At 36.7% G+C, this 140,721-nt stretch overlaps 16 protein-coding genes across 22 annotated transcripts in view; 7 read left to right on the top strand and 9 right to left on the bottom strand.

Moving 5' to 3' along the window:
- Positions 1-2,729: 2,729 nt before the first annotated feature.
- Positions 2,730-14,050, bottom strand: LOC107037734 (forkhead box protein K1). The gene is made up of 5 exons (XM_015256443.1): positions 12,618-14,050; positions 9,442-10,212; positions 7,731-7,990; positions 4,352-4,454; positions 2,730-3,150 (listed from the first exon to the last, which is right to left on the bottom strand). Exons 1-5 carry the CDS (start codon positions 12,977-12,979, stop codon positions 2,976-2,978), a joined length of 1,671 nt encoding a protein of 556 aa, XP_015111929.1. The 5' UTR covers positions 12,980-14,050; the 3' UTR covers positions 2,730-2,975.
- A 1,743-nt stretch (positions 14,051-15,793) lies between these two features.
- LOC107037631 (dynein heavy chain 3, axonemal) lies at positions 15,794-31,003 on the bottom strand. Its single transcript, XM_015256277.1, has 4 exons — positions 30,240-31,003; positions 29,123-29,392; positions 17,449-28,348; positions 15,794-16,090 (listed from the first exon to the last, which is right to left on the bottom strand). Exons 1-4 carry the CDS (start codon positions 31,001-31,003, stop codon positions 15,794-15,796), a joined length of 12,231 nt encoding a protein of 4,076 aa, XP_015111763.1.
- Positions 31,004-31,279: 276 nt separating this feature from the next.
- On the bottom strand, positions 31,280-38,877 carry LOC107037733 (transmembrane channel-like protein 5). Its single transcript, XM_015256442.1, has 9 exons — positions 38,651-38,877; positions 38,131-38,579; positions 36,578-36,729; positions 36,405-36,489; positions 36,158-36,306; positions 34,717-35,107; positions 32,751-33,433; positions 31,748-31,881; positions 31,280-31,676 (listed from the first exon to the last, which is right to left on the bottom strand). The coding sequence occupies exons 1-9, from the start codon at positions 38,688-38,690 to the stop codon at positions 31,507-31,509; spliced, it is 2,253 nt and encodes a 750-aa protein (XP_015111928.1). The 5' UTR covers positions 38,691-38,877; the 3' UTR covers positions 31,280-31,506.
- Positions 38,878-39,791: 914 nt separating this feature from the next.
- LOC107037665 (leptin receptor overlapping transcript-like 1) lies at positions 39,792-44,425 on the bottom strand. Of its 3 annotated transcripts, none has more exons than XM_029126075.1 (4): positions 44,289-44,425; positions 42,276-42,350; positions 41,641-41,839; positions 39,792-40,630 (listed from the first exon to the last, which is right to left on the bottom strand). In XM_029126075.1, the coding sequence occupies exons 2-4, from the start codon at positions 42,314-42,316 to the stop codon at positions 40,517-40,519; spliced, it is 354 nt and encodes a 117-aa protein (XP_028981908.1). In that variant the 5' UTR covers positions 42,317-42,350; positions 44,289-44,425; the 3' UTR covers positions 39,792-40,516. The 3 variants fall into 3 exon arrangements, with proteins under 3 accessions (XP_028981908.1, XP_028981907.1, XP_015111809.1); XM_029126074.1 differs by having other exon boundaries at positions 44,297-44,385; XM_015256323.1 differs by lacking the exon at positions 44,289-44,425 and adding an exon at positions 43,739-44,281.
- A 1,321-nt stretch (positions 44,426-45,746) lies between these two features.
- Positions 45,747-54,305, top strand: LOC107037695 (transitional endoplasmic reticulum ATPase TER94). The gene is made up of 5 exons (XM_015256366.1): positions 45,747-45,883; positions 47,559-48,108; positions 49,413-50,531; positions 51,848-52,473; positions 53,263-54,305. The coding sequence occupies exons 1-5, from the start codon at positions 45,867-45,869 to the stop codon at positions 53,351-53,353; spliced, it is 2,403 nt and encodes an 800-aa protein (XP_015111852.1). The 5' UTR covers positions 45,747-45,866; the 3' UTR covers positions 53,354-54,305.
- A 753-nt stretch (positions 54,306-55,058) lies between these two features.
- On the bottom strand, positions 55,059-74,909 carry LOC107037694 (WD repeat domain phosphoinositide-interacting protein 2). Of its 3 annotated transcripts, none has more exons than XM_015256362.1 (11): positions 74,521-74,909; positions 70,937-71,019; positions 69,621-69,787; positions 69,088-69,282; positions 68,529-68,645; positions 68,284-68,438; positions 67,101-67,274; positions 66,768-66,875; positions 65,650-65,750; positions 62,188-62,250; positions 55,059-56,212 (listed from the first exon to the last, which is right to left on the bottom strand). In XM_015256362.1, the coding sequence occupies exons 1-11, from the start codon at positions 74,655-74,657 to the stop codon at positions 56,097-56,099; spliced, it is 1,416 nt and encodes a 471-aa protein (XP_015111848.1). In that variant the 5' UTR covers positions 74,658-74,909; the 3' UTR covers positions 55,059-56,096. The 3 variants fall into 3 exon arrangements, with proteins under 3 accessions (XP_015111848.1, XP_015111849.1, XP_015111850.1); XM_015256363.1 differs by having other exon boundaries at positions 62,194-62,250; XM_015256364.1 differs by lacking the exon at positions 62,188-62,250.
- On the top strand, positions 74,073-85,902 carry LOC107037693 (GRIP and coiled-coil domain-containing protein 2). 2 transcript variants are annotated; one of them, XM_015256361.1, is made up of 9 exons: positions 74,073-74,157; positions 80,550-80,659; positions 80,744-80,812; positions 80,873-81,025; positions 81,561-81,977; positions 82,794-83,627; positions 84,511-85,020; positions 85,095-85,203; positions 85,751-85,902. In XM_015256361.1, the coding sequence occupies exons 2-9, from the start codon at positions 80,627-80,629 to the stop codon at positions 85,804-85,806; spliced, it is 2,181 nt and encodes a 726-aa protein (XP_015111847.1). In that variant the 5' UTR covers positions 74,073-74,157; positions 80,550-80,626; the 3' UTR covers positions 85,807-85,902. The 2 variants fall into 2 exon arrangements, with proteins under 2 accessions (XP_015111847.1, XP_015111846.1); XM_015256360.1 differs by lacking the exon at positions 74,073-74,157 and adding an exon at positions 78,954-79,351.
- A 1,171-nt stretch (positions 85,903-87,073) lies between these two features.
- LOC107037674 (decapping and exoribonuclease protein) lies at positions 87,074-89,391 on the top strand. Its single transcript, XM_015256333.1, has 4 exons — positions 87,074-87,525; positions 88,119-88,342; positions 88,489-88,856; positions 89,057-89,391. Exons 1-4 carry the CDS (start codon positions 87,218-87,220, stop codon positions 89,252-89,254), a joined length of 1,098 nt encoding a protein of 365 aa, XP_015111819.1. The 5' UTR covers positions 87,074-87,217; the 3' UTR covers positions 89,255-89,391.
- Positions 89,392-91,834: 2,443 nt separating this feature from the next.
- On the top strand, positions 91,835-99,182 carry LOC107037670 (decapping and exoribonuclease protein). Its single transcript, XM_015256329.2, has 5 exons — positions 91,835-91,858; positions 93,685-94,170; positions 95,259-95,479; positions 95,551-95,921; positions 98,117-99,182. Exons 2-5 carry the CDS (start codon positions 93,689-93,691, stop codon positions 98,315-98,317), a joined length of 1,275 nt encoding a protein of 424 aa, XP_015111815.1. The 5' UTR covers positions 91,835-91,858; positions 93,685-93,688; the 3' UTR covers positions 98,318-99,182.
- Positions 99,183-100,474: 1,292 nt separating this feature from the next.
- LOC107037672 (decapping and exoribonuclease protein) lies at positions 100,475-104,125 on the top strand. The gene is made up of 4 exons (XM_015256331.1): positions 100,475-100,871; positions 101,668-101,891; positions 101,954-102,321; positions 103,490-104,125. The coding sequence occupies exons 1-4, from the start codon at positions 100,561-100,563 to the stop codon at positions 103,691-103,693; spliced, it is 1,107 nt and encodes a 368-aa protein (XP_015111817.1). The 5' UTR covers positions 100,475-100,560; the 3' UTR covers positions 103,694-104,125.
- Positions 104,126-104,728: 603 nt separating this feature from the next.
- Positions 104,729-109,154, bottom strand: LOC114841188 (glutamate receptor-like). The gene is made up of 7 exons (XM_029126079.1): positions 108,992-109,154; positions 108,129-108,628; positions 106,012-106,570; positions 105,746-105,954; positions 105,600-105,689; positions 105,090-105,253; positions 104,729-105,026 (listed from the first exon to the last, which is right to left on the bottom strand). Exons 1-7 carry the CDS (start codon positions 109,152-109,154, stop codon positions 104,729-104,731), a joined length of 1,983 nt encoding a protein of 660 aa, XP_028981912.1.
- A 1,180-nt stretch (positions 109,155-110,334) lies between these two features.
- Positions 110,335-116,035, bottom strand: LOC114841187 (probable glutamate receptor). Its single transcript, XM_029126076.1, has 8 exons — positions 115,870-116,035; positions 114,430-114,923; positions 113,401-113,727; positions 112,278-112,436; positions 111,996-112,217; positions 111,605-111,694; positions 110,685-110,845; positions 110,335-110,605 (listed from the first exon to the last, which is right to left on the bottom strand). The coding sequence occupies exons 1-8, from the start codon at positions 116,033-116,035 to the stop codon at positions 110,335-110,337; spliced, it is 1,890 nt and encodes a 629-aa protein (XP_028981909.1).
- A 3,229-nt stretch (positions 116,036-119,264) lies between these two features.
- Positions 119,265-125,150, top strand: LOC107037630 (probable glutamate receptor). Its single transcript, XM_015256276.1, has 8 exons — positions 119,265-119,421; positions 120,027-120,526; positions 121,094-121,420; positions 122,490-122,652; positions 122,708-122,916; positions 123,215-123,304; positions 123,392-123,552; positions 124,699-125,150. The coding sequence occupies exons 1-8, from the start codon at positions 119,265-119,267 to the stop codon at positions 124,943-124,945; spliced, it is 1,854 nt and encodes a 617-aa protein (XP_015111762.1). The 3' UTR covers positions 124,946-125,150.
- A 1,695-nt stretch (positions 125,151-126,845) lies between these two features.
- On the bottom strand, positions 126,846-130,178 carry LOC107037629 (glutamate receptor 3). Of its 2 annotated transcripts, XM_015256274.1 has the most exons (8): positions 130,077-130,178; positions 129,510-130,009; positions 129,116-129,442; positions 128,881-129,040; positions 128,621-128,823; positions 128,099-128,188; positions 127,161-127,324; positions 126,846-127,100 (listed from the first exon to the last, which is right to left on the bottom strand). In XM_015256274.1, the coding sequence occupies exons 2-8, from the start codon at positions 129,939-129,941 to the stop codon at positions 126,872-126,874; spliced, it is 1,605 nt and encodes a 534-aa protein (XP_015111760.1). In that variant the 5' UTR covers positions 129,942-130,009; positions 130,077-130,178; the 3' UTR covers positions 126,846-126,871. The 2 variants fall into 2 exon arrangements, with proteins under 2 accessions (XP_015111760.1, XP_028981910.1); XM_029126077.1 differs by lacking the exon at positions 128,099-128,188.
- A 5,488-nt stretch (positions 130,179-135,666) lies between these two features.
- Positions 135,667-139,188, top strand: LOC107037752 (crossover junction endonuclease MUS81). Its single transcript, XM_015256482.2, has 4 exons — positions 135,667-136,405; positions 137,545-137,965; positions 138,379-138,495; positions 138,595-139,188. Exons 1-4 carry the CDS (start codon positions 135,750-135,752, stop codon positions 138,838-138,840), a joined length of 1,440 nt encoding a protein of 479 aa, XP_015111968.2. The 5' UTR covers positions 135,667-135,749; the 3' UTR covers positions 138,841-139,188.
- A 32-nt stretch (positions 139,189-139,220) lies between these two features.
- Positions 139,221-140,721, bottom strand: part of LOC107037753 (conserved oligomeric Golgi complex subunit 3-like) — a 1,655-nt gene continuing 154 nt past the window's right edge. Inside the window, exon 1 of the mRNA XM_015256483.1 lies at positions 139,221-140,721. This exon is cut by the window's right edge and continues 154 nt beyond it. Within this exon, the coding sequence (XP_015111969.1) occupies positions 139,601-140,721 (1,121 nt within the window). The 3' untranslated portion in view covers positions 139,221-139,600.

Below are 140,721 nucleotides of genomic sequence, written 5' to 3'. Positions count from 1 at the left end.
ATGCATTCACATTTGTATTTTTGCAACAGTTTACGCAATTTGCAGGCGAACAGAATCACAATACTAGCAACTGTTTCAGCTCTACTCTTCACTACCAACATATTCCATGATTCCTGGTATGTATTGTTTGCACAACAATTTCACGTACCCTTCACAGAGGAATAAACAATTTATTTATTGTACGTGCACAGTCTCGAAGTCCACAAGACACTCCAGGCCCCCTCGCACCTCCCATTTTAATACTTCTATTGTTTTTATTCTCCTCCCCTTCACTTCAGCAAATTATTTCCATTTTTTTCTTCTCCACTCACGATTTTGCGAGCATGTCCTCCATTAACACTATCGACCCAAGTCACTGGTTTTTTAAAAAATAAATATAAAGCTTTCACATTTTCAAATGATTTATAATCAGAAAAAGGGGATGTCACATTTATAAGTAATACCTTTATCAGAAATGTTGGGTGAATTCAAACAAGTCATTTATACAATCAATTTTTTTTCTTCTGTTCGCTGCACATATTTCTGTCCTCTACTATGATTATTTATCCGCTTTGAGCGAATAAATAATCGAACATCCCTAAATCATTTCGTCAATTATTTTCCCCTCTTTTTTTGTTTCTATAATCATGCTCTTTACGCTAATCGTCACAAAAATAGATGTCACTTGCTTATATATAATTTGTTTAATTTACTCTCCTCGTTTACCATTTTTCCTTCACTTATTTCTTCCTCTACAAAATCATATAATAAACATAATTAACGATTTGCCTGCGAAACATTGAAATTTTATAATACATATTTTTTTTTTACTTTTTCGTTTGGATTTTTTTACTGTCCTATCCTGAGGTATTTTTCAGCATTCAGGATTGAGGGTGTAGATCAATCGACTTTATTCATTTCTCTAGTGATTTTTGGGAGAGGGGGAAGGGAGCAAGATACTAGGAATAATTATCACTGAGACCTAAGGGAAATGAGGCGCCTTAGGGCGCCCCAATTTTGTTCTTCGCAATAATAAACGCTAAATGTTATTATTCAATCGAATATATCATATATTCATCCAAATACACACACACATATATACGTGTATATACGGGTATAAATATATATAATATATACACATACATATGCGTATCTACAAATTAGAATTGTGTTTTTCCATTATTATTATTTTTTTTTTCATTCATTTTGTTCTGCTCTGGGCTGTACGTGACGAAGGAAAAAAATATTATTTGTTTCATAGTTTATTTCTTGCTCATAACGGCGTCATCATCTCTTATTATTTTCTTCAAATAGAAAATAGACGCTCTATTGAATGTTCTTGTAATTCTTTCGTTAAAATGGCAAAAGGAGATGGTGAAGATATTCACGATTATGTTTTTGCGAATATCTTTGGAGAAGTGGGTTCAAAACGAAATATTTGTCTTATAAAATATCATGAACCTCTTCACAATAAAAGTCCAAGAATTTTTCAGGCAGATTATTATTGAAAATATCTGAAAATCTAGGAGATTTAGCGAAAAATGACAGAAGGCATTTTATCTAGCCCCTGAAATTTCCTACAAAAACAATGTCTTGATATTTTTTCGTAAACCTCTTCCCTCCAGAGTTATCTGCAAAATAAGTTGAATAGCTTTTCAATTTCATCCCTTTCACCAATTAATCGAAGAACTGTAGAGTTTGTTGATAATTCTTCACTTCAGATGTGACAAATTTTACGATTTCTATGAAGTAGTCGGAAATAAGCAGATTTGACAAGCTATTAAGCGTAATTATATTGGGAAATCAAAGTATTCAGCTAATTAGCGTTACTCCAGTGACAAGCAATTTCTAATTGGATGATGAACTACAGTGTTTTGATGGTTATCAATCAGTAATCAACAGCTAACTTTCTATCACCTAAAAACATTTAAATGCCATTAAGATTATCTTGCCTGTGGATGCCAAATAGCTCGGGGTTTATTCAAAAACTGTCAATCACCACAAAAAAATTCTCACTCATTTCTCGCATTTTTTCCTCTCTCTTTTTGTGATTAAAATCTGTTGATCTGCATCATGGTTTTCATCAGATAAAGCTAATTGTGAGTATGAAACTACATTTCCCAATATAAATACGTGATATATGTTTTCTATACATTTACATAATCATTTTTTCTTTCATTTTCACGAATGGCCGTTTTTGAAAATTAATGAATGATTAATGAAAAATGCTACAATTTATACGAACAAAAATATCATTATAATCTTTAGAAAATTAATTCTAGAATTCAACAATCATGAGAACTAAAAGAACTCGATTCATGAGTGATTGAGTGTTGATAAATTTTTTTTTCATTCAATATAAAACAATGAATTTTACCGCAAGATTTTGATTAATTAAAAGTAACAACTTTTTGTCATAATCTGAATAAATGGGCCATTGAGGGTTTATCTGGGGGAATTTTTAAGGAACTCATCGCAGTTCCAAGTCAGACGAATCATCCACTCACGAAATAAACGAAAAATCATATTTTTTATGGTACAAATATTACCTGGCATTTTATAATGAATAAAAAAAATGATTGACAGCGGAAAAAAAGAATTGAAAAGAATTACTATCGGTTACAATTGATCATGAAAAAAGACCTATTATTAATAAATTCCTACATTTACTTTATCACGGCCATTTAAAGACTTTTTCTCATTAATTAACATCTAAAAAAAAGAGGGGGGGGGGAGAANGGGGGGGGGGAAATAAAGTAAACAATTCTAGCAAAAGAAAGGAAAAAAAACATATTTTCTCTCTGACAAATGTCCACCATTAAATTGTAAATTGATTGTGAAATCGTAGCTCATCGTTCGCATCGGTGCAGAGATCGAGCGGACGATTCGTCTGACGATTACCAAATTGTAATCATAATTGTAATCATAACAATGTCCTACTTTTTGCATCATATTTGTTTTTTTAATGAGAAAATGTGCAGCCTAGTGGGAGTTATTCAATGATCGTCCGCGTCGTGAACGCGCTGTCGTTTTTGCTGCTGCTGTTGATGCTCTGGGGGCTCGGGACTCTCGACAATTGCAAGCGGTGCTGGGGAGCCTGGAGAACTGTCTGGCTCCTCGTGGGCACGCTTTGTCGCCCCAACGCCTGCGTCAGGGCCAATGAATGTTCCACTGGAAAAATAAATGTTGTTAGAATTTTTTTGTTAAAGGCTTTTTAGAATGGAGAAATTCAATTGAGATAAAATCTACAATTTTTAAACAGTAGACTCTTGGTTTTTTCTGTTGATCACGTATTCTATTGGAATTCTCAAGAAACTCTATTGGAATTCTATGAAAAATCTAGGGAATTCTCGTTAAAATTCTACTTGTTTTTTGCACTGATTCTATGAGATATTTGATAGGAAAAAGTCAATAGATTTCGATTTTTCTATACGAATATTACCTTGGAATTTTTTCTATAAGAATACTTGAGCGTGAATTTTCCAAGTTTTTTTTTTACTCGGATTCTGCAATGCAAAACAAAACAAAATATAGCGGAAAAAACTTGGAAAATCCGTGCCCAATAGTTTTAATAGAAAAAATCTCAAGAGAAAAATTCAAACAGAAAAATCTAAATCTATTGACTCTTTTCTGTCAAAAATCTAATAGAATTTGCGCAAAAAACAAATAGAATTTTAACGAGAATTTCAATAGAATTTTACAGTGAATTCGCTAAAGTTTTCTATTGATTTTTTTCACACGTGATATGAAGGATCACTTAGGGAATTCATCGATTGATATGATGTTTAAATAATCGATATCGATATCGATCTGGGAAATAAAGGGGTAGAATAACTTTTTCAAAGTCCATGACGTTCTCAGGGATATTTCCATAATTAAAGTTATATTTGTAGTGATGTTATTGGGTCAATTGAAAGAAATGACTGCAATTTAATTCAAGAGTAACTGATCAACAGATGAGAAGAGCGACCCAATTCTGAAAGTTTCTCAATTGCTGAACATTAAAAAAAGGTTCTTTACATTCAATGCAGATTCAAACCAATTGAAAGTAGAAATTACCCAAAATATTCGTAAACTTTTCAGTAAAGATTAAATTTTTTTCTATCAACTTGGTTAATTTGTCACGTGGAACACATAGTTTTTCGGCAGAGCTATTTTTTCTCCCAATGTATGAAGAATTCTTGTTAAAAATGAAATTAGCATTTAAGCAAAATTGAACATACATGTACATATGCTGTAAAATGATATACTTATTCTGTATTCTTTTTTCCTTTTTCTCTTAACTATTCTTTGCTGTGCTTATAACCCCATAGAGGGGTTGAGAAAGCGTAAAATAAAAAAAAAATGGATGGGGAAGCCACATAATATTTACCTGTAATTATATGTTGTTTGTACAATAACTGGAGCTGGACTGTACTGGCCAGCTGGTGATAACGATTGCTCTTCTATTACATTTCCAGGCACCAAATATTTTTCTGAAAACGATTAACAATTAAGGCCCGGCCCCATTATCTGCCGAACGTTATCTACATTAATTTTTTGTTCAATTTTTATCTGGAAATTTCAACTCGATGCCCTATCACTCAGGGTACTCAATCACCTGAAAATTCTGAATTTAGATTTTAAAAATTTTTTAAAAAATTCCGAACATTTTCAAAGAGCGTTTTTAATAAATATTGAGGAATGATTTCAGTTGAACAGATATGAATAATGCATACTTACCGTGGCCAATACCGGCCTGCCAGTCGCCACTGTGGGGGAGACAAGAGGAAATAATAAATCTTTTGGCACCCTCGTGACTCTCATTCTAACCCTCATTATCTCCCTCGTGACCCTTATTTTGACCCTTTATTTCAAGCACCAAATTTTCTTTACCAAAAGTCGATGTGGATTTTACAATATAGAGAGATATTGAGACCCTTATTTTGACCCTTGTGACCCTGAGTTTCTGCCCCCTATGACCCTTCTTCAGACCCTTAATCTGACCTTTCTGATTCTTAATCTGACCCTTGTGACCCTCATTTGGATCCTTAATTTGACCCTCATTATAACCCTCCTGACCCTTATTTTAACCTTGGTGACCCTTTTTTTACCCCCCCGTCCCTTATTTGACCCTTACTCCGACCCTTGTGACCCTTAATCTGACCCTTGTGACCCTTAATTTCGAGTAACAAATTTTTATCACCAGAAGTCGATTTAGATTTTCATAATATAGAGATTGACATCTCCTCTATTGAACTAATTCCTCAATACCAATTAAAAAAGTTCAGATTTTTAAAAATGTTCAGATTTTTTTTTACTTTTTTTTCAATCCAAATTCATGATTTTCGGGGGTCTCTGACGGGGCATCGAGATGAAATTTCAAGATGAAAATCGAACACAAAATCAATCTAGAAAAAGTTCGGCAGATAATGGAGCTGGACCTTAAGTTCAATAAAGAATAGAATATTTACATGTTGTGAGTATTGTGGATTGCACATATGCTCGTAAATTTATGAATTATCAATCGATAATTAATTCTGTTCATAATGTTATCCCCTCCCATCGAGCTGCACTAAACTACTCACATAATTCATCATCCCTCTTACAATAAAAGGACTGAAACACGTCACGCGAGAAAAAAAAATAGTAAAAAGAGTTCAACCGAAATAACAGAGATTAAATCAAAGTCGCGGAGCTGTGCTGTTCATATCGCAGACATTTTAACATGTCGACCGAACATTAATCTCTTTACAGCTCACTCTCAATCGTTTTTTCGTTCGCGTACGACACTAAATGTAATTAACTTGCAGCTGCATTACTTATATTGTAATGGCCTTTCTCACGAAATGTGTAAAATGAAATTCAGAAAAATGTAAAATAAACAGACGCGGCAGAGACTAGATTACGAGAACCACGAAACAATTGATTGATTTAACGGGTTTACGAATGAAATGTAGAGTGATTTGAGTGAAGAAGATAATTCCACAATTTCTGCAGTTTATCTCGTAAAGTTGGTGGGTTTCGGTGAAAATGTGACTTTCCAGCAGAGAATGTTGTGGTCTACAAACAAAAGTCTCCTTCAAGACAATTTTGTTTGATAGTTTGTCAACTTGAGGAATAAAGGAGCTAGCGAGATAAAATTTTGTATGATCCTGGCTCTTATAATACTAAAGGTTGCTATTTTGGATAGACGCAACCGACCGAGCAGTTTCGGAGATATTTAACCTTTTGTATAAATGTTTCTCATTAAAAGTTTAATATTTTCTCATTAAAAGTTGAATATTTTCAACTTTTAATGAGAAAGATTTATATAAATATTGTAGACACCCTGTGGCATATCGTTACGGTTCAATGTCTGTCACGAGGACAGGGAATTACTACGCATCCACTCGGAAGCTTACTACCAATGGAATTAGTAGAAATAAAGAAAGGCGACTAATGACGCACGAAGTAACGAAAGCTTACTACCAGGGATGGCCATATTCATAAATCAGAACTACCGTTAAATTTTGAAGCCGTTAATTAGTTAACATCACTCTTAAATTTCTAATTTTTCAAGTAATGATCAATTTCAATATTAAAATTCTGAATTATTTCATTAATCAATAATTTAGATACGAAGATTGACGATTATTTCGTTAATCGAAAATCCCTTTTACAAGATTAAAATTATTTATTCAATGGAAAATAAACGGTTCCATATCAAATATTTAATTCCTCATCAACCGGAAATTTAAACTATTAATATTATAATATTCTTTAATTTTGATGAGAATATTTAAACCTTTATCAATCAAAATCGGAAACCCTTTTAATATTGAAGAAATGTAATATTGATGGCTATCCTTGCTTACTACCAGAGGTAGCCATGTTCGTAAATCATAACTACCGTTAAATTTTGAAGCCGTCAATTAGCTAACATCACTCTTAAATTTCTAATTATTCACGTGATCATCAATTTAAATATTCAAATTCTGAATTATTTCATTAATCAATAATCTATTTAGGAAGATTGACGATTATTTCGTTAATCGAAAATCCCTTTTACAAAATTAGAATTATTTACTTAATGGGAAACTTACAGTGCCATATTATCAAATATTTAATTCATCATCAATCGAAAATTTAAATTATTAATACTATACTATTTTCAAATTTTGATGAGTATATTCAAACCTTGATCAATCTAAATCGGAATATTGATGGCCATCCCTGCTTATTACCAATGCAATTGGTAGAAATAAATAAAAGAAATAGACTACACTGAGAGAACAACAAAAACGTTGTCAAACAAGTCTTGTTTGGGCCAACAAAATCGCTAGTTGAAAGTTGCCAAAGAAGAATTTGTTTGGTTCGAATTTGAAAGTTTCAAACAATAATTGTTCTGCTTTCGACAGCAACGAAATATTTGGCTCAAGAGGCGGATAATTCACACCAGACGGTGCCTTTTCAGGATGAAAATATCTCATATAGAGGAAAATTTATCACCAAATGACATTTCTTGCGTGTACAGAGAATGCAATTTTTTTTGAACTACTCAATCTATTTTTGCGATAAAAATTTTTCATTCCGGCGCACTCTCTGCATGTTTGACACAAAAAAAAATCCTTTTCTGATAATTTTCAAAAAACTATTTTCTTGTCACAAGTAAGACTTGTTTGAGAACTTTGTCGTTTTTCTCTCAGTGTACTGATGCAAAAACTAAAGGTCACATGCCTTCTCTCGAATAGGCTCGAACCCCTACTTGTTTTATCTTCGTAAATGTTTACCTTCTCGTGGAGTATCGTTGTTCACGCCATTTGTAACGACAGCAACCTGCTGAACGAGACGACCTTTGTGAGTTGGCGGTGCTGGAGAAACGTAGGGATGCCCTGGTGAGCCAGGTGCTGACTGACTCGACAATTGTCCAGCTGGTGATGGTACAGAACTATCAGGATACGATTCTGGCCCTGGTGAGCCTTCTCTGCTCAGACACTCAGGGGTCATTATACCACTCATGCCCACGTGGGAGGGTGATGCTGGAGCACTCCTAAAAGTCAATTATAATTTCTCCATTTAAATGAATACAATAATTGTTTCTTGAAATTCATGTGATGTCAGAAGCGCGTAAAAAAAATTAAAACAGAAATAGGGGCTTGATAGGGGTCAGAGCTTTTTGTTAGTTCGGAGTACTGAGAAAAATTATCATTCTCCTCAATACTCCGAATAATTAAAAAAAAGTTAATAGACAAAAATTAATTAAACAAAAAATTGTTGATGAAAAAGTTTTTTTTTGCTTGAAGTGCCTCGAACAGTCTTTTTTCGATTGTTTCATTTTGCCCCGCTGCCTCACTCTCCCCTAGGAAAAATTCGTTTTTTCGCATTTGAAATCAATATCAAAGAGAAGGTCGCTAGGGGCACGAATTAATATTATTACATTTCTTGTATGCACAGAGAATACATTTTTTTTGAAAAAAGTAAATCTATTTTTGCAGTAGAAATGTTCAATCTCGGCGCAACTGTGCATGTTTGGCCCAAAAAAATCTTTTTGAGATAATTTTTAACAAAAAATTAATTATGTATCTAATTTAATACAACATAATTAATACATAATTTAATTAAACATAATTAACATAATTTAATTTAAATGTATTTAAATGTATTTAAATGTAATTAAATTATGTTAAATTTAAATTAATTTAAATTTGATTTTTTTCTCAATATTTTGGGAAAACTTATCAAAAAAAGATTTGTTTGGTACAAGTAAGACTTGTTTGAAAACTCGGCTATTTTTCTCTCAGTGTAATCTTCCCTCTAACCTCGAGAAATTCATTTTCTCATAAGCCTACGTTACTTTGCCGCTTGTAAATTATTATCAATAATGCAAGACCACCAATTGAGCACTAATTCAACCAGAATATTTTTATTCACATCAACTTCCCTTCAGAATTGATTTCCTCTTATCTTCAAAATTTAAGTTACGTTTATACTTCTTTAATCTGCGAAACATCTCGGAACCTATTGAATTCATGGAAAAATCTCGTGACCATCTCATTACCGAGATAATAACGATGTCATTCGCATAGACTCATTGAAACGACTTTAGACCGTGAAAAACTGCAATTCATCTGATTTTGAAGTAAAATACTAGTTGCCAAAGTGTTTGCGGAATAGTTTTTTTACGAGAGTGAATTTCCACTCGGTTTAAAGTTCAAAATATTAGAATGGAATATTTGCACCAGTGATAGCCTTGACCAATTTTCACGACCTGAGTGATGGAAAAGTTCAAAAATAGTATGTATGAATTGTTTCTCGGTGTATTCATTGGCGACGAAAACACTCAAATGCAACAATTGCCTCTCATGCATGACAAAAGTACCATTTAGATCAAATATATATGTGCACTTCCACTTTCATGTTATTTCTCCTTACGCGAATAAAGGAATGATTATTGGACAATTTAGGAAAAATCCAGGAGAAAGAATGCAAACGCGGACAAACCTGGATGAGAGTCCAAAGGGAGCCCTGAAGCAGGGTACTCCCCTCTGCCTCCGCCTTCTGAAGGCCTGTTCAATGAGTTTCGCCTCAGACTGTGGATCTATCCTCCAGAACGAGCCCTTTCCCGGCTCCTCCTGGCTCCTGGGTACCTTGATGAAGTACCGATTCAACGACAAATTGTGTCGTATTGAATTCTGCCACCCTTTATCAGCAGTGCGATAATAAGGATAATTCTTAGTGATGTACGAGTAAATGCCAGACAGCGTCAGCTGTTTATCTTGGGCCGATGCAATAGCTTGTACAATTAATTGAGCATATGAGTATGGTGGCTTCGAATCGTCCTTCGGTGGACTGTAGTGTGATGATGTGCCATTAGCCCCCTGACCAGAATTATTACGATAGCGTGAGTCAGGACCTGGCTCTGGGCTCATCTGTTTACTTGTACTTTGTCCAGCTTCTTGATGTCTGTCACCAGAGTTTGGCTCATTGGCAACAGCTGCTGCATAGGCAGCCACCATTTGCAAATCAGCTGATATATTACGTCTACTCTGGCCAGCTCTTGGACTTGCTGGACAGGAATTAGCAGCGCTTATTGTACCTGTTGGCGATGGAAATGGACTGCTGTAACCAGTGTCTGGTATGTTAATGCGCAGTGGTGGTAATGGTGCACGTTGCTTTGGTGGTGATGCCATACGCACGTTCGTCTGCTCTTGCTCATCAACCAGAGATTGAAATACCAGGCGTATGTTTGTACTTGGAAATCTGAATGTACATCTGCAAAAATTGAGAGATTATTTTTTAGATTGAGGGAACATGGGTAATTGCAAGATAATAGCATCACTCTCACAGATTTTTATCCGTTATCTGTAGGTTTTTGCGGGGGTGGGAATTATCCAGATATTCATTGGGTAGTAATCGAATTTATTATTGGGGTCATCGCAGGAGTATCATTTCCGTTGATTCATTCACTCGTTATTCGGGAATTCACATCAAGATGTGGATTATTAACTGAAATGTGTGTGGGATTTTTTATTGGAATAGCTAATTTTTTATTGGGGTCAACTCAGCAGGAAAATTTAACTATTTGTGAGATTATCACTAGCTACGAGGAATTATCACTCTTTTTACGGAGGTACTTAAATATTTTCTATTAAAATCCTTCATTATGGAATTTAAAAAAAACATCAACATAATTCGCTTCTGAAACGATTTCCAAAATTCTTTTGTGTGAGATTTTTTTTTTAACAGGGGTAATTCCCAAATGAATAGATCATTTTTATCATTTTCATTTATACATCAATTTTCTGTGAGTTCATGTGGATTATCAACAGATTGAACAATGTGGGCTATTTTTAATTGCAACACCAAATTGATTATTGGGGTCAACTCAGTGGTGAAATGAAGCGATTTGTGTGATTATCGAATTATCTTGATAATGACTGATTTTATGAGAAACTATCAGAATACCTTTCTTAAAGACGAAGAAATTTTCTGTAAAAAAGTCTCCGGACATTTTATCATAAAACCCTTCATGCTCGACTGAACGTGCATCCACAAAATTCAGTCAGGAATCGATTTCTAGATTTTTTGTTATAAAAAAACAGGTAATTCAAAGATGAATCGATCATTCCTATAATTTCCATTCATTCATTAATTACTTTTGAATCCACATCTAGATGTGGCATATCAACAGATTAAATGATCTGTGTTATTTTTAATTGCCAGACCAAATTGGTTATTGAGGTTAACTCAGTGGAGAAATAAAGCAGATGACTTTTATTTAAGCTTAAGAAATTTCCTAAAAAAAATTCCTAGACGTTTCATTCTAAAACCCTTCGTTCTCGAGCAAAAAACGTCAGGAATTTTTTATTTAAAAAAAAGTAACTCATAAATGAATAGATCATTCTTATCCTTTCCATTTATTCATTAATTCCTTGATAATCCACATCTAGATGTGGATTATCAACAGATAAATCAAATTGATTATTGGTATCAACTCAGTGGGAAAATTAAGCAATTTGTGATTATCGAATTAGCTCGACAGTGACTATTTTATGAAAAATTATCAGATCTTCTTTCAAGATCAAGAAATTTCCTAGAGAAAAGTCTTTCGACATTTCATCCTAAAACCCTTCATTCCCGAGCAAAAAAACGTCAACACAATTTGGTCTGGAATGGATTCCAGAATTTTTTTTTATGAAAAAACAGGTAATTCCAAGATCAACAGATAATTCTTGTCTCTTCCATTCATGCATTAATTGTTAATCCACATCTAGATGTGTATTATCAACAAATTAAATGATCTTTGTTATTTTTAATTGCAATATCAAATTGATTATTGGTGTCAACTCAATAGAAAAATGAAGCAATTCATATGATAATCGAATTATCACATAAATTTTAAAAAATTATCATCCAAATTTTACGAAAAATTAATCGACATTTTTTCAAGATCAAAAATTTTCCTCGAAAAAGGTCTCCAAAAATTTCCCCGAAAGCCCGCAACTCCAGCTCTAAAACCGTCGTCAATCCCCTGCCGCCTCGATTCCCAAAAATCACCGGCAAGACATTGATTACCACCAGACATTTAATCGTTATCAGAAGCCATCGATTACGTAGATATTGATTAACCAATTTTAAAAGTGTCCCAACGACCAATAAACCCATAAGAACCCCCACCCTTAATTCTCAAACTTGGACTCAGCTCTCCCAGCCAGAATTATCATCTCCATTCATGTCTACAAGCCCACCGTGCAACATTTCCACAGCGAGCTCACCGCTTCTGTTTACATCACAGAGTCAACAGCCCAGCAGAGGGGGGAAAAAACTAATGAAGATAAATATAAACATGGCAGACAACACCAATACCAATATTTCCCTGCGAACTCTCCACCATCAATCAAAAATCGAGTTTGAAATTGCTTCAGAATAATCCCCATTACATCTTATGACGTAATTCCTCGGTGATGTTTTGGCAATGCAGCAGTGGCTCTCATTGTCAATCATTAATAATTGTTTATCGGAGTAGGGATGTCCACAGGCAAATGGAGCATTTGTTTACACTCGATGATTAATAATAGATCAACGTCACGAGTATTGGCAGACGAGCGATCTCATCATCAAGCCAAACATTGATTTTAAAAAATACAATCAATAATAAATGAGCCACTGGTACTCACGTCTTGGGGAGCTGAAAAGCCGGTGCTCCTTTTCGCTGAAAGACCCCATCAACGAAAACTCCATTTTTGCCATTGCAAGTCATGTAGAAGTACGGATGATCGTAAAATACTTCCAAATGTCGTCGTGATATAAAACTCGAGTGTCCCATATTAACATCAACCTCACCCTTACTACTATTACGTCCAATTGTTATTCTCCTCTGTCTAACCATATATTCAAACTCACGTCCCTCTAGTCTAGCTATTGGTGCACCCTTCGACTCGGGATTCCATTGCATTTTAGCTGGACTTGCTGGTGCTGATTTAAGGGCAAGTAGCGCCCACGCGTCACTCTCCTGTGTACGTGAATACGTTGATGACATCTTGATGAATTTATATTGTAAAACCACCCAGATTTCTGCCTAATTGTCGTGAAAAAGGCTGCTGAACAGGGGAAAATCTTCTCGAAGGGAACTCAACTCTTTTTCTCGTTTTTTTATCTCCTCAATTCACCTCTCGATCTCTCTCTCACTCTCATCCACTCACTTATGTATTTGTTTTGTTTATTTTTAACATCAGATCAATTGTTCATGTGCCTTAACCCCTCCCTCGCAGGCGGAATAATGTTTAATGTGCACGCGTTCACGCACACAGTCGCAAACAGCGGGGAAAATAAGAGGAAAAAATAACAAAAATGAGGAAAAAAAAGTGCGAGATACCGACTCTCTTGGCCACACTTTATTTCTTTCACGTAATATGGCCGGCCCACCCGATTTATTCAGCCTCTTCACTGATTGTTATTGTAACTCATTGATACAACTCCGAGGTTATTTAGAATTCACTGATTATGATGCACTCGTTACCTTGTATTTACGATTTATATTTCACGTATTACACGGGATCTGTGGATCATCAAAACTCTATTGCCTTCCACCACTTCCTTCACCCCTCTGCGCCGTCTTGTTTGATATCTCTTTTGCTCTTTAGAACGTCGTTACTCTCTCTCAGTCACGCACACACTCACTCGCGCAATATTACACGTACTTTCTCACTCCCACTCTTGTTCGAACCGCTCAATCCCCCGGTTTGATGTGTATTTTCGATTTTTTCAGTGGTGAGGGGTGACTGCTCTACACCGGCTGTTTTTTTTTGCAATTGTGGATTTTTTGGAAACACACACACGCACGATTGCAGGCGGAGGAGATGGGATTTTTGGCCTTTGTTTACCCACAATAAACCGAAACGTGGGTGGCCACCACGTGACACGAGACACTGGGTAAAGCGGTATTTATGACGTATTTGAATTGGTTTTTGGAGTTTTTGGGGGTGGTTTTAGTTGAATGTTTTCGGTGGACTTGTTTGACACCAGTTGACGAATTTTTCCATTATTTTTTGGGGTAAATTGACGATTCAGGCTGACGCCAGTCCCTCGTGTTTTAATGCAACTGTTGCCATCTTCGTTTCGTGTCGATGAGATTGGAAAGAAACCGGATGTCGGGGGGACGCCATTGGTGAGTCTGTTTTTGTGGGTTGGCAGCACCGCGAAGTTTGAAATCGTGGCATTTTGCAGCACGAAAGGATTTAAAATGAGTGGGGACGGATTTTTATTGAGTTTTGCGCGAATTTTGGGGAGTTTTTTGGGAGTTTTTGGACGATTGGGCAGTTGGGGGGACGGGCGGGGGGAATGACGAGGGGAATCGATTGAGTTCGTTATTGAACAAACATGGGTGACAAATGTAAACACTTCGGTTGCGTAACAACTGGTGCAGAGATGCGGGATTAGTTATGAGGTTTTTGAATATTTATTGGAGAATTATTCGGCGGTTTCTTGCGGCGAGGGGAATGGCGGAGGGGTTTTTTGGGGGATAAGGGGTATCTTGGGGGAAGCGGAAGCGGAAGTGAGGAAAGTTCACTTCCGGTGGTGGGGATATTTGAGTTGTATGTGAAGTACGAAGTATGAAGTTCAGTACTCGGTGGGAGATTGCACGTATGAAAATATTTAATTTTAAGTTTGATCGCACGTGTGAAAATATTTTATTATAACAATCTAGCACTTTCTTTGACAAATTTTATTGAACGTCTATTGGAACTTCATAGAGATTATAGTGGAGTTCTATTAGAAGTAAATTAGGAAATTGGATTTTTTCAGGGAGATTTTATTTAAGATTGCGCATTCTTACCGCGTCATTTTGTTGAGAGATATTTGGTGGAAAAAAATAGATCTGATTTTTTTAAATTCAATTTTTGGTATTAATTTACCAAGTTTTTGCTGCTGTATTTTCAATTGTTTCTGATAAAAAAACTTCTGAAAAAGAATTACAATAGACTGAATGATATTTCAAAATAAATTTTTGTCAATTCTTTTCTATCAACGAATATCTGTTCAAAAAATTACAGGAAAATTGTAGAATTTTTAATAGACTGGTACGAAAAACAAGGAGAATTTTTTCATGATAAAAAAGAAACAGGTAAATAGTTCTGATGTTTCTTTTATATTAATTCTTGGCATAAAATTTCCAAGTTTTTTCCGCTGTATTTTGAGTTGTTTCTCATAATACAATTTTTTAAAAATCCCAACAAACAAATCAGCTTCTGGATTTTTTTCTATAAACAAATATCTATTTGGAAACTCCTGAGAAAGTTGCATAATTTTCAATAGAATTACCAAAAATAAACAGAATTTTTTTATGGAGGTATATTTTTTATATTATTTTTTTTTCATACGTGTGTTGCTGTCGTTGTTGTATTCAAAATCTTATTTCGAATTATTCTGACTTGGATGAAATTCGACAAATTTTATTATTTGAATTGTAAAAGTTCATCGTTGTTCAATTTTTTTTTCATTAATAAAATCTGAAGTTAGTTTGTAGAAATTATCAGGGCTTAATTTTCTTTTGGAATTTCCTCTTTGCGAATTTTATTTTTAATCCTACTTTTTCATTGAAAATACACTCCAAAGAAATATCCACACTAAATAGAACTCAATCAAATGAACAATTAATTAGTTGAAAAATCAATTTCAATTTTATAATAAATATTAATAAATATTAATTATTTAATGATTTAATAATTCGAAAAAAACCAATTATTCAATAATTTCTGACTCATTTATTCGTGACATGATTAATTAATTAATTAATTAATTAATCAGTTTGTTGAAATTAAATTGTTGATATAATTATTTAAATTTAAAAAAATCAGTCATCAAGTTGCGTAAGACAAGCAACACCTCTATTGATCCAATGAGACTCTTGCATTCTCGTTGGAATCAGTATATACATCACAAAATTGGATGAGTGACCTGTGGTAGCTAGAACTCCTCGTCTCGCGCTGGTTTTGTACACCGGACAGGCATAACTCGGTGGCGGTCTGAATTTCGATTTTTCGCCCGGCTTCAGCCACAGCACTGGCAGGATGTCGAATATTATTTTCGGTTTGGATTCATCTAGCTCATTGACTTGTTTATTCCAACGTGCACCTTCTAAAAACAGTCCCTAGAAAAATAATGTAGGAAAATCTAGAAACCGATTTTTTTCAGACAAAAAGTCCAATTCTAAACGAATGAAGACATGATGAAGGAAAATATGATTGACGATCTGTTTTCTCGAGAGAAATGAAAATTCTGTAGCGAAGCAGTAAAAAGCTTCAAGTGGATTCTGATAATTGGCCAGTTTTCAATGAATATCTCGAAATCTAAGGGACATAGCAGAATTTTTGTCAAAATCTTTTTTGTAGTCCTCAATTAGCTCTAGAAAAAAACTTATTACGAAAATTTCGTTATCTTCTTTAAATTCGGAGATATTTCTCGAAAACTTAGCTAAGAGCCAAGTCGACTTAAACGGTTTTACTGCTTCACTACTGAATTAATATAGAGTGCTCTAAACAAATTTATAGATAAACCGATTCGCTAGAAAATTCCCGTAGACTTCTATTAGCTTTTTTTTCAATAGAAATGTTCAATGAAAAATTTTCTATAGAGAAAATAACATTAGATTTTTCTTTACAACTTATTCCATTGAGATAATTTCTGTAGAAATCCAAGTTTTTTTGTTTGATTTTTTCAAGAGGATACGTCGGTGAAATTTAAAAGTCTTCACTAGGCCTTAGGACCCATTGAACAGTTTGTGATATATGACGGAATATGGGAATAACTAGGGAAAATTGCGGACCCGATCGATTTTGTCCCGTACAATCACGAAAAACTTCATTTTTTCCTGTTTTCACCTTTAAAATGCTCGTTACACTCCAAAGAATAAAATAACGCATCCGTTTTACTTTATTCGCAATAGATCATGAATAAATGAATTTTGAATTTCATAAATTTTTCGCGTCTCTTGAGTAGAATAGAATCAGGGCAAAAACAAGTAGAATTTTTCGAACCCCATAGAATTCCTATAAAATTCCAATAGAATTTTATAGCGAATTCGCTAGGTTTTCTATTCAAATTTTTCATACGTGATTTTTCTTCATTTTTAATCAAGAAAATCAAACAAAAAAACTTAGAAAATTTGGGTGTAGGAAATTCTATACAAAAAATATCTCCATAGAATTCCAATAGAATTTTCTAGCAAATTCGCTAGGTTTTCTATTGAATTGTTTCATGCGCTATAGTGTGCATGAGCTGCCGTGCTTTACTTATGGCACACTACACACTGACGGCCCCCCACTTCTCTCACACGTAGACGATCGTAGACGTTGGTCGTTCAATGGGTCATCCATTTAAAGTCTTGATCAGATTTCGCAATATACTCAAAACCAAGCCAGAGCGATGTAAAATAATGATAACAAAGAATGGGTGCTGGGCGTCAAAAAAAGAGCGCCATTCAAGTCCCCGATTCAAAAACTTTCTTACATGAGTAAAAACCCCAGAACTTGCTGCCTCCCCCACCTCCTCCACGTCCCCCATCACCTCGAACTCAAAGTCCAGATGATCGATCGGGATCTTATGCAGCCTGGCATAATTCTGCATAACTCCCGTCAAGAACGATTGCGTGAAGAAGAACCCAGACAGCCAGTAAACGTTCGGTGCATCGTGATCAATCCAATCTTGGAAGAACTTGATCCTCATCATCAGATCGCTCACATAACTCCCCAGTGGCTTTAAGGAGGGGTACGACTTCTTGTCCCAGGCCCCAGGCACCTTTCCAACGCTCATGCTCAAGAACACCTCCTCCAGCTCCGCGGACATCACCACCTGTCCCTTGATCGCCTTCTGGACATTCTTCAACGATCCCTTGATGACTGCAGTCAACCTATTGAACCTTATCAACTCTTGCCTCAAGACTGTATTCATGCTGTTCATGTACAGCACAGGATACTTCTGAGAGACTTCTTCAATGTTAAACTGCTCCGGCATTTTGGTCAGAATATCACTCGCCAGAAGCGAGACCATGGCATCAGCGTCTCCCTCGGCCCCACCGACGCTTATCTGCGTCTGGGTGAGAAGAACTCCCCCCAATAGCTGCATTGATTCATTATTATCCTTCGTGATATCAGCATTGTCATGAAGCCCAAAGACCTCCGGCCATACACTGATCGGCAGAGTCTTGATATACTCCAAACACCCTTCATAATCTGTGTCCGTCGGAATCTTGAACTTTCCACTCGGCGAAAAAGTGTAATCCTTATTGCTGATCACTTCAGGATTGTAATAATTCTTCAGCAAGGAATTCAGCAGTCTTCTGTCCTTGTCATCAGTGACTCGACCTCCGTAATTGCACTCGCCAGTTAAATACAACAAAGCCTCGAAGGGAACCTCTTCATAATCGTTCAGGAACATCTGAAGCTGAAGGACACTGATCCGAAGATCGGATTCATTGAACTCGTAAGGGATGTTCCAACCCAATGGTCCGAATTGTCGTCGTTCTTGGACTACTGCATGGAAGAAGCACAAGGAGAAGAGGAGAGACTCCCACTCGATGATTCGCTTGCAGCTCCTGAAGAACTTCTGGTCCGATATTGGATCGTTAAGATAGCTTCTCAAAAGGTTCTGCTTGAGTCCTTTAGGTGGTTCGTTTGTCATCTTCACACCGTTCTGTAGGATTGACACAGGGAACGCTTTCGACGGATAACTTGTCAACCAGACTCTAAATTTATCGTGGGTGTTCTCCGGAATGATGGTCTCGTCACAGATTCTGTCTAGTTCCTTCATCCAAGACTCGGCGAGATGACAATTTTGGAGGACTACCCATTCTCCGGACTGGATGCCCTTCTTGATCATGTCAGCAGCGAGGGGACCCTGCCCCTGACCCAGAGAGATCGTCATGAGATTTTTCTTGAGGATCCCTCTTGTCTCAGCAAATTTGATGAGGCCCGCCATCGGGTCCGATCCGGGGGACAGGATGAAAATGAGTGGGGATGTCTTGGTCGAGTCGTCGTAGGAGGCTTGAAGGTCGAAGGGTGGGGGTTCTATGAAGGCCTGACCCATGTTCAAGGAAATGAAGCTTTGAACTGCTGACACTAGCTTGTCTGGTCTGACGCAGCGAAGTATTACTAAGCTTCTTAGTTCTTCGCGGCCGACCTTGTTGAAAGGTTCGGGAAAGAAGTGATCCTGAGGGTTGGACAGATCGTAGTACTCCTTCCAGGATGAAAGGTTCTCCTCGAAAGATCGTCTGAGGCCTTGGAGACCTGTTAAGGCGTCAGCTCTAGTGACTTCAGACCAGGATTTATCTGTTAACCAGCTGGGATCAGGGTTCTTGTGAGGGTTGTGAAGGGCAACGCCTCCGGTCAACAAGAAAGACCACAAGTCTTCTTGAATTCGCCCTTCGGCTCGGTGAATGCCAGCTGACAGAACCAGGGAGAAGATCAACTTGTCTTTCTCGAAGAGCGATCGACAGACGTTTCTGTAGATGCTTCTTGTAAAGATTGAGTTTAAACTCTCGATTCGAACGTTCAAGTCTTCTGACTTTTCGCTGCTAACGATCGCAGATATATAGAGGTTGATGAACCAGGGGAGAGAGTACTGGTACATCGGGTCGATATTCGCCAATTCTGAGATGCAGAAGAAAAGAACGGCTCCGTGACGTGAAACTGGCTTGTAGCCGTCGCGAGCGTCATCGATCTCAATAGTCGTTTTGGCAGCAACTTTCTGCTTCGCTTCTATGTCTTCCGATAATAGTTTTGATGATGATAGGATTTTTATCGCCGTTTCGTCCTCGAGGATGTTCCCCTCGGACGACGACAAAACTTCGAGGATCTTGTCCTCGATTTCTTTGAGGATTCGCTTGTTGTTCGCTCCTTCGACGATCAGCTGGTTCTTCTTCTCCTCGAGGATTGGGAGATCTTTTGCCACTACTATCCCTAAGAGTTGATCTTGAAGCCCCTGAGGAGTGATCATGAAGTTTAACAAAGTCACCTTGACCGCGATTTCCGGGAGATAGTGAGGGTTTCGAAGTCTCGTGGTGATGTAGAACCGAAAGTTTTCATTGTACTCCAAGACATTCTCCCCAAACTTCATGTACATTACTCCTCGTTGTTTGTAGATGTTCTTCAGGAGAACAGGCTCGAGAATCGCGTCTAACTCCGTAAGAATATTCTCCAACAAGACCGGAAGTCCCAGTTGAATAGCGTTTTCCATGATCCTGACGTAGTTGGGATCAGTAAGTTTGATGACGTTCAGCTTATTCTGCTTTTCCATATTCTTAATCCATTTGTTCGCCGGTCCCTGCGGGTCGATCATTAAGGGCCACCTGTCCGCGTACTTCACGATGATTCCATTTTCCACAGAGAAGTTGTCAGCCGGCAAGCCATGAATCATCCAAGCCCTGATTTCCACAGCTTCTCCTAGGATGTCCGGGAGGCTAAAGTGAACGCTGCATGGAATTTTCATGTCTCGACAGGTTTTGTGCCACTCACTGATCAGATTATTCCGATACTCAACTGTGAAGGCTCCCAGATAGGCGACGATCCCAGAGGATAGCAGGACATCACCTATGACATTACCGAGACTAGCGCCAAGATTCGACGCTGTCTCACTCCACCTGGTCTTCTCTCCGCCCAAACCACCAAGAAGCTTTTCAGCTCTGTCCAATTTCTGCATGCAGTGGTCAATCTGATCCTCGAGTTTCTTCTTCTCCCTCATGCACTCTGCGAACTCGTCGTTCAAAGTCTGCAATTTGTCTGTGACTTCTTGCAGAAGAGTTCGCTTCGCATTCAGCGTCTCCATTTGCGCGGCAAGTTCAGCCTCAGCCTCCGCAAGCATGGCCTTCTTAGGAGCCACGACCTTGATCACTCTATCGTAGACCTCCATCGCCCGCACCCACTTGCACAAGCCCTCGCAGGCAGTCGACACCTTCTTGATGACTTCGGGCTGAAAGCTCCTGTCGTTCATGAATCTCTCCCTGATTCGTTTCATGTAAGCCGGAGGAATGTTGTCTTTGTCGAAGGTCTTAAGACTCTCCAGGAACTTCATGTCCCCGAGGACCTTGATCGAGGCCGGCCAGTAGTCGTCTATCGTCACCCCCGAAGGGTCCTGAACCCGTTCTGGTTTCACTCCTTTCAGAACACAGACAGCTTCCATCACTAGACGAACACCGGCGGGTGGACTCTTCATGGACTTCACTATCGTTACGTCAGCAGGCTTCAAGGTGTCCAGGGCTGAAAGTGCAGCTTCCAGGGCTGGGGTAGCCTCCGCAAGGTCGCTCTCGCAGTCGTCTTTGATGGCTTGTGCGGCAGCTGCGGCTTCGTTCGCTAGGGCTTCGTCCGCAGCCACGACTTCTTTCTTTGCTTCGACGTTCACAGTATCTTGCTCGATCCTAATCATCAATTTGTCACTCAACTGGGATTGAGCCACTAGTTTTGGCTGCAGAGCATGCAGCTCCTCCTGCATCACTGCGACCTGACCTGCAGCAAAGTCCAACTTTTCCAAACCCACTTCATACCGGTTCTGCTGAGACGTGATCTGGTTAACTTTCTGACCGTACAATTTGTACAATGACTTGATCAGCTCTAAGAAGCTTGTTGGCGTGACGTAATTAGTTCGGCCTTGAGTTCGTTGGTAGTCTTCGCTCGATCGTTGAACGGTTTCGTGGAAGTTCTTGCAGACAACGACGCATTTCTGTTTGATTTTGTCGTCGATGTCTAGGTCTTTCAGGGAGATTGTCGCGACTTTTTCGAGGGCGTCGGGAGGCCATGGCATATACCAATCGATGGTGCAGCAGTTGATCAGCGACGGGAACATGCGGATGCGATTGCGGAAGGCGTCACCAATAGGCGACATCGTCAGCACGATGTGGAGGAACTTCTTTACGCGCTCGATGAAGAGATTGTACAAAGCCATTGGGGTAGTCTCAACTCGTTTCGCGGAATCCTCTCTCGCCGCATTCGTCATCTTCTCGAGGATCTCAGCTTTCTCCTCCGTTCCGTAGAGATTTGGCACGTCTCCAGTATTGAGGATCATGTTGATATCCTCTACAAATGATTCGTCCTTGATCTGATTGTCGGCAAAAAGGAAGACTGTCGATTTGCCATCGCAGCCGACTTTCAGGAGGAGATGTTTCAAGTCGTCCCGCCATTCTGATGGCCCGTAACTCCTGGTGATCTCGACTTGGTGAAGAATATACTCGCAGATCCCCGTAGCTAGCTTCGAGCAGGAAGATCGTCCCGAGCCACCGACGCCGACTAGCAATGCGTTGCCGTTGTCCTGCATCAGGACTCTTGAAATCCTCGAGATGTGCTCGATCGCGTATCTGAAGAGAACTAGAGACATTGGGGTCTTCGACATCATATTGTACTCGGTTAAGTAGTACTCCATCTTCTCTTGAAGATCGTTTAGATCGGTCACTTGATCGTAGATCTTCGGGTCCGCATCGGGCTCCATGTACATCCCGAAAAATAGATCGCGAATGTGAGCACTTGTGATCGTCTTCTCGTCCTCTTTGAGGTAGTCTGATAGGACTTTGTCCAAGGGTTGACGAAGCTGATCGTAAGTGACTCGTTTCACCATTTTAAAGAGGATTTCTCTGTCTTGATCGTCCACCAATCGATCGTGGAAAACTCGGTAAACCTCGTGGATCCAGAGTTTAATGAGCTTATCAGGGTCCCGCATTCTGGAGGATGGAACGAGGACGATTCCACTGATAACTCGGCTGAAATCTCTCAAGTTGAAAGTGTAGTGGCTCTTCGCAGGGATCGGGAGGAAGTTGAGGATGGCGTCCTGGAAAATGTCCATCGTTGCCGAGACCAGCATTTTGCCGAACCGAGAGACACTGGAGTCGAAGCCCTTAGCGAAGTGCCAGTCTAGGATTGACGTGAAGATCTTCGTCATCGTGGCGTCCTCGAAGGCGTCGATTCCAATTATGTGCATGTGACGAGTTAAGCGAGGGGTTACGACGTTGGAGCCGCCTCCTGGAGGACCCATCGCAGCTATCATGAGGATATCCATCAGATAGATGATTGTTGTATCCTTTGGATCGAACCAGTAGCCGTGGTCTATCCACTGACGGAGGAGTTCTATCGGGGGCTGGGCTCCGTAGACTTCCTTCTGGGGCATTGACAGGTCGTCGACGAAGAGGATGCACTTCTTGCCCATTGTCGGGCCGTAGACTCCCTTCCGACGTCGATCCAGCTTCGACATTACGATCTCCTGGGTCTGCGCTGCGCTGGTCCGAGCGCTGAAGTTTACCACGTTCTGGATATATTTCTCCTTGGGGAGGTTGACCAGGTAGTCCAGGACTATGGCGGACTTTCCGGTGCCTGTAGGACCCACGAAGAGGATCGGGATCGACCGGTCCAGGAGCCTCTTTATGAAGAATCGCTGCATCGAGACCTCATTCGTTTGAATAATCAGATCACTCACTTTCGCGGTTGGCGGAAGGGTCACCGGAGGAGCGGTGTCCATCCACGAAATCCAACTTCCGTTGTTCCTCTTATCGTATAGCCAATCATAAATGGTCCCTCGATCGGGGAACAGTTGTTGCTTGGATAGCTTGAAAGCCTTGGGCTTCGGGTATTCATCTATCTTCCCGTCTAACAGCTTTCGAAAAAACAAGTCGAACTCCTTTCGACTGTCGCTTACTAGCGTCGATGCGAATCCCCAGATCATGGAGAAGAGCATGACACATTGCAGCCAGACCGTGCTCACCTGTGTCTCCCCCTCCAGCATCGTACTCAACATTCTCGTGAAAGACAAGAACATATGCAGTTCGGAAGTATCGACAAACGTCCGACAGCTTACTTTGATGAACCAGAAGATCGACGGCGTGAGCCACTCAATGAGTTCTACAATCAACTCAAACTGTTCCACCAGGATCCTCTGCCTCAAATCCTTCTTATAACTCTCCAAGATCGGTTGCCACCCCAGCTGGGAGGGCTCCATGTAGATCATCCCACATCTGCTGACCGTAGCCGGTGAGGCCTGATCAAGGTCAGCCGGCTCAAACATCATATTCATCTTATTTGACATGATGATGATCTCCCCGGACATCAAACAAAGCTTCTTGTTATCGTCTAGTACTGTGTTCATGTTCTCAATCCACACGGCGTCAACAGGCCCATCAAAAACTATCCACTTTCGGTCAAAGCTGAAGGACTGCGCGTACTCTCGGAAGGTGTTTGCGAGGATTCCATCGCTCCACTCGTGAGAAATCGGATCGAAAGATCCGTAGAGTAGCCCCATGGTGATCGCCTTGGGATTGATGATCCTGTAAATCGTCTTGAATTCCTTGATCACAGCTTTGCGTTTGACCGAAAGCTCTCCAAGAGCATCGGCGAGGGCTTGATACGCCTGGGTTTTTCCGCCTAAAGTATCTCCTACGACCATCAATCCATGCCTGACCAAGATCATTTCGTAGATTTGAATGACTTTGTCGACATACCACTCGGTCGCCTGGAGATTCCTCTTCTCCAGATTTCCTTTCAACAGTTCAATCAGTTCGTCCCTGTCGGGATTAGGAAGGTCCACTCCCGGGAACAGATCGCTGTAGATTCCTTTGAACAGGGGAACATCCTGAGCCAAGAACTTGGGGAGGTTGACATCCACAATAGCTCTCAGGACAAGAATCGCTTCGTTCTGATTCGGATACTTGAGCTTCAGATTACCAGCAGCTGTTAGTACGGTCTTCACAGCCCTCATACCGTAGTCGTAATGGCTCTGGGAGCTCAACTGTTCAGAGCACAGCTTATAAGTGTGAACGATCTTCTCAGCCAGACTCCTGGCGTCGATGAACCCGTAGGAGTACAGAGTGATCTCTCCAATCATTCCGTAATCGGGGACCATCATAGCGACGGTTCTGAACAGAACTTTCAGATTATCAGGAAGCTCTTGACGCCCGGCATATCCAGGATTCATAGTGATGAAGACATTGCACGTTGGATTCAACTTCAACTCGGTCCCTTCAAAGAGGAAACGTTCGACCTTCATGCTAATCGCCATTTGGATCGTGTGGATCTGCTGAGCGATTACGGACAGAACTTCCAGCTCGATCCTATTGAACTCGTCGAAGCAGGCCCAAGCGCCGGATTGAGCTAGACCTTTGAAGAACTTCCCCATGGCCTTGTAATCGAGACCTTCCGAGCAGTTGAAGACGACGCACTGTTTGGCAACAGCTTTCGCGAGGTCCTTAGATGTCTCCGTCTTTCCGGTACCAGCAGGACCCTCTGGCGCTCCTCCCAGGTTCAGTTTCAGGGCGCCCATCAACGTCCGGTAACATCTGTCAGTCAATGGCGTGATGACGAGACGAGGGGTGTTCCCCAAGTACTCGAACCCGTAGATGACATCTGTTGTGATCATCGATACTGTGATCGCCCCTTCCAGCCAGTAATATCGGAGCTGACAGATCCAATTGAAGTCTATCGCGTCCTTCACTTCCCGTTCCACCAGCATTTTCACGACGTCTCGGGCATGGACGTCAATGACAATCAGAGCGTTTAAAGTTATCCTGGTCCCCGGGTCTAGCTTCCCTCGGACGAGCGCCACTGTTCTGTCAATTTGATCACTGCATTTGTGTAAATAGTTCGGGGTGGAGCCGTCCTCAAAGCTCTCGATGACTTCGCTTGTCCAGTGGATCTGGCTTCCGCAGAGGACTATCTGTCCCGGCCAGGAGAGGATCCATTCTTCCCTCACTGCTGTGAAGTAAGCAATCACACTGTCCTGCGCGATGTCTCGTAACGACGTGATCATCATTTCTTCCACCTGGCAGAGCCACTTCTCCACCATTCCCTTCGCGTCAGCCGGGTAGATCTTTCCGCTCATCGGAACGTACTCATCTTCATCTGACAGCATTCCTATGATCTCCTCCTCCTTCGTGAATTTGAGTTTACTAATCCCTTCGAAGCATTTCTTCAAGTGGGGCTGCACCCTCTGAGGGTCTTTCGTCTCGGACAGAATCTCCAACAATTCGTCATTCGAGAGGAAGAAGAATCGTGGAAAAAACAGGCGCTTCTTCTCGAGATAATCGTTCAATCCTTTCTGGATTTCGTCGAGGAGCGAGTTACAGAGTCGAAATTGGTCAAGCATGTTTGGGATTCCTGTGGCGGTGGTGACCTTCTTGTCCTGAGCGACTGAAGTCATCATCCCACGCCACATTTTATCGACTTTTCTGAAGTTGTTGGCTTCCGTCGGCATCTGTCGCATGATGTCTTCACTACTGAAGATCGGTTCTAGGTACATCCAGGTGGCTTGACACGTCAGCCATTGGTCGATGATGTCTTGCATGGTGATCAGTTTGTTCTCCCAGCTCTCCATCTCGTGTTCGAAAGCTTTCACGAAGGGCGAACCCCTCATCGTTTGCGCCTTAAGAATGTGATCATCGAGAAGCATTTGGATGTCGTCAACAGCCGACAGAATCTGCACTCCTGTCTCTCGATATGGAGTCAAGTCAAAGTAGATCTGCTCCCACTCGCCCTTCATCTTTTCCAGATTCTTCTCCAACGTATGCTCTTTCGTAGCTGCCGACGAGATCTCTTCGAGCTTAGTTATGTGCACGGGCAATCCGTACTCAATCATCTGGGAGAGACTGCTCTGTTCACTCGCAACGATGGTCTCTCCCACGACTTTACTGATCTGGTCCCAGTGACGGGCCTGCAGACCAGGATTGCAGATCGTCTGAAGAACTGGGATGAATTGCTTGAACTTCTCGACCTTTCCTCGTATCATCTCCGCGATTCTCCTAGCTCCGGGGATGTCCGTCAGCGCTCTTCCTAGCTTGTACAATGTTCTCCAGGCGTTGTCAGTCTCCTCTCTGACTTCGTCCGCGTCCAGACCTGAGAAAGGACCGTAGTACCACTTCTCATAGTTTCGGTGGAAGTGGAGGACTGTGTGCCAGAGTTTGTCGAAAGTCTCCACCGTTGATGTCATTCCAGGGAGAGGCAAGTACGGACTGAGTTCCATGTCCAGAAGGCCTTCCTCCTCGTTTATTTGCTCGGCCTCCTTTCTCATCTCCGCCATCGTAGCCGACAGCTGTTCAATCTCCTCGGTCGCTTGCTCCATCTCTTCAACTGTCAAGACTGGCGGATCTTTCTTCTTGAATTGATCAATCGCCAGTTGCATTCGGCTTATCTTCTGCTCGAAGTTGTCTCGTCTCGTTCTCAGGACGCCTTCAACGAATTCCTTTCTCATGTTCAGTCTCGTCGTTGCCAGCTCCATCACCGTTTCCATCTCCTTCGGCCATGTTAGGGTTCGGGTGTTCAAATTTATGTCTTCGTCACTCGGCGGCTGGTAGTCAAACAAGAAGAGGATCAGTTCTGCACATCTTGCTAGTTTACTTCTCAGACTGAACATCGTGTTGTCACGACTGTCTACCAAGAAGTTGAAGAGATCGACAACTTCTTGAGTCGTCTCCGGCATCCCCGATATCTTGTCCGCGATCTCATCGAACACGTGACATAATTCGCGGTTGTTCGATTGTAATTCTTCGAGGAAGAAGTCACAGATCGATGTTCGGAGGTCGTGTAAGATTGTTCTCATCGAGGCGTTGACGATCGAGCAATCGATTTCGATCAGGTTCAGGGGGATCTTGTTCCGGAAGAGGCAGATCTCTTTGCTGAGAATATCGTAGCCGTCGATTCTGTTCCCGAATTCACGGAGAAAGGGGATCGGATCGATCTGGAAGTAGCTGTCGAGGTTCTTGGTGGCTTGGCCGTCCAGAATGTAGGACAAGTCTTTGTAGTGTTTTAAGTAATCGTCAGGGCCCTTTTGATTAGATTTTATGGCGTCCAGGGCTTCGTTGATGATTTTGGAGACTGATGACTCGGATCTTGAGACTGGGAACATGTGACCGGTGTTCTTGAATTCCGGAAAGATGATGGTCTCGATCTTTGGAACTCTTGATCCCACTTGAAGGATTTTGTTGAAGCATCGAGAGACTGTGTCGTGAAGTTCGGTGATGCTGGGGTTTAGACGGAGTTCAGTGGTGCCTAGGATTGGTTCCACGGAGATTGTGATGAACGGAGGTCGGATGAAGGTCAAATCCTGGTAGTCGCCGTCAAATGAGTTTCCGTCTTTGTATTGGATGAGGAAGTCTTTGAATTCTTCTAGGGTCTCGAGGAGGATGATGCGGAGCTGACGGGAGAGGAGGGTGTTGACGGATCGGAAGTACTTTTCGATGTGGGAGGTAGGGGTCGTGGGTTTTTTCTCGAAGAGGGAGCACCAGGCGTGCTTCTTCTCGAGGAAGAGCTCTGCCACGTCCGCCAACCACTGATGCTCCAGTTTGTCGATTGCGAGGGAGCAGAGGGATTCTACAGTCGGCTCGAGGGCGAGGGCTGGAATTGGGAGGGCGCCCAGGTCTTGCACGTGAATGATTCGCATGGAGCTGTATCTGAAAGTCGGGTGGACGTAGGGGAGTCATTTAAGAGACCATTCAACTTTAATTTTATGACGATGCTTGACGGCCGGGGGAGGGGGGTCGCGCAGGTTTTGACGTCACGCTCATATTTTTATTTCTCATTTGATTAACCCTCGATCACTCGCTCAACAAGCGCGGCGCCGCCCGTTTTCGTTTTTTTTTATATTTTAGCGTATTTCTCGACGAATAAAAATTCTGAAAATATTAGAGTTCCTAGTTCAATCCTTTTATTAACCGTTGGCGTTGTCCGTTTTTTTCTCGGAAATTTTGTTCAGCTAAAAGAGAAAAGAAACGTCGAACGGACAGAAAAACGGCGCTACGCCACTCGGTACGAGTAAGTCCCTATCGACCCTTCGAGCGACAATGTTGCTACTTTCACTGCCACACTTGGAAGGCGCGCATAGCAGTAAGCGCCAAGGTGGCAACAGCGCGGCGCTGCGCTAAGCGTGTGACGGATGAAGACACACGCTGAGTGCGAGTAATGGAGGATTAAAGAAAAAAATCAAAAATACTTCTTTCATTTTGAAACGAAGGGGAAATATGAAAGTTAATATCTATAAAAATTCATAGAATCTGCAAGTTAAGTTTGCCCATAGTCTCCCCTGAATTGAAATATGTTTGTTGAAAACTATTCACAAAATTAAATTGACTAACTCTTTCTTTACTAAGGAATCAATTACGGATGGATCGATTTTCAATTTTTCTGAAACTATCACTTGATCGAATTTTTTATAGTAAAAAAATTACCTCGAAAACCACAGATCTCTTATCTCCCTGAGAATCTCATTACTAATGAACAAATTATGCTCGTTAAAATGGGTAGCGATGACAATAGACTGATGCCATGGCACAGGTGCACGAACATGAAGCACTGGAAACTCAACAGGAATTACCTCCACCCCCAGGCGTTCCTGCTCATCTTCATCCAATAAAATGTAATCAAGAATAGCTATTCGAACGCTCCTTTTATAATCATCGATAATTTCCTGCTCCAACTCCTTCAAAAGTTCATGGAAACTGCGGAAAAAGAAATCCATTCGCTAAAAAAATTTGCAGACATTTCCACGACAGACTGTCAGAATTTATTTAGTATTTTATTGGAGTGCTATTGAAGGTCTATGAGAATTCTATTAAAAATTCTATTTGTTATTTACCGCTTCCTGGAATATATAAGTCAACAAATAATGTTAATTTTCCATGCAAGATGTTCCATTGCGATTAATTCCAATAGAATTTTTGAGGATGCAAAATAAAGCGTAAATTGCCATACCATGCGTTCTTGAATTTAATTTGTAATTTTGAATTCATAATTTGTAAAATGCCTCTAATATATACCTCTTGAAGGGAGGAGCTGGTAAGGGATGTTCCATACATCTACCTGAGCATCCATAATTATTACATAAGGTGTCTCAAGGAAATTAAAATTCATATTACTTGCCCATAATTTAAAATCCCGAATTTTTAGTTTCACCAAATATTCTATAGAGTCAATGGAATCTGATTTTTCTATACAACTTACTCTATTGAGATATTCTCTAGAGAATTTCCTTGGCTCAGATTCTGTAAATCTTTGTCATTGTACCTTTATTTTCTTTTCATCAAGAAAATCGAACAAAAAATTAGAAAATTTGAGCGGAGGAAATTCTATAGAAAATACCTCAATAGAATAAGTTATAGAAAAATTGAATTCTATTCAGGTTTTTGTACAGAATATTTTCTATTAAATATTTCAATAGAATCGCCAGAAAACTAGCAGCAAATTCAATAGAAATCCAATAGAATTTTCCAGCGAATGTGCTAGCTTTTTCTAAAAAATTATTTCCGTGACTTCTTATTTCTTCATCCAATCCCATACGATACCCACTCTCTTCTTCTCCTCAATTTCCCCTCTATTCGCGCCTCCGCCATTTCAATGTTGAAACAATCGTAAGGCTCCAAGTGATGATCCCTGATACCCGAGTTACACAAAAATCCAATCTTCTCGATATCCTCAGGCTTCACATTTTTAGTCCTCTCGATCTCCTTCGAGGCCAACAGCTCCGCTAGTTGGGACTCCACAGACCTCGGGAGGTCGGCCTCACGTTTCCTCAAGTCCTCTCTCTCGAACATTTCCCTTTCAATCTCCATTTTTCTTCTTTTCGCAATTTTTTCCTTCGTCTCCTGAATCTTCCGATCCCTTTTCTCGGCCTTTCGCCTGAGCCAGGTGCCATCAGCGAGATCAACGAGGCTGATGACGTTTTCAGGCACAGACTCCAGCAATTTCGCTTTCTCTTCATTTCTCCGTCGTACTTCTTCCTCATGGGCACGAACCAGGGAAATCGGAGGGTAACGGAGCTCTCCATCGTCGCCTAGAAAATCTTTCGTCTGAGGCTCAACTTTACGACGTCTCTTCAACGTTTGAAGTCGAAATTTCAAGGCAGTGGGGGTGTAGAAACTCGCGATACTCTCGGAAGGTTTCACGTACTTGAAGAAGTGCTTGAAGGGCACGGTCTTCGTCCAGGAACGGTCTTGGATCAGTGGCTGAATTTTTTGGTACTTCAGGGCCTCTGGAATATGGGGGGTTGGCTCAGAGTCGACTACCGGTATCCAGGGAACTGACGGCTTGCACTTCCTCCCTCTTGATGACATCTTGCAGAGAAGTTCATTGCTCTAGAATGGGAATTTCGAATTCTAGTGCAACTTCAGATCAATTCTATTTCATGAGAGAATTCCGACACTTTTTTAATTGTTTGCAGACGTTTCGTACATTTTTCGGGAGATATTGTGGATATTTAGCTCAGCGGTGGGTGCGCGAGGGATGTTTTGTGTCCATAGCAACAGTGCAGTCCTAGAGTCACTTGATCAGATTTGAATGAAGTGGTTGAATAATACGTATGAAAAAATTTAATAGGAAACCTTGGCGAATTCGCTAGAAAATTTTATTGAAATTCTCTAGAAATTGTATGGAGATTACAGTCATCTTCAATGAAAATGATTTTATTACGTCTTATTAATCAACTCTGGTTATGGTCTATTCGATAATACAAATACTTTGGCATACATAATTGGAAGACTCGTGATACAAATACAGCATAGAGTGAGCAAGTGATCTGCAGCAGATCGATAATTCATGATAATTCTCATGCACAATTTCAATACTCGTTATCGAATGTCACGTAATTCTTGGAACAATTCGGGGAAGATGCCTCGAAGTTCGTGGAGTCACGTTTGTCACTTGAGACCTTCTGGTTCAGACTGGCGGACTGTCGAGGAGACACGACGCTGCGACGATTTTCGTTGGCTGTCCTCCTTTTCAACCACTCTAGAAATGGATATGATAAACATTAGGTAAAATTATGAGAGGAATAATGTGGGATTTACTTTCATACTCACCTTCGTCAGCTACTTTCGAGAATTCATTCAGTAAAAAGTCTTTATCTCTGGATTGTAATACTAGCATTTCCCTGAGTATCTGCACCATTTCTCTACTGGCTTGAGCTTTAGCACGTAAACAATAAACTGTCATTCTGAAATTAAAAAGAATTAGGATTTGTGGTTGTTACCATTTCCTAATGTATGAAGAAATTTTATAGAAAAACCCTAACGACTTCTTTGAGAAATTGAATTTCAATTCTATTGGAATTCTGTTTTATTCCTATTGAATAATTCTATTATTCTTTTGCCAATTTTTTTGAAGATTATGTTTTTCGAAATATTTAATTAAAATAAAATTCAATAGATTTCGATTCTTCTACGGAAATTCTTGGGGATTAATTTTCTACGGTTTTTTTGACAGTATTTCTATGCATTTGTCATACTGATATACAAGTTAAAAAACTTATAAAATTGAATTCGCGAATTCGCTAGACAATTCTATTGAATTTCTATTGAATTTTCTGTTAGTTTTTGGCCGATTCCATTCAAATATTCAATAGAAAACGTTCTATAGGAAAAGTTAATAGAATTCAATACAACTTATTCTATTGAGATATTTTTACTTTTTTGTTTGATTTTTCTTGATAAACAGATAAATTGGAATCGAGGAAATTCTAGGGAAAAAAATCTCAATAAAATAACTTATGTAGAAAAATCAAATTCTATTGACTTTCTATTGAACATTTCAGTAGAATCTGCCAAAAATTAATAGAAAGTTCAACAGAAATCCCATAAAATTATCTACCAAATTCGCTAGATTTTTGTAAAATTACGCTGAAGAGCACCCAGAATCAGGGTCGAACCGTCAGTGCTATTTGACATCTAAATAATAAACTGACCGATAAGGAAAAAAAAACGATCACTTATTGAATAAAAAGTACGGCCGAAAAATCGTGGAGATTTTTCTACTAAATTGTTTCGTATGTGCCCCTCACTTTATCTGTGAAATTTCTGGACTCACATCATAACAATTAAGATGGCAGCTCCCACCCCAGGTCTCGCAAAATTCGATATAACAGTCCACAATCTGCTATCCCTCCCCAAATTCAGCACTTCCTCGATGATGGCATGCCACGTGTAGTGATAATTCCTGAAAGGTCCACAGCTGTTGCTCTCCACACTGGTGATGACGTATCCCAGAGCAGTGAGGGTACCAGTCATCCCCAAGAACGCCAGTGCCAAGAACAACGTGTGAGTCTGGGCAGCTCTCCAGGGGGTCGAGGGTGGTTCGCAATGCCTCATAAGTCCAAATTTCTTTATATAAAACGTCAAAATCATCTTGACAACCATGACCAACGACAAAGGTGGACTGAAGTAGAACGCAACCCAGAATAAAATTTGGTTGTAGATGAGGTTCAGGGTGTTCAAGGCAATGTCGAATTTCGGGGCAGAAACTTCACTCCAGAAAGTGGACAACTGATATCTGAGGGACTCCATGATGAAACTCCCCAGGGTGAAGACTAGAAAGTCGAAGATTATTAGACGATAGATCTCTTGGGCGAGCTCAGTCTGCCAGCAGTAGTACATGCTTCGTGTCAGCCAATATGCCAGCAATGTTCCTATGATCACTACTGTCATTGTGTAGGTTCTTATCATGTTGACGAAGAGGGATTTACGTTTCGAACTGTAACGTTCTAATTTTACCTGCAATGATGAACATAATTTGCATATTATAGGATTCCATATGACCCCCATGATCCTTATTCTGACCCTTGTGAACCTTAATCAGACCCTCGCGACCCTTATTTTGACACTTCATTTCTGACCCTTAATTTCGAGCAGTGAGAGGCATACCAATCAATCATAATTACCGTTAAATTGTGGAGTTGTCAATTTTTAACATAAATCTTGAAAATTTTAAATATTAAAGTAGCCATCAATTTGTACATTCAAATTTCGAAATATTATATCAACCAATAATTTAGGTAGGAAGATTGACGATTATTTGGATAATCGGAAATCAAGTACCTAAAGTGAGAATTAGCTTGTCAACTGAAAAATTACATTTCAATATTATCAAATATTTTATTCACCGTCCATCGAAAAATGTAGCTTATAAATTCTATAATATTTTAAATTTGTTGAATATATTTAAACTTTGAACAATATAAGGAGATAATCCCTTTTTAATATTGTGAAAATCTAATATTATTGCCTATCCCTGATTTCGAGCATCAAATATTAATCACCAAAAGTCGATTTGCATTTTTACAATATAGAGAGATATTGAGACCCTCTAATTCAGTAGCGAAGTGGTGAAACGGAACAAGTCACTTTAGACTATTGACCAGTTTCTAATGAATATCTCCGAATCTAAGGGAGATAGCAAAATTTTTGTTAAAATCTTTTTTGTAGAACCGATTGAGAGCTACAACAAATGTGATAACGAAAATTTCGCTATCTCCCTTAGATTCGGAAATATTCCTCAAAAACTCCAGTAGGAGATAAGTTGACTTGAACCGTTTTACCATTTCGCTACTGGATTTAATTGCACACTTAACAGAGCTACAGATAGCAAAATTTTTGTTATAACCTTTTTTGTAGAACCGATTGAGAGCTACAACAAATGTGGTAACGAAAATTTCGCTATCCCCCTTAGATTGGGAAATATTCCTCAAAAACTCTACTGGGAGATAAGTCGACTTGAACCGTTTTACCACTTCGCTACTGAATTTAATTCCACACTTAACAGAGCTACTGGTCTTGTTAAAGGCGAAGATGTTATGAACAGAGCAGAATCTTATCAGAGGTGAAAAAATGTTGTAGACAGAGCGTAATCTCGTCTCTTCCAGTTAATTTCTGGAACTGTCTTGTTTCTATTTCTTATTTTGCTACAACGTATTCTATTCTAAACGGAGGAAGGGGAGCAATAATAATTGTTGTTATTCCCCGAAATTATTGAATAATGCTGATTGAATTGAACTTACCAACTGTGAAATAATCACAGGAAAAATATTCATGATCCCAGTAACCACAAGAGGTACTATAAGCAGTGAGGCAGAATCCTTACTATGAGGTTTATGATTTTGCAGGAGGTAACCAAGAAGATAACTCGTGCCTCCCATGGCACCCAGTACCCCTGCTGTCATTGAGAATTGAATAGATAAAGCCGTCAGTCGTTTCACGAAGTTTGAATTCTTCTTGGTGATGGACTCGGCTAGAAGCTCCTTGAGCTCTCTGTAGATGGATTGGTGACAACGATTTGCTGCCTTCAATGAAGCAATGCTGTAGTCCCATCCACAGAATATTTTCGTTGCGTATAAATTGTGAATTCCACCGGATGTTTCAATATAACATTTTCGGTAGGATCGAGCAACCCTGAAAATTCGTTTTCTAATTATTGTGGAATAATTGATTTCTATTCAAATGCACACGTGTGAAAAAATTTAACAATTCTATTGGATTTCTATTGAAATTTCTATTAGTTTTTGGTCGATTCTACACGTATAAAAAAATCGTATAGAAATTTCCTGTACGGATTGCGTATAGAATTTCTATAGGATTTTCGTATATGATATTCGGATATTTATATACGGATATTTTTTATAAATTATTTCTATAGGTTTGATCCTATACAACCCACTGCCACATGTATAGAAACATTTCGTATGGAGTTGCGACATCTCTCTACGTTTTTCTGTGGAGCTTTTAGACATCTTTCGTATGAAAACAAAAATTTATGTAAAAATTTATGTATAGAAATAATTCGTATAAAAAATATTCGTATAGAAATATCCGAATATGATATACGGGAATCCTATAGAATGTCTATACGCAATCCATATAGAAAATTTCTATACGATTCTTTCATACGTACAGTGAAATGTTTAATAGAAAATATTCTATAAAAAAGTCAATAGAATTCAATGTTCTATGCAACTTATTCTATTGAGATATTTTCTATAGAATTTCCTCGGCTCAAATTTTCCAAGTTTTTTAATTTGATTTTCTTCATGAAAAAACATGAAAAATAGAATGATAAAAAATTAGAAAATTCGGTGAATATACTTGTGACAACTATAATTATCTCAAAAATCAGAGATATTGAGAGAAAGCACTAGGAAAATTTTTGGAACAGCTGAGATTTTTTTTTATAAATTAAAGGCTTGTAATATTTTCTGCGAAATGGCTCATTTGCAAATAAATTCTACATTCAACTGAATAGAATTCATCTAGTTACTATGTTGGAATGCAATACTGATTTTTCAATTTATAATGCAAACTGTAGCATATTTTAAAAGTAAATAGTAAATTATATCGATATGATTATCCATTCTATTTCCATCACCTGAGTGGAGTCGAACATTTAGGAGAACCAATGGATTTCAGAATATAATTGATTGTGATTATAGAAAAATGTGTACTTACTTCACAGACAGAAGGATAAACGTAAAAATGTAACAGAAAATCATGGTTAAAATATAGGCCGATGGTATATTATACTGAAGTCCAGGTATTGCTTCAATTGTAAGATTTGTGTAAAAACCATAGTAAAAAATAGTTTCCTCCATGAAACCCTAAAATGAAAAGAACTAAAAACAGTAGTACTAAAAATATGAAAAATAAATAAACAGGCAAATAATGATACGTAATAGATAATAATAACGATAGTTACATTTCCGATGAAAAAATCCCCGAAATTAAATGTTGAATCTCCATACGTAGCGAACAATGACTGAGGGAGAACAATAAAAAACATACTGGAAATAATAATCGTATTAATGACGTGTTTTAGGAACATTCAGGTGTCAACGAAAAAAATTTATTCAAAAGAAAAATCGATTTTACCTAAGAACACAATTGATTACATTCAAAATGAGCAACCACCGCAGAAATTTGAAATATGTGGCAACTCCACTGCCAAAATGTCCCTCGATTGACTTAATTGCACCGTACCACAGCTCAATAGTTGATGAGACTTCCCTCATCGCAATAAATAGCTAGAAAATCGAGAAAGAAATTGAATAAAAAATAGAATTATCAAATTTAAGCATTTCAACGTTTGAAAATTTGAGACCAAAAAGAAAGACGTTTAAAATGTTAAAAATAGTCCAGGGCGTCCAAATTTTGAGCTACAGAGATTTTTTTTTTGGAAATTTATAAAAAAATGTGTGCAATAACAATTACGAATTAGTTTTTTCAAATTCAACTCCTACACAGCTAATTTCGTTATTTTTTAAATGAAATATTGCAACATTCATGTGAAATAACCCGAAAAATGTTTCTGAAAGAATCGAGAATATATTTTAAATATCTTAAGGCCCGGTTGCGCCAAGCCCTGTTATCTAAATGAACCCCAGGGTAAAAGTAATCCTCGGGGTCATAATTTTTCAATATTTAACCCGAAGAATAATTTTTTAATTATCCTGCAGCCCCATTTGGATTAACACTGATTTAACCTTCGGATTAAATTTTATTTTTTGTTCCTGGGATAAATTTGAGATACTCTCCCGGGTAAAATAATCCATCGAACATCCAAATTTACTTTTTTCCTTATTTGATGTTTTCGTTACCCGGAACTGGTGCAACCGGGCCTAACGATAATTTTTCATGCTTCAAAAAATTAGGTTTCCGAAAGTTTAAACAATTTCAATGATTTATTTATTTATAACCAACGAATATTTTAAAAAATAATGAAGATGTGTAAAATGTAATTTGAGTGACGCTGAATATTCATGATTTTTTCAAAATTTTCTCACGCAATTTAATCGGCAAATTTGACTAAATTGTTGAATTTATCGTGGATCGGCTCGTATGAAAAAATCGTCTGGAAATCCTATAGGATTTCCGTATATGATATTCAGATATTTCTATACAAATACTTTCTATACGAATTATTTCTATACATAAAATTTTTGCGCAAATTTTTGTTTTCATACGAAAGATGTCTAAACACTCCAGAGAAAAATGTAGAGAAATGTCGCAACTCCTTACGAAATGTTTCTATACATGTGGCAGTAGGTAGTATAGGATCAAATCTATAGAAATCGTACAAAAATAATTGTATAAAAAATATCAGTATAGAAATATCCGAATATCATATACGAAAATCCTATAGAAAATTTCTATACGATTTTTTACACGTGTGTATCAAACTGTCAGATACTTGGATATCCTCAACGAACTCTCCCTTGAATTTGGGGAGAGTGGGGTAAAATGGACACTTTAGACTTTTGTTTTAATATTACTCATAACTCAGAAACGAATTTATCAATTGAACTCAGTTTAAGCTCATCACAAGGGGAAAGAATTGCTCTTTCCAACGAAAGAAAAACTATCAAATTTTATCAACATTTCAACCCGTCATTAACATTAAAAAAAAAGTCTCCAACCGCCCCTACCTTCATAAAAAAAATACTCATAGTGTATTTCATCCTCTTCCACCTGCTGAGGACCCTCCTGGTCGGTTTGAGATTGATCGACCGAGTCAATTTGGCTCTGATGGACCTCTTGACAGTGAGACACTGGGGCATGTCCCTCAGAGCCTCCAACCTCCTCATCTCAGACACGGGATCATTCTGCATGAGGTCCTCCTGCATCTCGAGATGACTCGCAATGGTCTCAGCATTGTCCTCGATCTGGGATCTGCTGCCAATCGGCGAAGGCGACACATCCTGGGGGTTGACAAGCTTCAAGGTGGCATTACTGGCCTTTCCCAGAACAGCTATTGCCCTGGACGGCAAATGCCGGGTGTGTCTTGACTGATAACGTTGGGCCGAGGCTCGTCGAGTTGCTGCACCGCCTCGTTGAGCCACTTGACCTTCGCTCCAGGCAGAAGAGCCCTCGGAGACTGTCAAAAATCATTGATCGATTGATCAATTCCCAGATTTGATCGAGAAAGTGAAATAAAAAATGGTGTACCTTCTGATCTGATGCACACGTCCTCGTCCACAATCTCCATTTCTCCCTAATACGCGAATTGATTTGTTCGGGATGAACGTCAACTACTCATCAATCGGCGATAAGCATCGATCGCTATCACGTTATCAGATAACAAACACTAATCAATGGCAAATCCGTTTGTGTCATGCTGGTTTGACAGCTACGTCTTCACGTGGAATAACAAAACTAATTTTATGATTCATAGATCTTTCATCATATATTGGTCTTGGAAGGTTATTGGGGATTCAGGTCGATACAACAGGTCGTGGTTACTCCCCTGTCGATAAAAATCTTTCATCGATCATAGGATTAATTTTTTGCTGCCGAATGGAAGCTTTGTAAATCGTTTAAATTCACGTTTTGCATTTCGGCCTGCGAATGGATGAATACAATAATATTTTTATTATTTTTAGGATTATCAATTCCATAATGAAAACACCTAGCTCAATCGTTTGGATATTTAGTTAAATTTTTATTGAAAATTCGATTATTTTTGCAACGATTCTGTTGAAAAATTCCCGTTTTTAGCGTGTTTTTTCTTCAATAAAAATGTCACGCAAATATTTAGTAGAAAAACCTAGCGAATTCGTTAGACAATTCTATTAGATTTCTATTGAATTTATTCTTTTCAGATATTTTATTAGAATTTCTTCGGCTCAAATTTTCCAAAAAAGTTTTTTTCCTTCTATTTTTCTCGTCTTCTCATCAAATCTCAAATTTTCACATTTTTCGACAGAATCAATAGAATTTTTGAGAAAAAACACTTGGTTTTTCTACGATTTTTTTTGCAATTCGAATTGATGATTTATTGCTTCAATACAGAATTTTTAATAATGCTTTTACGAAAATATTGAGAAACCTGTTATAATCTGAGGAAAATTTCTCAATCAATTTCTCCTGAAATCATTCATTAGCGACTCATCATATTAAAGTAGTGGTCTCACGGCAAATTGCAAATCTTCATTAATTACGCAACGAAACTTCCGATTGAAAATATTGAAGAAATTGTCAAATTCATTTAATTTAATTCAATTAATTTCAACTAATTTCTCACTAAAAAAATTCAATTGAATAATCCCCTCAATTACCCCCACAAATGCTCCCCAAATAAAAACACAAATTTTCGAGATATACAATAGTTTCTCAATTTTTATTAAAACTTATCATCACAGAAAATCGAGAAAAATGATATAATTTCATGAATACAATTTTGCATTATTTTGCTTCATCAGTTGCCATGATTCCACCATTTATTCCTGTAAAAACTGTTCAATTACATAATTCCTCACTCTAATTTCTATTCCATCACTCAACTGAATACGAATCCACTGATTTCGATTAGAAAAACTATGAAAGAAGAGAAGAAAATGCTGAATACAACTGTAAACATGATTAGTACAGTATACGAAAAATTAAACTTCATGTCAATTGAACAACGAAAAAATGTTGAATCGTCGTGAAGACAATTGTCGTATACAAACTATGCGACATCTAATTACGATCTAACGTACAAGAAAATCATAATTGGATAATTCCTCCTTTTCATTGAACCTTCACACCGGTATTTATATTTATCCATTTGTTATCTATTTTTTAGTGTAATTAAAAATTAAAGCGTAGCCATCAGTCAGTGCTTTTCGCGCAATGTTTTCGTTTTTAATTCGTACAAAATAAAGGAGAAAGAGTAAATAGTATGAGTACACTCGTGGAATCTCGGTAATGCCTCGATTATTACGGCGAAATTTTTTCTTATTCGTCTTTATCGTTTGCTTCAGTTAGCTTTCTTTTATCGAGTGTCATCAATATCTTACCATGGAAAAGTAAGTACAGTTGGACTTGAGTCCTTCACCACATACTGTAGTCTGAGTCGTCTTGATCGAATGTCATGAAGAAACCAACGAGCGTCGAGTACACTACGACGTTACCAGCTAGGGTTAAATAACAGGCACCTGGTTTAATCTGAAATTTGAGAAATTGATTCATTTGGAATTATTACGATAGACTCGAGTTGGGTCGTTGAGTGAACGTAAAAACATAGAATCAAAAAGCCGAAAAAATCATCATCGATCATTTTTAACATGAATTATTACGTATGAAAAAATTCAATAGAAAAAATTAACGAATTCGCTAGAACATTCTACTGGAATTCTCTCGAAATTCTATTGGGATTTTATTCACATTCTAGGGAATTTTCTTTAAAATTCTACAAAAGTGAAAAGATTTCAATTTTTCTGTTTGAATTTTTCTCTTCAGATTTTTTCTATTAAAATTATCGGGCGTGATTTATGAGAATACTTAATTATACTTGGCTGGAGGCCTTCGGGCGATGACCAGTTGTACGTTCTTAGAGGAAATTGCAACAAATTTCGTTAAAAATTAAAAAAATAAGATCTCTGTTAGATTTGATACTGAAGGTTTCAGGCGAGTATAAAGTATAAAGAAGGTAATTGAAGAGTCCTCGAGTTACTGGCCAAGAGGCAACGAATTTACACGTTTTTATTTCCCCGTGGATTCGATTTTATCAGATCATTGTTCTTCGCCGCACACCTGTGAGGCATCGAATATACGGGGATTATATTCAGGAGTATTCGACGTTATTTTATATTTCTTCATTCCCTGTTTTGTTTTGAATATGGCCACTTTCGTGTCCTCATATTATCCACATCAACAGAGGAATTCTTTCACGTTATCTTGGGGTATAACAGTATCGATCAAAAAAAATTTCATTTCTCAAAATATCCCATTCACACTGTTCTTTAATAACTTTTCAAACCTAAATTCAATTATTTCTTCACATAATTATTGAATTCATCATTGAATGTTAAGTTACATTATAACGTTCAAATTCACTCCGACAAATATCTTGGGTTTTATCAAGAAGAATAATAAAACGAATCGATTATTTTTGGTTTCATTAATTGACGAAGAAATGAATGATTTTGAATTGAAAAAATGAATCAAGCACTTACCGTTCCTTCATCAGCTGGAGCTCGTGCTAAAACGATGGGAAGAGCAAACGACGACACAACAATACCCATTGTTATGAATATGGCTAACTCCAAACACGGATTACTGTTACTACCCGAGTCTTCAGTGTATTTCCGCGCTATCAGAGTTGGAATTGGTGCGAGTACGTAAAATAAAATGACGAATAATGGCCACCATGATCTGAAAGCAATGGTGTTCACTCATGAATTGTACATTTCCGAGAAAATTATTTAATATTGTTACCTGTCCCCCTTCGAATTGTAATTCAATTGTCAATGACCTGAATGAGGCTTTGATAACGACTGTCTTTTGGGAACATGATTCTGTCATTCTCTTGGGAGCTCTTGTACTCGACACATCGCATTACCTCGTTTGTAATTAATAAACCGCCCCAACTATTTAATTGACCTGAGTCTCCTTTATTCTTCGTTGGATATAACAATATTGTCATTCTGTGGTCGAGTGGTGCACCGAGATAAGTGGCATAGCGATCCTATTGGGCTTATCGCGGTTCACCACTCCTTCAATTCAATTAAATGCCCAACGAGATTCGATTTTAACTATGATAGATCCAAAATGATTGGATCCTGAGGGGAAATATAATGTTTTCACTTACGCATATGTAGGAAGTGCGCATCCCAGAATGACAAATGTCATTCCGATGGAACCAGCAAATGCCAATGTAACCAATCTGCAAAAAAAACGAGAAAAACTTCAATTGAACGACAATTAAAGTTCAAAAAACAAATTCTCTGTTTTGTTTCGAATGTGGCCACTTCCGTGTCCTCATATTATCCAGATCAACAGAGGAATTCCTTCACGTTATTTTGGGGTATAACAGCATCGATCAAAAAAAATTTTTTATCTCTCAAAATATCCCATTCAAAACGTTCTTTAATAGCTTTTCAAAGATAAATTCCACCATTTCTCCAAGTAATTATTGAATTCATCATTGAATGTTAAGTTACGTTAATTAGTTAATTCGTCATCACAAACTTAACGTAAGTTTCCGACGAATTCCGTTGAAAATAGAAATAAATAAATCAAATCGACCGGGATTACTCAGAAAATATCTTTGAAAACTTCTAGATTTCAGGTTTTCATTGAAAAAAGACAATAAATGATTTACATTGAATATTAGTTTAGAATTTACACATTGTAAATTCAGTAGTGAAGTGGTCAAACGGTTTAAGTCGATTTTGGCTATTGGTCAGTTTTCAATGAATATCTCAAAATCTAAGGGAGATAGCAAAATTTTTCTCATAACATTTTTAATAGCACTCAATTCGCTCTACAAAAAAGGTTATTATGAAAATTTCGCTATCTCCCTTAAATTCGAAAATATTTCTGGAAAACTCGACTAAAGACTAAATTCACTTCAACCGTTTGACTACTTCGCTACTGAATTATATCCGGCATCGGTATAATATCTCGTAATCTACGTCCTTCTAAAAAAATCTTTCAAATACATTTGATCCTGTAATTGGCCAAGTGGCCAAAAACATGAAAAATCTGCCTTAAAATTCCTCTGTGAACCCACTGATGTCCACGCTATTTGCAAAATCATCGGCAAATAAAGTTTATATTTCCGGAAAAATATTGCATGAATATGTAGGAGAGGGTGGGGTAAAATGGACACTTTATACTTTTTTAAAATTATTCATAACTCAGAAACAAATTTATCAATTGAGCTCAGTTTAGGCTCGTCACAAAGGGAAAGAATTGTTCTTTGTATTGAAAAAAACTATTGAATTTCATCAACATTTCAACACCTCATTAACATTTTTAAAAAAGTCAAGTGTCCGTTCTACCCCAACCTCCCCTAATAAAAACATGAAAATTCGCTTTAAATTTTGAGGGGCTTTTTTCGAAGTTTGATCTGACCATTTTTCAACTGTATTTTATGAAATTTACGAAAAATATGCTCGAAACTTCCCTCCAAACCCCTTCTATCTCTCGATGAAATTACAAAAAAATATCAGTGCATCATAATTTGTCAACCCTCGTCCTCTACTATTCTCCACTATTACAAACAGAAAACAATAAATTAATTCAATTTAATTTAATTAATTTACTCACGCTGTAGTTGTGCAATCAATCCACCAAAACAGCGCATGAAAAATAAAAAGAATACATTCTGTTAGTGGCATCATCAAGACCTGTGAAACTTTCGTAATGAAGTTTAAGACTAATAATGAATGAATGGAATGTGTCCTAGAAACAATCATCAACAATTATGTAATTCTCCACTCATCGAATGGCCCACAAAACCCCTGGAATAATTTATATTTGGGTACATTTCATACTTCTCATCATACTGCGAACAAAACAAGTGCTTTCAATAATTAAAAAAAATGAAATGCTCCAAGCAGTAAAGAGGATTAACTCTTTGGAAACAGTAAACACATGACACTCAACAATTAAAGTAAACAAAATCTCAAGCTATGACTAAACAACGGAGAGTGTATCTAATCCCCCAGGTTATGTTGTCATGAATTCTTGATTGTTTTCACTATTAAATTAACTGCCCGCACAATCCATAATGATCCTCGTAAAAATGGAGAATTGCACAATGTCGTCACAATATGTTTTTTTTTAATCTCTCTCGTTCAGTGAGAGGTAATTGTACCGAATAACCTTTAATCCCGGCCATTGCAGATGAATTTGACAATCAACGACGAAAATTGACTCATCGACAGAGTCACGAGAAAGTGGCGTAGGTAAACTCAAAAACAGCCTCCAGCAAGCATTGTTTCTGAAGTTGACACTGAGGGAGAAAAAAGGGCGGCTTTGCATGGAGCGACGGCGAGAAATGCGGGACATTCGAAGCAATAGGAATATTTCCTGATTTTTGCTTCCGAATGGAACCATTGGAATCGTCCAATTTTTACATTCTCTAATTTTAATTGGAAACGATGTAGAATTTTTCATCAACCGTTACAATTATGAGTTCATATGTAAAATAATAAAATAAAACAAAACAAATAGCCATAATGCATAAGAAAGTTCTTTACATAGCATTCCATTCAGTTCAGCAACAAATGATTTGTTAACGCTCTAATTCAAGTTTTTCCCTCAAGTGAGGCTTTTCCTTGGCCCTCGGCAAATACGGTACACCCAGGGAACAATTTTTACGGACGCCACCTAAAAGTCCCCTGCAAGACCGGTAAATATCCAGAAATTTGGCGATAAATTCTTAGCTGGGCAAGGGGTTGGGGGGTGGGAAAGGAGCAAATCGTAAAAACCCGATTTGGAAAGAACAAAAACATTTTTTATTGAATAATATGGAACAGTAATTTTCTATTAAGTAAAAATAATACTAAATTTCTTATGGAGGACGTCTTTGGGCTCGTCGTCAGCGTGCTGGTCCTATAAACCAAAGCATCCCAGTAGCGCAGGTTCGAGTCCCGGTGATGAAAGATTTTTTCATCGCCGGAAAACGAACCCAGTGCATGTGGAGTTAGTTATGTGGAGTTAGATACGGTCATACCATCTGGCACCACCCAATTTATTAAAATTTATATAAATAACATTAAATTATTAAAAAATTATTTTAAAAAAAACGAGAAAAACGAGAGGCGAGACGAGAGTCGAGAAAGCCTTCCCCTCTGCCCCTCTGTGAATTTTTTTCCGTGCAAATTGGATTATACAGACGAGACGAGAGAATCTCTCAATTCTCGACGAGACGAGAGAATAAATTGCTCTCTAATTTCGATACGCAATGAGACGAGAGAATAGTTTCCTGACAACGAGACGAGACGAGAAGATGCAGTTTCTCGTCTTGTCTCGTCTCATGGCATTACTGTTCCCTGGGGAGCAATTTTGCTCGTTTTATGTCGACATAAAATCGTAAATTTCAACCAATGACAGTCCTGGATTCGGAATACTCAACTAGGATTGATAGAAATTTATGATTTTATGTGGACATAAAACGAGCAAAATCGCTCCCCTGCTCTAATTGCAACAATTCAAAAAAGCTCTGTCGCTCATCATGAAAACTCCCCCGAATCCAATTGGAAGCAGCCACATTGCGCCACATCAGCGACATGGCAACACTGCCTTATGCCATGACTGTTTAGAAGCCAGCCTTCAGCTTGTGACGTTGGGACTCTAAGAACAGCTCTAGTAAACTGTGCATGTTGATCGTGAATCACGTTGAGTCTTTAATAAACTAGATTTGTACATTTGAAAACCACCGATAATAGTCATGGGTGATCAGAAGAGGTAAGTTATTCCCTGATTATCATATTGAATCATTAATTTCATTGTACCTGCAATGATTTTCGGCATTTTCCCCTGTGAGATTCCCCGGCGAATGTGATTCGTGCACGTAGGACGTTTTCAACGCTACATAGGCGCTCTACCCCCTCAATTCTACCTTGTCATCATGTCGACTCTGAGGATTTTTCACAAACTTTCGCAGAAAAATTATTCAAAGACGAAAAATATGACTAAACGATTGGGAAAAAAAATCTTAATAATTTTTTGAGTAAACATTGGGGATTGTTGCCAGGGGCGACCGATCGTCTTGTCAAATTTGGGGTCATTTACTCATCGTTTCACTTGGAGTACCGATCATGGCCGTTTCTGCCTCCTCAGCAGTACTAAACCATGACAAAGGAATTTTCACAGCTGACATGATATGAATAAAATAAAAAACTCTGGAGTGAATCTTCAATTGACATTAGTATCTTCTCTCGCCTTTTTTTTTTGTTGAGGAATAAGTTCATGAGGGGCTGGAAGACCTCGACTTTTTCGTGGGCTTTTGTGTATTTTTCAGAACAGGAAACAAACAAATGGGGCAGATAATTAGAATTCATTCCCCTCTGTTAAATTTCAGGAATGGTTCTCGGTTTTATATTGTGAACGAGTGATTTTAGGGGAAAATGGGGAAGGATATTTTCTAAAGCTGATGAAATTCGGCATGAAAAGGAGGGTAAACAGGCCAATTTCTGGACGGGGTTAGTTTCTGGACGATCTCAACTTGCATTGAATATTTGGATAAATAATAAAATGAACATTGTACTGATTATTTCATCTTTCAGTAATATTACTCGTGTATAATCATGTGATCAATTACTTTTCCTATTGATCGACATTTAATAAATAAATGAAAACATGGCCCAGTCGTCCAGAAATTAGTGGATTCGGCTGCATTCAACTATTTCTTTATTTAATAATTCTTCGTTCTGTTATTTTCACTTCAAATAATTTTTTTCTGCCAATTAAAACATTCTTGAAGGTGTGGAAGCCATCATATCCCCATTTGGGTGATTCTTTTAATTCAGATCCTACCACGAAACTCGAATTTTCCTTAACCGTCCAGCAATGGGCCTGTTCGTCCTATAATAATGTGATCAATTATTTTTTCTATTGATCGATATTTGATAAATTAAAAAAAAATATGGCCCAGTCGTTCAGAAATTAGGCGTTTCGGTTGCATTCAACTATTTTTCAATTTAATTATTCTTCGTTTTGTTATTTTCATTTCAAATAATTTTTTTCCGCCAATTAAAACATTCTTGAAGATTGAAAGCCATCATATCCCCATTTGGGTGATTCTCTTATTTTAGATCCTACTATGAAACTCGAATTTTCCTTAAAGGTCCAGCAATTGGCCTGTTCGCCCTATAATAGTGTGATCAATCATTTTCTCTATTGATCGACATTTAATAAATAAATAAAAATATGGCCCAGTCGTCTAGAAATTAGGGGTTTCGGTTGCGTTCAACTATTTTTCAATTTAATTATTCTTCGTTTTGTTATTTTCATTTCAAATAATTTTTTTCTGCCAATTAAAACATTCTGGAAACTCGAATTTCCCTTAACATCCAGCAATTGGCCTATTTACCATAGACAAAATTTCACAATACTGTAATTCCATTTCATGAATTTGCAGTGGTGATTTGGCAACAGCAATCCTTCGAAAAAAGGACAAACCCAATAGGCTCCTCGTGGAGGAGGCTGTCAACGATGACAACTCAGTTGTTGCCCTGTCACAGGCCAAGATGGACGAGCTGCAGCTTTTCCGTGGTGACACAGTCCTCCTCAAAGGAAAGAGACGCAAAGAGACTGTCTGCATCGTACTATCTGACGAGACATGTCCAAATGAAAAAATACGAATGAACCGAGTTGTCAGGAACAATCTTCGTGTTCGTTTGAGCGACGTTGTTTCTGTTCAGGCATGTCCCGATGTCAAGTATGGAAAACGCATTCACGTGCTGCCCATGGATGATACTGTTGAGGGTCTCACTGGTAATTTGTTCGAGGTTTACTTGAAGCCTTACTTCCTGGAGGCTTATCGTCCCATTCATAAGGACGATAACTTCATTGTTCGCGGGGGTATGCGAGCTGTGGAGTTCAAAGTTGTGCAGACTGATCCTGGCCCTTACTGCATAGTTGCCCCTGATACTGTTATTCATTGCGAGGGAGATCCTATTAAACGAGAGGTGAGTATCAGGGAGAGAACAGGGGAGGAATCCATGTCTTTTCGACTACAAAATTTTTCAACTGCGACACTTCAACTATTAACAGCGATTGGTCGACAATCATTACACTTGTAATATTTTGTGATACTATTAAAATTTGCACCTTCCTGTTTTTATGGTTTTTTTATCGTAATTGGAATTGAAATTGAATATGAATGAATATGAATTTGAATATGAATTGAAAATAATTCATAATTTACATTTTCTGTTAATTATTGAGTTAATAATTCTAAATTTCATAAAAGGATTTTTCGATTAGACATGCAATGGTCAATCATCTGACACGATTACTGTTGATAGATTATTTCGGAATTTGAATATTCTGTTGATGGTTAATTGGAAATTGTTGGGTAATTATTATCAGTTAACATGTGCTAAATTCAACTTATTTTGAAATTGATGATTGTTCTAATCCCTGACTACTAAAACTTGAATCAATATACTATAGATAAATGATATTCTTAGAAAATTTACCCCGAAATTTCTTCAAACGTGAATGATCAAACAGAATATTTGTGTGTTAAAAAATTGGTGATTTCCATTTATATGTGCATTAAGGATATACAAGTATCTTTTACAGTTTGGTACAGGCCACTTTATAGATTCAATCATTTTCAATCAAATATATCAATTAGATTGCATTTAAAAAATTGAAAAAATAGGGGATATTCAACATCATTCAAATTAAATTTCGTACAGAATTATTATTTTTTAAAAATATTCATTGTTTATAAAAAAATAATGGAAATTGTTTAAACTTTCGGAAACTTAGTTTTCTTAAGCATGAAATCGCTTTTTTAAAAATAGTTAAAGAACTTGGGTGTCCTCAAGTTATTAATTGGAGCAATAATTCTTTTTTTGTTCTGCATTATTTATTGACTTCTCCGTCCAAACACTAATCGAAATATAGAAAAACATAAGTCAATTACAATTCAATTTTTAAATTCAAATTAAATTATCAAAAAAGGTATTGACATTAAATTGTTATTAAATGATTAATTTTTTCCAATTATTAATTGAGGGAAAAAATCTTCTTTATATCACATTAATTATTAACGCGTCAAAAAATAATAGTAAAAATTGAAAAGTTTTGGCTAATTATTGAAAATGTCCTAATTTAAATGAGATCAGTTGGCCTGTCGTAGTTGAAATGGAAAAAAATGTCTCAAAATTTTCTCCCATAACCCCTCATCACCACAATAACTCAATCAACAAAATGTGAAAAATCACCTTACGCCTAACCCATGTTCGTAAATCTCCCCCAGGAAGAGGAAGAAGCCCTGAACGCAGTTGGCTACGACGACATCGGAGGTGTCCGCAAGCAGCTTGCCCAGATAAAAGAGATGGTAGAGCTCCCCCTGCGCCACCCATCCCTGTTCAAAGCGATCGGAGTGAAGCCCCCGCGTGGTATTCTCCTGTACGGACCCCCAGGAACCGGAAAGACGTTGATCGCTCGTGCTGTTGCCAACGAGACCGGTGCCTTCTTCTTCCTCATAAACGGTCCCGAGATCATGTCAAAGCTCGCTGGTGAGTCGGAGTCTAATCTTCGCAAGGCCTTCGAAGAGGCTGAGAAGAACTCCCCAGCTATAATTTTCATCGACGAGCTCGACGCAATAGCCCCAAAACGTGAGAAAACTCACGGTGAAGTCGAGAGGCGTATTGTGTCCCAATTGCTGACCCTCATGGACGGCATGAAGCAGAGTTCTCACGTTATTGTCATGGCTGCCACCAACAGACCGAACAGCATCGATGGAGCCCTTCGAAGATTCGGTCGTTTCGACAGAGAAATTGACATTGGAATTCCAGATGCCACTGGACGCCTGGAGATTCTTCGTATTCACACCAAGAACATGAAACTTGCTGAGGACGTTGAACTGGAACAGATCGCTGCTGAGAGCCATGGCCACGTGGGGGCTGATCTTGCCTCTCTCTGCTCAGAAGCTGCACTCCAACAAATTCGAGAGAAGATGGATCTCATTGATCTCGAGGATGATCAGATCGACGCTGAAGTGCTGGCTTCACTCGCTGTTACCATGGACAACTTCAAGTATGCCATGGCTAAGAGCAGCCCCAGTGCTCTGCGGGAGACCATCGTCGAAGTGCCAACTGTCTCCTGGGACGATGTTGGAGGATTGCAGAATGTCAAGAAGGAACTGCAGGAGCTTGTGCAGTATCCTGTCGAGCATCCTGACAAGTTCTTGAAGTTCGGAATGCAACCGTCCAGGGGTGTACTGTTCTACGGACCTCCTGGCTGCGGTAAGACACTGCTGGCCAAGGCCATTGCTAATGAGTGCCAGGCGAATTTCATCTCGGTTAAGGGACCTGAATTGCTCACTATGTGGTTCGGAGAGTCTGAGGCTAATGTCAGGGATGTCTTCGATAAGGTGGGTTGAAGATTATTCTCATATTTTTTTTGGGGCATTTGTTTGTTCTGGATAGGTTCTCTGTAGGGGATTAGATTCTAAGGGAAAATATTTCTTCAGATTTTAGAAGAAATTTGAGTTTACTGCAGGGATAGCCATATCCATAAATTATAGTTACCGTTAAATTCAGTAGCGAAGTGGTAAACCGGTATAAGTCGATTTTGACTATTGGCCAGTTTTCAATGAATATCTCGGAATCTACGGGACATAGCGAAACTGCTGTAATTTTTTTCTTTTTTGTAGCTCTCAATTTTCTCTACAAAAAAGGTTATGACAAAAATTTTGCTATTTCCCTTAGATTTTGAGGTATTCATTGAAAACTGAGCAATAGTCAAAATCGACTTATACCAGTTTACCAGTTCAGTACTGAATTGTTAAGTAGTCAAAACAAATTAAATTAAATTGTCGAGTAATGAATTGTTGAAAATCGCGAAATTGCCTGGAGGAATAGGAGGAATTTGAATATTAATGTAGTCAATTAGTTAATATCAATCTCAAATTTTAATTATTCGACTAATTACCAATTTAAATATTCAAATTCCCAATTATTTATTAATGAGTAATTTATTTAGGAAGATTGACGATTATTTGGATAATCGGAAATCCCTTATAAGAAATTTAGTATTATTTACTTAATAGAAAAATTTACAGTTCCATATTATAAAATATTAACTCATCATCAAGTGGAAATTTAGATTATCAATTATTTTACTATTTTGAAGAATCGAAAGATTGATGGCCACCCCTGGTTTATTATAATATGATAGTAGTTTTTATTTGCTCATTATCTCGAGAAAAAGTAGTTTTGATTGAGAGAAAATTTCAAGAAATTTTCTTGCAGCAGATGGAATGGATGGCTTTACCTCAAAAGATTTGGCACATTTTTTTCTATTATCATCTTTTAGTGAGATAGGACGAGTTATTTAGATCCAATTTGATTATCTGAAAAAAGTCACGAAGAGAAAAATATTGAGGTTTTTTTTTCTGCAACTGATGCAAAAAATTTCGTTACATATTCTCCCAGCATTATCCTTCACTGAATTATCTAAAACTCAAGAGGATGAATTGTTTTGTATTGGTGGAAGCATATAACTCCCTAATTTTTCATGATTTTTCAAAACAAAAAACTCCGTATCTACGATTTTTCATTGATTTTTCCTATTTCATAATTTTATTGAACAACAACCCAATCTAACATCATCAGAAAGAAAAAAGTGTGTCGATTAACAAGATGTGATTATTCCTCAACAATTGAACCAATTATTATCCCGTCCTAGGCAAGATCGGCAGCCCCCTGTGTTCTCTTCTTCGACGAGTTGGATTCGATCGCAAAATCTCGTGGTGGATCAGTGGGTGACGGTGGTGGTTCAGCTGATCGTGTTATCAATCAAATTCTTACGGAAATGGACGGAATGGGAGCTAAGAAAAACGTGTTTATCATCGGTGCAACGAATCGTCCAGACATCATTGATCCAGCAATCCTTCGACCAGGTCGTCTCGATCAACTCATATATATTCCACTGCCCGACGAGAAGTCACGCGAAGCTATCTTCAAGGCCAATCTACGCAAATCGCCAGTAGCTAAAGACGTTGATCTGACATACATTGCTAAAGTGACACACGGATTCTCGGGTGCTGATTTGACTGAGATCTGTCAACGTGCCTGTAAATTAGCCATTAGACAGTGCATCGAGACTGAGATTCGTAGGGAAAAGGAACGCATGAATAATCCATCGGTGTCCATGGACACTGATGATGACGATCCAGTTCCGGAGATTACGAGGGCTCACTTCGAGGAGGCCATGAGGTTCGCTCGTCGCTCAGTGTCGGATAATGATATCAGGAAATACGAGATGTTTGCACAGACGCTACAGCAGTCACGAGGCTTTGGCACCAACTTCAGGTGATTATTTGTGCATTTGTGATTAATTTACACTATTTTATGTTATTTTCTTTCCATTTTCGTATTCACAATTAGATTAAGTTAATTTTATCCATTCTTGTTCTTATTATGCATATTTTTCCTTCATTCACAAGTTCCAACGTTGAATGAAGAAGAATTATGTTGAAGATCAATCGAAAGTGTTTTTTTGGGACCAAAACGAACACACGAAAGTCAGAAGTGTCAGATTTTTTTGGCCAGAGGTCATATGTTATCTTGTTTTTTAGTTTTATCGTGAATGAAATTCTGACTCAGTTTGAAACTTCTACTGAATTTTCTCTGCCACCAAAGAAGAATTGGTAGTATAAACCAATTGAAAATGTTTCTTAATATTGTTTATTTTAATGTATGGTTTTCAGCCAAAATGTCAAGGGTTGCGTGAGACAAAATTTCAAGGGAATAGATAAATTTCATAAATTTTTTGAGTTCTCTCTTTCTCTTTCTTCCTTTTTAGATCAAAAACATTTATTAACGACTTATCTTCAAGTTTAGCTTATTTATCCCATCTTAATAGTTTACTCTTGAATCTTGCATTCCTCTTAGAAATTAGTGTTCTTGGATCTAAATATAAAATGATTGACTTCAAACATTCCATTTAATTCCTCAAAATTTTTGTAATCAACGAGTAATGTCGTTGATTTTATTTCCAACGCTTTCAATAAAACTAATTTTAATATTGATTTTTCTATTGTTAAAACTAACGATTCAAGGAGAAAATTTATTGGTCATAATTTGTTGATAATGTTTCAGATTCCCCCAAAATGCTGGTGGTGGTCCACAAGATTCAACGCAGGGTGATCAAACCTTCCAAGACGATGGTGACGATGATCTCTATAGTTAAGTTTTCGTAACTGTAATGTTCATTGTAGTGAAACGCACCACAAAAGGGCCTGTCTGTATCCTCATTGTTTACCTCCCCCTCTTTTTTCACGTGTAAGTTTTTACACCTGTCACGATTTCTAGGGCTATGATTACTCATAAATAAATATAAAATACGAGATGAAAAGTGACAATTGATTGTGGTCTCCTTCATTATTAATTGGATCGAAGAATAAACGTCCCTTATCACTTCTCATCTCAGAGATCATAAATATAATCTGGGCCCAGATAACTCATTAAGTAATTAAAGAAAATATGAATGAAATAAATAAATAAGAATTCAATAAAATCATTTTTTAAAAATGAAATAAATATTAGTTTGTCGTGTTTTTATACCGAATTTATGATTGAGTGAATTATAAAATTTTTATATGCCCCTGAAACCTCATCTCGCATTCCATTTCAATGAAAAAATGAAAATATTTCGAACATTGCTACCCCAGATTATTCTATGACAGACCCTTTTGTTATGTCGTTACACTGTCAACTTTTTTCACGAAAAAAAATCGTCACAAGTAGGTTTGAAAAAAGAATTGTCGATAATTCAGGAGTAAAGATATTAAAACGTAACAGAATGAGTTGAATCTTCATATTTTGTTGAATCTGAAGTGATCTCGATAACGAATGATTCAAGAAAAAAATATCGGGAGATATCTCTTGCAAATTTCTTCACTTTCAAACAAACTTCTGACATTTTCCCCTGGAATATCTCGGTCTGAGATGACTACAGAATTAACAAATGTGGAAAATTCCACTCATTACGTTTTTCCTTTCACTACATAATTCATACTGCGTTAAGGATAAAATAATAACAGATAAATAAATGAAATAAACAGAAATGGAAAAAACAGTGAGGCTATGCATTGATTGAGTGAAATAAATACCTTTTGGTTGTGCCAATTTGGTTGAAGACATTCAGTTTTGCCTTTTTTACATTTTGAAGACATTCAGACTAATTAATTAATTTGATGACTTTAATTTTATGTGCAAAATGTGGAATTCGTCGAGAATGCTCTTCCGCAAATTGAATTTTCGAAAAAAAAATTCTTTTACTGAATGGCATAAGCCATTGGTTGCAAAGAATTTTCTCTTTTAAGATTCCCTTCTCATAAATAAATAATGGTATCCAATCCTGCTCAAATTCTGAATATAAATAATTTTTCTACGATTTCGAAAAAAAAGAATTTTTTCGTGTGGAAGATTCATTGTTTATAAATAATTAATCCAAAAACATTACGAACTGAGAGAATCGCAATTTCTCTGTTTTCCAATGAATTTTTTTCCATACGTTTCAAATGTTTTTTAAAGTCTGAAAAGAAACAAATTTAAACCGTCACAGTTTAAACGACGAAGAACTGTTCGGAAAATCAAGATGAAGTGAAAGTCTCCGAGATTCAACAACAAATATTGGATAAGGATTTCAAACAATAGAAAAAAATGCTCAAATATCATTCAACGAACAAAATTTTTTCTAGTCATTGGATTCCATATATTTTGTTACAATCACCCCTCACTTTCTTCTCTCCTATTTTCATTTTTCGTTCATTTCACTTCAGTTTCTCAACAAATCATCCTGCCCCTCATTTAATTTAACCAAAACTATCACCTTAAAAAAAAGTGGGAAGAAATTATTGAGAATGGAAAGTAAATGATGAATATCCACAAAAAAAACAACCACATAATCACGTATATTCACGTATATTCATTGGATTTGTCTATAATATATGCAATTAACGACAATGCACAAGCATTCGTAATAGTATTTACATTGGATTATTTACGCATTAATTATTAATTATTTACTTATCCACATAATTTTTTTGTCCTTTTTGTCTCTTTTTATTTTCTCATTTTTATAAAAGTAAAACTATGTCGTTTTATTTTTTTTATTCATTTTTTTCATTCACTAAACAAAGACGCGTTAGTATAAAACTGTTGAAAGGACACGTATCGTGGATCTATTGACTGTGGCCAGGGCTATTAAACCACCTCGTTCATAACCATCACACTTTTCACCTATTTTTATCACCATAAAATGACAGAATTTCATTTCAAAAATTTATTCTCTTGAATTATAAATCCTGCCTTGAGTGCACGTCTATGAGACATGCACATTCATTCATAAAAAAGGGAATTCATTGTACAAATGAAAGATCATTAAACTCGATTTATTCATCAAAGTGATAATTCTTGAAATGATACTAGAAAGAAAAAGTGCGTCGTTGTTGCTAGTTATCATCAAATCCTCGTGGATCTGCGAACAAATTGGCACCGATCGTGACTCCACGGATTCTTTAATGATAATTCATCTAAGTATTTTTAAATTAAATAGACAACAAACGTCTGAGTTAATTCTCTTATCAATTTTTTTGTCATTTTGCATTTTTATACATTTTTTTGCCTTTTATTCAGCATGGAGAGTGTCCCTCATTAGGCGCGACGTTGATTATAAGAAAAAAACGTCAAAATAACCAGTTGAAAGGGAAATACCTACTCCGAATAAGATTAAACGTACGTTCATATTAATCGTTCTGTTCACTCTTTCATTCAATTATTTTTTCATAATTTTTTTCCTCTTTTCGTTTCACTTTTCGCGTGCATTTCCGTCGGATCAATCTGTTTGATTGAACTCTTGCAATAATTCCCTCATTTTTTTTCGTTTTGCCTTTGATATGTTTCGAAATATTATCGAAGCTTTAATTTCTTCAATCCGTCCTCTGTGTCACTGGTGGAAATTCAGTGTCATCGTCCAATCGGAAGGTCCCGCCTCCCTTCGGTGGACTCTCCGTAGCTGCTATCATCTCGTGGTATTTTTCCGACTCTAGAATCCATTATCATGGTTAATAATATGGCTTAATTATGGAGTAATGAGTAACTCATTTTTTTACGCACACAATTTTTAACGAGAAAAAAATCGGTGTGAGCATGATTTAGTTTTGCTTGATGGCTATTGTTATTGTCTCGGGATTATTTTCCGGGGATGATGAGGGGGTGATTATTTGCGATTGTCTAATGGTTCTCATGAGGTAGAGTGGGGCAGAATGGGTAGACAGGAGGAGTGGATTTTTTTTTCAGTGGACTTGGGAGTGAGTTTTTTCTGAATATCTCTGAATCTGGGGGAGACGGCAAAATTTGTATAAGAGATTTTGTATATTCCACATGACCTTTTGCAAAATCAATCGTATGAAATTTAAAATTACTCAATTCTTCACACCAACATGAATCGACATAAAGATGTATTTGAAAGATCTAGGAAAAATCTGAATGAGTCAAGAGTGATTTAGATCGTGTACTTGAAGAAGTCCCGTACGATTTTTTATGTTCAGTGTTACCCTTAATTATATATTCAAACTCAAAGTTGCCATGTTTTTCTGAAAAGGCGAATTTTCAGAAAAACATCGAATCATTTTGAAAAACATCAAAAGCTCTGGGACCCAGTCCGGAGTTCCGCAATGAAAATTTAAAAATCCAACTACGGACGATATTTTTTCCGGATATTTTCATTGATAGGGTTTCTATACACCTCAAAATGAGATATCAAATTTTTTCACATTTTTCTGAGGCTATCCTGCAGTGTAATTTGAAAAAACGGAAAAAGTGCGGCGCGAACAATGTTATAGCAAAATTGAAATTTTCTATCAAATACTTCTGGTACTTGAAAAGTGGTGTGACCTTCCCTTAAAATACGCCCTTTTTCGTGCGATTCAGAGATATCCTTTGAAAACCCATCGTGATCTTCAACTTTCTAAGAAGATGGATTGTCTATAATTTTTTCATCTCCTAAATTAACGATACAATTTCCAGCCAATTCGATCTTATGAAAGCACACGAAATGAGCTTCAAAATCAACTTAAATTTGGTCTATTTCTACTCAGCATGTTCATACCTAGTTATAGAGGATGAAAGCATGAATTATTTCAGTATCAATACATGAAATAATGTCTGAATTTGAAGAATATTCTCATGGGTGAAAAATTTTAAAATACTTTTAGAGCATCTCTAATGAGTAATTTCAGGATTTTTCCAAATTATCCTAAAATTGTCGATTGGAGATATCTTGAATTTAGACACTGCAAATATTAAAAAATATTTCAACTTCGAATGTTCAGAAAATTCGTAAAAAATTCCGTAATTGGACGAGGACTCATCAGGAGGTCTCGGCAGGACGCCGTAAAAGCTAATTCCGTGTTATTCTCCATTAATTGTCAACATTTTGTTATTGGTTGGAATCATTTGAAGGGCAATTTAACGAACTATGTACAATTAAAATTAAGGATACAATAATTTCATTTCTGAAATCGACGTTTGTGCACTGGGTTTTTGGAATGGGTTTGAGCCCCAGGAGTATCGTCTCCTCCTCCTCCCCCTCCTGCCGCCCAGAGTCATTTTCTCATAGCTGGTGAATTTTGTTGATTTACCGAGCAAAAAATTATCTGGTGCTCAAAATAAAAATAATAATTTTCATCCTTCGTCACAACATCTCTCTAAGAACATTCAATTGGCTTCAATATTTATCTTTCCACAGTTCCTCCTACTTCTACTCATTCCTGAGGTGATGACGGAATAATGCTCATGTAATTTTCGAAGTTGTCTGCCCCCACAATTTCATTGCGGACTCTACACATCTACAAAAGTAATTATTTTTTGTAATAATTACGTCAATTTAAGTGGGTTGAATGATTCGAGCCTATATATTACGTCCGAGTGATTATCAAATTGTCTTAATGACGAACTTATTCACGAGAAATTGTCACAAGGCTTTTTTTATGACAAAAAAGGTATTTTGAGATTTCGCTGTGAAATCACTAGTTGCAGAGATAATTGCATAATCAAAAAATATGGGGTACACTGTTGAAAATTTTTGGCTGAAACTTCCGGTACACTTCTTGGAAATTTTTATCAAGTGGTAGTGCCACTAAAAGATCGAGGAATTCCGTCACAGAAAATTCACAATTTGAGGAAAACATTAATGGAAATTGTGAATTCCAGTTCAATTATTCTATGAAAATTGATGGAAACATGGGAAATTATAGCCAATATATTCCTGAATTTTCAATTAACTCAAAATTCAGCATAATTGCCAGTGAAATCTCAAGGAATTCCGTCCCAGAAAATTCACAATTTGATGACAATATCAAGAAAAATTGTGAATTTCACAATTTAATGAATACATCAATGGAAATTATGAATTCCAGTTCAATTATTCTATGAAAATTGATGGAAAAAAGGGAAATTATGGCCAATATATCCTTGAATTTTCAATCAATTTAAAAGTCAGCATAATTCCCACTCAAATCTCCAGGAATTCCGCCACAAAAATTCACAATTTGATGAAAACAACAATGAAAATTGTGAATTTCACAATTTGATGAAAACGTCAATGGAAATTGTGAATTTCGGTTAAACAATTCCATGAAAATTGATGGAAACACGGGAAATTATAGCCAATATATTCCTGAATTTTCAATTAATTTAAAATTCAGCACAATTTGCTGCTGAATATTTATGGTTTCATTGAAAATCCACTTTCATACTTTTTCGTTCCTTCATAATAACTGTCCCTGAAATTTCAATTTTTTTCTCGCAGTGTAGTTGTATTTTGTAATCTAAAAACAATAGTTACGATGGTTCTACGAGACAAGTACAGTTATTCAACATCATGCTATGTACATGCATGCCACACATGAAGGTTTTTTGTTTTATTTTTATCTATTTCGCTGATAGTTCCGTCATCACTGTCAAATAGTCTCGAATTGCGTATTTTGAGACGTGAGAAATAGAAAAATATGAAAACAAAGTGATTGTTATTTATGTTGAATGAAACAGCAGTCACTGTGAGGAGACTCTGAGGAATATTGAGATTTCGCAGTTTTTTAATCTTCATTGTGAAATATTGCAAACTAGTGCAAATAGTAACTAATGAGATCAAGATTTTTCTATTGTTCTTAATTGAATTTTCTCTTGATATCATTTTTTAGATGTCTCATTAGACGCTCATTTTATCTCAGTGATGATAGTGGAGTTATGAAACGAATAATAAACAATTTTTTTGCACTAATTATTCGTTTTTAGACATCTATCATCGCTCTTCACTCTTAGCTGAGTTTTTGAGGAATATCTTCGAATCTAAGGAAGATAGCGAATTTGTCATAATAACCTTTTTTGTAAAGCGAGTTGAGTGCTACAAAAAATGTTATGACAAAAATTTTGCTATCTTCCTTAGATTTCGAGATATTTATTAAAAACTGGTCAATAATCAAAATCAACTTAAACCGCTTTACCGCGTCGCTACTGAAATAATTTTATGTTTAGAAAAATGATATACGTCGACAAATGAACATTTAATTCTGGTAAAAATGGTCCTGGACAAAATTCAAAAACAAGAAATCTCAGAGAATTCCTACAAATTTCCTCACTAACTAAGGAAAATGATTAATCATGTTAATAACAAAAATACAAACAAATAAACGCAAAGTTAATTCAATTGGACAACGTGCATGCTTTAATTTAGTGTCGATCATGCATTAATTAAAAACCATGATCCACAGATTTCCCGATCGTATTTAACTTTATACGTAAACTCGCACGTCAGAATATCTCAATACCCACTACTGAAATAAAAATATTAAAAAAATAACATGACGATTAGATCCCTCATCAGAGGCAACAGCATTGAGTGGCCGATTGTACAGTTGTGCTACTCCCCTTGAAACCCGCAAAATACTTTTTGACATCAATAACAAATTTTGATGTCAAAAAATCTACATTAATAATCGCGCGTGTGTGTGTGCGGTTAAATGTTAATAAAATAAATAATCATTAAATCCATTTGCGTCAATTCACAAGAAATTCGACGAGAATTGAATCAATTTTTTTGACAATTAATAAATAAAATGGGGTAAAAAATTAATAATTTATTATCAGATAAATTATCAATGATTCGTGTAAAAGTTGAATGAACTTTTACGAATGAGACGAATTATATTGTTTAAGGCCCGGCTCCATTATCTGCCGAACGTTATCTATATTGATTTTTTTGGTCGATTTTTATCTGGAAATTTCGACTCAATGCCCCGTCATTCAGGGACACCCACAAATTCTAAATTTATTTTGAAAGAGCGTTTTTAATTAATATTAAAGAATGATTTCAATAGAGGAGATACGAATAATGTATAATTACATACATTGGGGAGAGGAAAGACGAAATAATAAATCTCTTGGCACATCACCAAGTACCACTACTAAAAATCTGTAATTTTTAAGAATTTTTTCATCCGACTTTTACAATGAATTACTAATCACTTACGCCAATCTCCTCTATTGATAATTGTACTGGCGATCAGCTGTCACTTTTGTCGGGAATAGGAAACTCGCATGAAGCTCAGTTCTTTAGCATTCCCCTGTGCAATCATTCCTCATCAGGCACAAAAAAATTTAATAGAAAAACCTATTGAATTCGTTTGAAAATTCTATTGAATTTCCATTAAACTGTCTATTAGTTTTTGGCTGATTCTATTGACATGTTCAATAGAAAACATTCAATAGAAGAAGTCAACAAAATTCGATTTTTCTATATAACTTATTCTTTTCATATATTTTATATAGAATTTGCTCGACTCAAATTTTCCAAGTTTTTTTCATTCTATTTTTCTTCTCTTCTCATCAAGAAAATCAAACGAAAAAACTTGGAAAATTTGAGCCGAGGAAATTCTATAAAAAATATCTCAATAGAATAAGTTATATAGAAAATTTGAATTCTAGTGACTTGTTCTACTGAATGTTTTCTATTGAACATTTCAATAGAATCGGCCAAAAACTAATAGAACAGTTCAATAGAAATTCAATAGAATTTTCTAACGAATTCGATAGGTTTTTCTATGAAATTTTTTCGTCCGTGATAACATATAGATAGCTAAACGTCGAAAATTATGGAGGTATTGCCTACATGTCTTATGATAATTAATTAAAAATCTGTCGTTTTCGAGAGCAATTTTTCGGCCGTGGCGTCGAAAAGACGGTCAGGTACCGCTTCATTGGTCGAAAAAGCAGAGAGTGGGGAACTGTCGTCCTCCATTGGCCCAGGCGCACCTCAAGATTGGGTTAGGTCGGCTCGAGCCATTCTGTGATTGGTTCAGCACCCGACCGTCTGTATGACGACATTAGCCATTTCAAAGCGTTTGAAAACTTTTAACAATTATTAATTAATGAACAATATTTCGAACGTTTGTGAATGAAAAATGAATTATTCAGGTCCCGAACTTGAGATTAGAAAATTGAAAAAAAATGCAAGTTCCCTATGTTCCTACTTTTGCGCCTCCAACAAAAGTGACAGTTGATGGACAGTATAATTTTCAATTGAGGAGATCGCTAAGTGATTATTAGTTCATCGGTAAAGTGTGATTAAAAAATTCTTTAAAATATTACAAAATTTTTCAAAGAGCTGTTCGTTTGGTTGCGCTGTGCCAAAGGATTTATTATTTCGTCTTTCCTCCCCCCATGGTGGACATTAACCGGCCGCCATTTGCCACACTAATTACACATTGTTCATATCGCCTCAATATTAATTAAAAACACTCTTTCAAAATATTCAAAATTTCCTTAAATTTTTTTCAATCCAAATTCATGATTTTCGGATTGAGTGTCGGAGTGACGGGGTATCGAGTCGAAATTTCCAGATAAAAATGGAACAAAAAAATAAATCTAGATAACTTTCGACAGATAATGGAGCCGGGCCTTGATATAATTTTTTTTAGAGATGAGAGCGAATACGGGGGTGAATTTGAATAGTGGACATACCAGTACCTGACATGGAGTCTGGTGAGCGGCCGCGCAACGCACCCGCGTAGCTATTTATGCAGGCTTCAGCGGATAATAAAAAGAAAAAATAAAAAATCACATCAAAAGTTGAGGTCATAAACTAATGAAAAAGAAAGGTCTCCGGCTCCCACTACCCCACGACAGAGATTGTTTATTCATTTATTATTCTTTTTTTTTTTTCATCAGTCAGTCTCATTGCGGGGGTTAAGAAGCGAAAGAATGAAGCATATGCTTTTCTCTGATATTCTTACAGAATAATAAACAATTTGATGATGAGAGAGTAGAAGAGCGCACACACGCACCCACATGGGTAATGGGTAAATAAAGTAGATGAGGAATTCAATTATGTGGAATCCAGCGGCAGTGGAATAAATGTAATAAGTCGATTCTCCATGTTTTGGTAGATGTGGAATTGTCTATACATGGAGAAGAGATGTCATTTCAAAAAATATTCTATAGAAAAAGTAAATAGAATTCGATTTTTTTATACAACTTATTCTATTAAGATATTTTCTGTAGAATTTCCCTGGGTCAAATTTTCTAAGTGTTTTTCATTCTATTTTTTTTTCTTTTCAAAGAAACTAGATTATTTCAGCCGAGGAAATGCTACAGAAAATATCTGAATAGAATAAATTGTATGGAAAAATGGAACACTATTAACTTTGTCTATAGAATATTTTCTGTTTTTCTATTGATTCGATTCAATATAATGGACCAAAAACTAATAGAAAGTTCAATAGAAATCCAATAGAATTGTCTAGGGTTTTCTATTAAATTTAGTCATGAGGCCCAAAAATACCCCACAAAAATACCCAAAATACCCCACATTTCAGTAGTTATAGCAGAAATTTGAAGAAATTTTCCACCGAAATTTGTCATTTGACCATGAATCATTACCAAAAAGTGTCTAATAGAATAATTTCACAGGTTAATTCTCTCCAATTATATAAACGACGTGTGGTTTTAGGCGACGTGTCAGAAAACTTTTTTGCAGCTGAAAGAATTTTTTATTAAAAAAATCTTTCGACATTTCCTTCTAAAATCACTCTTCTCCACGCTGAGCACATAATTACCAAAAACTAAAAATTCTACTTATTACATTTTACCACTCCGCTCCAAAATGACTCCTACGATTCCTACGATTTGACGAGAGCAAGCAACTAATAAAAACAGATTCTTTGATTTTCTTCATCAATGAAGACGAAAAAATCCATTTTAATTCTTCTACCGTAATTAAATTAGCAAAATAACAAAAGAATAATACAATTATCTATTCATTATTTCTGGCGGCAAGTAACGTATAAACTAAATTCGATAAATGCTCATACATTTTGCAAATGTGTGAAGATAATTATTCGTAAATAAGTGTAATTCTTCCGAGAAATTACAAACAAATTCAAGAGAGTAGTTTATTCATGCATTACAGTTACTTTTCCGCTTTTAAATCGAAATATCATCTTTATCATCTTCAATTCGGAGGAATGTTTGTAGCGAATGACTGGTGATACGACAAAAGTTCCCCTGAATTTTTCTATGTGAACAATCTTGGGAATTTTTCAAGCGTATCAACGTTCATTTGCTTGTGTGCGTGTGTGGCATTAACACGAGGGAACGACACTTATTTTAATTGTATCGCTCGCCAGTCCCCAACGATGCGTGCGATAAATCACGTAGACAATGGTGTACGCGAATATTTAGCTATAACAATTCAGTAGTGAAGTGGTAAACGGAGATAAGTCGAATTATCTCCCAGTTGAGTTTTTGAGGAATATTTCCAAATCTAAGGGAAATAGCGAAATTTTCGTAATTACATTTGTTGTAGCACTCAATCGGCTTCATAGAAAAGGTTATAACAACAATTCTGATATCTCCCTTAGATTCCGAGATATTGATTGAAAACTGGTCAATAGTCAAAATTGACCTGTACCGTTTTAGCACTTCGCTACTGAATTCAGGAATCATGCGGTAAAACAAGGCAGAATGGGTTGATTTTCCACAGTTTGTTATTGAAGACGAAATTATTCAGATTGCGAGTTTTGAGAAAGAATGGGAGATTACATTTTTTGTAGGAAATTTATCGAAACATGGAAGAAAAAGGCTTTTGACGTTTCCAATTCATGAGACTTTTTTGGAGACGAACGGGCAATTAATGAAGAGGTGTGAGATGTCTGTCAAATTTTTGGTAATTAGACATTAGCCTTGACAGAGACTGATTTTTGCCGAAAATGACGACGTTTTTTTTGTAACTGACGAAATTATATCAAGTATCGCGGTAGTGATACGTGCCAAGACGTATGCGTGATTGATATTTCTTCCTAAAGTAAAATGCCTTCGAGATAAACCGGCAATCTACAAAAAAATCATTTAAAAATGAAAATTGTTCACAAAATTATTCAAAGTTAGAGTTATTGAAGAAAATATTGGGAGACATTCTTTGTAGAACATTTTTTCAGCTACAAAAATGATCTTCTGACATTTCTATTTTTGCGTTTTATTAATGCGACTTTTTTCAAAGACGAATGGACAATTAACAAAGAAGTGGGCGATGTCTGTCAAATTTTTTTTTAATTAGATATTCGCCATGATAGACTGATTTTGGGAAAAAATATTTTTTGTAACTGACGAAATTTCTAACGAAATTCTATTGGCATTTCTTCCTAAAGTAAAACGGTGTTCGCGATACATGGGGAATCAACAAAAAAACATTTAAAAATTAAAATTGGTCAAAAAATTATTTAAAGTTAGACTTATTGAAGAAAATGTTAGGAGACATTCTATGCAGAAAATTTTTTTAGCTACAAAAACAGTCTTCTGACATTTCACTCTAGAATCACTTATTCTTAAGGGGAAAATGGACAAAAAAATCGAGATGAATTCTCCTGTTGTGCATTAATTTTAGTAATGATTTATTTGAGCACAAGATGTCCAAAAACACTTTTGTATGACATTTTACCAGTTAAAAAAGAGGGTCTTGATCATTTCTTCTGAAGTCACTCGTTCAATCGAATGGAAATGTCAATTTTTTGCTAATTATGGATTCATTCTCCTAAGAAGACATTTTCCGATTGAAAAAAAAAAATAAGTCAGACCGAAATTTGGTTCGAAAATCAAATCTCAAAAGACTTTTATCAAAGCAAAAATATTTCCCATAAAAAAAGTTCTCCGATTATTTCTCCTAAACCATTCTTTTTCTGAATAATTCCGGCATTGCATAAATGTGAAATTTCGATTGAAATTGGTTTACCACTTCCCAAGTGATGGCAAACACTCGTGATTTATTTTTGCACATTTCATTGGTTCCTTGGGTGTTGCCAAAAATTCTTGTTTGATGACAGATTTTCATTGATTCTCATTGTCATGATCATGCGACACAAACTTACTTCGCAATCTAATTTCAATTAAATTAATTGTATCGACGTAATTGTCAAGGATATTTATTACCTGGATTTTGTACTATGGGGGCTGCAGGTGTCACGTTGGCTGTGGTCTCACCTGCGGTTGACACACTGGCGCAGTCTACTTCGTCCTGTTTTCCATCTAATCTGATTTTTGTTGGACATGAACCGAATGCATGAAAAACTCCAAATTAGTCGACTTTTCTCATTTTATTAATCGTTAAGACCCGCCTCCATTATCTTCCGAAAGTTATCTCAATTGATTTTATTGTTCGATTTTTATCTCGAAATTACAATTCGATGATCCAGCACTTGGAGACAAACGAAAATTCTGAATTTAGATTGAAAAAAAGTTTTAAAAAATCTGAACATTTTGAAAGTGTTTTTAATTACTAATCACTTACGCCAATCTCCTCCACTGATTATTGTACTGATTCAGGTATTAACAAACTTGATTCAAGTATGAAATTGAAAACTATTATTATATTTTACTGAAATGAATTAGTATTATTTCAAATAATTGATTTTTCAGTTTTATAATTATTACATTTCATTATTATTAATATTATTATTATTCGTATTAATACTATAATATACTTGATTCAAGTATATTTTATACTCAATTCAGGTTTTTTTTCGCTCTTTCGAAATGTTTCGAATTTTTTTTTACTTTTTTTCCATCTAAATTGATCATTTTCGGGGGTCTCTGAGTGACGGGGCATCTAGTTGAAATTTCGAGATAGAAATTGAACAAAAAAAGCACTCTAGATAATGTTCGACAGATAATCGAGCGGCCTTAATGTGAAAATGATTTGAAAAGAATTGTATTGGAGCTGATTAAATTCTTCAGAAAATATGATCTCGTATTGACTTTAGAAAATATTCATTTTCGAAATGATTGCATGATTATGAAGAAGAATTCGATTCGCCTCATTAAGATCAGCTCCAATCCGTAATTTATTCAATTTTCTAGGGAAATATGAGGAAAAATGAGCCACCTTAAGTCATCCATGTCTCTTGATTAAATCATAGGATTGGAATAAATCGGGATTCATCAAAATGAAAAAGAACGTTGTCAAATTTAATTTTGCCGAACTCGAGTACTTGATGGTTGAATACGGTTCATTTTACCCCTTTCTGTCCTAATAATATTTCCAAAGGTACCTGTGCTGCTTCAGAAGTGTGCAGTCGCCACCCTCATTGGGATCCAAATTGTAGACGTAGAGGTACCCATCTGCATTTGCCACGAGTAGCCTCAGGACTTTTTGTATTCTAAACATTCGTAGTAGCGAAATAAAAAATTCCATTAAAAAAATTTCATTACAAAAAAAAAAATGAGAGGAACTGTTATTCCAGTATATGTCTAAAAAATATGAGCTTCTGCCTAAAATGAAAGAATAAGATAGAAACGATGATGAATCGAAGAGTTATAAAATGAAAGTGAGAAAACCCATGTGGAATATTTATAACGATTGAGCAACAGATGGAAACACTTACATAGTGATGGCACAGACGTTTTTCAATCCTTGAAATGGCAGGTGCACACTGGCGAATGCACGGCCTTGATTGAATACATCAGTAACTTGTGAAGGTAAATAATTTGCTGAGGCTGACACTGCCTTTGTCAGGTAACCCATCCAGCTCTGGGTCTCCTCAGGCGCCTGTTTGGGCCTGAAAAAGTTCCAGTTATCCATAAGAAATCGTTTCTTGAATTGTAATTGAAGTAATTAGTGGAATGGCGTGAGGACAGAGTGTACTGTCAGTTTATCCTTCGAACATCTCGAAATTTCTCAGATTCAGAAATGTTGACGAAAGAATTTCTCAATTGAATTTCTTCAAATGCAACATGAATTTGTTGATTATTTTGCAAATATCTTTAAGTGGTTTGGAGAAATCATTGAAGGACTTTTTGAAAGAAAGTCTGCCAGGGATTGCCAAATCCATAAATTATAATCACTGTTAAATTATTAAGTAGTCAATTCGTTAATATCACTCTTAAATTTTAATTACTGAAGCTATCAATTTCAATATTCAAATTCCGAATTATTTATTAATCAGTACTTTAGTTGGGAAGAGTGACGGTTATCTGGACAATCGAAAATTCCTCATAAGAACTGTAGTATTATTTACTTCATAGATAATTTACAGTTCCATATAATTAAATATTGAATTCATCATCAATTGGAAATTTAGATGATTAATTATTTTACAATTTCGATTAGTATATTTAAATTATTAAATATTATATAATTTTTGTTTATGTTTTCCAAGTTCTTTTTCTTAGTAATTCACATAAAAATTTCGTCAAATCCAAAACAAAGTCATATATTGTTTCAGCATATTTTTGAGTAGATAAGTTGTAGTGAAATTGAAAAACTATCGGTTCATTGTTTTTTCAAAATTACGAAGCTCCAAAAATATTTACCAAATTATTCGAACAGATTTTTTTATCAAGTCTAATTTGTTTCACAGATTATGTTTTCAAGAGATTCAAAGAATTGAATAAAAAAATTATTGTCGTAAAATACTGTCTCACTACGAAAAAGATCTGATGCTTTTCCCTGAAACCATTACCTTCCGAGGTATTTTTTAAATCAATCTGTAAGGAATATTCAAGTGATTTATCGTCTTTTGTCTATAAAAATGATAACAGTAATTAAAAAAATCATAGAATTCTTACGGTTCCTTCGGCTCCTCCAGTTTAAATATGTGTACCGTTTCTGTATTACTGGAGCAACACAAGAACATCGAGTCCATGCTGAATGCCAAACTACTGATTGACACGCATCGCTTGACGCCTCGACGAAATTCAAATAATTTAGTTCCATCGTGAACCTTAAAGAGGATAAACAATGGGTCAATTAATTCCTCGGGTGTTTTAATGACAGACTGTTTTTGTTCTCAAAAGCCTTGGACTGTACTTACCTGAAAGACTCTAATCACAGTGCCTTTTTCTGATGCCGTTGCAACTTTGGTACCATTTGGACTGAATGCAAGCGCTGCCAGGGGACTGTCGTGAGCTGGGATCATTGTTTTTGCTTGCTATATACAGTAATCAGACAAATCAACAGTTTATCAATATCTTTCCATCAATTGGGGACGATTACGTGTGAAAAATAAAATATGATTCATGTTTTTCTTTGTAATTTAGGGGCTTTTCATTTGTTTCAAGCTTAAATATAAACCCTTCTCACTTACATAGACCTTTTCATCCGGAGAGTCACTAGATTTTCAGACACTTTTACGGAATTTACATATCAATCATAATTTTTGAGTGCTCAAATAGATATTATCTTAACTGTCAATATTTATCAGAATCTTTGATCACTTTCCCGAAGATTTGTCAGTTCAATGAACAGAATAAATTTCCCCTACATTTCCAGAATGAAAAGGTCTGATGAGAAATTTGGCAAGTGCTCCAGTATTACTAAATCCTGGCGCACTTTTCGAATAATTAAATTTCCAGAGGAATGAATCAATTTACCAAATTGATGGCATCGAATATCTGGACTTCGCCAATGGTGTTGGATCCAGGATAGGCGAGATAACAGTTGTCACTGTTTATCGACAATATGCAGAGGCCTGCAACGTTAGGCGGCGTATCCCGAATCGTGTGTAACACCTTCATGTCCCGTATATTGTGGATATACAGGGATTCCTCGAGACATACTACCAGTCTCTGCAACGAGAATGAATCATATTTTGATAAAATTCTCTAAAATTTAAACAATTGAAAGCTGTCATCGCGTACTTAATTACGCTGAGATGCAAGTGGAAAAATTGCTTTGGTCACAACAAAGTCACAATATTTTTGGTAATAAATTAGCTTCTGAATGGAATTTTTGTGATTTTAGTGACTGAACAAGAATGAGTGGAATAAATCAGAGAGAATTTACAAGTGTAAATCGCAAAGAAAAATGTTATTTACCAGTGAGATAACTTTCATCACCCTCCATTTGTTCCAATATCCACTTTTTATGATAAGGATACAATAACATTAATATTCAATAAATTTACCGCTCTATTAAGTTTCACAGCCAGAATTGTGTTTGAGTAACTGTAGTTGCAAATCTCCGTTCCCTTCCTAAAATGACAAACTTTGAGCTTTCTTGGGGATGAGTAGTTAACAACCGCCATGAGGCTGCTGCTGAACAGCCTCTCGACAATGCAAATGTCTTCGGAATCTGCAAGACAACATCAATAGTTAAGTGATAAGAAGAATAATATGAAAAACATTTACTAAATGCGTGATCATCTCGCGAATTAATTAATTTAGACAAGTGGCGAGGGAAATTTTTCGCTGTTCTTGAACGTTTGAATGGTAAATCTTTTTTAACATTTTCAACATTTTTTCTGGCTCCTGAAATTGTGATCATCTCTTGAGATTTTCATAAAAAAATAAAAATAATTTTTTCTATCAGTGTAATGCATTCGATAGAACATTGGCTTCCTGCAGGAATTCTATGGGAAATTATATAATTTCGCCCGGCGATTTTTCAATAGATATTTAAGAGAAAAAAGTCAATGGATTTGTCAATAAAACTTCCTATTCTGATACTGCTGCGATATTTTCTATAAGAGTTCTAAGATATGATTTCGCCATAAGAAACAAAATGAAATATATAAAGAAAAATTGAGAAATTCATGTCCAAGGATTTCTATAGAAAAATCTCAAGGTAATTCGTTACGAAGAAAAACAAAACTTGACCCACTTTTTTCTAATAAATATTTATCGAAAAATTGTGTGGAAAGGTGGCGGGATTTTCAGAGAGAACCCGGAAGTAAACGAATAAAATTTTTAAAGAAATCTTCTTGAATTTTCTAGCGAGAATGTCGAATTTTTCCCTGAATTTTTTCATATGTGACTTCCACATGATTATTTTTCAATTCAATTACTGCACAAAAAATGTTTTTCTAAATTTTGTTACGTCCTATGGAGAGAATTCAACGTTAAATAATTCTCATTGATTTTTCTCCGAAGACCTCTCCCGCTTTTTATTTTGACATCAGAATTCTCATTCGAATTTTCCAACGACTTCTACCGTTTATCCGTTTTGACATTCTCTTTCATCATTCATTTTCTGCCTCCCGCGTCCCCATTTCTGATAGAATTCTTATCTGTCTTGAAATGTTCTCAAATTTATGAGACCTTTTCGTTGAAGATTTTCAACTTCTACATTTTTCAATTACAATTCCTTCGCTCTATTTATTTCTCGTTTTTTCAATTCCATTAACATTAAAAATGAATTAATTAATTACTCAATTAATTCATTAATTTTCCCTGCACTTCCAAACCAAATCACACAACAGTACAAAAGATGTGGAAAACTCACCATTTTCAAATATTTTCTCCAAATAATCAACCGAGTTGAGTGAAAATAATTTGTAACCGGACTTTGATCCAACAGCCAATGACCTAAAACCAAAAAAACCCACAAATTATGAAAAAAAAAACACGTAAATCAACATTTTATTCACCTCGACCTCTGCTCAATTTCGGATAAATCCCACTCATTATCACAGCATGTACTTTCATTCCATAAATTACAAGGTCAAAGACCTTGGGAGCATTCGATTACCTCACACTGGTATTTCTTTTGTCCTCAAGAGCACCCGAGTGACCAAAACAAACTTGAAAAAAAATTTCCTCCAATAATTTTTAATTTTCAACAATTTTCCAAATCTATATTTTTCATGTGAACTTTTAGAATTGTGTTTTCTCCTACAATTATTAATTTTTATCTATGAAACTACTTCATTGACTCAACAATTCAATGATCGGGTCACTCAATGGTCGATGATGATAATTAAAAAATAGTAATTGTAGGGGAAATTACAATTTTAAAAGTTCATATAGACAGTGGTTCCGTTTCCTCTTAAGGGGTAACGGAAGCGGTCGCAAAAGTTTGTTTTTTTCATCCCATTTTTCTCCGATTGTATCCAATATAAATGGTTGAAATTTTGACCAAGTGTTGAGGGCAGCCTGAGGGAGGGCGTCTATTATTTTTCAGATTTTTTGCAAAAAAATTGCAGAAAAGTTAACGACACAGCTCACGTTACCGTTTTTACAGGGAACTGTAAAATGAGAAGCGACAAAAACCTTTTTTTAGAGACTTATTGTTGTCTCGTTACCCCGTAAGGGAAGACTACTATAAGTTTTAAAAGTCGCGGGCGATTGGAGTGAGAGATCTCATGCATTGAAGATCGATTATATATGTCTAAAAACGAATAATTAGTGCAAAAAAAATTGTTTATTGTTCATTTCCTCCACACACTGAGAAAAAAAATTATTTTTGCCAAATATCCATTTTCTTGAGAGAATTATTTATTTTTTCAAAGCCGTATTTCTCCAATGGAGTCATTCATTGCCCCAGGCAATTCTCATTAAATTTCAATTATGACAATTCTATTGCACGAGAAGATGATCGTGTTAGCAATGAACTTGAGTAAAATTTCCCGATAATTATCAACATGAAAAAATAAGTCCAAATTCTTCCCTCCAGAATATAAGAAGTTTAGAAAAAATTAATAATCAATGGAGGAGTTCCTCCTAGGTCATGTGCAACTATGTCAGCTTGTTCTAGTCATCCTCTAGAGCAAGCTGATTGTCACAATTGAAACCTAGTCAAGCTCGCTTGCAAATGACTCGATTGGAGAACAACGATTTTGAAAAAATAAATGCTTCTCTGAAGTAAATGAATATTTGGCGAAAATAATTTTCTTTTTGAGTGTATGAGAATAGTATATTTCAGGGCTAGTGCCATGGGGTTTTTTGCTCGCGTGGAGTTGACGTCCGAGCCGAAGGCGAAGACTGGCCAACCACGCGAGTAAAAAAACCCCATGGCAGTAGTCGTGAACGATATTTTTCCGTAGTGATTTTCACGTTTACGAGTTTTGGAAAGGGCTAATACCAATCCCCGCACGAGGAAAAGTGAAGAGCAGTACGGAAAATCGCATTCCAATAGCCCGCGACTTTCAAAACTCATACCAGCCTCCCCTTAAATAATAAAATCTTCGTAAAATGTCCGGAAACTTCAGGTCAAATGGCTCAAAATGAAAGCTCTGACATTTGCCAACAAAATTATAAAAGCACTGGAGAAAAAATACCCAAACTACTTGGATATCCTTAAAAAAGGTAATCGGAGGTCGCTGAGTATACCATCACCGACACACATCGCCGAGAGATTGGACAAGGACTCGTGTGGCAATCGCACTACATAAGAAACAAACAGACTCATTGAAAAAACCTCATAAACGCAATCGTGCATAATTTCTAGTAAAACCAACAAAAACAAAGCGAAAAAAACCATTAGAAAGGACAAACAGCTATCCCCTCATCAATTAATCACTGCCCAACCCCTGAATTAATCACCACGCAATCAATTAACGATCTTTAACCATTTTCAGCAAATCTTATTCCTTCATGGTCAAGGAAAATTCTATAATTTTTTGGCTGATGGCAGAGCATATGAAACTAACTTCTTTGATGTTTAAAAAAATTAATCGGAGTAGTCTCGCCAGAAATAAATGAACCAATTTTTCTTTACACACGGGCTCTTATGGGATTTATATTGAAATTTCTAGGGGAGGGTGGGGTAAAACGGACACTTTAGACTTTTTAAAAATTATTCATAACTCAGAAACAAATTGATCAATTGAGCTTACTTTAGGCTCGTCACAAAGGGAAAGAATTGTTCTTTGTATTGAAAAAAAAATTATCAAATTTTATCAACATTTCAACCCCTCATTAACATTTTTTAAAAAGTCAAAAGTGTCCGTTTTACCCCAACCTCCCCTAATTCGCCTACTAGAAGACTCTAAAAATAGAAAAAAATAGAAGGTAGGGGAGGGTGGGGTAAAATGGACACTTGACTTTTTGAAAAATATTCATAACTCAGAAACAGATTTATCAATTGAGCTCAGTCTAAGCTCATCGCAAAGAGGAATCATTGTTCTTTCAATTCAAAAATAAAATTATTCCATTTCATGAACAATTCAACACGTCATGAATATTTCAAAAAAAGTCAGAAGTGTCCATTTTACCCTACCCTCCCCTAATGTGCAAACCTATACTGAATCGAATGGCCAGAAAAAAAATTGGGGTACCCGGGCAAAAAGAGGAGATATTTAAAAGATTCTATCCCATATAAGCGCATGTTAGTGCATGCATTTGGTGCATTTGTCCACTCCGTTTCTAAATAATAAACGAGGGTTAGTGGATTGAAATTTTTGTCAAGACAAAGAGATCAACTTCATCTCTCAGTTGAAAAAAATCAATTTTTTTAATACTCGCGATTTCGGCTAAACATCCTCAATCCGCCAAAGAAACAGAAATAAGTTTCAAGTTCGGGGAGACGTGAGGACAAGCCAAGTTGAAATAGGTAGGTGAATGACGCATGAAACGAAAACATAAGCAAACCGAGGGACAAAGCGGGAGAAAGAGGTGCAATACGTTGTACCAGTTGCGCGAGATGAGACGCGCATTGATGCACTCAGTGAGGGTGACGCCAACACCAGTCTCCACTCAGATGATTGAAAAAACAATCTAAAGCACGTATGTATGATTTAATCGAGAAACAAGAGGGCAAATCGTCTGAATTTATTTGTCATGGGGGACGAGGGATGAATTTTGAGTGGAACAAAGCAGAACGGAGACAAATGAGAATAGACAACAGAGCAAAAACAAAATAGAACAAAACACAATGGAATAGAGCAGAGCCGAGGGAATGAACTTCGTAGTTTATGAAATGTCCGTTAAATCCTTGACAACAAAGACAATGACATCGGGCATTTCAAACTCACAACTCACGCGTCTTATGTTGTTTATTGTTTTGACTGTGATAATAACGATTGCATTATCAATTTACTCGATTTTCATGAATGCTGCTCGAAGGTTATGGGTTGTGATTGTACTTACGTGCAGTCCTGATTGAAATTAACAAAATAAGCACCACTCTGAGGTTCAGTTGTTCGATTTGCGAGGTTCATGAGTCCAGATATACTGTATTTAAGTCCTTGCGTCAATACATCCACGTTGCGCGCTAGATTTTGCATATATTTTCACCCAATAACAGTATTTTTAATAATTGTTTATCACGGGTATTTGAGTGATGTAATGGCGTTGCACTGCTAACACACGGGAAAATAAAAAATAATATTGTGAATGATTTTCGATGGTTTATTTGGTTGTTAGGGGGGGAGAGAGAGAGTCGAGTGGGTACGGTCACTATTCCACTGAACTGACGGGACTGGCGACTATGCTATTATTCCATATTGAGCCAAACAGCTGACAAACCGTTTGCACTGAATTGGAGGAACGATGGGGAATGGTTATATTGCGCGGAGTGTGCGATTCCCTGTTCCATTCGTTCCGTTTCCATNTGATTTGCTCTGAAATTCTTCTGCTCCGAAATTTACGAATGGATTTCAAACAGCTCCGAAATTCATTCTGCTCCGAAAATTCGTAAATTCGTAAATTTCGAAGCAGAATGAATTTCGGAGTAGTTTGTCTACTTCTTTCGGACTGGAGTGATTTGCTCCAAAATTTATTCTGCTTCGAAATATACGATTTTCATGATTTGCTCTGAAATTCTTCTGCTCCGAAATTTACGAATGGATTTCAAACAGCTCCGAAATTCATTCTGCTCCGAAAATTCGTAAATTCGTAAATTTCGAAGCAGAATGAATTTCGGAGTAGTTTGTCTACTTCTTTCGGACTGGAGTGATTTGCTCCAAAATTTATTCTGCTTCGAAATATACGATTTTCATGATTTGCTCTGAAATTCTTCTGCTCCGAAATTTACGAATGAATTTCAAACAGTGCCGAAACAGTTCTGCTTCGAAATTTATGAATTTACGAATTTTCTGAGCAGAATGAATTTCGGAGTAGTTTGTCTACTTCTTTCGGACTGGAGTGATTTGCTCCAAAATTTATTCTGCTTCGAAATATACGATTTTCATGATTTGCTCTGAAATTCTTCTGCTCCGAAATTTACGAATGGATTTCAAACAGCTCCGAAATTCATCCTGCTCCGAAAATTCGTAAATTCGTAAATTTCGAAGCAGAATGAATTTCGGAGTAGTTTGTCTACTTCTTTCGGAGTGAAGTGATTTGCTCCAAAATTTATTCTGCTTCGAAATATACGAATGAATTTTAAACAGCTCCGAAATTCATTCTGCTCCGAAATTTATGAATGAATTTCGGAGCTGTTTGTCTACTGCTTTCGGAGTGGATGGGGGACAAATTTAATTTTTTGCTTCTGAATGGAAACATTGTAATCGCTCAAATTGAAATTTTGGACTTTTCCTATTCTATCGACCCGTTATCATCCAAAAAGTCCGAAATAGTATATTTCGATACGAGTGAGACGGAATATTCATGAGTGTGAAGTTGGCGCGGCGAAGCCGATGGCTGCCAATCACACGAGGTGAAAATTCCCGTCTCGCATGTGTCGAACAATATTTTTTGACAGTGATGTTACGTCAGCGAGTGGCAGAACTGTGCCTTTTTCGTTTACAAGTAGCAAAAAGACTTCTCGTTTACTTTTCGGTTACGAGTCAATGAAAAGTCACTTTTTGCCACGAGGTGAACGTAGCAGCAGTGCCCAAATTAGTATACTGTGCATCAAGGGCGGAAAGTCATGTTTTCCCACCCGAGGTGCACATGCTATTTTTTAACACACCTGCAAAGGAAAGTTCGTATTTTGCTCTTTTATAAGCGGGAGGAAAGTGCGTACTTTCCACCCTAGTGTGGAAAGTGGCTCATTGACGACATTGACGGTCAAGGTTGAACCTCTTTACTAATCTGAAATTGATGACAAAAAACCGAATATGCACGTTTTTGTTTTAATTCGATTAATCCAATCGGAAGCAAATTTCTAATTTATTAGCAAAAAAGCTATACTCGATTTACACCTGTGCGATGGGCAACTTGTCTGCTTGTGTAGTCGAACATCAGAGCTTTCATTTGAGTCCTATTTGACCCTAAGTTTCCGGGTATTTTGCAATGACTTTATTATTTAAACTTTGCAAGCTTGAATGTGAATCTCAATATTGAACCGTTAGAAAACATTTTTTAAATTTGAAAAAAAATTAGAAAATTTACTTTTGTAAATTTGCGCGTCAGATGACCGTTATTGTTATTCATATGACGCGATATAAAAAATGACGGTCACGGTCGTTTTTCATCTCTACTCGGTATAGCTGTTATATCCCCTTATTCGTCTCATTTTCCGCTCGATAAATGTGAAAAGTTTTGCGTTGAGTCATTACTCCTCCATTCATAACAAAGAAAAAAAAATGGTAAAAAAATGTTATTCTAAAAAAATACGATATAAAATTGACGCCAACACATAAACAATTAAAACACATCACTAAATATTAATCGCAGAATCTTCAGCATTAAACAAAACAACATTAAATAAAATACATTATGACTTGAAGTCTATTGAAAATTATCGACAACTGTTTTGTACCCTCACACATATTCCAACTTACACGTACGACTTGAAATATCCAATTTTATCATTGTTGTACGCAATTTGAAATGCGCATTAGGAATTGTTTCTTTTCACACGCACCAAGTTTATTAGCACAGTAAGTATATCAATGAATACGTGACGAGAGGCTCGGAAAATATGTTCAATAAAATTCATTCGTTCATCATGGATGTAGATAAGTCCTCCTATTAGTGCACGGAATTAAATTACACATGAAAATTACGATATCTTACATATCATAACTATCCCGGAATTTATTATTATACACACGAGGTGTCACTCGAATGGAGTAACACCAGGAGGAAAAGTCATGGGAAATGATTTTTTTTTAATTTTTACCTAAAAATATGGGAAAATGCAGAGTGCAATATGAGTTTTTCCGTTTAAGTTCTGGAAATTTTCTGGTTCGAGTTCTCAAACAAGTCTTCACGCACGAAAAAATTTAATAGAAAAACCTAGCGAATTCGTTAGAAAATTTTGTTACATTTCTGATGAACTTTTCGGTACTTTTCGGCACGAGGTGAACGTAGCGAGAGTGGAAAAATTGGAAATTTCGGATTTGACGAATACAATGCTTCCATTCGAAAGCAAAACCCAAAACTCAAATTGGAACGATTACAAAATTTCCATTCGGAATCAAAAATCCCACAATATCCAATATTGAAGTAACCGTTGCGCGTTGACCTAATCGTATCAGTTCCTTATCATTCCCCTCCATCGAAACCTCCATAATTCTCTTCTTTCTGCTTCGCTCAAGAGAACACTCCCACAATTTTCTAATCTATTAGATTATAATCTGAATAATCTAGAATATTAATCTAATCGAAAAGATGATTCATTCAACCCTTAAATTTCAACAATTAATTACATAATAATAATCCAACAAAATTTTTAGTCTCCAATTTTCAATTTCTATCATTTTTTCTATTCATTCAGTCATTTTGGATTTTTTGAATTTCTTCTCGCTGAAAAACTGATGTCCCTCTAATACTTGAAGAAAAAAAGTGATTCGAAGTCCCTGGCGAGATAAAAGGAGAAAAAAAACCTGTTCTAGCCGATTATCCGTTTCTGATTCTTTTTTCATTTCCTTTTCATAATAATAATTGGAATCCGATCATAGAAATGAGGCGTGCCGACATCCTTTATAATATGAAGGGAAAAATAAATTTAAAAAATTTTCAGGAATACATGGAGAGATTTTTTTATTACCCGAATGAGATTTCGAATGACTTTGTTTTGTGTTAACTCCTCTTCATTCAATTTTGTAACTTGTGAATTAAGGAAAAAAAAAATATATATAATAAGAATAGAAACGTTTAAAATTAAATTAATCCAATTTTGTGAAGATAGATTTTTTTTTATTCTGAAGACGGAAATAGAAAGAAAATTAAATAAGATAGCATAGGCTAATCTAGTAAAGAAATATCCTCGTTAGTAATGATGGCAAAATTACTCTAAGCTGTAATGAATTAAATGTCAACTATTTTTTAATATCCAAGTGGGAAATATCTATTTTCCTCACAAGGCCGAAAAAACTTTTCTGACGAGTGAGAGGCTTGCAGACGGAGGCGAGGCCGAGGAATGTCATCACACGAGTCAGAAAAGTTGTTTTCAACCGAGTGACGAACCAAATTTTTCTTCACAATGTCCGTAAACGGCGTTTGACGGATACGAAATGTCCGCAAAACGACGTTTTACGGACAGTGTGATGAAAAATAATGGCCAATCTAGATCTGAATCTCCCGCCCCTCCCCTTGTCCCGCCGTTTAAAATCACTTCAGTTGCACGTGGCAACATCGCCCCGACCGTTTCTCTGATTGGCCCCAACAAGTTCCTGCCTACCAGCTGTTTACCTCACAACTTATCCTATTTTTATTTATATTTTTCCTTCCTTTTTTCCTTCACTTTGCAATGACGATAATATTAAGGTTGACGCAATATGCGTAATATGTAGTAGTGTTAGTGTTAGTGACCGTGGAGTCGCGGGAGTAACACTGACTCTACTGTACCGATGGCAGGGTACGCTGGGGAGTTTAAAAACCATCAGCTGATTTTCGGAGCAGATGAAAAATTTCACTAGCTGTCACTGTAATAACTTTGTTCTTTTCCTTTGGGTTTGTGTTGATGAATAAAAGAGGATAAATACAATTGTTGAATAATTGAAATGGCAGAGTGACGACGACAGACACTAATTGTTGAATTATGCATATCATGTGGAGGACTGAACGCAGCAGTTCGTGATATTATAAGGTGACGTGGATTGCGTATTTATGATGGCACGCACGATAAAATTTGATAGAAAAACCTACCGAATTCGCTAAAATTCTATTGGATTTCTATTGAACTTTTATACAAAATTATATTAGTATTCAGACAATTTTATTAAAAAATTTCACTGCTTTACTGCGCGTTTTTGTTGTTGTAGGAAATGCCTAATAGAAGCGGTTTTCTAGATAAAATGAGTAGATTTCGATTTTTCTATTGAAACATTTTCAATTGAATTCCTTCATATGAATTTTCTGTGGTCTTTGCACTCTAATTTTTAGCCGTATCTTATCTCTTTGAAAAACAAATGAAGAAACTTGGAAAATTGAAGCCGGGGAAGTTCCCGCCGACATAAAAGAAGAAAAAAAAAATTTTTAGCCGATTATCCCTGTCTGATTCTTTTTTCATTTACTTTTCATGATAATAATTGGAATGCGACCGTAGTAATGAGGAGTACCCATATCCTTTTACCATATGAAGGGAAAAATAGATTTTTAAAATTTTCAGGAACACATGGAGAGATTTTACTATTACCCGAATGAAATTTCGAATCACTTTTGTTGTGTATGTTTGTTTTGATTACAAAAAAAACACTTTTGATTGATCTTTAACATAATTCCTCCTCATTCAATGTTGCAACTTGTGAATTAAGGAAAAAAAAATTAAAAAAAGGATAAAATTAAATTAATCTAATTGTGAAGATTGAAATGGAAAGAAAATAAAATGAAATAAATTAGTGTAAATTAATCGATTAATTTAAACTATTAATCTATTAAGTAATGAAATTGATTTATTAATTAATTCGTTAGTCTCAGAATGTTTGCGATTCACGAAACTCGAAAAAAGTCTTATTTATCACTATCGTTTCGCGGCACGTCATATTACATATCGAAACATTGGAAGTGCATAAAAAAATCATGTAAACAACAAATACTTGAAAACTAACGATGCTTCTACGCGATTTGTGTGACTTCATTTGCGGCAAAATTATACTTGAGTACAAGAATATTTCAAAGCATGAGACGATTGAAAAAAGAATTACTTGTCTCAAATAAATGTTTCAGACATGAGAATTTTTTTCTCAGTGTAAATATTCTCAAAATGATACACAGCAAAATCTGGAATTAATTTCTTTTGTCAATTTAGGACTGGATTCTGATGGTAAACTTTCTGTTCATTTTAGGAATTGTTGGACCCCCTACTACTGTGATTACATGCTTGGAAACCGATAAGTATTTATTTGCTTCATTGAGTCAAGAAATGGAGACTGAGAAGGACAGTGAAAATAATTCCGTAAGTTGCAATTCCATTCCATAAAAAGGGTGCACCTCAATACTCCATCAACACTTAATTATATTTGTTACTCATCCCTATTAGGCTCCTGATGGCACAGCAAAAACAAACAAGGATTCTAATAAAGAGGACCTTGAGGAGCGTTATAATAAGGTAAGTAAAGCATGCTCGATCGATCCAGTTGTTTGTTTAACGTAGATATTGATTTTTCAGTTGAAAGGGTTCGCACTCAAGTTGAAAAAGAAAGTGAATGATCTGTCTGAGGAATTAAAAACTTCCGAAGCCGAGAAAATCAAGGCTGTTACTGAGAGAGAGGAAATACAGAAGAAAGTATCTCAAATATCAGACAATGCCAAGAAGTTACAGGTAATGTATTCTCACTTTTAAATTAATAACGAGAATGACAGATGGAAGAACGCTCATTTTTTTTAAGACTAGGAAAGGGGGCACATAATTGGCTAGTGATTTCTGCATATTATTTTTGATCATTATGTATTCATTTATTCATTAAAAATGAGTTGATGTCCCCTTTTATTATGTTCAAGTATGAAAACCTAAACTTTCACGAAGAAGTGTCCACCAATTTTCATGTCAATACTCTATAAATCCTCTATAATAATAATGAAAAATTAAAAATTAAAAAATAAGTGAAGTTTTTGGATGGAAAATGTTTAAATTGCGATATATGGAGAAATTCATGAGAGGATCTCTTTTATAGAGAATTCGTTAAACTGCAAAAAATTGCCTTGGATTGGAAAATTTGCTTGGAAAATTTCCTTTCCTAAACGCAGAGATTTTTTATTTTTTTCAAGAATAATCTATACAAATTTTTTCCACTCGTTTGGTTCCACCACTTAAAAATTCGACTCATGACCTTCAACTTCTTCAATTTCGTTTCTAGACAATTCAACTCGAATACGACAGACTCCAAGATGCCCTCGAGGAGCAGAAGAGCGAAAACCGGAAAATAACGAAAAACCTGGAGACCCTTGTCCTGGAGAACACAACCCTGAAACAATGCCAGTACGAGCAGAGGGACAATGTCGCACACGTAAATTCAGATTTGGAGAATCGTACAAAAGAGTTGACGGAGTTGAAAGCAATCTTCAAGAAGAATCAGAGCTTGATAAAAAAATTGGAGGAGGAGAAGAGGGCAGAGGTGATGATCAGAGAACAGAGGGAGAAGGATTATGAGGACATGAAAAATCAATTGGAGGCGGAAATTCAAGCCCACAGAACGACGAAGGGACAGTTGGACACTGCGAGGCAGGAACGAGCCAGTAATAATGTTTTGTTCCTGGAGGTCGATAATTATGAGGTCAGAATTGGAAGAAACAAATTTACAAACGATCACACGTATGAAAAAATTCAATAGAAAAAATTAGCGAATTCGTTAGAAAATTTTATTAGGATTCTATTAAAATTCAATTGAGGTTTTATTAAAACTCTAGGGAATTCTCGTTAGAATTCTATTTGTTTTTTGCGCTGATTCTATGTGATATTTGATAGGAAAAAGTCGATAGATTACGATTTTTTATATGAATAATCTCTTGGAATTGTTTCTATGAGAATACTTGAGCATGAATTTTTAAAGTTTTTTTTACTCGGATCCTGTAATGCAAAATATTAAAAAATTTAGCGAAAAAAACTTGGGAAATTCGTGACCAAAAAAATCTCATGAGAAAAATTCAAATAGAAAAATCGACATTTATTGACTTTTTCCTATCAAATATCTGACAGAATCTGCACAAAAAACAACTTGAATATTAATGGGAATTCTCCAGAATTTTAATTGAATTGTCATTGAAAACTTCGTGAATTTATCAATTATTCACATGTATGAAAAAATTCAAGAGACTTTCCATTGAGATTTTATTGGAAATCGGTTGGACATTCCATCAATTTTTCTTTTGTCCATTTCTATGAAAAATATTTCTGCGATATATTCATGCATAGAAAATTGATGATAGAACAAAATCAATACATTTCGAGTCTTCTGTTCAACCTGTTGGTCAAATTTTTTAAATAAAAATTTAAGAAAATTTCGATGGAGAAAACTAATAAAATTGATACACACAATATCAGTATCTTGAACTGTATATAAAAATGGAAATCTTCTGTTTTTTATTCACAGAGAAGCATTGAAGACTTGAAATCAAAACTAGCTGACGAGTCTGAGAGATGCAGAGCCCTGGAATCCACGATAGAGGAGCAACGTCAGCTCCTCAGTACCTCAGAGAGTCAATTAGCAGAGCTCAGAGACACATGTTTCGCGAAAACTAATCAATTAACCACTCTAGGCGAGAAAAACGAGAGCCTAAAGTCTGAATTATGCGATTTGCGACAAGAAATCGTGCAGATGACAAAGGAGAAAGAGACTCTGCTGGATGCAATGGAGACAATAAAATCGAATTCCGATAAATTATCGAAGGAATCAGCAGCTCACACTGCGGAGAGGAGTAAACTCCTCTCGGAGATCGAGAATCAGAGCAAAAATCACGTGCAACAGGTGGAGATTTTGAAATTCGACATCTCCAGATTGACTGATGCTCTTCAACACTCGAACAACGAGATCGAGTCCCTGAGGGCAGAATTCGAGGGCTACAAGCTTCGAGCCCAGAGTGTTTTGAGGAATAAACAGAGCCAGAATAAAGAGTCTGGGCTGAATGGTCGGAGCATCAGTGAGATTGAAGCAGAGTTGAATCATCTGCGCAGTCATTCATCCCAACTGCAAGAGAAATTGAAGTCCAGTGATGGAGAGATCAAGTCACTGACAACGGATTTGAGTTTGGTGAGGGAGGAGAGGGACTCGGTGAGGGACAGTGCCAGGGACTTGGGGAAAAAACTGTCTGCGTTGAGCCAGGATTACTCGACACTGAGGGAACAGTATAGAATGCAACTGAGTGTTGTGGATAGAATTAGGGATGAGTTTGAGACGAAGGAAGAGAGTTTGAAGACTAATTATGAGGTGAATCATTTTTTCCATTTTAATGCGTGTAGTTGATTCTATTTTTATTTTTATTTTTTTGAAAAAATAATTGATAATATAAATTTCCAATTGATGATGAATTATTTTATCATATGGAACTGTAATTTTTTTTTGTCAAGTTAATAATACTAAATTTCTTATAAGGGATTTTCGATTATTCAAATAATCGTCAATATTTCTAACTAAATTGCTGATTAATAAATAATTCGGAATTTGAATATTTAAATTGATAATCACTTCAATAATTAAAATTTAAGAGTGATATTAACGAATTTATTAAATACTTAATAATTTAACGGTAATTATCATTTATGGATATGGCTATCCCTAAAAAAATTTAATTAAATAATCTAGCGAATTTGATTTTTCTACACAACTTATTTTTCAAGTTTTTTTGTTTGATTGTCTTGACGAGTAGAACGAAAAAAAAAGAATGAAAAAAACTTGGAAAATTTGAGCCGAGGAAATTCTACAGAAAATATTTCAATAAAATAAGTTATATAGAAAAATCGAATTCTATTGAATATTTCAATGGGATCGACCAAAAACTAATAGAAAGTTTAATACAAATCCAACAAAATTGTTTAGTGAATTCGCTAGGTTTTTTCTATGATATTTTTTCATACGTGCAATTTTTAAAGCATTCGATTTTTCCACAGTAGAAGTGTGAAAAAATCGCAACAGAAAAATATTAATTTAGATAGTGACAATTTGCACAGAACAAATCACAAAAAATCTGACATGAACAATCAATAAGTTTTTGATGGATATCTCTCGAGCTAGAGAGAAACAGAAGAAGTTTCATGAAACCTCTCTGTCGATATGCTTTATGACAATTTCAAAAAATCAAATTTCGTTTCAGATGCAAATTTCCACTCTAGAGCAGAGATATCAACTCGAAATCGAGAAACTCCGCTCTGATCTCAGCAAATTATCCTCCAAAACCGTCGATAAATCGTCAGAATTTAGACACGATGGCGATAGTAACGTATCTAGAAACGATATGCACTTACTGGAACGAGAGGATGGAGAAGGCTCTGAGAGTGTGGATTCATACACAATCGGTGGCTCCTCAGCCGAAAAACAGAGGAGACCATCACTGATGCCCCTGGATGAATTATTAAATTCGTCCGACGACTTTTCGAAATCAAGTGGTCCACCTCTGCCCTCCAAAGTCGATCGCCAGGAGCTGGAAATTTCCGAGAGACGAGTTAAACATTTGACTGTTTTGCTGGCAGACGCTGAGAGGGATGTGGCTAAATTGAATCAGTTGAATCAGATGCTGAAGGAGGACATCCGGAGGCAACAGAGGAGTGTGGAGAGAGAGCATCATGCCAATAATTTTGAGTACTTGAAGAATGTCGTTATGAAGGTAAAGTATTCCACTGGAAAATCTTTTTCATTTCTCTGGAGAACGATTAACGTTTTTTATTTAATTCTTTCCAGTTCGTTACTTTGAGAAATGGAGACGAGAGGAGTCGTCTCATTCCAGTGCTCAATACAATTCTCAAGCTGAGTCCTGAGGAGACTCATCAACTTAATCAAGTAGCTGGAGGTAATTTGAATTTTATGAATGAAAAGGGGGGATTGATGATTCACATTGCATACTTGAAAAAAAGGCGGAATGATCAAGTGTAATCATCATTTCGGCTGTCAGTACTGAGATGAAGAATACTAGATTTAATTAAATCACGTACGAAAGTGATGTTGTGGAGAACCTAACGCATTCGCTGGAAAATTCAATTGGATTTCTATTAAACTTTTATTAGAAATTCATTTAGCTTTTTACCGATTCTATTGAGAAATTCTAGAAATTATTTGAGAAAAAAATCAATGAATCTCGGTCTTTCAGTATAACTTATTCTATTGATATATTTTCTATAGAAAATATAATAACGAAATGTATTATTATTTTTGATTTAATTAATTGATTAATTCATTAAAGAGATAATTAATCAATTAATTATCTCTTAATTATAATTAATTAATTAAAGAGATAGAAAAGTGACTTTAATGCTTGAATTCTTGAAAGATAATCAAATCAATAAATTTTCGTATTTGAAATTCCTAAAAATTATAATTTGGATTTTCTTAATATTCAGTTTCAGGACGAGGATGGCTGCCCTCTCTTCCCATTCCTGGATGGAGTCACGATTAATTGGCCTCATTGTTTCACAAAAAAAAACTCGAAACGTTTACTGGAGAGTATTTTCAAACCCCAAGAATAGCAATAAAGCATATTTTCGATTGAGAAGATTCACTTGCTTACTCGCATAATTGTGTAGAATAAATAAAAAACAGCAATTTTTCTAAAAAGCTTGAGCGCTCACTCTCAAGTGTTGTCTCTCTGCTTTAACAAGCGTCACCGCACCAGGTTTCTCGAATTAGTGTTGTTTGTTTGGGGGATGTGACTGATTAAAATTTTTCGTTTTGAGCCAGCCTCTCATAATTAAAGAAAACATTAGTGGTTGAATACGTATAAAAGAATTGGTCGAGATGCACATAATTGAAGGTGTATTTTTTAGATTTTCTTCATTTTCAATTCAAAAATGATTGATTCACGATTTTATATACTAATAAAATCGTTGTATTTTTTTCGAGTTATTAAGGGGAAGTTATTAGAAAAAGTCGTTCTCATAAACTCGAATTTGTACGAGTATGGTGAGGTGTGATTTCGTCCCAATCTGTGAGCTGCCCTGGGAACAATTTTTACCTCTGTCATCTAAAAGTCCTCCCAAGACCAGTAAATATCCGGAAATTTACCGATAAATTATTGGCTGGGTAGGTTACACAATATAAATTCCATCGCGATGAGTCACCCTCATTTCATCCTCAGTAATAGGTTTTGATTTTTTCATGAGAATTCATAGACACGAATTTTTCAGATTTTTCCCGGTATACTCTGTTTTGTTTATTACAAAACATGTATGAAAAAATGCTATAGAATTTCCTATAAGATATCCTATAGGACTTCCTAGAGAATTCGCACATTTCCTGTAGGAGTTTTCCGATAGGATTTCCCACAGGATTCCCTATAGAATTTTCTATCAGATTTATGACCCTAATCCTGACCCTTGTGATCGATTGGTTTCGAGTCTTAATTTTGTGTTTTACTTCCTATAGACAACTCTATAGTGAATTCTATAGGAAATTTTATAGAAAATCCTATAGGAAATCCCATCAGAAAAATCCTATAGGAAATGTTGGAATTCTCCATACGATTTCCTATATTTCCTATAGGAAATCCTATAGGATTTTTTCATATGTGCCCAAAACAATAGAATTTATAAAAAAAAATCTAGTACAAAATAAAGAAAAAAAAAGATTTTTTATTTTTATTTTTTTCTAATTTTTTGGGACAAGTGAAATTTGCTGAAAAACTCTATCGTGTGCTTCGCAATATTTGTGACAGAGGGCCACAACTGTCTCCACAACGTCATATATAGCAGTGTGCGTCTAACCTGTGCTTCATTGCCATGAAAAGATAACAATTCGAAACGCAAGAGATAAAACCCTGGCTTTGTTCATGTTGACCTTCATCAGTATAAAATAGCAACTGAATCGTAAAAATGCAATCTCCACGTGAGCGCAGCGGTTTTCGTGTCAGAAGATCATGGGAGGGCAACTTTCCGGTATTCAAGAAGCCGAACGTCATTGGATACTGGAGTGTTGATGGATCTAGAGCGTTGTGTCATGATGCGTCTCGTTTACAGTATTATTCGCCCCCACAAACGAGAGACGTTAAATTTGATTTGGATCGAGGGATTGAATTGGTTCACAGGAAGCCTGGGAATCTTGATGAAAGGATTTCACATATCCTGGAGTGGATCAAGTGGAATTATCCGAAAATTCGGGCAAATCCAGAGTCTGGGAGATGGTGATTACGGATGAAAAAATTTAATTGAAAAACCTAGGAAATTCGCTAGAAAAATCCATTCCATTTTTATTGAACTTTCTATCATTTTTGGCCGATTCTATTGAAATGTTGAAAAGAAAATATTCTATAGAAAAAGTTAAAAGAATTAGATTTTTCTGTGCAACTTATTCTATTGAGGTATTTTCTAGAAAAATTTTCAATTTTTTTGCTTGATTTTCTTGATGTGAAGAAGAGAAAAATAGAATGAAAAAAATTTAGAAAATTTCAGCCAAGGAAATTCTATGGAAAAAAATCTGAAAAGAATAAGTTGTATAGAAAAATCGAATTCTATTGGCTTTTTCTATTGAACATTTCAACATCATCGGCCAAAAAATCATAGAAATGCAATAAAATTGTCTAACGAATTCGCTAGGTTTTCCTATTAAATTTTTTCTTGCGTGGTTACATTGATGATTTTAAAAAATGTTGGACTTTTCTATGAAATTTTTTCGAAAGTGGATACATTGTACTGAACGATGTCCCACTCCGCCTCCAGAGTAGAACATTTTTTTTTTCATTCGTTTCCTTCAATTTTTTGCTTCATGGAGGCACAGGCTCCAGCCAAACTTCATTTGTTACCGGGGCTTGCTCACAAAAATCATGAAGACACCGTATGACAACCGAGACGGCTGGATAATTTGTGCTTCAAAATGGAGGGGTAGTATTTATCTCTGCGCTTTCGATACAGAGGCTGATAAGGAGGCCAAAGCTATTGAAACCCCGAGGCAGAAGCAAATGGCATCATGGGGATTCAAATTTGAACAGTATATTCTAGCAGGTATATTACCATTTTTTCATCAACTTTTACTTTACAAAAACAACTTTTACAACAACTTTTAGTTACAAATTTAATACCAAAACCACTTCATTCATGAGACAATAGATACTCCGCAATCTGTTTCAACAATTATTATTTTGTTGAAGATGCACCCGGGGGTTCACCAGATGCCTCTAGACCAGTCGATGAATGTGAGGAATTCAGTTGTGTATTTCAAACTCGCCTGACGCAACATTGGCTGCTCTACGGTGCTGAGATGGATGGGGTATGGTCTGATGAAAAATTGGAAGACCCTCTGCCTCTGGATAAACTGAAATTTGTCGAATTGAAAACGAGCAGGATCGTGGAGAACGATCGTCAGTTGATGTCATTGGAGAGGCATAAATTTCTCAGATGGTGGTGTCAGAGTTTTCTCGTTGGAATTGAGAGCATTCTGTGTGGATTTAGAGATGATGCCGGAGTTGTTCGAGAATTGCAAAATTATAAAATAGCTGATATTGCACGTAATTGCCAGGTAATCAGATGAAAATTTGGACAGAAGATTCTAATGCATTCGTTAGAAAATCCTATTGGAAAGTCATTCATATTTCTTCGATTTCAATTGGAAATTCCGCACGTTTTCGTGATTTTTGTTTCCAAATAAAATAATTTTACATAAAAATATCCAAAAAACAGATGAACAAGCGTATTTTTTTCGTGGTATTGATATTTCAGAAATATTGGAAAGCTGCCTCAGCGATGAACTTCTGTGACCATTTTCTACGACACGTTTCCAGTAATGTGATTAATGATTGTGACAGAACAATTTATAAATTTGAAAGAGTTCCGAACGGTGATATTTTTATGACTGAAGTTCCTCCAACACCGGATTATGCAGTTCTGCCACCTTGGTATATGGCAATTCCCCCTTGAAAGTACATCAGAATGCAATGCGATTTATTCGCATGTTGGATTATCTCATACACATGAACGCTTCTTGTACGGTCTGAGAAGAATTTATATTTTTTTGAAAAAATGCAGATAAAAATAAACCAAAAAATATAAAACAACTGTTGTTGTCAACAATGGTTTTGACTGATTTATTCGACTCCTGCAACCACATATCTTATCGTGATGAAATTATGCAAAAGAAAAGTTGGAAATTTTTTATAATAAATTAGCAATTTGCTTCCGAGCGGAATTTCTATAACCATGTATTTGTAATTTAATTCAATGATTCATTGAATTCAACATTGCCGCAACCTTGGCAACCAACGTTACCCCAATGTTGGCAACCAGCATTGTCCCAACGTTAGAATTTTTTACTTTTCCCTGAATATTGGTGTCAAAATTAATTTTTTTAACTACAGATAATGCAATAAATTTCATAATTGAACTCGGTCAAGATGACATTGGGAAGAATGAAAGATAATGCTGTTGGATTTCTATTGAACTTTTAGTTTTTAGCCGATTCTATGGAAAGGTTCAATAGAAAATATTCTAGAGAAAAAGACAATAGGACTCGATTTTTCTAGACAATTTAATCTATTGAGATAATTTCTATAGAATTTTTTTGACTCAAATTTTCTAAGTTTTTTTCATTCTATTTTTCTCTTTTTTTCATCAAGAAAAGCAAACAATTTTGCCACAGCATATTTTTTATTGAACATTTCAATAGAATCGACCAAACACTAATAGAAAGTTGTCACTAATAAAATCCAATAGAATTGTCTAAAGAATTCGCTAGGTTTTTCTATGAAATTATTCCATAGGTGGAATTTAGAATATTGAATTTCAAACATTTCCGTTAGGACCAATCTTTTCAACCAATGATAAACCCTCATGAACCATAAAGTTGGGGGAATCCCCCACCCCACTTGAAACTGCAATATCGAGCGCGGTATCTTACACGTAGACGATATTTGTCGATTAATCGACAACATCGATTTTTCAGGCCCAAACATACACTCAATCCCTCATCATCACCTGGCGTCCATAATCCCTCGTCCGCCTGACCGGCGCCTGTGACTTCACGACGAAAATTTTTCTCCGCCGGGACCCCCGAGCCAATCACAGCTCACCAGCGGGATTACGTAGTCGCGCTTCGGTTTCAGTCTTACGCTTACGCATATTCGAGATATTTCGCGATCGATTCCTTTCTCCTTTTTACGATAGGATATTTTCAATAGAAACGCCAATAAAAAATATATTTTTAGAACTGTTTGTTTTTTTTCTGTTTAATGAGAAAATATATCGATTTTTAAAAATATTCGATGTTTTTCTCAGAAAAATCGATTATCAACATCGATGTTTAAAAAAAATACCGATTCTTTGATAATCGATGTTTTTAAAAACATCACCCACCTCTCCTTGCTATCCGGTCACAACGGAAATGCAACAGCTATACTGTTGTTGTGTAGACAACAAGTGACAATTAGGGTCCCTAGACAGGTCGCCAAGTTCCCTAGATTTTAGTGGAAATTTGAATATAGAATAATTATTTGGGAGATTTATTGATGTTTTGAAACATCAAATTAAGAGATAATCATGTATTTGTACGTCGTTTAAATTGTCGAGATGTTTAAAGTATTCTTGAGGTGTTCCACGGGGAATTTCCCCGCAGCTGCATTTTTCTAGCCACGTGTTCTTTTCCCGAGTAAATTGTCATCTCTGCGAGATTTACGAGTGTTATAAATCAGTCGAGATTTTTGGAAATATTCCCTCGATCTTTTCTACGGTTTAATATTGTTTGGGGCCTTTCTTAATTGTCGTCGGGTAAATCCGTGTCCTGCCATTGAAATGTTGACCGTTATAAAAAGGATAGTTATAACGGAATACTTGGGTGCACTTTGCTACAGTTTTGCTCGTTATTTTACTTTCCCCAGTTAATCCGCGACCGTCATTTAGTTTACTGAACGTTCGAATATCTCCTTCGGGATTTTTCACCTTCCTTTCCGTTCATTGCTATAATCCTTCGACCCCCAAGGGTCTAGTCGAGGCGCGGGAAATTTTAGGTTTCTTGCAAAATGATTCGTTGAACCCCCTCTTCCCCTAAAATTGGTGACACTTCATGGACACTTGAACGAGTGGAGCGTTGGAGAAGAAACTGAAATTGTGATCACTCCTATCTTAGGTGTTGAGAAGTAAAGATCTAACTAATTGTGAAATTAAAAATTGAGAAGAGACAATATTGTGAAGACTTGAAGAATAATTTGATAGTGAAAATAATGTGAACTCGAGTTTTGGACTACCGAAGAATTAATTAAATACAAGGAATTATTTGTGTGACTTAAATCTGTGTTTAATGTGTTTAAACTTTATTTCAAATATTCCGCACTTACAGAGCAGAGTGGTTTAGCACTCCACGGGCAACTTACCCACGAGCCCTCTGGAATTACTAGACTTGAAAATCCACACACAACACTGTTAAGACGGCGGCAACACTGTTCATTATCAGGTCTATGCTCACAGTCACCCAGCCGGTTACACGACACACGTATTATAAGTGGTTGAGGCCGGCGGCGCAGTATTTCTCTGGTACGTAGTCAGAACACGTCTTCTACTTTTTTCCAACAACTCATCGATGAAGCCATATAAAAATAATATCGAACAAGTCAAGTGGTGTTTATTGTTGTTTATTTTTAATACGGAAAATTTAACGGGTTGAGGTCACCCATGGAGAATTTCTTTTAAGAGATCATGGTACCCCTTGTATGTGTTAAATTTTAAAATCGTCCTCATGTCCAAAGTTATTAATTTTTGGAATTTAAAAAATTTAACTTCAACTTCTGTATTATGATGTTGTGCAGTGCCGAAAATTTTTTGGTTTCCAAAAATTGATAACTATTGATACGCCGATTCGAAAATTCAACACATGCAAGGGGTACTGTTACCTCTTAAGGGAAGACTGCTATGAGTTTAAAAGTCGTGGGTTATTGGAGTGAGACTTTTCATACGTTGAAGATCGATTATATAGATCTGAAAACGAATAATTAGCGCAAAAAAAAATTTGTTTGTTGTTTGTTTGCCCGAAAACGCTTAAAAAGCTAAAAACAGTCCAGGGCCTCCAATTTTTGAGCTACAAAAGATTTTTTTTTTCAAAATTTTCGGAAAAATGTGTGGAACAACAATTACGAGCCAGTTTTTTGGAATTCGACTCCTACACAGCTAATTTCCGTTTTTTCATATAAAAAAATTCACTATTTATGTAAAAAAATACAAAAAAGCAAATTTAACCATGTAAGAGCCCAATTTAAAAAAATTGAATATTTTCTATTGAACATTTCAATAGAATCGGCCAACAACTAATAGAAATCCAATAGAATTGTCTAGCGAATTCGCTAGGTTTTTCTATTAATGTTCTTCGTGCAATTAAAGAACGTTGAACAAAAAACTGAACATTTTCAACGAGCGTTTTCGAACAATATTGGGAAATAAACCCAATAGAAAGAAAATTGCAAATTAATCATTTGCTGTATCTAATGGCCGTTAGGTCGTCATTTGTCACAGTAGCCAATGGCTATCAGATCGTTCGTTGCCGTGATAAATTATCAATTTACAATTTCCTCTCTACCGGACTAATTTCCTTATCTTTATTGAAAACGCTCTTGGAAAATATTCAATTTTTCCTACTATTCTTCATTGTACAATGCATTGTTTTTTCTTTGGAAGAATCATTTCATAAGCAAAGTGATAAAACGGTCCAAGTCGACTTAGCTCTCAGCTGAGTTTTTGAGGAATATCTCCGAATCTAAGGAGATGGACAAATTTTCGTACGTAACTTTTTCGTAGCTCTGAATTCGCTCTTCAAAAAATGTTATAACGATAATTTTGCTATCTGCCTTAGATTCCGAGATATTCATTGAAAACTGGCTAATAGCCAAAATGGAATTGAACCGTTTTACCATTTTGCTCCTGGTTCGTGATATCCGGTTTCCGGTTATTACGAGAAATTCTGCGAAACCGTTTGCATTGTTTCCGTTCGGCATTATTCCAATGTATTGCAAACCGAAGATTTTTTAAATCTTTTTTTACCATCAGTAACCTCATGATGGAAAGCATGAGACCTTTTCATTTCATTTAATTGAACTGGAGATTTTTGAAAAAATAATTGAAAATTTTGATAACTATGTTGAATCACTGATATCAGAATGAAACGGTGTATGAGATACCCCTTGCTTCTGAAAGTTATTTTCTTTCAATTATTCTATTGCATGTGATTCGAAAACAATGAATCAAGACGTTAATCCCATATAATTGACGCCCACTATACAGTATAGACGTTATGAAACAGTTCTCATATTCAAGCTCTACCCTATAAATGCATTCCCTGCCAATTTCCTGCTTCTATATGTGATTTGCAGATAAATGCTTGGAAAGTCTCCTGCAACACTATTCACAAAGCCGAATCGTAGACAACACGAAGGGCTTTATCATCTTTCACTTGTTGAAGATTGCTTTCCAGTCAACGAAATTAACATGAATACCGATAACATAAAACCTGAGGTGAAACCACCAGAAAAAAAGATATCTCCAAAGAAAAATCCGCAGAAGAATAATAAAATTTTCCGTGTGCTGAATAAGTACACGGATAATTTCCCAACTTTCCAAATGCCTAAAGTAACTGGATATTGGAGTATCGATGGAACCAGAACTCAACACCACGACTCGTCTCAACTGCGGTATTACATTCCGTGCAATGGAGATAGTGTAAATATAGACTTGAATGAGGGACTCGAACAAGTCGTCAGAAGACCGGACAGTTTGGATCACGAAAAGATAGACCACCTGTTGAGGTGGATTGAAAAGAACTATCAAAGGATTTTAGCCCATCCTGACAGCCCTAGATGGTGATTTTTTCATACCATTTTTGCATATCAGTTCTTGTTGCTGTGAGCATATAAACAATCCGATAGAGAGTCCTAGTCTACTCGCTGTTATAATTTTCGTTGTAACCTTTTTTTAAATAAGCATTTACAAAAATTTCGCTATCTTCCTTAGATTCGGAGATATTTCTAAAAAAAACTCAGTTGAGAGCTGAGCCGACTAAAACCGTTGTACCGCTTCGCCACTGAATTGTTTCGAAGTCCAGAACCAAAATCAACAGGGCATTTACTTGAATTTAAATTCAATTATGCCACATTTCTGTCAAAATATCTCAGAATTTGAACCAATTTTTCGAGAAAAAATTCTCTTATAATGAGTGAATGTTTATCTTAATCTCTCAAGATTTGCTCCCTAGATATTAGTACGCCGGCTCTAAAATTTATAGATTTTTACTGGAAACTGGAAATTTTCTCAGTGAAGGGTTACATTGAAGAGATAAATTTTGCTCTGCATTCCTTTTTTCTCTACGCGGAGAGAAATTCCTGATAAAAATTATCCTACCGTTCTATAAAAGTGTATCATGAGTCATCGTTTCTTCATTTCTATCCCGAAATTTAGTAAAAATTAATTGATGATGATCAAATTTTATTCTACGTGAGAGGAAAATTTTATTCTGCTAAAAATAAAAATTACCGTGCCAGTGGAGTAAGAATTACTGTACCGGTAGGGTAAAATTTACCAACCGTTTTAGAATTTTCGTTATCTACATAAAAATTATTGGACTGAAAGGGTAAAATTTATTATGCGTCAGGATAAAATTTCTCTAACGTAGAATAAAATTTGATCATTATATATTAATTTTTACTAAATTTCGGGATAGAAATGTGGAAACGATGACTCATGATACACTTTTATAGAGCGGTAAGATAATTTTTATCAAAAATTTCTCTCCGTGTACCATTTCACTCTGTACCGGTCTCCACTGAGACGAAAAAGAATAGTATAAAAAATTCCGGAGATTTATGCCAAAAATAGTCAATGCGATAGGATTCGCGATAGGATACTTTTCTATCCGTGTGCTATCCTAGTAATTTGCAATTCATTTTCATAGGTTGCAGCCGTATTTTATTTGCTTTCGCGGCACATTGAGAAAGATTCTGAAATCACCTTACAACAGATTGGGGTGGAAAATTTGTGCAGCTAAATGGAAAGGTAGTATTTACTTGTTTCATTACGAAACTGAATATGATAAAGAGAAAACCATAAAGGAGAAAAAAAGAAATCATGAGTCGTCGTACTGGGGCGGAAAATTCAGGCAATATATGCTGTCGGGTACGTCCTCGAAACAAACACGCCTTTCCTCTTGTTCTATAATTAGTCCTCAAATTATATTTCCATTTCAGATTCTCCGAATAAGCCTCCAGATGTGTCAAAGCCGGTGAATGAATGTGAGAGATTCTTTTGTGTATTTAAAGGTCGTCTCAATGACCACAGTTTGTTGTACAGAGCAGAAATAGATGCGGTCTGTTCTGACAGAAAATTCAAGGATCCACTGCCCCTCAGACATTTGAAATTCATGAAAATAAGGACTGGCAAACTTTCCGAAAGTCCCGAACAAGAATTAGCGAGAAAAAAGTTGAGATCCTTGGACTTGTGGAGTCAGATGTATCTTAGTGGGGTCAATGAAGTCGTGTATGGTTTGAGAGAAGACTCTGATGGAATTGTCCGCCGTATGGTGAAGGAGTCAGTTTCTGAGCTGATAGAAAAATCGAAGGTATGGTTCGCAAATTCATTGATTTTGCATAATAGTGTATTTCATTACTTGTGCGTAAAGTCAAATTTTGCGCTCGGTCCACTTTCTACACATTTTGATGAAAACTAGAGTTTGACACTCGTCGGAAAAGTGTTATTCAACACTGAGACGTGAGAGTACGCCTTCGGCGAACGCTACCCACCTCCCGCCGGTCAATAAACACTTTTACGCACTCGTATCGAAATATACTATCATGTTACAAGTACGTCAAGTTGTACGTTTCCACAAGCACGTGTAACACATCCTATTTTTTGTGATACCCTGGCAAATTCACTTTCCGGAGGTGCAGTGGGTGTAAAGTGTATAACCGAGGGTTATTTCCTATCAACTCATTCCACGACCAAGCGTTTTCCCACGTTTCGGCATCTTGTAATAGTGTGCGTGAGCAGCTATGCTTCTTTTATGGCGCGCTATCACGCTGACAGTCCCCTAAAGTCGTACTGGAGAGATCAAGGCTTTTGTAGCCCTCGGTTCCTCTTCTCCCACCATTATGTTGTTAGTGATGAATCCCTGGGTTCTGCTATTTGGAGATAAATCTCCCTATAGTAGGTAGATACCGGCATCCGGTATTTTACTGGGTGGGAAAAGAGGTGTTGACTTATTTAAACTAACTCATAATTATGCAGATGGGATAATTATGTAGAAAGTACAAAGATGATACAAAATAAGTATTAAACTTGATTTACGTTGACGAGTGAACTCCCGAATATTCGTGAGTCCAGCTTACATAGTAATTAAGCGTGTCACGTTATGACACTGGTAAACAGTGTTGCACATGAACGCTGATTTAGTAAAACAATGAGTAAAGCAAGTTTAATTCAATTCATCGTTCAACTTCTTCACTTTTGTAAATAATTTATTACTTAATATTACCACATTATTTTAGGGCATAACAATGTTATATGGAACCCAGAGACTAGAATCTCGCCAGTACGCCTGTACTTCTCTCACATGTAAACGATTGTAGATGTTGGTCGTTCAATCGGCTAAATACTAGTGCAGTAGAGTCTCCCTATTATTTTTGCTTTGAGAATGAANTCTCGCCAGTACGCCTGTACTTCTCTCACATGTAAACGATTGTAGATGTTGGTCGTTCAATCGGCTAAATACTAGTGCAGTAGAGTCTCCCTATTATTTTGGCTTTGAGAATGAAAATTCGGCGTACTGAAACGGCCTGGGACCCCCCACTTTTCCGTGGAGGGCGTGACTTGAGAAGAGAGAGACAGAGTAGAATCTGTCTGTTTCACTTCTTCTGTAGTGGGAGCAACCATAACGTCAACCTGTCAAATGAAATGAAATCCAGAGGGTGAAATGATTAGAATGGCTCTTTTGTCTGTTTAATTGTTTTTATTATCAAACACCACAGTGCTCTATCCACCAAGATGTTCACTGGTTTCACCAATCTTTTTCTTGATTGAGGAAGAAAATTTTCGAGCTCGTTTTTCCATTTCTCGTGTTTGTCTTTTTGTTTCATCCACAGACTTTACAGTGGCCTCGTGAACGTTGAGATTTTCAGCAATTGCTGAAACTGGAGTCCCACTTGTTACTTCGTCTACGGCTTTTATTTTAATGTGTAACTTCGCTAAAATTGGAGATTTTTTTTTCAAATTTGTTTTCACCGGGGACATGTTGAGGTTATAAACGACAAAACACGAGGCTATACATAACACATGACGGGTGGCACCGAAGAGTCTCACACTGCGCGTTCCCGTCACGCACTTACCACTGCACGTGAACGGACTCAGTGGTGGGGGAAGGCAACTTCCCCAGCTAAAATCATAGGGAGTAAGAATAATAGGAAGACTCTACTGTATCTGAAAAGGGAATTAGGGGATTCTCCCCGCAAGAATGGCGGGGGGGGGCAGCAGGGGAATGGGGGGGTCAATTCACCTCGATACAGGTGTTTCTTCAAGTTCAAGGTGGTGTGTAAAGTAATTTCCGTAATACTCAAGGGGGTGTGCAAAGTAATTTTCGTATGCGAAGTTTTATGCATGAAAATTTATGGTATAAACGACCTCGACAGTTTACGCGGAAACAAACACAACAACATACGGAAAACAAACACTTTATGCCATTCAGTATTTTGTTCTTTGTACCATTCTATATTTTGTCCAATTAGTGTTCATTCTTCCCGTTTCATTGATTTGATGTTCCAGGAATTCTGGAAGCCGGAGATCTGTATGAAATTTTGCGACGAGTTTCTGAAATTTATACATCGCACTGTCAGGAAAAATTGTGACAAGACTATTTACCAGTTTGAGCGAACACCGTTCCGAGATATCCTTGTGACTGAGCTGCCACCAACGTCGGAGTACGCTTTTATTCCTGATTGGTACCAATTGTTACCAAAGGAATGAACGAACAGTCACAGAAAAGAATTCCGGAATTCCAGAACCAAGTTACTGATTTCAAGAAGCTCATGGTTTCAGAAAGAATTGTATTGACAGCATGAAATGCTTGCTCATTTTTAAAAGATGAATATCTGAAATTCGGTACCAAGTCGAACTCTTTTTTCCTCTATGAACTGGGTGATTGATCCCGTATTGCTTCCGAATGGAAGCATTGAAATCGTTCAGTTTTTAAATTCTCTAATTTCTCTAATTTTAATATGAAATTTGATGACCATGTGTGTATGCGCGAGTGTCCTGCTGATCAACTTTTAGAAAATGAAAGGAATAGAGGACTAAAATAATTCCAAAAAATCTATAATTTTGTCAGATTATAGGTATCAATGAGGATTAACTCTGTGCTCTTTTCCAGACCAATCGATCAAGCCGTTTGTAAGAAACCGCAATTTTTTTAAAAATCGTTTTTCGCAAATATCTCGAAAACTACTGAACCGATTTCAATTTTTTTTAATATTTGCCTTGGTGCCTTCTATCTCAATGAATTAAAATACATATACATACAAAATGCGTGTACGCACTCTCATTTGTGAAGAGGTTGATATATCAACTTGTTTGATCATTGTTTTTATACATTTATAAATAATACTATCTGCAATGGAAAGGCAAGATTTTACGAATTTCATTTGAATGACTCACAAAGCCTTGAGCAAATTTTATTCACATTAACGCATACATTAAGAATAATTTAAAAATATATAAGAAGGATGCAGGGTGTCATGACACATGCAGATATTGTAAAATTTACTCCTTTGATTTTTTCAGAGAGTTGATAATTTTTTTCTCTCAATTTTTAGTTGATACTCTCTCCCTCTGAATTTTTTCAATGTTTTTTTTCGAATATTCTGATTCATTTGGTGCAGAAGGTATATTGTGCATGCAATATGATTTCAAGGAATATTGGATATTTAAGAACATTAACGATGCACCAAAAAATTGCTATATTTTGTATAAACATATAATAAACCGCTATTGGAGATTCAATTGAAGTGTTCTATCATTTATATTCATCCCGCAAATGCTGCAATGTATATCGTGGGCATGAACAGGCCGCGAATATGATTTTCCGTGTCGATAGCGATATCAGATCTAGGCAGGTCATATACTTTAATTTTCCTCTAAATAGTACAAAGCAGAGAAGCGTAGAAATGAGAACAATACCTTATAATCAAACACTTGTGTTTCACATAAGAAATCTTACTCAAATGAACATGAAAAATGGAAATCGTCTAGTTTCTTGTACGAAGAATATCAAATCAAAATATTTTCCGCTCTGAGCGCAAAATAAATGAAGTAAATTGAGGGATACGCAACTCCCGGAATTTCAATCCTCTACAGTCCCTTTGGTATCTTGAACGAAGATTGAACTGTATCATTTTGATAATTCACTATGCAGGAATGATCATTTTAATAAGGTAAAGACTCATTAAATCACTCCTTACTTGACGATTGAAAGAATGATATAAATATATACCTTCGTCCGTATATTGTAGATTCTTGTTGTAAGTACAAAGATGAGTCATGAAGCACATAATATTTCGATATCTAATAAAACAAGGGTATTTCAATTTTCTTTTTAAAACAAGGGTATCTCAAAATTCGCGCTAATTACATATGAATTTTGAGATCCCTTAATCTTGACGCGAATTTTAAGATACCCTTGTTTTAGAAAGAAGATTGAAATACACGTTTTATTAGGAGATGTCGATTTAATCAAGGATATATCAGTAGCGAATTGGTAAAACGGTTCAATTTTACCACAAAATTTTATCTCCCAGTTGAGTTTTTGAGGAGTATTTCCGAATCTAAGAGAGAACGCGAAATTTTCGAAATTACATTTGTTGTAGCTTTCAATCTGTACTAGTACGCGTGCACCTCTCCGAATAAAACTGCGTCATAAATTATCAAAATAAATTCGACGTGAAGATGTGACGTAGAAAACTGCGCTGTAATTGGGCGAACCCTGGAGGGAGGCAATTCTCGTTTCCATACATATCAGTTATAAATAATTCTGTTGATCCGGTCTGTTCGACCAGTCAGAGCAATATTGAAAAACAAAAGACTGAGATATGTCACGCGAATCGTTCCGTCGATCCGCACTGACTCAATCGGTTATCGGACTTCCTGAGGATCATATATCTATTGCGCGCTTTTGTTCAGTCGTCTCGCAGTTTGGAACAAATGACAGTTGAAACATGTCGGGCACGGATACCGGTATAATTTTTTCCATTGAAAGAAAGTCTCCCAACACTTTGTTCAACTTCAAAGTAGCAAAGATCGTCGGATATTGGAGTCTCGATGGATCAAGAAATTTTCACCATAATTCATCTCAATTACGCTATTGGATTCCGTTCAATGAAGAAATTGTGAAGTTCGATTTGAATGACGGGTTTGCACTAATGCAGAGAAGACCTGACAGCTTGGATGATGAAAAACTTGAGAATATTTTGAGGTGGATTGAAGGCAATCATCAGAAAATTTTGGCTGATCAGAGAAACCCTAGATGGTAATTTACTCACGTAATTTTTTAAAGAGCGATGGGTGTGGTTGTGACCGAGTGACGAAAGGGGATGATTAGAAATGGAAACTCAGATTATTCTATAAAAGTGAGATATTTAGCGAAAATCATTGGAGTATTTCTCAGTTTTTTATCTACTGGATTCAGAGATATTCCGAATAAAATTTTCGACTCATCTCGACTTTCGAAAATTTGTAACTGAAATTATCGTTTATTCCCAGTCGTTTCCATTATAACCATCGCGCATCCCGCTCTCCGCGACCTGCTGTCAGAGGTGATAACTCGATAACTATGAGAGATAGGAATAAAAATAATAAAACAAAATCTATGTATTTTTAGATGGGGAACATTTTTTGTTTGAAACTTTTTTCTCTAACTTGGACCGTTTCCGCGAAATAATTAAATTGTCATAAATAAACAAAGCTAACCACACCTCCCAAAAATGGTCAATATATTTGTGTTGAGGGACTCCAAAAAACATAAAGTCTAATGATAAAATTCAATGGCTTTAAAATATAAATATATGCCCCAAAAATGATTTTTTGTGACACCTGCCTCAAAAGTGTACTTTTCGACGCGGTTTAGTGCGCGTAAAGTGGTTGTTTTCCGCACGGCATGCGTGAAGTTCACGAGCATGCATAAAAATAACTACATTACCCCCACTACCGTTCCGAACAGCGAATTCGGCAGGTCCCACAAAAAATAGGATGTCTTGCACGTGCGTGTGAAAAAATTGAACTTTACGCACTAGTAACACAACATACTATTTCGATACCATTTTTAGGCTACGTCCTCACTTCATTTGCTACCGTGGTCCCCTGGCAAAAATCTTGAAATCACCTTATCAAGACAGATACGGCTGGATGATTTGCGCCATGAAATTCAAAGGTACAATTTACATATGTCCATTTGACACAGAAGAGGAGAAGCGACAAAAGACCAAGGAGACTGAACGAGATAAGAGAATGACCTTCTGGGGGAAAAGATTTGAGCACTACATGCTGTCAGGTACATCATCAATTCGTTATCGATGATCGCGTTTTTCCAATAATTGTACTCGTCATCTCCAGATACCCCTTATCATCGTGGAGATTCATCACCGGTGAATGAATCAACAGAGTTCTGTTGTGTATTCGAGAGCCGTCTCAATGATCATCGCTTGCTCTATGCTGCAGAAGTGGATGGACTGTGTTCTGACGAAAAATTCGAAGATCCGCTCCCTCTAGATCGGCTGAAATTCATGGAACTGAAAACGGATAAACTCAATGCGACTCCCGGGCAAGAAATAATGAGGAAGAAAGTAAAATCGCTGAACTGGTGGGCCCAGAGTTATCTGGTTGGGGTAGAGGACATTGTTTGTGGATATCGAGATGATCGCAATGGAGTCGTTCGACGCTTGGAGAACAAATCTGTTTCTGGCTTAGAACGAGACTCACGGGTAGAGCGAAGCAACACATTTTTAGAATCATTAACATTCTTGTTACAAATTCGCTAGAAAATTCTATTACATTTCTATTGAAAAAACTTTAATTGAAAAAAATTGATAGATTCAAATGTCCTAGGGTGATTCATTCTGTGGGGATGCTATGCAGTAGACTCTCGCTAGGTGCACGCCCGTTAGTTGCTCGTTTTCCCCTAATCCCCTTCTCGGACGGCGACGGACGCTCGAGCGCTGCCCCCCACTCTCGGCCGCCTTATCGCTTTCCTTTGTCCGAATATTTTCATTTGAAAATAAAACTATTCATTCCCTCTCATTTTTCTGAGAACTTGGGTCGGCATTGGGTGAGGAGTGCGGACCGGTAGAAAGTTGCCAATTTCTTGGAAATGGAACCCCTACAGCCCTTTCGATGAGCAACTAGCGAGAGTCTACTGTGCTTAGAAATTTAGAGGCCTACACTGAGAGAAAAACGACAGAGTTCTCAACAAGTCTTACTTGCGCCAAAAAATATATATTTTTTCATTATCAAAAGATTTTTTTGTGATAAAAAAAAGATTTTTTTAGGGACAAAATATTTCTTGATAAATTTTCCTTTATGAGAGATTTTGATTCTCAAAAGGCACCCGCTCGAGTGAAGCATGCGTCTCTTGAGTCGAATATTTCGTTGTTGTAGAAAACAGAGTAATTATTCATATTTACGACTTTCAAATTCCAATCAAACAATTATTATTTTTTTGTGATTTTCAACTAGCCATTTTGTTGGCCCAAACAAGACTTGTTTGAGAACTTGTTTGTTTTTCTCTCAGTGTACACTCTCCAATTTTTTTTCACTGCATTTTTTTCCCCTCACAAAAAGTTGAGGAAAAACGTGAAAAATTTAAGTTGGAAAATTCCTATAGGAACAATCTTAGCAGAATGAATTGCACGGAAAGATGAAAATTTGTCGATTTTTCTCTAAAATTTTTTAGATTGAACATTTTTTTAAAATTGAACTATTTGAAAAAATGTCTTCAATTAAAAAAAAAAGTTTTCTAATAGAATTCCTTAGAACCCAATTGAATTTTCGATAGGATCTGTAACAGAAATCCAACAAGCCTTTCTAGCGAATAAGGTAGGTTTGTACATTTTTCCGTATTTACTCACTGGATCTATCGATTTTTATTTCCAGAAATTCTGGAATCCTTCCGTGTGCATGAATTTTTATGATGACTTCCTGACATTCATGAAACGTACTGTGAAGAAGAATTATGATCAGGCTGTTTACAAATTTGAGAGGCTCCCGAATTCCAATAAAATCATTGTGGAGACGTTACCAGCGACATCGGACTATGCTTTTCTCCCTGAGTGGTACATCTCTTTTGCAAAAAAATAAACACATTCTCAGGATTCTTCAGGATTGGTAGTGTCCAGCCTCTGAAATGTGATTTCTGAACTGTGATTAATCATTGTACTGTTAAGAGTATGAGCTGCTGCACCCGGTGGATCGATCAAGATAATTCACAAACAACGCAGCTGCATCCATCGCTTTTGATTATTTAATCATTAGTGTATGTATGTATACTTCCTCTTCAGTACATTCATTATTTCCTTATGTTCATCAATATCAATATTTACATTGTTATTTTTATTACTATGCTCCTTAACTTACATACTGTGTGTATGACTGTTCTTACTATTCACAACATAATTACACAATGAGAGCTACCAAAACCTGGTGAAGTAACTTCAGTCAGTTTCAATGACGATTGTCATCATTATCGCTATTATTCTTATACACATTAAAGATAATTCCAATCCCGCTAAAGTGGCTCTTTTTTCGGTGGATATATTTGATATTTGATATTTCTTTATTCGAGACCCAACAGCCTAGGCCAATTACAGGGTCAAATCACTTTACAAATATTACTTAATTAAATCAAATATACATATGTACATGCATCATACCAATGCTAGACAACATAAGATGGTGGGTGGTGATTCTTACACTATTCCTAATATAGATAACTAAAATAAAGCGATCCCCTTTTTCGACTTCACATATTTATGCGCCATATTCACAACCACAGAGAGTGGCGTTGACACAATGTCCACCGTGCCATCGCAAAATTCGACAAATTCATTCACAGCCTTGCATGCCAAGTGTAGCGGCGAAATCATATTAGCCTTTTTTCCAGGCAAGTAAAAACGGCATTTCCTAGAGTTGAGCGGTGGCACTCTGAATGGATACGGAAATTTGTTCTATGCGGGTTCATTTTTTTTATTAGTGTGTTCTTTGATAATTGATTTCACTAGAATTTTTCATGCCGACGTTTTTTGCATATATACTATGTATTTTAGCGTCATTCTCATCTGTGATTTTTTACGATATCGGAAATACAATACTTTCTCCAAGCCGATCAATATACAATTAATAACGGAAACCAAGATTTTTATGAAAAGTTGCACGAGGGAACTGCTTTCGTTGAAAAGTTATCAGTTGCAGTTTTCCTATTTTTTTATGACGTAACTTGTCCCTTCGACGATGAAGAATTCGCTCCGTCAGGAAAATAATGAGTGCAATGATGAATCCACCAGCTAAGGCAGCCAAGAGCGGTATGACGCCTTCTAGCCGTACAGACGGATAAATGGCCCTAGGTAGTTCTTGTTCCACATGATAGTGTTCTATCCACCGACTAACTAATCCACTGTGTTTGTATCGTTGAATACTTAATTGAAAAAATGTAAGTTCAATTACTCAATTTCCCATTTCACCCCGACATTCCACTTACTAGTAATTGAAAAATGCAGTAAACTCGCTGCGGAATGGCATGACAAGTGGTGAACCTTGAATTCGTGTAGTCTCGATCGCAGTGATTTTACAAGTAGTTGCAGTGTTCAGATACTCTTTTCGATACCCGGTCGTTAGATGGAATGCAACTTTTTCGTTACATACCTATAGATTTAATATCGAATCGTACATTCCTGCATTTGGAGAAAGGGGGAGATTGACAGTAACATGAGGTGCGAAAACAGATATCATTGTGAACAGTGATGATTCTTCCAGAATCATCAAGGTTCAAAATTTTGAAGTTTGAGCAAAAAAAGCTAAGAAAAATCATGAGCATGAAAAATTCGGGGAGTTGTGTTTCTAAATTTTCTTCTCTTGCTTTTCATTTACAAAAGAAAAAATGTTCATTGTCTTGTCTCGTGTGACCATTCCCGTGTTTTGTCTTCTTTATCGCGCTCTCTTGTGTCTGTATCTAGAAGTCTGACATCAAATTAATGAAAATTCAGAATACCTGGTAGAATCCTTGTTCCTCATTTGCGGGGAGGGATTCTTTGGGCTTCATCAGGGACCACATTTTTTGCATGACTGTATCGTTAGAAGACTATAAAGAAGAAATGGATTCATCTTCACCCTTCAGAATAATTACATTACATATACCTTGAACATCAGATACTCTGAACTATCCTTTATCGATGTTAATTTATAAGTGCCAACTTCAACGAATTCTTCCATTGTATGAAATGGTAAGTACGATGACGAGACGGCTAGAAAGCTGGTTAACGACGCAGAGTATGTCGCGCTCACGATTAGCGCTGATAGGAATATTGATATGCATAATATTTTTGATGGTGTCTCAGCGGGAAATACTAGTGGAGCAAATTCTCTATTTAATTTTCTAATAATGACAAATTTTCCTCCATTACCTGGCAATCCTTGTTGACAGTAAATACCCCATACAGATAAATAATTCTCGAAAATCAACGGGACGAAGAATAATGGTTTCCTGTATATGATCAACGTTAAAAAAAGAGGCATTATTAGAATTGACCCTATGATTACCACCCATATATTCACGTGGAAGGCCTGTAAATAAATTATCAATTGTGACAACAGACAAATTACTGTAGGAGAAAAGTAGCGAGAAATAGTGGGAACCTGAAAGTAAGCGTTCCAGTGTAGAACAATTGTATCAGGTTTCTTGATGTATAGTTGTGAAAATCCGTCATAAATGGGAACTGTAAAATCAATTACTTTTAGTCGTTCAGCAGTCATCATGAATGGTGCTAGACCAATGTCAGCTTCGCCTCGTACGAGTCTCCCAATAACACCGGTCCATCTCGAAATATCTGAATCCCAATATCCCTGATTATCTTCGATTATCACTGTTGATATAGTAAAATTCAAGAATTCAGATAGTGCTTCCAGAAGTTTTCCCAAAGGTCCGTGGAAATGACCATCTTTCTCCCAAGCGTCATTTGATCCCTGAGAAATATGATACGTTTCACGGATGTCGTGACAAAAAATATTGTTCAATACTTGTTTTCAAAGAGTCAACCTATAAGTTGATTATTAGTCAACTTAGGGGCTCGTTTCGGTCATTGAACTCGATTCCTTTCATTTGATTATTTCTTTGGAGTTCCGCTTCTTTTTCTCTTCTCATTTTTTTAGTCTTCCATGGCTTCCGTCACTCTTTGCATTATACGCAAAAAATGCAACGAGGAGAGGAAACCATGGAAAACTCTAAAACGTGAATTTTTCCCCAATAAAATTTCTAGTGCGAGCGCTGGAATTTTTTCCTGGCCGTCACTTTGCACTCGTTTTCCCGTGCTAGCACTAGAATTTTTCTAAAAAATTTCTCCGTGTGCAGACATCTGAGTCTCACTCCTTTATAATTATGATCCGAATATTAATACCAGATCCGCTTGGCGCCCAATCCGTGTTTGTGTAGTTAATCGACCTCAGAATAAATATTCAAATATCGCGATAGTCAATATTTGGACAGTGGATAATTAATTATTGGAATTGGAACGTTGATTATTTTCATTCATCGATCTTAACTTTGGGACTTGAAGACCCAGATATTTCAAGTTGAGGTACCCGCGATGAGGAATATAATGGAATTCCTTAGATGAAGAGATTAAGTATTGAAAACAAGCGAAGCAAAACACCAGCAAGGACAGTCTGACAATGTTTACACCGGAATTCTAATACAAGCTACTTATATCAGAATGAAGTAAAGGAATTCTGAAACACCCTTGAAAGCGTAATATTGGAATAAGAGTTTCGTCGCAGGGCCGAAAAAAACTTTTCGGACAAGTGTAAACATTGCAGACTGAGACGAAGCCGAGAAATGCAATCACACGAGTCAGAAAAGTTGTTTTCGGCTGAATGACGACCGTAATTTTTCTTCACAATGTCCGTAAACGGCGTTTGACGGACATGAAGTGTCCATAAAACGACAGAGAAAAATTTTTGGACACTGCTAGCCATAAACTCTTTTCCCTTGTCAGTTTGTATACGAACAGGCACACGACCACCGCTCTTTCCCATTATACGTTTAAAGCCCTCAAGTACCTGCGGTGCCGACTTGTCCTTCAATGGTTCAACCCAGGCAAACTTGCTTAAAACGTCAATGACCACAAGTAAATATGAAATACCATCATTGTATGTCTTTAGTGATCTCAACCCAACCAAATCAGCCTCTCACACATCATTGTTTGTCACTGTATAATGCAACCGTGGAAATTTACGTCTGATGGGTCTGTGAAGTGCATAAGTATTCTGGGCATTAAGCCAGTTTTTTTATTTCATTTTCAGGTATTCCTTTTTTATGCGTTGACAAAATATTTGTAGCCCCCGTATATGCCTCCGGCTCTGGAGGGCTAGTAGCAAGTGTCCATAAAACGTTTTACGAACAATGTAATGAAAAAACTTTTCTGACTCATGTGACTGCAGTCTTCGTTTTCGCCTCAGTCTGCAACCTCATACTTGCCGGGAAAGCCTTTCGCAACCTAGCGCCAAAACATATGATAAACCTTACCTTGACGATGCACACACGGAATGCCCGACCTTCCAAAGATCTTCTACGCTGGAGCAGAGCCTCGCTGGAAAACCACTGAATTCCACGATTTTGGTCAATCCACCGGCCCAGTTGCCCTACGCGTGTGTGATTATTCCCGATCGACCACCACTCTTTGATAATGGTTGAGTCACAGCACGCAATGGCTACTTCGGAATTGAATTTTAAATTTAATAAGTTGCCGAATGGATTGTGGCAAAAGCTACAAGCATTCTCGTCACTATCTCCGGAGAATAGTACCAGCCATGCAATATCGCTCATGTATAAATTCATGGTGATTTTCCCGAAAGTATATATATCTTCCATACTGCCGAGAAGAATCACAACGAGTGGGCGAACACTCTGTGCAGTATAAAATGTGAATCTATCTCTGAATGATTGGGAATCGATGATTGCCGTTGTTATCCCTCTCTTAGACATTTCGTTAGAAATGGCATGCCAGAATGTGAGACTCTCAAAAGCTGAAATTAATTTTTACATAAATTTCAAATTATCAGAATCATTAGACGGGCACCATAAATATGAGTATGTCATCTGGGGCTTATAATTTGTAGTTAGACATTGAATTCAATTTAAAGTCCCCTCATTTCTATTCATTTTCATGGAATAATTGAACTAATCTTCAAAATCTTTATTGATTACTCTTATAAATTTATGAATTCTCCATGATGAAAATTCTATAAATTTCACAGGAACCTTCGCTCAACGAAAATTTCCAAAGAGTGTATCGAAAATTTTCAGCCAAAAATTTCCAACGATGTTGTGGATATTCTAATGACCAAATTTTGATAATTCCTCCCACCCAATTGGGAGGAATTACTCACAATAGTCTTTTTCAGGTGATAAAATGATGACTCCAGAGGGCTTATATCTATGATAAAAGATATCAATTAAAGATCCGTAATAATTAATCTTTCCCTTTTCATTGGTCAGAGGAAACGGCTGCGTAGCAGTAAAACACAGTATCAGTACGATCCAGCACTTCATATTTTTCTTATTGAAGAACAACAATTATAACTTGAAAAAAAACTAATGTGTGAGGAGAACCACAAGCTGAGTCAAATTCAAACCTAATGGTGGAATGGGCCTCTTTTGTACTTCCGAATGCATTCTATATAATAAGAATATAGACTCGGTGTAGCTACATAAACAAATTGGTTGCTTTTTACGAATAATAATTTGCTCATTTTCATATAATATAACAGAGTAAAAATATCACAATGAATACAATACAGAGTTTACTTGTTCCCACAAGACCAATAATTGGTCGCTGTCCATTCCTGTCTCCACCCCATCAGTATTTTCATGATTCTTGTGACCGATTTCTGATTTCTGTGTCATGCTGAAATCCTAAAAGCATTGCACATATACTGTCATTCCTGTAAATGTTCCTCATTTACTGTTACTCTGGCATTTACCCATGCCATCATATACACATACGTCGCGTGTCTGAAAGCAAAAGGTCGTAAACGCCAAAAAGCTACTTTCCGAGTTTCTGAAAGTGAAAAAGTCATATTTCCACTCTTTTTTGTGCAATTCCAGGTAAAAATACTACTAAAAATGATAAATGCTAGAAAAATATTAGTCATTGCGGAAATTATGATTATAATTAAATGAGAACGATAAAACTAAAATACAGAATTTATTTTCAATCCAACACTTTATTCAACTGAATAGCTTTATTGAACAGTTTCAATTATTATATTAACATCTTTATAGATTTTCATGAATGTGTTTCTAGAATCAAGGTTTTTTTTATAATATAACTTTTTTAGTATGAGAACGAATTTCGATCACTGATTCCTATATAAGGGAACTTTAATCGTTGCAAACGACTCGTTTTAATTTTACCCCTCACACTAGCTCTTTTTACCTTTTGTATTAGTCATCCTCTCGTCGTTTTTGTTATCTTGATTCATTATTTAATTTATCTCAATTTCGATTGACGTGATCTTAATGAAAGTAGATTCTCGCTCGATGACAATCAGACGTAAACTGATTTTTTAAATTGAAAATTCACATTTAGAATATGTTATTTTTCGGCTTCCCTGGAATTAAAAGATAATGGCAAATACTGAAGCGTTTACTCCAGAAGCTGCGTGGTAGCAGAATGGGGGAAATGCTCGAGCGATGAGAAAACGATGTGGGGGGAAATGCGACTATATAACTAGAGTCTGCTGTACGCTGGAAATTTCGATGTTCGGTTCTTTCGTACTTGCTTACTTTTCCGATTATGTACTTTCTTCACAGATAAATAAGAATTTCGTTCGATGACTAAAATTACAAAGGCAATCAGACCTCCAATAAACAAGGCAAACACAAATGGAGAGATTTCTTGCAAATGCACTGGTGAAAGACTCTTTTCATTTTGTTGAGACTGCTTCCAGTACTTTTTCTCCAATCGTTGGAACATTCCATTGTATTTGAACTGTTGAATGCTTGAATAAATTCTCTACGTTTAATCATTTAGTCATCGACATGTTGATACCTGAAATGTCGAATTGAAATTTATCTCACTTGTAATTGATTAGGCTCATGAATTCGCTGTGTCTTGGCGTGATCAGTGTCGACGATTCTTTCATTTCAGTCCCTACGGAAGTAATTTCACAGGGTATCAAGTTGTCGTAGATTTTTTTTATTTTTTCACTCGCCCAAAATCCCACTCGACCACTGCATACCTGCAAATTTTTAGGTAAAATTATCGCTAACAACTAAATTCCCAACAAATAATATTGTAGTCTCTTCCTGGTTGCACGCCCGTTAAGGCCACCATACACATGCGCACGGCGTACGCAGACCCGGTCCGTGCGGACACGGTCTGTGGTCTGCACACCCCCATACACGGAACGACCAGAGTGTCTGCGATATTGATACCTTCATATGATTTTAAACAATTCCGCGATGAATCTCTTCGATTAAGAGTATTCCGATCATCGAATGTTTTTGTTTTTACTTCAAAAATGATGAAAAATGATGAAAGATGAAATAAAAGTCTTCATTTTAATATTTCGTATGCATTTCAACAATATTCTCACTGTAAATGGATAATCCCATACATGTATTTCAATGGAAATATTTTATTCAAGAGAAACAAATAATTCCCTTATTCTGGATGAATTCTCTATAAGAATCCAATCGAAGATCTATTCCATAGAAATGAGGAATTACTCTTTGTCGCGTGTAAAATGATTCAATTTCTAATCAATAAATTCATAATTTGGGTCAACAACGTAAATGTGTTTGGGTAAAACCTTTTTTGTAGAGCCGATTGAAAGCTGCAACAGATGTAATTACGAAAATTTCTCCATCTCCCTTAGATTCGGAAATATTCCTCACAAACTCAACTGGGAGATAAGTCGATTTAAACCGTTTTACCACTTCGCTACTAAATTTGTATAATTGGAAATGGAATTCCTCTTTTCCATTTCAGTACACACCTGTTTGAAACCCTCTTCATGGGTTTGAGGGAGGAAATGTGTTGGCTCCATAAGAGCCATCATCTTCTTCATGAGTGTGTTATTAGAAAACTGTAAAATTAAAAACGTGTATTACGCCCTTCAATATATTATATGGACATCCGCTCGAAGGGGCTTCCTTGGTGCAAGCAGAATTGACTATGCTCCCATAGTCGTCAGTCACTTCCGCTCAATTCGAGCCGAAAATGACCCCAAATAAAAAGATGAGTATTGAAAATAAGGAAATATTCAATCGTTCATTGTAGGAAACGTTCTCAACAGTAGACGCGAACATCTTAAAAAGTAGATGTGATAAAGGGCGCCCTTTCCACTCAGACGTCCACATACGTATGATGCAACTAATATTGATCACCTTAAACGTATTATAGAATAGAGTATTGTTCAACACGATGAATTTATAAGTGCCATCATCAGCGAATTCTTCCATCGTAGCGAATGGTACAAATGATGACGACACGGCTAGAATGCTGGTCATCAATGCACCGTACGCGGTGTAAATGACAAGCGTCGATAAGGATAGTGAAACATAAATGATTTTCGAGGATGTTTCGCCGCTCATCTCTATTTGGAATGTCTCAAATGTAAAATAACATACCCATAAGCTACGCATTAAGTGTCGACTTTCATTACCTGCGAAACCTTCTTGACAAAAAATACTCCAAACGAACATATAGTGTTCTAAGAGGAGAGGAAACAGAGGACATTCCCGTTTTCTGTATTCGATGAGAGTTACGAGAATTGGCGTTATGAGAATGAACCCTATAATTACCATCCACACATCCACTGTCAATACCTGTCAATCAATGGTTAACATTTTAAATCACATCCGTAGATTGACAAGCAAAATTAACCCCCTAAGGTGAATTTCAATATCCCCCACTCTACGGCCGTCAAAGCGGAATGCCAGCGTCCCCACTCGAGCGCTCTACTACGCTTTACTACGCTCTTCACCTTAGAGGGTTAACCTGATGCACGCAGAAAAATTTATTGCCCGCTGTAGCATGTCTTTATTTACTAATAACTCATTTTTTACATTACAAAAATTTCGGCAAACATTTTTACTTGTGTAGTAGATGTTCTCAGTCCGAGAAATTATTTAATTCCATCGATTCATTAGCGAACAATTGAAGAAAACTTTTGTCACATCCATACATACGAACACGGTCTAAAAATTATATTTTCGGGCTTTTTGGGTCATAATGGGTCTATATAATACAAAAAAAACGAAATTAACATTTGAACGATCACAAAACTTCCCTTCGGAAGCAAAAAAGTTGGAAAAAATAACTTATTCCTTATTTATAGATAATTTTGAAGCATCAATGAATAGAAACTGGGGATATACAAGAACAACAGTGATCAGATAAAGCAAGAACTCGATCTCATTAGGTGCAAAATTTTGAAATTGGGAAATTAAATACAAAGATTTTCAGCGAGTTCAGTCGAGAAAAAAATTGTTCATGTGTTCAATATATTTGAAAGTAGGAATATGAATTTCTAGTTTAAATTTTCCACTCACGAAGTTTTTGTGTCAAGAGAAAAAATAGAAAAAATGGCGGGGATTCTGTTATTGTGCAACCACTTAAGGGTGACTGGTGGGGAAATGGGAGTTTTGTATACAAGTAAAAATTTAACTTGTGAAGATCAAATTTCCTGACTTTCCAAGTTAATTTCTGTTCTAATCACAATGGAGTCTGTCATGGAGCAACATGTTATGCGAGGCAATTTTTTCCGTGTTCATTAGTAATCTTCAAAACCTTGAAATATGCGTTCCAGGCTACTTGAGCAACTTCAAGTTTTTTCACGTGTACTTGATAAGCTCCATTCATGATGGGGTATGCGAAATTAACTGCATTATATCGTGCGTCCGTTATAAGGAAGTCGGGAACCCCAATATCAGCTTCTTCTCGATGGATTCTTCCAATCACACCAGTCCAATTTAAGGTTTTTCGATTCCAATATCCATAGTCGTTGTCCCAGATTATTTGTGATACAGTAAAATTCATTGCTTCAGACAGTGCTGCCAGGATTTCGCCTATATATCCATAGTATTTCCCATCCCTTTCCAAGAATAAAGCTGTCCCCTAGAAATACAATGATCACGGTTTAAGGTATATCCCTAGAAAACACGTTTTTCTTAGGATTGTCCCCATGTTTTTCATAGACAAAGTTTATAATAGTGCTCAAGTATTAAAAAAATGCTAACTAGCTGTACTACACAGTTTAGGCTTCTAACACGCGGGACATAGGCCGAAAAACTAATCCGCGATAGATTGATAAATTCCGAATGCGGTGAATTTTTCTTGTACAATTTTTACTTGATCCGAAAAATTAATTAACAAATAATTTCTTATTTGATTCAAACAATTCAGTAGCGAAGTGGTCAAACGGTTTATGTCAATTTTGACTATTGACCAGCTTTCAATGAATATCTCGAAGTCTAAGGGAGATAGCAAAATTTTTCTCATAACCTTCTTAGTAGCACTCAATTCGCTCTACAAAAAAGTTTATTATGAAATTTTCGCTATCTCCCTTAAATTCGGAAATATTTCCGGATAACTCAACTAAAGACTAAATTGACGCAAACCGTTTGACCACTTGGCTACTGAATTACTGTTGTCTGTATGAACAACACACGAGTTTTAGAAAAACTCAACTTATAAGAATGGAATAAATTAAGTTACTTATAATTTTTTCTGGAAATCCATAGGGATTCAACTTTTGGGTCCGATTGTCTTGGGATATACCTTGAATTAGTACTATTCGGAAATTTCATGACTTTTTACCTTAACTGCGGCAACGCGTAAGACTAGACCGTGCATTGATTTCCTGCGATCACGGAGCAACTCGTCGGAGACCCAAGTAATTTCTTGATTATTAGTATGGCCAATTTCCTGACTCCAAGTGCGGTTGTCTCTGACGCACCACCATTCTCGAATAATCTTTGAGTCACAGCACAAAACTATTACTTTCGAATTGAATTTCAGATTGAATAAATTTCCACGCGGGTGACAACAAACGTCACAGACATCCTGACCAGCATCTCTACTGAAGAATATCAACCAAACGAAGTACCCCATGTCTAGACCTTTGGCGATTGTTTCGAAGCTGCGCAAAGCGCCGATTGTATCCAGAACAATTACAATGAGTGGAGGATCAGTTTCTTTCATGTAGACATTCAATCTGTTTTCGAATTGGCTGAAGTCGAGAAAAAGTGTTGATACGCCTTCATTAGATAGCTTCCTAGTAGTCTCATGCCGGATTGTGATGCGTTCGAATGCTACAAATTATTTTCGAAGAAGTATTCAACTCGATGTTTAATCATTGGATCAATAGACAATTATTCTAGATACATCGGTCGTAAAAATGATGCGCTGCATATGACTAATGAAAAAGAAAAGATTTAACCCTCGAGTGGTCGCGCCTCTTCACCGAACGAGTCCGGTCGCGCGCTAAACGCTGCGCAGGCCGTCTATTTTCGGGCGCGACGTTGCCAGAACGATTCTCTATCTGCCAGGTCGGAAGAGCACGGAGGCTGGCAACGTCGCTCGTCAAATTTCTACTACGACTGGTCGCGCAACTAACGCAGCGCCGTTTTTCTCTGACCGCACTTCATTGAAAAATTAATAAAAAAAAAGATTTGGTGGCCGCAGAACAATAAAACCGGATTTAATGCCACGAAGACAGATTATTTGAGGAACTCCTAAATTGGAATTTCGTGATTATCGATATTTTTGCAGTTATCATGGAACAAATGAAAAGGACTGCGCTTCGCTCATAGCGCGACCACTCGAGGGTTAAATGAAATAGATTTTCGCGACCATATGTTTTCAAATTATTCGAATTCCTTTGGGCCATGTCCTAGGCTATGCCTGTCTATTTACGTCTCCAGATAACAGCTGAAAATACATTCTCGATGAACTTGTTGTCAATTGTTTCGTAGGTTTGGTAAGAAGTTAGATTTTTACACTCCGGTTTATGTTTCAACAATAGCTTTCCGGTTATGTGATCATTAATTGTGCCGTTGTGATTTCTTTTCAAATAAACACGCACCTAAAGAGGAATACTTTGTGCATTCGAAACGTAGTGCAATATTGAATTAGTTATATGTATATTTTTTTTGTGTCTCATTACTGCTCTTGACCTCAACATGGCCCAAAGGAATTTCAATAAAAAGAAAAGATATTTTTAATTCCCCGCATTTGTCTTCTCCTTCTTTGACTTACGTTGACGATCCATTTCTGATGCAATAATCACTCCTGTACCCTTATATTTATCATGCACATTCTTGATCAAATCTCCGTAATAATTGAAGTCACTGAATTTATCAGAAACTATCGTGGAAATTGCATTGAGAGTGCTTAACAGCAAAACTAAGGTAGGGAAATTCATCTTTCCTTCGCAAAATGAGGGAATCCAATATTCTCTTCAATTAGTTAATTGTTATGGTCAATGTGTGAAAGGCTATCAAATCTTGAATGGTTTGCGATACCAGTAACGTATGGCAACGTTGATCTTGCGTCAACTGATTGAAATTCGTTTTCCCTCCGAGGATCATTCTTCTGTTATATATTTTTCATATACGTCTGATCGAGATCGATAACCATTGAGCGCGGAGCCGTGCCACATATAAATGTTGCAATTTTGACCAATCATACGATGCAACTTATTGTCATGGAATGCGGTGTCACGATGTGCCGAACAGACTATATGCTGTTAGTTTACCATTTTCGTAGAATGAGATATAATACTTTGTTCATATCTTTTTGTTTTTATCTTAATTTACAACTATTTCCCGAGGCGTCACCCATAACAGAATTTACTAGAAAATCTTGGTATTAGTTTCTTGCCAATTTCTATTAAATATCCCATGGGTGTTCCATACGTTTCCCTTTAACACAAAAACAGTCCGTGTCCCGAATGCTTCGAAATTATCGGCAATTTTCCGAAAGGTTCTAATGGGAGCATTCAAGTATTACGTCGTGTGATTGGGGTAGGAGGCATTCTGTGGATGGCGTTTATAACAACTCCCAAATCCAGGAATTTTCGCGGTTTTCTGGAATGAAAGCCTATGTCGAAGTAAAAATTTGGAAAAAAGGAAATTAAAAAAGAAAGAATATCAGAAATATTCCCCTGATATTCCCCTTTATGTATTTTTTCGCCTCGTCCTTCCTTCTTCATCTCTCCATTATTCTTTTTTTAGAGCAAATGATGAAAAAGAAGAAACCCAGAATGACAAAAATATCTCTTTAGTATCCCTTTTTTGTCCTTTTTTGTAACAATATGCGATCATTTGGGAATAAGGAAAGCATAATAAAAGAGCACCAGAAATAACCTTGATATCCTCCTTTATATTAGATGTATAACATAATCTTTCCCTTTTGTTTCATTGAGTGCGGTGTCTTATTTAAAATTTGAATATTTACGCACCCGTTTGCGATTTCGAAGAGTGAACCTTACAGTTTTTAATACGCCATATGTCATGCCTGCAAGAGCTGTATAACTTCACAAAACAGTAGTATATACGATGGCGACTGATACGCAGCACATTCGGCACTGTAGAGAATACTCTACGAGTTCCAACAAGGAAAAAAAGCCATTGAAACCCGAGATTCGATTCTTCTACTCTCAGAAGTAATATGTTCCCTCCCCTTTCTTCTTCATGTCTTTGCACCAAGTCTCATGGCCTGTTCAAATCTCATTTTTTGTTTCTTCTTTCATGAACGAAAAAATTTAATAGAAAAACTTATTAAATGCGTTGAAAAATTCTATTGAATTTCTATTAAACTGTTCTATTATAGTTTGTGGCCGATTCTATTGAAATGTTCAATAGAACATATTCAGTAGAAAAAGTCAATAGAATTCAATTTTTCTATATAACTTATTCTATTGCGATATTTTCTATAGAATTTCCTCGGCTCAAATTTTCTGAGTTTTTTCGTTTGATTTTCTTGATGAAGAGAAAAGAAAAATAGGATGAAAAAAACAAAATTTGAGTCGAGCAAATTTTATAGAAAATATATGAAATGAATAAGTTATATAGAAAAACCGAATTCTGTTGACGTTTTCTATTGAATGTTTTCTATTGAACATATCAATAGAATCGGCCAAAAACTAATAGAAAGTTTCATAGAAATTCAATAGAATTTTTTAACGAATTCGATAGGTTTTTTTATTATACTTTTTCGTGCGTGTTATTCTGAATTTTGGAATAAGGACAATTGAAAAACATAAATTCGAAAGGGTTATGACCGCTGACACCAATTCTATGATTTAGTTCCTATTGATCTTTATATATTGAGGTATTGACAATGTTACAATGGAAACCATGGAAACTACAAATTTTCCGAAACTCAAATATGTCTCCGTCCTACATTAAAAGCATTAAATATTTATTGTGCGCTCAGTTTTCCAGAAAACAATGTTCAAAGTTTATCCTGAAGTTGGCAAATTGATGCCAATTAGAAGCCGTTTCTATAACAGAAATAATTATTCAAGATACAATCAGGGAAGCTAATAACGTGAAATTACCATTTCAGAATCGAAGAAAAACGGAGCCCAATGAGGTGTCAAGCCAAACTTTAACCCTCTAGGTGAAGCCAAATGGATGGCTCAACAACCATGTTGAAGGGTAATGAAGAATATTTTTATTGTGTGCCATGTCATTCTAAAGAAATTAAAAAAAGGAAAAGCGCATGTAAATTGCTGGTAACGCGAGCGTACCCGCCTGGGACGCAATAATTAACTCCATTATGTAGTTCAGGAGAATTTCTTAATTTATATATGAAACACGTAAGCCGCTATTGATTATGCACTACCCATGAAGCTAAATAAGAAAGCGGGAGAATTATTCAAGTCAGTGTAAATTTGACTTCTAAGGTGATGCAACTTCAACTTGAATACGGTGCATTTTTACATTAAAGACGGGACTTCATATAGCGTTCCACATCTTTGTGACGTCATAGGAAATGTTTGGATGGGATTTGGCAAAGAATTCAACAAAAAATTGATCAAAGTAACGGATAGGTTTGGATACTGTATAAAAATTGATATTGATGAGATAAAAATGGATATAGAAATGGATATTGTATAAAAATGATTAACAATTCTCGTAGAAATTTGAATACCCAATGCGGAATGTACTATTTTCTAGACTTGTTCTGTGCCCTAAACTCGCATTTTAGTCCAACTATCTGCACTTTTTTGTGTAATAAATAAATTGAAATGATACGTATAGCGTTTTCTTCGCCAAGCCGTCTCTTAGTCGAAGAACTCTTGTAGCGCGTACCCAGCGTATTTACATCGTGGTTGAGCGCAGGGTTGCCAGATTTTGGCAATTTATAGCCAAAACCTGTACAATTTTACATGGGGTGACGTCACGATCTGGTAACACTGGTTGAGTGTCTCAAATATGACTCTCTAAATAGTACATTCTGTAAAGAGTAACGCTGTAACTACATCTGCTCATGAACTTCAAATTTTTCAACTTTTAAATAACTTTCTTTTTCCAAATTTTATACTGAACAATTTATCGCTAAAGTGTATAGTCGCAATTAATTTTGGACTATTTTTAAATTTTTTTTTGGGACACAGACGCATATTCCTATTCAGCAAGAGGAGAATGTTATCCCTCACCTCATTGATACTATGGACTACTTGCATGGCTAGTCCAATTGTATTTTCTCATGAAGTCACTCATTATGGGTCTCTGATCAAAAATATTTATGATAAATATGGACGTACTGGAGTAATTATAGCATCCGCGACGAGCCATCTTTGTAAGTAAAAACGAGTGAAATTAAAAATTAAAAATTGAAAGCCCTCGACGAAAAGTTGTTAAGGTACTTCCTCAGCGAGTTATACTTGGTGAAAAATTCGCAATTAACTAAAGACCTAAAATTTGGATCGTAGGTTGTTGACGACATGTAAAAACGACTCCCAAAATTTCAAGTATTTTTTCCACGCGAATTTTTGAGAATCTTTTAGAAACATTTTTCGGGCTATTTTACATGAATGGTGCAATTTTTTATTAAAAAAAATCGAAATTAGTTTGGTAGGAGTTGAATTACCAGAAAACTAATTTGTAATTGTTATTGCACACATTTTTTCACAAATATTGAGGAAATTTTTTTGCACTAATTATTCGTTTTTAGACATATATAATTGATATTGAATACATGAGAAATCTCATTCCAACAGCCCACGGTTTTTGTAACTCATAGAAGTCTCTCCTTAAATGACGAAATAATTCAGTTTCCTCGGAAAATTCTTTGGAATAGTTATATGTACAAATTACCAAATATTCAATCGTCAAGAAAATTCACTCATTAACATGATGATTGGACATTATCCAGTGAAACATCTATTTGAAAATGAATTTCAGCGTTTGAAAAGACTTCAACCTGGCATGAGCTAACAGGGATGTTATCTAATGAAGGGATATCAGCACTTATCATTGACTTCCGGCAATTTGAAAACCGACTGAAGGTCTACATCGAAAAGACTTATCCTCCGCTCATTGTGATTGATCTCGATACAGTCGAAGCTTTGCACAGCTTCGAAATCATCACCAAGAATGCAGACATGAGCTATTCCGTTTGGCTGATATTTTTCAGTGGAGACGTTGATCACGATGTGTGTAAATATTGCCGCGAGCCGCACGGGAATTTATTCAATCTGAATTTCGGCTCAAAAGCTCTCATTTCATGCTGCGCCTCGAAGATGATTGAAGAGTGGTGGTCTACCCAGAAAAACCACACCAAGAGGCAGAATGTTGCTCGATTGACAAATGAAAATCCCGGAATTGTTTGGTTCTCTCAAAAATTAATTTCTGACGGCAGGCAGTCAATGGACGGCCAAATATTGCGCGTTACCGCACTTGCGGTAAAAACTAGTGAACTTTCAGTTAATAGTTTGCATTGAATTACGCGAATCATTCCATTTTGTTTCAACTTTGAAATTAAAAATCATCGCACACTATACACTGAGAAGACAAGAGTTTTTTGAGAAGTACGTCTTTACTTGCATCAAGAAAGTCATGGCTTGAAAAAAAAATCTTGCGCCAATAAATTTTATACCTGTCCGAAAGATGAGGGCAATTGGCTCATATCGAGAAAACGAGTTCTGAAATCAATTCAAGTGGTTTTTGCATTAAAATATTTTAGAATTGAGGCCAAAAAACAATTGAATGAATTCAATTTTACTTGGTTTGAGAGATTGCTTTTTTGTCATCAAGAAAGTGTCCTCGTCTTTAGGACAAGTACAAAATTCCTTGACGAAAGTTTTTGTTTCTTAGTGCAAGCAGATTTGCTCTTGAAAATTTTCAAGCCACAACTTTATATAAGTAAATACGTACTTCTCAAAAAAACATTTTTTTCGTAATGCAGGAGTTGTCGTAAACGCCCAATTTGAATAACTTCAGAAAATATATGTACGGTCATGAAATTCTAGGATCTGCAGATCAAAAACAAGAGAAATAAAGATCTTTATGGAGACGCAGGAAAATTTCTCGCGGCATTGTCTACAGTCATGAATTTTACTGTGCCGAACATTATCTGGGAGAAAACATATGGGGCTTGGAACCGAGAAACTTCAAAGTGGACAGGAATCCTGGGAAGAATCCATCGACAAGAAGCAGATTTGTCTATCAATTCTATCGTTATGACCAGCGAACGATCCAATATCATTCGTTTCACTACTCCCATTATGTCTGGAGTTTATCAACTGCACTTTAGAAAACTTGATTCGGCTCGGTTCACGTGGGATGCTTATTTTAAGGTTGTGAAGAGTAACATATAATCTACATTTGTCTTCCTACACAGAAAAAACGAGACATTTTTCAGACACTAAAAACGTCTGAATAAAATGAAAATGTGTCTGAATTCCAGACGAACAGGTGCCCAAACATCTTAATTCATGTTTGAAATTCAGATAAATTTTTTTCTGTACTGCTTCTCACGTTTCTCGTCTGAAAATTGGTTTTGCATACTTCCCAAACTCGAAAACTTGAAAATCACTACAAAAAAATCTTGTCCCGGGCTGCTGCGATGGGTTTCTTTACTCGTGTGGTTGGCCAGTCCTCGCCTTTAGTTCGGACGCCAACGCCACACGTGTAAAAAACCCCATCGCAGCAGCCTGGAAAAATACTACAGTAGGACTCCTATAATTTCAGTATAGAGATCAGTGTACACTCGCTTACTAAAGTTCTGAAATAAAATACATAGGATGCAAGTTCAGATTGTTTCAGAACTTTAGTAAACGAGTGTATAATTTCGACCTGACGGGGGAACAAATTCCGAGAAGTTGACAATACTCAGCCAAGCTCTCATTGGCCAAGCGCGCATAGTGGGGAGGTCAGAGAGAGAATGCATTATGTTGCTCTCTGTCTTCGGCCGTCGGGCAACAGTGAGTACATAACCCTCAAGTACAGTCGTCAAATTAAGTTCTGGGAGTAACTAGACGTTTTCTGGTAAGGTTGGGTTGCATGGGAGAATGGGATCGAAATGAAGGACCCAATCCAACCTCTAGCAACAAACGTCTAGTTACTCCCAGAACTTAATTTGACGACTGTACATTTTTCCCAATGATTGAGGTTAGGGCATTGGGCTATGCGTCCGGGAGATGATGGGACCAAACGGAAGGAGTGGGGACTGAAAGCGCGAAAGTGGGGACGCTGTGACTCGGCCCATCGAAAATAGCCGGCTCGAAATTGCAGGAGTTTTACTGTATATTTTATTATTCAGACGTTTTTTAGTGTCTGAAAAATGTCTACAAAAGATGTATAAAATTCAGATATCAATTTTTGCTGTGTAGTATGTCATTTCGATCATAGATCATTCATTAATAGGTGTTCGCTGCGGATGTGTGGATAGTCATCATTGGGTTAATTTTGACGGCGCCTATTGTTCTAACTCTTATCGAATGGAATGCAAGAAAATCCCATTTTCTTCCTCTTCTCGCGAAGCACTATTCATTTGTTTGGGGTATTTACTGTCAACAAGGGTTGTCAGGTAATCAGGGGCGAGATCTTATTGTTGGGCTAATTTCATATAAGCAACATTTCAGACTTCCCCGATGAAACACCTTTGAGAATTATCTATATATCGCTGATGATGTCGGCGCTGGTCGTCTCAGCCACATACGGTGCATCATTCATGAGCATTCTTGCTGTATCTTCATCATTTTCACCATTTTCTTCGATGGAAGAATTCGCGGGAGATGGACGTTACAAATTTATAGTGCCGAGAAATTCCTCATCTTATTACGAATTCAAGGTAGATGAACAGTATTGTCTTGAATTGAAACATTTTCGACTAATTTGTTATTCACGAACTGTTGTTGTTGACGAACTACTGCAATGCACAGCCGAATACCCATTCATTTTTATGAATTTTTGACTCATGAACTTTTTATGTCAAATGACTTCATGCTAGAGAATATAGTGCTGTTATTAGCCAAAATCTCAATAGCAAAAATAATAAATATCATATTCTCATGTCGACGTTCAATTTTCAAATTCAATTTTTTAATACTTTACTCAATTGCTGAATTTGACTCACCACAATTTCACAGAATTCTAACCTGACACTTATGAAGAAAATGATGTCGCTCATGAAACCAGTAAACTCGCTCCCCCAAACCTTCGTGGAAGGATTTCAGCAGGTATTCTGATTAACCGAGTAATTGTATGTTCAGTGTCTTAGAGGAATGCACATTAAGGGGTGCATGCCCAATTTACCCAATTTACAGGTGTGCAAAGATAGAGTTGCTCTGTATACACATGAATTTAGGAAGCGCCTTCTAAGCAATCTGATACCTTGCGAAATTACTTCCATAAATACTGGAAAAATGGAAACCGTAGCAATGATCGTGCCGCGGAACAGCCCATACATAGAGCCTATTAATCATTTGTAAGATAACTTCCAAGTTAACCCTTCGTTACTCGGGTGAAAATGCCCGATGAAGTTAAATCTGAGTTACATCTGAGCGCGCCGTTGCCACAATTCATTCGGAGAGTGGATGCGCTTATCTCCCGGTAGCCACGAGTGTGGCAACGCCGTGTGAAATATTTTCATTACAGTGGTTACTCCCTAACATTTCAGCCTCTGGGGCCAGAATTCAAGGAATTCTTCTTCTTCTTCAATTCGTTTTGGTTATATCCTCTATCCCATTAGAGGCAAGCACCATCTCTCCTCCAAACTTTTATTAGTTGTGGTTAAACCCAAAAGAGGGCCATACCAATCTTCTTCTCAAGTGACACTAATTTCTTTTCAAACAACACCAATCATCAAACAACACAAATGAAATATGGTTAACAATTTTTATGAAATGACAATCACAGTTTAACATTATTTTCTAATAAGAATTTATCAATACATAGCATTGCCTTGAAATTGTTACTCAGATATATCTTTTGCAAATCATCCCCCATATTTATATTTAACAATCTTAACTCATTTGCTAACTTATTTCTATTTTTAATATATTTTGGACAATCCCATAGAACATGGTCTAAGTCCATCAATTCAAGGAATTAAATGTTCGGGAAGCCCGTACTTTTCCGTTGGAGGCGGAGCTAGGAAAGAGATAAATAGAGAGAAAGAATCTGCCTGTTTCACTCTCACACGCCTAGAGTAATTTTATTGCAGTCCCGTCGCGCAGAGGGACACACAGATGTACCCAAACACATTTTCGTTGTCGATGGTGGGGGAGGTCAACTTCTCCGATTGAAATGTTAGGGAATCGAAATGTTAGGGAGTAACCCTGTGCTCAATCGCTTCGTGACAGGGCGCCCTAATTTTTATTTCCAGTTAGCATAGGCGTGAGTTTTCTCTGACCAGGGGCTTTGATAGTAGTTAGAAATGGCAGAATATGCTTCCAGATAAATTCAGTGAGGCATACGAATTTTTGCATATTTTTTAATGAGTTTTTTCGGAAGTTATACTAAAAAATAGAATTTCACCGGCGCAGTGCCGTAGACCCGAATAACGAAGGGTTAAGAATTTGAATTCAAAAATAGGAGTTGGGAACTGATTAATTAATAAAATTGATTCAAGTATTCAGGAGTTGACCTTCGAAGGGATATTCCGAAAATTAGTGAAGAATTCGAACCCCCAACACTATGAGTATGGTTTTCAACCAGCGCATCTGCAGGGAATAACTCCGCTGATTGTTGTCTGGATTAGTGGAGTCTTGATTGCCTCATTCATTTTCATCTTTGAAAGGACTTCGTATCTGTCTACGCAGGAATCACATATCAGGAACAGACGAGGAACAAAAAACAATGCGAAACATCCCCATTGATTGCCTGCATACAATTACTGTGTTTTATCCTTGCTCAGGACTAAATGAGTCAAGAACGCGGAATTAGTACAACCCCACCTAGACCTAACGTAATACATGATAAGATTCCGAGTGATTAATATGCAATTACCAAAATCGCGAGTTGATTTTAATAAAGGTACATGTGATCCCTATTTCTGCACGAGTGTATTTTGAACTGTAGTTTTTCAATCGGATTTTGGCCAAGCAGAGTTCAGCGGACAATATCAGGAGGTGAATTGGGGAAGATTTTAACAAATTATGTTAATAGAATAAACCGATTTCCAGAGACTATCAAATGTAAGATTCTATCTGAAATGAGCCGAATGGAGAGCTACTGCGAAATATTCAAAAGCTAGGAGGAAACATCCGAAATAAAACTGTCGGGTAGCCTCAAATACTGCGCTCTGATTGTTCGAAATCCGATTGTGAAAAATAATCGAGATAATCGACCAAAAACTAATAGAAAGAATAATATAATTTTCTAGCAAATTCTGTAGGTTTCTCGATGGAATTTTTTCGTACGTGTAAAACCATTTGTGTTGTACGGAATCGTTGTAGAGTGAGGAATGAATAATATATGTAATGGAGGTCGGGATAAAGTGGAACATTTTCTGATCTTCCTCAATTATCAATTTTATTGATAAATAACGTTATCGAGATTTGGAGAAGATCACACTGATCAAACTGATCCACTTTGCCCCGCCTACGTACTATTTGAAATAGAAAACTACGAGTTCTTGTAAGTAGTGTAACTTTAATGTATGTTCATACAGTGGACATAAAATCTCAAATGTTCTCATGTATTTCTCATTAATTTCTACTATTATTGTTCCGCGCATTCACCTGAATAAAAGTTTGTGACAATGACGCAATTTTAATCATCAATTTTAACTTTAATGTTCTTCAATTTTTACTAACAATTATCTCAAACTTAAGACGACTCAACGCGACATTCACCCTAGGCGCCAGCTTATTCTTATTATTTTTTTTTGGACGAACAGACAAAGTCCGAAAGTCACCGAAATTACTCAATTTTACCAACTAAAACTATTACTCAACCCGGAACTCTCAATAACAAGGGAGAGGGGGATCGGTACCCCCTTTCGGATTCTCAGAAGTCCAAGAAATGAATATTACACAGGATTTATGCCCCAACGAATTGATTATATAGTTCAAAAACACAAGAAAATAATGAAATCAATTTGAAGCCAAAAATGATAATTTTAAGTGAAATTATAAGAACATTAGTGGACCAATTTGTCCAGCACAACTGTCATACGAATATTATTTTACAATGTGAAGAAAAATCGCACTTTCCTCACTCTCTCAATACACAAAGATTAATTCTATTTTTTGAATAGTCACCAGCATCCAATCCTCAATTTAAGCAAATCATAGAATGTAGATATACACGTGGCTGGTCGATTAAACACCCAGAGTCACCTAAATCTTACGATCTTTTGTAACTTCCGCCGTTTTCCCTCGGTCAGTCTATCAGCCCTAGCTCTGTGCCCTCACTAGGCTAATAAGGCTGTTGACTGCCACTTCGTTTAAATCAGCTGATTACAGAAAAGCTTGGCCCCAGTTTTTATATCTACGAATAGCTAACAGGGGGCACTCGCATCAACAAACTGTTCCTCCATTTTTTGAATAAAAATAAAATGAAATAAAAATAAATGTCTTCCTGTGTACGCTACTTTGACGTGGATACGTCTATACGTCTATAGTTTCAATATGGGGGGTCATTTTGGGAAACGGTCCTTATGTGCAGCGCCATCTATCGGAAGTCTAGAAAATTCGAGAGAATACAAAGAGTTTCTAGGAAATTCGAGAAAGAAGGAAAGACCATGGACGTATCCACGTACAATTACAGCTGTATCGAAGATAAAGCCTGCAATTTTTTCATTAAATTTTTCGCATTTGTCGACGCCGTAACTTGTTTCTAAAAGAGTAGAAACTCCGTTCAACCAAGAAGATAATCGAAGCAATGATGAATCCAAAAATTAGTATGCCCAAGATTGGTACAATTCCTCGTAGATGCACCGGCGTATGCACCGTTTTAGGAGGTTCATCGTTCCTATTGTATTTTTGCGCTATCCGCCGTATCACCCCGTTTGTTTTGAACCGCTGAAGGCTGGAAGAAATACCATTTCAGTTAGTTCTCTTCTCGTACTCAATTTGAAATTGGACGTACTGGTGGTTGATAAAGGTCCTGTACTCGCTTTGCAATGGCAAAATGATTCCCGACAACTGATTCGATCCAGTTTTAAAGGAAACCATTTCACAAGGCATAACATACATCTCACGTCCTTTTGTAATTTCGTAGTGAGTGTAGAATGCCACTCGCTCTTTGCATGCCTGTAAATATCACATGAATTCCATAAATCGTTGAAGAATTATTTCAACATCTCGGATATTAATATCTTTTTTTCGGCCGTAAGATCGCGAAATGGTCCAAAGCAGGAAGGATTTTGCTAATTCTATGAGAAATAACCAATAGAAAATACTATGAGTTCGGTTAATAGCAATGACATGCACATGGACAGCCGAAAGATGAAGATCAAAAGTACAAAGATGTGCTAGCAGTGGTGAAACGCATAGAAACCATTCATCGCATCTAGATATTTTATATTCTGTCAATAAGTTAACCCTCTAACCCGATTAATGCTTTTGCAGCTGAACTCCCCACGGCTTAAGTGCTCGGGCCCGAGCCCATTTTGGAGGCTTCCCTTGCCATAAGTTCTCCATCTGCTCCCACTCCTGACTCATAACTATGAGACGCATGCGCAATATCATAAAAACGGCTGCGCAGTGCACTGCGTAACGGTCTGAGAATAGTCTATCAACTGAAGTCTGCGCATCAATTGGCCGTGTGGTGGGGACACAGATGGCGAGGGGAACTTAAGCTTGTGGAGTTACAATTCGTGGGGAGCTCGACTGTAATTGCCTTCTCGGCGCTGCACACAGAAAAACTTAAACGTAAATTACGATTACATAAACGTAATTTACGATTTCGCAATGATCTTCATTTCTCTATTATTTTATTTGTTAAAAGGTTGAAAGGTCGAATGTATTCCATCATCGCAACGTCAAAATGATATTTATATCAAAAATTCTTTCCCATGTGAATACCTGGCTGAACCCTTCGAAGTAACTTTTAGGCAATGATCCTTTAGGCTTCATGAATGACATCATCTGGCGCAAGACCGTGTCATTGGAAAACTGTTTAATAATAGACAAGTTACTTTCTTTCGATCTTGCACACTTCATATATTCATTATGAACACTAAGAATTAAATTCGAGTTCACGCAAAGAAAAAAAAGAACTGATTCAAATCGATCTTCGATCTGTTTCCAGTCGAGTGTTTAGAATTTTGTCTAGCCAGATTCCGGGCTTGCTTTAGGTAGAAAAATGAATTACTAATTGTTGTTAATATTTCTGACGCTTTGCAAGTCGAGGAATTGATTTGAATGAATTCGCGGAATTAACTAGATCCGATTAAATTTGAAAGTCTAGGATTATTCGAATCACTATTTCTTGCAGCCCGACCAAGAGGCAACTGTCCAATTCCAATTTGCTGATTCTCTTGTAGACAAACTAGAATCGAAATGCGAGTAGCAGAAGAAAGAAAGGAAGAGTAATAAATCATTTACCTTGAACGTATTATAGTCCTCACTGCCATATACGGCTGTCAACCCATAAGTGCCATCTTTTATAAATTGCTCCATAGTATTGAATGGTAACTGCGAGACGGCGAGAAAACTAGTAAGCGACGCAGAATATGCAGATGATACAACCAATGCTGATATAAATATCGAAACATATAATATTCTCAAGGGCATTCCATCGGGAAATTCTGTTAAAAATCATTTTATTATAAAACGCCATTGATCGTGAAATTAGATTTCATTACCTGGTAAGCCTTGTTGACAGTAGATGCCCCAGACATGTAAATAATGTTCAACGATCAAAGGGAAAAAATTAAATCTTCTGTTGTATTTGATCAATGTCAAAAAAACAGGCATTATTAGGATTACAGCGATAATGACTGCCCAGAGAGTTCTTGTGAATGCCTGTAAATGGATTACCAATTTTGAAAACGTACAAATAACTAACAACAAATTATGCAAAAACACAAATCAATGAACCTGAAAATATGCGTTCCATTGAACATTAGTACCATCAGGTTTTTTTATGTACAGTCGGGAATCGACAGTTATGATCGGAACAGTGAAATCAATTACGCTACGTCGCGCGCTAGTTCTACTGAAGCCATCGACACCTATATCAGTGGCTTGTCTCTGAAGTTGTCCTACAACACCGCGCCAAATGGACGTGCCTGGATCAAGAATGCCATACGTATCTTCTACAGTTGCAGTTGATATGGTGAAATTCATTGATTTAGCAAGTTCTCGAAGAACGTCAGCTAAAAATCCCTGAAGATGGCCGTCTTTTATCCAAATGTAACTGGAATCCTGAGGTGGAAATGTATTATTCCAGAATCACATGCTGAAGCCAATTTTCCAGATGATTTGACGTTACCTGAACAAAACTGATCCGAAATGCCCTGCCTTCCAATGAAGTTCTACGCCTGTGGATAGATTTATGGGCGAACCACTCAATTTCGTTTCTTTCCTCGATCCATCTGCCCAGCTGACCTTTATTCGTTCCATTTCGCGTAACTGACCACCAGTCTTCAATGATATTCGAGTTACAACACATGATCAACACCTCTGAGTTGAACTTCAAATTCAACAAATTTTCATGCGGATCACGACAAAAATTGCAAGCATCTTTATCGGCATCTCCGATGAAGAGTATCAGCCATAAAACGTAGTTCATGGGTAAACTCTTGGTAATTTGTGAAAAAAAATACAGATCTCCCGGTCTATGGAGAATGATCACGACAAATGGACGATTAGGATGTCTTCGGTAGAACTCCATCCTCTCCGTGAATTCTGCGAAATTCACCATTACTGTCGGTATTCCTTGATCAGACAAGGTTGTAGATATCTCATGCCAGTAAATGAGTGTCTGAAATACTAAAATAAAACTTCAAAGAATAATCGAGAAAAATTTTAGTCATTTCAAAATCGTATATTCCGTTACAATGGTGTTCTTCGGGTGCCAAACTGTCTTTCTTGGTTTATAAGGAAACAAAAAGATGTAGCGACTCGCTACATCCTCACGTAACACTCACGCGTTGACCGCGGTAACCGAGGAAAAGATGATTGACGGGTGAACGAAACCCATGCGCTCCCTCTCGCACCTATTGTATCACGCGTATATTTCGGATTTATTTCATTTACAGAATTCGCCGGCTCTGCGAATTGAGATACACCTCACTTTAGACAGTCAGTCACGGAGCGCTTACCGGATCACACCTATCCATTGCTTTTGTATATATCCTTCAACATCTTGTAAATATATTGTGATTAATTAACGTAATCGCATTGTTAGTGAATTGTACCTTCCCACAACCACCTCAATTCCTACAAAGACACATTTCGGCACGAATGTAAACGTAGCAGCAGTGACAAAAATGTGGTTTTGAAAAAAATCAACTGTTTGTATCCTAAAATTATTGAAAAATATTGTTCTCAAAAAATTACTTTATTTGATTCTCCATAAAACAATAAAAGAAAATTGTTCTTTTAATTTTCTTGGATATTCTCACCAAAATATCCGAAATCGCAACTGAAAGGTAAAAAGAAATGAAATAAAAAAATCGTAAAGACCAGCCGGTTGAAGGAATCAAAAAATCTTTTGGACATGATATTTATATAGTCAAAATATACTATACAAATACCGAACCTCACGAGTTGGCATGAAACGCAACCATAACACTTCCGGAGTCACTCGTACTTACAAAGATGGGTTGTTGTCGACGCTACAAGTATTCCAGCGGTGTTATATTCATTATATACTTGTGCAATCAAAGATCCATAGCAATTCACATCGTTACATGTATGAGTTGAAATTATGGGGCGAATGCCAGTGAAGCATAGTAGTAACATGACAGAATTCTTCATCTTTTCCTGACGTTGACTTCTTCTTATTGTGTACTCAGATGAACACTTGTCAAAACTTTATATCCGCGAATTCGTTAGAATAAGTATTCTCCCGTGAGTTTGCATGGAATAGTCCCACGAAATGGTAGGCTGACAAATCGTCAATAATGTTGTTGTTGTCGGAAATTTTGAATGGCTCGAACAAAAAATGCTTTCTAAGGTACAGTGGTGTCAGATAATGAGAGCTTTCTACCTTTAATTCGCACTTTGTTTCATGCAATAGTGCAACACATTGTCAACCAGCAGATTGAATAGTCATCTACGCTGATTCCATTAGCAGTTTTATAGAGGTGTACACGTTTTCTTGGAACAACATATGGGTTTTTCTGCACAAGTATGTTTTTAGATCTTATCCATGGTATTCAACCTGATCACAGTTTTTTATTCGTTCATTAAAAAAAATGCGTAACACCGGCGCCAGCGGCCGAAGTGGTTAAATCGCTCGGCGGGACCCGTGAGGCGCGGGTTCGAGTCCGGCTTGGGGGAATTGGGATTTTTAATCTTTCGGAAATCGTCGAACGGAAGTCCAGACACCAAGAATCATCGGAGAAGTGTTAGGAAACCATTCTCCAATGAAGCTCGGCAGATGGATGCCCGTGTTGACCAAGGTTTTCCATGGTTTCCCTTGGTCACCAGGAGAGCCTGTACGTGGTGTACAGCTCCTGGGGTACAATGCGACACGGTTGGAGAGAAAGTCAGCCCATGAAACCGCAAATATGTAAATACTCAAATAAATTATATATGGCAAAGGAAAAATAAAAAAAATAAAAAAATGCGTGAAGAATGGGATATGAGCGATCTCATTTCTTTACTATTAATGTAAGAATATGAGAAAAAAGATGAAATCTTTATTGATTATTTTATTGTTATTCACGGATTGAAATTCCATTTCAGAAATGATGCAATCCAGAGAAATGAATGGGAGAGAAAGGAAGCCAGAAAAAAGTCGAAGTCAGAATATCCAGTCTTCATTGACATATTTTCTTTACTCTTTACAGCCATGAACATTCGTTTACAGAAATAAACAGTTTCAAGTTATGATATTGATATTTGTTGATGCATCACACAAATAAATTCCGCTCCTCGGAACTCTTTGCGTTCATTGAAATACGGCTCTACAGGATAAATGGCTTTAGATTTTTTTGAATCGCTCTTTTTTTTCTCTGATCATGCAATTTAATTCGATCACGATAATAAATCTGCTCGATGAGAAAAATCATCAGTGCAATGAAGAATCCAGTTGTTGTTAAAAGACACACGATTAGAACAATTCCTTGTTGATTTGTATGTGAATGAAAATATTCCACTGGATTTAATTTCGGAAAATAGGTGTGCTTTAATCGATCTAGCATGCCGTTACTCTTGAAGCGTAGCATACTTGAATGAGAGATATTTTAATGATTCAGCACTCATAGTGCCGCTTTATATGAACAATTTGTTGAAGATTTGACATTTTACTCACTGATAATTAATAAGTTGGGTGTACTCGCTGTGCAATGGCATGATCATGCCCATAGCTCGGACTTCTCCAGTTCTGAAGGAGGAAATCTCACAAGGTATAGAATCCCGCATGTTGGCCTTCCAAATTTCATTACTGTAAAACACCACTCGTTCGTGGCAAACCTGTACGTACAAAAAGGCAAATGCTGATTGGTTGTGCAATTCAGATGAATTATTTAAATACTTGGGCAAATGCATCTTTAATACTTCGAGGTAATTTGTCCGAGGCTTTCATCAAGGACATCATCCCTCGCAGGGGTATCTGTCTAGAAGTCTATGTTAACATATTATAATCCGCACTGTCTTTCAATACTATTACTTTATAAGTGCCATCTTTAATAAACTCTTCGACTGTATCAAATATCGAATATGCTGAGGAAACGGTGAAGAAACTGATGAGACCCAGAATATACGGTTGATATTATCCATGCCGATATGAACGTTGAAAGATATAGAATCCTCAAAGGCATTTTGTTAGGAACTTCTACTTGGACAAATGTCTATTTAAATTTGGGTTCATTACAAAATTCGATTCTTCCGAGGGGCTAGTCACTTAGGAAATCACTGGATCACTCGACTGGAAATCAAGGAAGAAATGACCAGAAATCACTGGAAATCAAGTGATTTCCATTTTCGGTAGTGATTTCTTAAGATTTCTGGAAATCATCGGAAATCAATAGAAATCATAAAGAAATCAGATGATTTACGAAATCATTCGAAATCAATAGAAATCAGATGATTTACGAAATTATTCGAAATCATTGATAAGTGTACAATTGAAATTGATTTTGCAGTTTCAACTCGATCTACAATTTTTGTTATGGAATGTCGAATTCCAGATCTGGAATGTCGGATTCCAAATGTCTTCGGGTCTCTTCACAAATTCAGGACATCATACTAGAGATAATTTCCTTCGCCATTAACTGTTTGAATACTAAACAACAAAAAGAAGATTCTAGGGAGCTTCTGGAATTAACAACAATTTTGAGGGGTGGGGAGCGGGGAAGTTCCACCGCGTGGTGTATCTTATCGCAGGCCAGGTGCCATTCATCGTGCGAGATGAGTGACCAAAGGAATTCACAATTGTAATTTACAATTTGGTCATTTTTCGTGAGAAATTTCTGTTGATTGATTTTGACCGTGGCCAAATCACGCTATCACCCTATGTTACAGTTCCAAACAGTGATCTGCCCTCTTGTGGAGAAAACGCGTGTGCTCAGAAACACATTTACCCACGTGCATGATACGTCGTTTACCCCCATGTATGTTGACAAATTACCGGCATAAGGCATAAATCAACACCAAGAATGAATTTGTATACAAGCACAAAGTCGGCTTACAAACAGTGATCACCACCTAAATATGTTGACTCATTGATAATGTAGACCATGTACCATCGACAATATCATTGACATCATTATCGATACAATATCTGCAATTGTGGTATCCACTTGAGATAATGATGAGAGTAAACCATTTTAAAAATCACCTTCAAACATCGATGGCCCATTAGCTCAGTTGGTTAGAGCGTCGTGCTAAATGATATGAAATTATATTTGGCAATTTCCTGAAAAAAAAAATCAGGATACCCAATATAATAATATAATGAAAAAAAAATTAAGATATCGAAAAATTGGTAACACAATAAATTCAAGATGCGGATACATAAAAGCCCTTTTTTTACTCACAAAATAGCAATATAATGTTTTTCTTTTATTATTTTTAAGGCTATAAAATTAATATTGTTAGCAACAAATACTGCTCAAAAATCATAATATACTGTTATCTAATTGATGAAAATAAGAATAACTAAATTTAAAAAGTTATGCGTCNAAAAAAAAAAAAAAAAAAAAGTTAGAGCGTCGTGCTAATAACGCGAAGGTCGTGGGTTCGATCCCCCCATGGGCCATTATTTTTTCTCCTCAGCAGTAGCGAGTATTTTGACAAATTCTTTTAGAGACATATATTCAAAGGGGATTGGGAAGTCAAAAACTCGAATACACTATCTATCGGACGGGATAGGAGCCCTGGTACACGGAGAAAAAAATACATCGTAATTTTGTGAGAATCCTTCCAAAAATTAGTGTGCTATTCACCAACGCTGGGACATAACAGGGAGTCATCGGAGAATTCGCATGTGGCACACGAATTTTTACGGGAATCCCCCGAAAAAGTGGCCGGAGTCCCACCAAAAATTAGGGTGCCACTTATGAATTTTTCGACGACCCCATGTTATGTCCCGGCGTTGGGGGACAGCACACTAATTCTTGGGAGATTTTTTTCTCAGTCTAAGTGGGTTGCGAGCCCTATCTCTCCCAAGGAGCTGCTGTCAGTGGCGAAATTGTGCATGTAGGTTCCGCGACCTACGCCCCACCCGCATCTGAGTTTCCAATAGTCAAAGTAGATAGACAAGCTAAGTGGGTAAAAATATATTTATGTATAGGAAAAAAAAGTTTCAAGATCTAGAAAATGCGTCAAGAAACTAAGTAGGGATGCCACAAACAAAACGAGAGTAGGTTATCTCTCTTTCTTGATAGAAATTGGCAGACGCGTGGAAAGTTGGTTATGGCGGCAAGGAAACGGACACCAGCCCAGTGTTTAATCTGAAACCTGATGAAACGCCCCGGCTGAGTAGAACGAGAAAAGAAGCAAGGTATGTGGGAAAAATGGAAAGATTTAACGGAATCTGGTGAAAACCGACGATCGCTTGGAAAGCTGAGTGATTGTGGAGAGGGCATGGGCCTACTCAATGTTCGATCTGGAATTCGGGGAATTGTCTCTGCGGAATGAAAATGGCACGCTAAATGGCAAGTAAACAAAACGGAAAGATTTGTGCTGAAACTGGGAAGCTCGGAGGATGATCAGCGGAGAAGATAGTGGAAGGGTTCCTGGTGAGAGTAAGGAGACGCATAGAGGCGGTGGAAGCCGTGGCGGCACGTGAGACGCTTGCAGTGCAGTGATGCCAGATGGGAAATGTACTGGGCTACTGCCGAGTTACCGGCACAGGCAGGTCGCCCACTCGTCAGATTCGACCGTGGCGCCATCCCTCTGTTGGGGTGATACTATTTTTGGCTTGGGGTCATTTGAACCCTGAGATCTGAGCCTCTACTTTAGTCTATCCTCTTTGATGAAAACAATTAAAGGCATTTCCATCCATTTTTTTCATTCTCATTATTTTAATGCCCAATTTTGTGCAACTCGAATAATCATTATGAAGAGGATAAAAGTCAAGAGGATAAGACCCAATATATTATTTGAAACATGGCTGGAAGAGTGGAGAGATGAGGCTAGCCTGCGCAATTCAGAGTTGCAATATCATTTTTCGAAAGCACTCGAGGCACTCAGGAAGTATCCACTGCCATTGCAAAGCGGGAAGGACTGCATTCTGCTTCAGCATTTTGGTAGTAAATTGTGTGCCATGATTGATAAGAGAGTGCAGCAACATCAAGCTGTCCAAGCACCTGATCAACCTGAGGATAATCCTCTGACGATCGAAAAGGGATTGAAAATCAGTGATGATAGCAAGAAACAGCAGGAGAAAAATGGAAATACACCTGTTATGGAAATTTCCGACGATGAAGTCTTGATGGATGAGCCTTGCAGCAGTAAAAATGCTAGGATTGTTCCTCTAGACGAAGATGCTAGGGTTGCTCCCCTAGATGATGAATGCATTATGGTTGATCCCGGTTGCAGTGAAAATTTCAGAATGACTCCTAGAGATGATCAACCCATGATGAGAATTCCAAGTTGTAGTGAAAGGGAGGAAAGAAATGACGAGCCTGAACCTTTAGCTAGACCTTCTAGATTTAGTCTAATGCCCACTTGTTTTGATATCATTTTGCTGATTGATACTCAGGAAGTTAAAGGGTAGGTTTATGTTGAAGAGAGGTAATCATATTTAGGAATCGAGAAAATTGAGTTTTCACGATTGAAAAAATTTAATAGAAAAATAGCGAATTCGCTAGACAATTCTATTGGATTTCTCTTGAACTTTCTAGTAGTTTTTGGCCGATTGTATTGAAGTTTTCTTTAGAAAAAGTCAATAGAATTCGATTTTTGTATACAATTTATTCTATTGAGATATTTTCTAATAGAATTTCTTTGGCTCAAATTTTCTAACTTTTGTTGGTTGATTTTCTTGATGAAAAGAAACCAAGAATGAAAAAAAAATGAAAATTTTTTGAAATCATCTCAATAGAATAAATCATATAGAAAAATCAAATTATTAATTTTTTATATAAAAGATTTTCTATTGAAATAAACGTGCAGATAAGTTGCAGAATTTTTTAAGGATAGCAATATCCGTAAATTATAATAACCGTTGAATTATTGAGTAGACAGTTAGTTAATATCACTCTTCAATTTTAATTTTTGAGGAAATCATCAATTTAAATATTCAAATTCCGAATTATTTATTGATCAGCAATTAAGTTAGGAAGATTGACAATTATTTGGATAATCGAAAATTTACAAATTCATATTATTAAATATTTAATTCACCGTCAATTGGAAATTTCGATGATCCATTATTTTACTATTTTTTAATTTCGATTATTTCAAAAATGAAATACTTTTAATATTGAAGAATCGGAAGATTGACGGCCATCTCCTTCTATTTTCAATGGAATCAGCCAAGGTTTAATAGAAAGTTCAATAGAAATACACTAGAATTTTCTATCGAATTTGCAATGTTTTTCTATGAATGTTTTTTGTCCATTGAATAGTGTTGTATTTAATTAAGAAATAATTCGGAATAAATCGAAGTGGCGTATTTATTAACAGTTCTTCAGAATCAATCATAGAGCAAAAGTGGATCACGCGTGAAGTTATTCCCAAACATTAGAGAATGACATTTAACTTTCTTTTTATTTTACAAAAGAGGGGAAGAGGGTAGATTAAACCATTCGATTCCGTAGCAATAGCAAAACGTTGGAGACAGAAAAAGACAATTTCTTTACCTGTCCAATAACACAAACTTAATATTTCTCTTCCTGAATATTTTCCAGAAAAGATAAGGACGATCCTGTAATCACTCAATTAACCCGTGAAAAAATATCTTTCGAGATTCGTCATCTGAACGTAGGAGATTTCCTCTGGATCGCTCGATGTCGCAGCACGAAACAAGAATTAGTGCTTCCCTACATCGTTGAACGCAAGCGAATCGATGATTTGGCGTCCAGCATCAAGGACGGAAGGTACCACGAGCAAAAGTTTCGACTGAAGCAATCTGGAATTCCTAATGTCGTGTACATGATTGAGAAATTGCCCAACGGTACCATGAATACTTCGATACCCCTGACTACTCTACTCCAGGCAGCAACGAATTCAGCAGTTCAGGACGGTTTCACCATTAGACACACTAGGAATCATCGAGACTCTATGCTGTATCTAGCGACGTTCACGAAAATACTTATAAAATTATTTAAGGTGAATGGGAAATACAGTGAGACTAGCTGGGTGGCCCGGCTTCACCCGGGCAGAATAAGAAAAAATTGGATACTAGAACTTTTGAAAATTCCTGCAATTAAAAAAAAACACCTGAATGCTTGACTTTTTCAGAACACCCGGGAATTTTTTCAATTTTTTGTGGAAATATAGATCGGCATCAATCATTACTTTAGGAATATTATGAGAAGTTGGACCTTACAACAATCAAGTTTTTACTCATCTTCATTAAAATTTGAAAAATAACCACTTGTTTACCTTAGCTATGCCTCGATTTTTTCTCTCTAATTCTTTCTATCCCCTTTGCAACGAATCCATTCTCACTGGAATAATTGTTATTATTAATTCTTAATAATAGTAAGAATTATTAATTCTAATTATTAATCTTTTTACAGGATAAATTATTGATCGAATGTGATAAAAACAGTCTTCCGAAGAAAAGCGATGTTAAAAGTGAAGAAATGACCCTCATGGAATTTGAAACATTCAACAAATCCTCGGCAAAAGTAAAAGTAAGTCAAGAAAGGATCAATAATCCCAGAAAAGTAGACAACAGAAGTATTTCAATCAATCATAGAAACTAATTGTTTTGTGGTATTCATTATTTGCAGACGTTAAGAGTCAAGGACATGTTCGTAAAACAGCTCATCCAAATAAAAGGGCTCTCCCTCGATGGGACCCTGGCCATTGTCGAGCGATATCCGTCCCCCTTAGCCCTGAGGAAAGCTTTCGAGGCTGCGGGAAACGATGGGGAAAAGCTCTTAGCAACTTTACAATTCGGCCGAACCAAGCGGAAATTGGGACCGGTTCTTGCCAAGATAATATACCAACTTTATACGCTGGACGACCTTCGCTGAATGAAAATGTTAGGGCTGATGTTATTTGTTGATCAATTATTATTTTTAAAATAAAATTTTTAACATATACAATATAAACAAATCGATATATATTATTATTTAATTTAGAACGGAAGTGGTGAAGGGAGATAATTCAAGATGCATCGATTATATATTTAAAAAAATGTAATGTATAAGTATGCATTTAAATTCACTCCATATTGTTTATAATCAAAGTCAATTAACGCCATTTTGGGGTATTTTAACCAAATTTTTACGAAACCAACTTGTACGATGGCTCAAAATGTTTGTTTTGATTATGAGAATTACTGAAAAAAAGACGAAAGAAATAAAACATCACATAATTTTGAAAAATCTAGTTTTTCAACTTTTTTTTTTTAAATTCGGTATCATGTTCCCCTAGAGGTGAAAAAAAAAAATTACTCAAAGTATTCTGATAGATGGTAAAAAATCGAACATTTTGACGTGTCATAAATAAAAATCGGATGAATAGAACTGGAGTTATTGAGAAATACCTCCGAAATGGGCTGTTAAAAAAGATCTAAAAAAAACTGAGAGATAGGTTTTCAGGTCCCCCAACCGTAGAAAAAATCGCGATCAATTTCCAAGAGGGTGAGGGTCAGCAGTTGAGTCATTTGAAATGGAATACCTCGTATATTGAGACGGAATACCTCACAACATCTAAAGAACCAGTGAGAAATCTTCGAAATCATCCCCTCTTCACCCTTCCCCTCTAGAATCACCACCTCCATCAATCCCATCAAACAGTAGTAGCTCCAGTGGGCACATTCGTAACAACAGGATGATGCTGCTGCTCCAGGTGTTGATTGCTCGAGTAATTCGACGATGTGTGCGCAAGACTCGAAGAGCTCAGCATAATGGAGACCTGTTCGGGCAGTGGGCAGGCGATCAAAAGTTGCTCCTCACTGCTGTAATTGCTGTGCAGCCACTGGGACAATTGCGTGAACATCGCCACAATATTATTTCTAATCGGTCTAAACAGGATTGACTCAGTCTCTCGATTAGCCAAGTACAGCTGCATCGACTGTTGAATACTGGGCAGTTGAAATTTCATCAGTCTCAGCACTTCGCTCACCACCTGAGCGACTACCTGAGGCTCCACCTTAGCCGGGACAATGCCCTTCTGGGCATTGGGACTCCCTGGAGGACTCGCGACACTGGCATTGCTGCTGATGACAGAGCCCAGTGATTTATCAATAGGATCAACCAGTAACTTCGTGCAGTGCTGAATCAGCATCTGGCAAGCAGCCTTCAGCTTCGAGTCCACATGCTTCCTGGAGTCAATGAGATGCTCCTTCATCCTGGGTGCACCCTCCAGCAAAAACTCAAGCAACGCATTATTTGACAACGCAAAAACCCTGGATCTTCTCTCGAGTAATCCAAAAGCTGCGGTTTTAACTTTCGAAAAATCGAGTGAATACTCTTTCACTGTGAAGTCAACCTGAAAGGGCGCAATCTGCTCTCGCAGGATGAGCAGATGCTTTACTTGGAATAATAGAGCGTCCAGTGTTGTGGCTCGCGCCTCGATCTTCTCCTTCGCCTTTTCAATGCTCTCGATGCAAAAATTGATGGCTTCTCTGCTCAGTGACTGAAATACTGGGCGATCTAGGCATCTGTAGAGTCTCGACAGGCAGACGAGGGTCCTTCGTACTGTTGGATACCACATTCCGTGGAGATCAGCTGGGGAATTGGTGATGAGGTTGAAGGACGAGGAGGATGGGGCTGATAATTTGTGGATTGGGTCGAAGCCAGCGATTGGAATGAACTTGGGGGCTTCTAATTCCAGATTGTTTGAGGTGATCGAGGAGACTGAGGATATTGAGGAGACTGATATCTTCTTGATTTTTGCCTGGCGATTTT

This window comes from Diachasma alloeum, unplaced genomic scaffold (assembly GCF_001412515.2).
Source record: "Diachasma alloeum isolate Michigan unplaced genomic scaffold, Dall2.0 Dall_scaffold_00269, whole genome shotgun sequence".
NCBI lineage: Eukaryota > Metazoa > Arthropoda > Insecta > Hymenoptera > Braconidae > Diachasma > Diachasma alloeum.
This window is presented reverse-complemented; position numbering and strand designations above follow the sequence as displayed.

Coding starts and splice junctions, on each gene's coding strand:
- LOC114841187 (XM_029126076.1), bottom strand. CDS start 116,035: ATGAATTTCCCTACCTTAGTTTTGCTGTTAAGCACTCTCAATGCAATT. Junction 113,728..114,429: donor TACGCGTTGCCGCAGTTAAG/GTAAAAAGTCAT, acceptor TTGTATTTCTAG/GGGACAGCTTTATTCTTGGA. Junction 111,695..111,995: donor TATTCTATAATACGTTTAAG/GTGATCAATATT, acceptor TTAATTTTACAG/TTTTCTAATAACACACTCAT.
- LOC107037752 (XM_015256482.2), top strand. CDS start 135,750: ATGAAGAGGATAAAAGTCAAGAGGATAAGACCCAATATATTATTTGAA. Junction 136,406..137,544: donor GATACTCAGGAAGTTAAAGG/GTAGGTTTATGT, acceptor AATATTTTCCAG/AAAAGATAAGGACGATCCTG. Junction 137,966..138,378: donor TACTTATAAAATTATTTAAG/GTGAATGGGAAA, acceptor ATCTTTTTACAG/GATAAATTATTGATCGAATG.
- LOC114841188 (XM_029126079.1), bottom strand. CDS start 109,154: ATGAAGTGCTGGATCGTACTGATACTGTGTTTTACTGCTACGCAGCCG. Junction 105,690..105,745: donor CAGAGTATCTGATGTTCAAG/GTATATGTAATG, acceptor TCTTCTTTATAG/TCTTCTAACGATACAGTCAT. Junction 105,254..105,599: donor AGGAACAAGGATTCTACCAG/GTATTCTGAATT, acceptor TTAAATCTATAG/GTATGTAACGAAAAAGTTGC.
- LOC107037670 (XM_015256329.2), top strand. CDS start 93,689: ATGCTTGGAAAGTCTCCTGCAACACTATTCACAAAGCCGAATCGTAGA. Junction 95,480..95,550: donor CAGGCAATATATGCTGTCGG/GTACGTCCTCGA, acceptor TTTCCATTTCAG/ATTCTCCGAATAAGCCTCCA. Junction 95,922..98,116: donor AGCTGATAGAAAAATCGAAG/GTATGGTTCGCA, acceptor TTGATGTTCCAG/GAATTCTGGAAGCCGGAGAT.
- LOC107037694 (XM_015256362.1), bottom strand. CDS start 74,657: ATGCAAAATCTAGCGCGCAACGTGGATGTATTGACGCAAGGACTTAAA. Junction 71,020..74,520: donor AATTTCAATCAGGACTGCAC/GTAAGTACAATC, acceptor TTTTGGTTTTAG/GTCATTGGCTGTTGGATCAA. Junction 56,213..62,187: donor AGACTCCATGTCAGGTACTG/GTATGTCCACTA, acceptor AATGGATTCTAG/AGTCGGAAAAATACCACGAG.
- LOC107037672 (XM_015256331.1), top strand. CDS start 100,561: ATGTCGGGCACGGATACCGGTATAATTTTTTCCATTGAAAGAAAGTCT. Junction 101,892..101,953: donor TGAGCACTACATGCTGTCAG/GTACATCATCAA, acceptor CGTCATCTCCAG/ATACCCCTTATCATCGTGGA. Junction 102,322..103,489: donor GCTTAGAACGAGACTCACGG/GTAGAGCGAAGC, acceptor TTTTATTTCCAG/AAATTCTGGAATCCTTCCGT.
- LOC107037695 (XM_015256366.1), top strand. Junction 48,109..49,412: donor GAGATCCTATTAAACGAGAG/GTGAGTATCAGG, acceptor AATCTCCCCCAG/GAAGAGGAAGAAGCCCTGAA. Junction 50,532..51,847: donor TCAGGGATGTCTTCGATAAG/GTGGGTTGAAGA, acceptor ATCCCGTCCTAG/GCAAGATCGGCAGCCCCCTG.
- LOC107037693 (XM_015256361.1), top strand. CDS start 80,627: ATGGAGACTGAGAAGGACAGTGAAAATAATTCC. Junction 80,660..80,743: donor AGGACAGTGAAAATAATTCC/GTAAGTTGCAAT, acceptor CATCCCTATTAG/GCTCCTGATGGCACAGCAAA. Junction 80,813..80,872: donor TTGAGGAGCGTTATAATAAG/GTAAGTAAAGCA, acceptor TTGATTTTTCAG/TTGAAAGGGTTCGCACTCAA.
- LOC107037734 (XM_015256443.1), bottom strand. CDS start 12,979: ATGTCATCAACGTATTCACGTACACAGGAGAGTGACGCGTGGGCGCTA. Junction 7,991..9,441: donor CCCTTTGGACTCTCATCCAG/GTTTGTCCGCGT, acceptor ATTGACTTTTAG/GAGTGCTCCAGCATCACCCT. Junction 4,455..7,730: donor CAACGATACTCCACGAGAAG/GTAAACATTTAC, acceptor AATCGTTTTCAG/AAAAATATTTGGTGCCTGGA.
- LOC107037630 (XM_015256276.1), top strand. CDS start 119,265: ATGTTATCCCTCACCTCATTGATACTATGGACTACTTGCATGGCTAGT. Junction 121,421..122,489: donor CGTGGGATGCTTATTTTAAG/GTTGTGAAGAGT, acceptor ATTCATTAATAG/GTGTTCGCTGCGGATGTGTG. Junction 123,305..123,391: donor TCGTGGAAGGATTTCAGCAG/GTATTCTGATTA, acceptor CCCAATTTACAG/GTGTGCAAAGATAGAGTTGC.
- LOC107037629 (XM_015256274.1), bottom strand. CDS start 129,941: ATGGTGAATTTCGCAGAATTCACGGAGAGGATGGAGTTCTACCGAAGA. Junction 128,189..128,620: donor AGGACTATAATACGTTCAAG/GTAAATGATTTA, acceptor ATTATTAAACAG/TTTTCCAATGACACGGTCTT. Junction 127,101..127,160: donor AGGACCTTTATCAACCACCA/GTACGTCCAATT, acceptor TATTTCTTCCAG/CCTTCAGCGGTTCAAAACAA.
- LOC107037733 (XM_015256442.1), bottom strand. CDS start 38,690: ATGGAGATTGTGGACGAGGACGTGTGCATCAGATCAGAAG. Junction 36,490..36,577: donor GTAATCAATTGTGTTCTTAG/GTAAAATCGATT, acceptor TATTATTTCCAG/TATGTTTTTTATTGTTCTCC. Junction 35,108..36,157: donor TTTATCCTTCTGTCTGTGAA/GTAAGTACACAT, acceptor ACGAATTTTCAG/GGTTGCTCGATCCTACCGAA.
- LOC107037665 (XM_015256323.1), bottom strand. CDS start 43,887: ATGATTGTTTCTAGGACACATTCCATTCATTCATTATTAGTCTTAAAC. Junction 42,351..43,738: donor ATTGATTGCACAACTACAGC/GTGAGTAAATTA, acceptor TTTTTTTTGCAG/ATTGGTTACATTGGCATTTG. Junction 40,631..41,640: donor CTCCAGCTGATGAAGGAACG/GTAAGTGCTTGA, acceptor CTCAAATTTCAG/ATTAAACCAGGTGCCTGTTA.
- LOC107037674 (XM_015256333.1), top strand. CDS start 87,218: ATGCAATCTCCACGTGAGCGCAGCGGTTTTCGTGTCAGAAGATCATGG. Junction 87,526..88,118: donor AATCCAGAGTCTGGGAGATG/GTGATTACGGAT, acceptor ATGGAGGCACAG/GCTCCAGCCAAACTTCATTT. Junction 88,857..89,056: donor ATATTGCACGTAATTGCCAG/GTAATCAGATGA, acceptor TTGATATTTCAG/AAATATTGGAAAGCTGCCTC.
- LOC107037631 (XM_015256277.1), bottom strand. CDS start 31,003: ATGTCATCAAGAGGGAGGAAGTGCAAGCCGTCAGTTCCCTGGATACCG. Junction 29,393..30,239: donor AAATTGAGGAGAAGAAGAGA/GTGGGTATCGTA, acceptor CTTTTTCCGCAG/TTTCCATGAACTTTTGAAGG. Junction 16,091..17,448: donor GTTCTGGGGTTTTTACTCAT/GTAAGAAAGTTT, acceptor TTATTTTTCTAG/GGACTGTTTTTAGAAGGTGC.